The sequence below is a fragment of the Glandiceps talaboti genome, chromosome 5 (genome assembly GCF_964340395.1).
Source record: "Glandiceps talaboti chromosome 5, keGlaTala1.1, whole genome shotgun sequence".
In the NCBI taxonomy this organism is placed as follows: Eukaryota; Metazoa; Hemichordata; class Enteropneusta; family Spengelidae; genus Glandiceps; species Glandiceps talaboti.
The window spans coordinates 26,645,594-26,789,772 of record NC_135553.1 but is presented as its reverse complement, the minus strand read 5'-3'; the positions used below and the strand labels follow the sequence as shown (position 1 = coordinate 26,789,772).

Here is a 144,179-nt window from a genome sequence, read left to right as displayed (position 1 = left end):
TGTGTTGTGTAAATTTAGAACAACACTGTCAAGATTTCACTGCTCTTCGCATCCTTTGCAAATTGAGAGGGGACGACATGAAAACATTCCTGTTGACTCAAGGTTTTTGTAAATACTGTATTACACATGTCCATCAGGTATACATGATCTGTACTGTATTGAGGACGAGTATCATTTCTTAGCAATTTTTCCGCTTTACAAGGACCTTCGAAATGAATTGTTACCAAGGTGGTTTCGTTTGAACCTTTCCTATGATAAGTTCATTTCACTTTTGAATTCTGATAATGTAACTTATTTAATAACTTAGCTTCATTTATTTATTTTGCAATGAAAAATAGAGAGGAATTTCCCTCTATGAACTGAAACGTTTGTGTTATTGTTTGCTCTGTGGGCATGTGGCCTTATTGTTTTGAAATAAACTGATTGATTGATTGATTGATTGATTGATTGATTGATTGATTGATTGATTGATTGATTGATTGATTGATTGATTGATTGATTGATTGATTGATTGATTGATTGATTGATTGATTGATTGATTGATTGATTGATTGATTGATTGATTGATTGATTGATTGAAACAAAATTTAAACAAATGAATTAGATAATACAACGGTTTGACAAATGGTGTGAACACTTTACTGGGGACACGTACACGTATGTTTTTTACGAGCAAGACAGCGTTAGAAGTAATTGGATATGACATCCCTATCAATTCTGACCAGTCAGCCCTACTGAGTGACACGTACAATAGCAACACATACACAGTCAGGTATAAAAAAAATAAAACAACTGAAGTACTGGTAAAACAAGCCACACAACTATATTGAACTAAAACCAATGTAGCAAAGAAATGTAAAAAAACATCACTTACTACAAAACACAGTTCAACTTCCCTAAGAAACTTCTCTATCCAAACAACAAATAGAAACTGTAATTTATAACGATTCAAAACTATAATGTTTACCTCAAAATCAAAACTTTACTTTTCAGCGTAATTTACCCTGGCATAATTACACTTGTAAACCATTGAACTTTATTATGTAAGAATAAACTAAATCTGAATAATTTTGTAGTTGCAGAAAACAATTCTTGATTTGGGGTTTATTAAAATTATGTTGAGTCCGATAGCGAGTTTCTGAAATTGCCCGTTGTCAATTCACATTTTAAAACAAGGAAATTTCGAGCTATTTATAAAACGTTCCGCGAATCCTCATACATTCTGCAAGTAATTATGTCGAACGCTATGTTTAGATGTGTGATGATGATGATGATGATGATGATGGTGGTGGTGGTGGTGGTGGTGGTATTTGAGGAGGTAGAGCCGGGGTGGTACATTTGGCAGGGGTGGATGAACAGCCTGGTCATGGTTTAATGGGGTCCCTCCATGACAGTTTAGTAGTGTTCCTTGATGTTGTGAGACTGGAATTTCAGGAGCTCGAGGTAAAACATGTGGTGTAGATGAAATACACTGTTTCAATTGGTTTCTTTACAAGCATGACATGAGGCCTTTGTAATGTGGTCAATTAGCAAATGAAACAGTATACTTTTACGCTTGATATTGATGCTATAAACGATTGTTGTACACACAGAAAACGCTTTACTTTCGTGTTATGGTTGTACCATCCAGGAGGGACATATGGTGGATAGAAATTATAAGAAGGGTGTCATAGCAAAATTGCAAGAACAACGTGATAGACAGAAAAATAAGGAAGAGCTCCAAAGAGAGAAATTATTGACTCATGGGAGTCACCATTGGAGGAAAACCATGATGTCCAGAATGAAAAACTCGTCCAGTCAATATTGTGCAGTAAACTGTCTCTGTGTTCACCTAGTCCGTATACGTAGTTACTTGGCAATTTGGTGGATATTTGGATGAACTGGTCGGAGAAGATGAAGGCAGGATTTACACTTGTATCTAGTCTGAAATATGAAAGTTGTTTGAAAAATAAATCAAACACGCTGTCGAGTAGTTGGTATGTCGAACAATATGTTTGAGAAGAAAGTAATAGTGCTAAAAGTACGATTATCAACAATACTCCCTTACAATTTACGCCACCAACGTTCAATGTATGACTCAGCTGCACTAGCTGCAACTGAACATAACCTCTGAATTTTATGCAGGATCGATGTGCCGCCAATTCAACATTCCAAACAACTGCTACATATACATGGACTTGTTTTCGGCTTTAAAGGAACCCATGACGAAAGTATACATAAACGTAATAAATAATGCTAGCTTTCGTTACAGCTTCCAATTGCAAAGTACTATGATTTATTATGATAGTATTTTAGATTTATGTAAACAAGAGTACTTCAAAAATGAAATAAAGCTCAATAATTTTAGATGATGATTTCATTTCCAATAACATAACGGGAAATTTGTTTCAATCATGTCTTTGTTAATAAAATTAATAGTTCAATGTTAATGTTTTTATTTTTGTTTCAATGTCAAATAAAATGTACAATGATAATGAAAATGATATGATATGATATGATATGATATGATATGATATGATGTGATGTGATGTGACGTGACGTGACGTGACGTGACGTGACGTGATGTGATGTGATGTGATGTGATGTGATGTGATGCGATGTGATATGATGTGATATGATATGATATGATAAACACAGCATGAAATATATATATCGACATTGACTTACAAGAAAGACAATGTGCAATATCAATATTAACGTATCCGTGGAACGAAATCTACCATACCTTTTCTCTACTTTATAAGTAGTGACACTTCACTTCATTCTCCTACTCTGAAGAATGTGATCATGAATTACACGACATAGTGACATAATTTTCACTGTTACTAGTATAGGCCAAAGACATGGTCGTGGTTTCAATTAAGGGATGTTGTGCATGGTACTAGCCGTGCTTAGATAGAACGTCTTGAGGTGTGTTGTTTTTGACTATGCATTCCTTTGATACAGGTGATTAGTAATACCATAAAAACACCTTAGATATTGACGACAAAGAGAAGTAGACTAAAGATTCACACACTCATGCTCGTCATCAAGTTCTTAGTTGAAACTAAATATAAAAATGTTCAACGGCATTGGCCAACACCTGATACTTATTTTCATGTCATTTCCATAACTAAAAGTGATCTCTGGTCTGTTTTTTTTCATATATATATTAGCTATTGTCATCGAACAATAAAATAATTACACTTCTTACTGGTTTATTGACTTTATGCCACGTCCTGGCTAAGAAGCTAACAGAGGGCAATGAAATCCTGGCCACTTAAAGTTATACCAAGGCTACACAAAAATTAAATAGAAAACAAGAATTGGAGTAACGAAAAGACTCTGCAACAAGAATTGTCGTCAAAAGAGTCATTTCGTTCCCAAGATGACAATAACTTATATGATATATGGAAAGGAAAATATGATCGCGCTAAAAGAAACGTACGTGTCTGTGTAAAATTTAAAACAAAAACAGAAAATTACGTTTAGCATCAAAAGAACATGCAGACGAATTAATTTAACAAAGAACAGCAAATGCCAATAAAGAGATCAGAAGAATTTGAAAATCGGGAAGAAAACATGAATTAAGGGAGCTTCTTTTAGATGCAAGAGATATTTAACACACTCAGAAAGAAAACGATTTAGAAAAACAGGATGCTGAATTCAATTAGTATTCAGCGGCCATATTGGATCCTAATGTGACATCAATTTGATTTGAAGAGGAAAGTTTGACATAGGAATATGTACACATCTCATGGGGTTCCTAGAAACTTTGTGGGGGGTTTGACACTTTTCGAAATTTTAGGCGATTCAGACCATTTCGGGTAACAATTGCCAAGCTTTATATTAAAAAATAGCAGCATTGAAATATTTTTACGAAAGAAAATGTTTAATAACATCTCGACAGTAAAAGGTAGGGGAAGAACTTCTCACGGGGGGGGGGGGGGGGGGGGGGGGGCTAGTTCGCGTAAGTGCGGCGCTTGAGTTTTCATTCAACCTTCTGTTTGATAAAGATGTCAAAAAACAGCGCCCTCATCGGCAACAATCGCTTCATGTGATATACCTGTGTCGATGGGAATCGATGGAGTTTTGCACGGACTTCGATCTTTGATATGCTTACACGTCACACGATCAAAGCAAGAGGTGTAACAGTAAAGTCACAGAGTAATTCGCTTCGTTGAATAGCGCCATTCTTGTATGGAAACACACAAGTTCTTCTCAAAGTGACCTTTGACAGTGACTGGGGTGTGACGAATAATCTTGGCAATGGCCGCAATCGGAGTAATAACGTTGATCGTGGTGGTGGCATCACTGATTGTCTATCCACTACTAAAGTACTTGAAACTTTGGCGGATAGTCAACAAAATTCCAGGACCTCCAGCCGTACCATTTCTTGGAAATGCACATCAACTTGAACGTGATGGCACGGGTAAGGTCACCATACACCTGCCATTGTAATAATTTATTGACCCTAATTGATCTGTTCTAGGTGTCAGTCTTCCCATGGAAGTAGAACTCTTCCAATAGCAAGGTCACTAAAGGTCATAGTGTTTGGAAGTGCATTGTCTGGCACTTTATTTTGTCTTTTTTTGTTGTATGGAAGTAACCCAAACCAATATAACAATATGAATGATCAACTGATATAAGAATATAAGACTACAATTATTGGAGATATTATTTGGAACGGAGTCAACATAATGATAGTGACACTAATAGATCTGTTAGCTGCAATAATCGTCTTGCTGCGATTTTGAGGAGTTTTTCGTCTGTTTTGGCGACTTTTTAAGTTTTGGTGTTTAACCCGCATCAAACTTGAAGCTGGTTAAACACCAAAACTTAAAAAGTCGCCAAAACAGACGAAAAAAACCCCTCAAAATCGCAGCAAAACGCTACAATTATTGCAGCTATAGATCTGTGAGATAATGCACATACGACTGTCAACAGTCGTCTTTAACATGGTGTGTGTTGGACCACTCTGTGTTGGACGTTGGATGAAGTCAGATTATGTAACAGGGGATTACTAGTTTATCTATGTGTTCGATTCGTCAGTGAGTAGTGCACATTCTGTATCATGTGTAGAGAACAGAGAATGTACACTGTACACTGTATGTATGAATGTATGTCTATCTTGCTGTTGTTGTTGTTGTTGTTGTTGTTGTTGTTGTTGTTGTTGTTGTTGAAAATCCTATTTATTCGTTCATGCAAAGCAATATTTTGACAATTATTCTTATCACATTTTGTTTATTTTTCCGCTACCTGAGTTTTACCCAGTATTTTCGACTTAACTCATTCTGTAAGGGTTGTGGGCTAGACTAGTTCTGTAGAACTATTTCTACAACCCCCACCAGGTCCATGTAATTACTGATGTATTTGATTGAATATTCTTTGACTTAATTTAATTTATATATTTTGTTAATTTATTTGTTATGTATGTTTTTTTTCCTGGTGAAATCAATAAATCAAATCAAATCAATAAATCAACTTGCTGATTATTATATCGCATGTTATGGGTTATTTATATGTACATAATTAGTAAGAAATAAATAAATAAATAAATAAATAAATAAATAATGGGCGTCTGAATACAGACTAGTTTACACCTACTATCCTGAACTTGTTATGACCATCTTTACCTATGATCTTATCAATTGTTCACAATTAACATTACCATGCAAACAATGCTATGTGTATAGCTGCAATAATTTTGTTTGCAAAAATTTTCTTCTTTTTTTCATTTTACTGAATTGTCACTTTTCTTTTCTGTTTATCTGTCAAGGTTTGCCAAAAAAAAAAATACAAGAGGCAATTAGTATTTTTTTTAAACAAAGTGAAAAATGTTAAAGTTACAGCAGCTATATTGCCACATCATACATGACCGTTCTTTTATTTTGCTGTCATTGTTGCACAACAGTGCTGCAAACCTTGGATGCAAACACTTATTTCACTGAGTTGCCATAGTCTAAAGGCTATCCAATGGCATTTGAATCTGAAGATATCTTTCAACATTTGAATCTGAAGATATCTTTTGATGTTTGAATCTGAATTAAGATCTCTTTTGACGTCTAGGGAAGTCATTACATTACAAATTCATTACTTCTCTATAATTGTCTCATTAATATTCACAATTGTCGTAAATCTCCAACGTAGGAGGTATTATTCTATACTGTAATTTAGAGTGTACCAAGGTCTGTTAATTTGTGTCAAAGTGATAGGCTATTCTAACAGAAAACTATGAATTATGGTTAAGTCACAAATACATATGTATTTATTTCCTCTCTTCCAGAGTTTTTTAATCAGGTTGTGAAATGGGCAGACGAATATGAAAAATCAAAAATGTTTCGACTATGGCTTGGACCAAGACCTGTTGTCATGGTATCCAGAGCTGATGCTGCTGAGGTGTGTTAATTGATGATGATAGTCAATTTTATCAGACAACCTTGAAACGTTTTGTATCAAACATCATATATTGAACCATATGGATAAATAAGGACTTATTACCCAGACAGTTGAGCCTTCAGGTTTTCTAAGATAGACACAAACTAAAACTATTGTCACAACATGTTGATGCAACAGTGATAAGCTATTGAATGGATGTTGGTGTATTTATAGTCTCAGTAGGGAGGCATCGCTGAAAACAAGTTTATTTAGAGTTCCATGAACTTGCAGTGATGTTTTGAGAGTTCCAATGTTTACACTATGTTGATCACAGAGTGATTAAAATCTCACAACAGAGTAACCAATAGATCACCCACTTGTGTAATCTATCACCTTGAAGTACATTAGATTTAGTTTGTCTTTAGTTTGCATCTTTAGTTTGTATCTATCTTGGTAAACAAACGGCTGGATTACCAGTGTCATAAACTTCAAACAGACCAACTCTTTCCAAATAAAAACAAAATATGAGTAAATAATGTGCACCAGTGATGAAGAGCACCTTTCCTATTAAAGTCACCCACCAACATTTCCTATATCTTACTGTGTGTTGACACGAAAGAAAACATTTTATCATTTTGACCCACAGCAAAAATTGTTGTCTTGGCCACAAAAAAGAAAAGAATTGTTTCTGGTCAATGCTCGCATCACTTAAATACCTTCATGTCAGTCTTTTTTTTGTGTTTTTCCAGCCCATGCAGTCTAGGTCTGTAGAGAAACACAAAAATAACCCTCCCTACTTCAGTGAAGACAACTGCAGAGCCAATCATGAACAAGCAAATGACATCTGCCCCACACACTTGCTATAAAGTACTAATTAAAAAGAACAGTAACTGCCATTTAATAGTAGATTGAGTGACAGGTTTGTTGAGAATGATATTAAAAGAATTTTCAAAATTCATGTCACTTTAGACAAAATGTTCTGACCAGAAACAGTTCTTTTTTTCTTTTTTTTTTTTTTTGGGGGGGGGGGATGTCATTAGAGAGCACATTGGCTGGAACAACTGAAGTCATTAAATAGGTTTAAAGTTGCACTAGCTGCAATTAGAACATTTTTTGAAAATAATTTGTGTAGGTACAATAACTTGCTTGTAATATCGTACACCTTGAATAGCATTTCATCACCTTTTTAGCCCCACTGTCAGCGAAAGCTGAAAGCGTAGCTTTAGGTATAGGTGGGTATATGGGTATAGAGGTATAAGTGATCATAGGTGTCCGTCATTTTTTAGCACAACTGAACTGAGGTTCAGTAGTGCTATAGGGATCGCCCGGTGTCTGTCTGTCTGTCTGTCTGTCTGTGTGTGTGTGTGTGTGTGTGTGTGTGTGTGTGTGTGTGTGTGTGTGTGTGTGTGTGTGTGTAAACAACTTAAACTCAAAAACTGCTGAACCGATTGCCATGATATTTGGTGGGTCCATTACCTTGGGTGTCTAGTTGGGAAATTGTTCAAATCAAAATGATCGCATCACAGATGTGTGATTTGGGTCAAAAAATGTGATTTTTGGTCAAAAAACTTAAACTCAGAAACTACTGGGCAGATTGGTGCCAAATTTGATGGGAACATTCTTAAGGGGATGTAAAGTAAGATTTGTCCATGACGGGATGATTCCATCAGTGATATGCAAATTAGGGCTGAAAATGTGTCTTTTTGGTTAAAAATCTATAATTCCAAAACCACTGAGCAGATTGGGCTGAAATTTAATGGAAATGCATTTAGGGATGTATGGACGAAGATATGTTAAGCATACCATGATTCCATGAGTGATATGGAATTAAGGTGTAAAAATGTGAATTTTGGTCAAAAACTTATATCTCAAAAAATACTAAGTGAATGAGTTTGAAACTTGGTGAGATGTTTCTAGAAGTGTTATTCTTTGTCATTGCTTTTCCTCAAAAATCTTCAACTCTGAAATTACCCAGTAGATTGAGCTTAACTTTGTTGAGAATGTGTAGATTTGTCCTCATTAATAGCTGACACAGTGAGAACAGTACATTGTTAATTAACTATAATGTTTACTTTACTATTTCCTCTGGTGGTAAAGCCTGTAGCATGGCCAGTTTGGTTTATGACTGGATTATGTAATATATTGTAAGACAGCTGTTTCATCACCTACCCATATAAACTGAATGTAGCTGGCTTTTACAATATTACAATAAGACAACCAAGAAAGATAAACCTGTTACATTGGTATGACTTGGTTCCAAATTGATTTAAAAAAATAAAGAAGTACAAAACCTTGTAGACACATCCCTTTAAAGTTTGATTAGGATGTTGCTATACTTGTCTTGTACACTTCCAACATAGGATGGCTGGATTATGATGATGGAAATTAGGTATGAAAATTTTGTTTTGGTTACAACTTTAAATCTTCAAAAAATTATATATCTATCATTGCCCTGAACATGAAGTTGTGTGGCAACGCAATATTTGCGCTATTTTTTATTTTCATCATCTTCTCCGAAAGTGACAGTCAGAATACTTCGATATTTGGTGTGCATGTTCCCTATTCAGATTTGTTCATGCCAAGTTGCTCTGTGCTATTTTCAATTTTTTATGATTTTTTTTTTCAAAAATGATATTTTCATCATCTCCTCAAATACTACTTGTCAGATTGCTTTGTTATTTGATGTGTTGATGTGCAGAGGGTAGCTTACTCAGATTTGTTAATTTCAAGTCAGCACATCTTCTTTTCTATTTTTGATGATTTTTTTTTTTGTAATTAAAAAAAAAATATATGTTAATGAGCATTGTGACTGACGCCATATTGAAAATCAGTCGACGAGACTTTAAGTAAACTACCACTTTTCAAAAGACACCATTGACGTCAAACAAGCGATGTAATATGTGGTATAGTCATAATTGTACGCATTATGCGCCCAAATGACAAATGTTTGTTCGAAACAGGGTTGTAAACTTCAAATCCAAATTCTGCACCCCTTCTACATAATGGTTCATTCCAGTATATGCTTTCGTGAATTTGATAAAATCATTCCTTGCCTGAAAGTTTATGGTCGATCGCTGGAGGGGACGATTTTTGACAGTCAGTCGTCAATAAAAATGATAATACTGTACCCCATTTTGAAAGGGAAAGTACTTTGTGGTTCATTTATGGAGTTTTGATTTTGTATTATCAATATTGGGGGCAAAATCGCCACGTCAAAATTTGCCAATGTGGTAATGCACGACATCCTTGTTCACAACTAGCTATTTCTATAAATTGAAATTCTGCTAATTTTAGTACTTTTTGATTTTTTTTTCCTATGGCATTTCAATTGTATATCACAGCAATATTAATAAAATGCCATTTTTGGTCAAATTTAGGTGTTTTTTCGATTCTCTTAATTCATGAATTTATGATGTCGTCGGAAAAGCCACTAGATGTGACAATCAGCTGGAATGAAAACAAACTACATTTGCACATCTGTATTTGTATTTATTGTCATTTTTAGACTAATTTTCCTGAAAATTCACAAATTTTGGGATTTTTGTCACATTTTAAAGCTGTCTTTCTCTACGTTTTTCAAAATCCATGAACGAAGATTTGTAGTACGTGTGGATTTGAATTGAATGATATACTGGGTGCTGAGGCACGTAGTAAAATCCTTGACAGAGCTAGAGATAGGATTTGAACGTAGTCCTTACAGTCATATAGAATCTTCGTAAATGTCATGTCACCATGTATGACAACCATGGGACAGCAGGTTTGTAAATCTTCTGCAGGTATGTTCTATACAAAGCACTTATCCCCAAAAATCAGTGAATTACGTGATGTATTACAACTATGGCTTTCAAGAGAACATAAATTCGTAACCATGAATAAATGTTTGTGTAGTTTTATTAGCACAACTGAACTGGGGTTCAGTAGTACTATAGGGATCACCCGGCATGTGTGTGTGTATGTGTGTGTGTATGTGTATGTGTGTGTGTAAACAAGTTAAAGTCAAAACCGCTAAACCGATTGCACCTGCAAGGAGGTCCAACTTTCTGTATATATATGTTTTATAGTGAGACATCATATGAAACCACTAACCACTTTATTACATCGCTAAAACAAAACTGCATAGTGAAGAGCTGAACAACTGAACCACTTCTACATGTTACCAAAATAAAAAATAAAAAGAACAGCAGAGCTATTCTGACCGATAGGTCGCTTGTTGTAAACATGTTTTTTTTGTAGCTGTATACACAATAAATCAAATCAAATTGGATCCACACCGTAAAAACATTACCCTCAACAGCAATCATAATTTTCAACCTGTTTCTGTTTCTGTACTGCTTATAGGTAATAATGAACACTGATTAACATGTACAATATCTATTTATTCAATGTGGTATTTTAACAATTTTCAGTGAATATATTGTGGACTTGTCTGATCCAAAAATGATACTCCAGTTACAACCAGTACAGTTTTAACAAAGCCACAGATTCAAAACCAAGCTTTTGCTCAATATTTAAACTTATCACTACACCACCTACAGATAATAATGACTGCTAATTAACACATACAATGTCTTTTTATAAGTACCTGCAGTTGACAAAGTTTTAGTGAATATATCTTTGGTTATTTGATGAAAAAATGTCTCAGTTGCAGCTAAGCGCAGGTTAATAGTACACTGATGCATAAAGTTTCAATTGGGGTGGACCATTTGATATCCGAGGGGGGGGGGGTGAAAAAAAGATGGACCACTGCTGCTAGAAAAAAAAGTCTTGGCAGGGAAATTATGCACAAATTCAAGTGTACTGTTCAACCTGCTCGTACCTCTCCAACCAGGACACTTGTCAGATAACGACAAACATTTTCAAACATATGTCAGGGACCAGTCAGTTTTGTTGGCCTGTGGTACATATATATATATATTTGCTCTTGTCTCTGTTTCATAATTTTTTTAATTATTACTTCATGTAAGGGTTCAAACATAACTATGCATAAAATTATACATATACATGTACATGTATTACCAAGCTACCACACTATTTACAGAACATGTCATGTAAATGTTTGGCTGTTTCACAACCAGTGCTTCACTTATCTTGCACTTTGGGGCAAAAGTGAACCTGAAGGTTTTGTAATGGTAATCTTCATACTATTAGATAGTTTATAAAAGAACTTAATCTAAATTGTTCTAGTCACTTCAGTGTGAATTTGTCAGAAGGGATGATATACTTCCTATTTCAGACACTACATGTATCAACACCACAACTCAAATTCAAGTTTCTATTGTACACTATAGGTATACCTAAAGTGCTGTAACACATCAGTAACTTTACTATACATGCAATATTAATGCCCCTATACCAATGTTACAGGCCCACTTTTATAACATGAAAAACCTATTCAAAAAGTCATATTTTCTTCTCTTTTCTTTTCGAAGCTTGGCAATATAACCTCAGAGGCTATGAATAACCTAAAAATTGCCTAAATAGAAACAGAAAACTCCAGATCTGCCAGGGGGAAAGCCCTTGGACTCCCTCACCCCAGAGGCCACTCATTCGTTAAACCAACAATAAGATTCACCAAAATTGGTAAAAAAAACTTCAAAAGCTTCTAAGTTCTAGGACCCCATAAGAGGTAGACATGTTCCAGTCTCAAATCAAAGTTCTTCCCTCCACCTCTTACTGTCAAGATGCTATGAAACTTTATTTCAAAAATGTTTCAACCCTAAGTAGTTGCTTTTTACATGTTAGAGCTGTCTTGTAAAGCTTGCAAATTATTGTCTGAAAGTGTCTGTGAATAGCCTAAATATTGGCTTTAGGAGTAAAAATCTTGCAGGGCTTCTAGGGACAGACCCCCTAGAACCCCCCCCCCCCCCCCCCACACACACACACACAAGAGGTTGACATATCCCAATCTCAAAGCTCTTCCCTCTACAGCTTACTGACAAGATGCTATGAAACTTTATTCATGGGGGCATCAGTGACTTTTTGTCAGCCCAATTAAAAAAAAACACTGACCACCCCCTATCCCCCAGGCTGGAGAAACTGACCGGTCTGTCTGAATGTTTGAGCTCACCAATCAAGTTTCCGATTTGCATTTTCAGTGTGTTATCATACCATGGGATAAAAACTGTCAATGATGTCTATTTAATTGAAAATCAAACATGTATTGAAATATGTAATTTTCTAAATATAATCTGTGTGTGATAGAACAGCATCTCTTTACTCTCTGTATTACCCTGTGCGAAAACCAAATAGAAAATTGTGGCAACAAAAGTAGGAGTTCAACATAGGTGTAAAAAAAATCTGGATATCTCAAAGAAGCAAAGAAAAAAAAAGTTGCCAGCCTAGGCGAAGGAGAAAAAAAAATAATTCACAGGCACGCAGGTGGGAAAAAAATAATGACTCTCCACCAATCTTCCAAGCCCCCCCCCTCCACCAGGATATCAAATGGTCTACCCCTTAGTATCAGATGTCATTGATGATAAAATACTTGTATTTTGTTTTCATCTGTGATGAGTCAGCATTTGTGAAGTGTCCTTATCTACTCATGTTGTAGTCTCACAGGTATAGTCTGTTTATAAAATGCAATGTCAATCTACAAATAAGCATATGTTCAATTGTGACACTGTACATATCTCATACATGACATTATCCACCACCCCCACCCCATCCCCAATTATTGTTTTGGCCAGGAATCGGGTTATAAGTGTCATAAGTTTGAAATACAAATATGTGTCAATTTTATGTTTAGAAAATCAAAATAGGTATTGCTGGGACAAATCTCAGTTAAGTGACCAATTGTTGAAAACAGAAATTCTAGAACTCCAGTATAGAGGATATTGTTTGCCATAGCTTTTTGAATATTTAGGAAGAGGCCATTATCATCATCACCCCCCCCCCCCCCCCCCCCCCATGTTCCCATATCCATATACTGTTGTCATATTTTCACTGTGTGGTCAAAGTACCTACATCATGTGACAATCATAATTTCTCTTGTTTGGTAACAAGTGAGTCATCTGTATCCATGACATCAAATTAGCATATTACTCATATGATATATCTCAACATAATGTCTTTGAGGTCAAAGTTAGCAATCATATTTCTCTCTATTGTTACCCAACAAGTGGATCATTTTTTTGTGTCTTTGAAAGTTCAATGTCCACCTGGTCAGAGTAACAAACATAGATTGAGTTGCCTATACATTATCAGTGTGGTCTACTTTACAGTTCAAAGTACATGACCATACAGCTGATTAAAATCTAGTGTGGAACTTAAGAAGGAATGGTTTATTTATTTCATAGTAACCTAGCTTTTTGTCATGTGTTTTTCTACCTTTTCCAAGTTTTTCTTTCTTTTCAAATTGTCTAATTTTGAGAATTTTCAAAAATTGATAATTTTTAATTCCCTGAGTACTATATATATACTTTGTGATAACCTTGCTGGAAAATGCATTTGTTGTATCATTTTCTCAAATAATGTCAACATATAAAATTTATCTATGGTAATTTTTCTTAATTCTTATTCTAATGATCATGACAACAACAGCCTCAACAACAATGATGATGATGATGATGATGATGATGACAGTGATGATGATGATGATGATGATGATGATGACGACGACGACAACAACGATGACAACAGTGATGATGATGATGATGATTACATAACTTAAATGATCTGTTTCTCTTTTTCAAGGTGATATTCAACAGCAACAAACACATCACAAAGGCATTTGTTTATGATTTCTTACATCCATGGCTTGGTACAGGATTACTTACCAGGTAAATTCATTTATTTCATCTACAAATGTTATTAGCTTCGTCACCCTCAAATTGATAAGTAGAGGCTGTTGAGATATTAGTATTAGGCCTAAAAAAGAATTGTTTAGTTCCGGTTACCCAACCCCTCCTAATTTTTCAATGCTGGCCCTAAACTTATTTTACGTATTTGAGAAAAAATCTAATAAAATCGCGAAAATTGTGAAGTCTCACAAGAAATAGTGGGTGCAGGAACTGACATCAACTTGAAAAGACAATATAAAATTGTTCTTCCAACCTGTAATGGCTTTAGATCTGATGGGAAGAAACCGTAACCATATGGAAAACAATGGCAAACATAACTACCTGAACTAGACACTCACATACGGAAACAAATCTACCTACCCACCTATTCTAAAATTGAGTGTAATCAGAATCATACAAATTTTTTGAGGCCCAAGTATTATTAACAAAGTGGAGTATACTTTGAAATGACTTAATAGGCTCCCTAAGTTGGTTGCCTAAAACAACTGACTACATAGCCCAATCACAAATGTTCATCATTAAATTTGTGTTATCACAGTACTGGTGAGAAATGGCAGGGCAGAAGAAAATTACTGACGCCAACTTTTCACTTCAAGATTTTGAATGATTTTGTTGGAGTCTTCAATGACCAATCAACTTTCTTTGTGAAAAACTTGCGGTCGATGATTGGAAAAGGAGAATTTGATATCTTTCCAGTCATAACCCATTGTGTTCTGGATATCATATGTGGTAAGGTCAGAGCTCATTGCAAAATTCATAATTCATCTGTTGCTAAGTTCAGAGTTCATTATTATGCCATAATACATATTCATGATATTGTAAAAGGTAGTGAATGATACATATGTTGATATACACAGTAGGTGATACAATATCTTGTCATACAGTTGACATTTTCTGAGTAGTTTATAACCATTTGCTGTTAGGTGATTATGTCATGTCATCTTGGTCAAAATATGTTTAACAATATATGCCCAACAGATTAGTATATTCAAACCATAATTTTGTTTTCAATACCAAGTAGCCTCAACTCCAAGCACTTAGATAACATGATGTTGTGGCAATGTTTTTGCTAAAGGCAGTAAGTAGGTAAAATTTACTTGGGGTTCCCATGTCATTTTACCTGGGGTTCCCAAGCAATTACAGTCCACAGACTGAATGAGGAAACACGGCCATTTTTACCCCTTTCCCCTTTCTGTTACCGGGGTTCCCCAACCTTAGCAAAAATGCGGCTGTGGAGAGATGGATCATGGGTAAATTAATCATAGAATGTTGTCCTTTGTGATTGGTCAATCCTGTTGTTATGTTACATACTGAGCTCATATTGATTTACACTGTAGGATATACACCCTTTGACACAGTGGGTAGATTTGAAATCTAGTAGCAATTTTTAGGGCCAGTTTAGAAAGCTTCATTGAAGTGAAATATGAGATTCACCTTGCCAAGTATGTGTCAGTTTGTCATCCACCAACAGCGAAGGCTCTGAGGAGTATTTCAATGCTCTACTGAGTATTTCAAAATGCTGCATTTCCTGTTATCAGAGGGATAAAAGATTTCATGGTTTGGCAACTAGGAGTGATGTGTGCAAGTTGTGTTGAGGCCAGATGCAATGAGGGCCAGAATAGCTGAGTATGCTGTAGTGTAAAGACAGCAGACACTAGGTTATATTGACTCATTTGCCATGTTGCACTCGCTGTACTGTTTTATCAGTGACTACCATTAATTGAACAATTACCTAACCTCTGGGTGTAATGGTTATTTAAGAATATACAGCATTCTTTTACACATTTTGTGCAAGGCTTCCTTCATAGCTGTGTGCCCCTAAGCCAATTTGATGTGCCACTGCATGACCCACACAATTTCTAGTGACACACCAAAATTTGATGTTCCCCTATCTCTTACTATGTGGTGACTCACAAGAAATGCCAGTTTTTATCATACTAACCCACAACAACTTGTGACAAAATTTGGCTGTCATTAGAGGACACACTGCTGCATAGTCATACATTCCGTGATGATGACCAAGTTCTAGCCTGCATTTTTCCAAAAATGTTGGGTACTGTCTTGTGATCCTTACATGCAAAATGAGTAAAACGTCGGTATAACGATATGGCATATCACATTAAATAGTAGCTGTAAATGCTCACATTATTTCATATCTTTATTTCTGTATTAAGTCAACATTGTAATGTTATAACATAGCTTTATTGGTTTGTCATTCCTGGGTATTATTAATGATATAAAGAAACTCACAATAAATTCATATAAATTTCTGTGATTTATTTTGACACAGAGACAGCAATGGGTATTCACATCAATGCTCAGACTGACTGCAGTAGTGATTATGTCAAGGCTGTCTTTGGGTAAGTAGATCAATCAATATCGGCCTTTAAAGGCCCATGATTCAGTCCTGGGTTCATGCTGTAGTAGTGCTATCTTATCTGTGAGGACGTGAATTATATAATATAGAATCATTCATTTGTTCATGACCAACTTTTCTACAGCTCTGCCCACACCAAATTTCAAACCAAAATTTAAATTCAAATCCAGGATTGGCCATTACAGGTCCATGATACAGTCCTGGGTTTTCACATCAGTGTCTCGTTCCTGACGACCGTGTTCCGATTTTACACAATGTTATCTTCACACATTACGTCAGAATCTATCCCATTCCCACAGCGTTCATGTAAACATGATGACATTGCATCACCACATGATTTTGTACTGAGGTGCAGTTCAGTTTTATGTTTGTACAGTTCACAGCTGTACCAAATGAATATTAATGAGCGCTTGACGTTTAACACCTAGAGTAACGACATTGACTAGACGTATGACGTGGGAAATAATGTTGTAAAATCGGAACACGGTCATCAGGAACTAGACTACTGTTTTTAAGCACAACTGAACTGAGGTTCAGTAGTGCAATAGGGATCACCCGACGTCTGTCTGTGTGTGTGTGTGTGTGTGTGTGTGTGTGTGTGTGTGTATGTGTGTGTGTGTGTGTGTGTGTGTGTGTGTGTGTGTGTGTGTGTGTGTGTGTGTGTGTGTGTGTGTGTGTGTGTGTGTGTGTGTGTGTGTGTGTGTGTGTGTGTGTGTGTGTGTGAACAACTTAAAGTCAAATACCGCTAAACCGATTGCCATGATATTTGATGGGTCCATTACCTTGGGTGTCTAGTTGGGAAATTGTTCAATTGAAAATGATCGCATCAGAAATGTGCATTTTACGTTTGAAAATATGATTTGTTGTATTACAAAATGCTTTGATTTCAGCCTGGAAATGAAAGATTCTTGTTTTATTGATGCAATGAAATCATTAAATCTTTTATGGGCTACTTCACATATCAGTGTCAATGCCATAAAGATTAACATCTGTTTGAGGTTGCTTGGCAACCTAGGCCTGTTTTTAGCACAGCTGAATTAAATCTTAGACACTATGATTAAAACAGGTTCATATAAATTCACAATCCTTAGGCATTGCAAAAAACAGTTTGTACAAAGAATAAGAAGTCACATTTTATGGGGAAAGAAAAATAGTCATATCAAGACCTCCATGATCATACTGTGTTTGGCAGGTTAAATTTCCTGCATGTACCGATTGCCATGATATTTGATGGGTGTATTACCTTGGGTGTCTAGTTGGGAAATTGTTCAAATCAAAACGATCTTACTACCGGTGTGTGATTTGGGTCGAAAAATGTAATTTTTGGTCAAAAAACTTACTCAAAAACTATTGAGCAGATCGGTCTGAAATTTGGTGGGAACATTCTTGGGTGCCTAGCAACAAGACAATTGAATAAGCATTCAAAAAATATATGTAAATTTGCCTAGCAAGAAGACCATGCCCATAGCAACAGTCAAATCATCACATATATTGCAAAGATAACATGGATTAATAGATAATTGAATGAACATTCCAAAAATGTATGTAAATTTGCCTAGCAACAAAACCACGCCCATAGCAACAGCCAATCAGTGTTGTATTTCACAAAGATAACTATGGGGATGGAGAGACAATTGGATAAACATTCAAAAAATGTATGTTATTTGCCTAGTAACAAGACCACGCCCATAGCAATAGCCAAATAATCATGTATATTGCAAAGATAACAATAGGAATTGATAGACAAATGAATAACCATTCAAATGAAATGTATGCAAATATGCCTAGCAACATGACTACGCCCATAGCAACAGCCAGGTGATCACATATTTTGCAAAGATAACACAGACACATTCAAAAAATGTATGCAAATGTGCCTAGCAACAAGACCATGCCCATAGCAACAGCCAAGTGATCACATATATTGCAAAGATAACAGGGATAAGTAGACAAATGAATGTATGGATAATCATTCAGCAAATGAACACCTATACCTAGTATGGATCAGCATATGGGAAAACATTTTTAAAAACTGTACAGTTGTGCTACAATGCCTTTGGCACTATTTTTACACTTACAATTTTAATCTCATATCCAACACATGCTTGAGATCTGTCTATGGAAAGTATTCTACTTGTTTGTATACCAATCAGTACATTTTACAATTCTAGAAAGTATTAAATTTTCCATTTTGGAGGGACAAATTGTAAAGAGTACCATAAATGTTAGTTCTATATTAGCACATTATGTTGAAATATTGTGTAAATGAAAATAAAATTCTATATATTCACATGTTTCTAGTTTTTACATAAACTGTACTGGATATTTTTCTGGGGATAATTATTACTTTGTTAACAGCACATTTTATTTCCCTGCTGTTGTTTTTTTAGAATTAGTGAAATTGTACAAGACCGTATGAAGACACCGTGGTACTGGCCAGACTCTTTGTATAATCTAACAGATGGTGGTAAACGTCATACCAAGTATCTGAAAATACTACATGGAATGACAAACAAGGTAACCAAACATTTCTGCTTACAGAGTCAATAAATTCTTGGAAGAAAATCTCAAGTTTTCAGGGTGTTCTACAATGGTCAGTTTTTGTAGTTCAATAGAACCTTGCACCAAGCAGTGTTTTTACAAAAAATGTGAGAATCCAAGACTGTGTGTGTGTGTGTGTGTGTGTGTGTGTGTGTGTGTGTGTGAGAGAGAGAGAGAGGGAGAGAGAGATGTGTGTGTGTGTGTGTGTGTGTGGGGGGGGGGGAGGGTCTGGTAGAATGTGCATAGATTTCAACATATACCACAGTGTTGGTGGGTACCCTGGGAAGATACATCATTAAAAGATAATTAAAAATTTAGTATATACTGTAAAAATAATAATAATTTTATTGAAATCTTGAATTACAAATCAATTTAACACATCACAAAATAAATAGCTAAAGAAATAGGTTTGACAAAATGACTGATAAACTGACTAAAAGTCAGAAAGGACAGAAAAAATGTAGTATCTACATAGATTTCTACACCTAGCACCACAAATAAGGTGGGATTTTTTGTCCTTTGTGTTGTATCTTTGGGTGTCTTGTTTTGTCCTGTATGTTTTTGTGAGCTTGTGTTTTTTTGTATTTGTTTCTCTGTGCTTAGCAAAATTGCGGGTTCTCTTTCACTTTCATTTTCCCATAATTGTAACTTTCACACTTACTATAACAACTTAAAAACAAATTCTGCATACAGGTATGAGAGAGAATTTTGACATTATTTCACTAAATACAAGGGGGTTGGGAGGGTTTAGAAAATTAGACATTTTTCATTGGCTCACAAGAAAAAAAAAAACAGTATCATATTTCTTCAAGAGACCCACAGCTGTTCAAAGGACGAACTTATTTGGCCCCGTCAGTTTTCTGGTCATTACATTTTCTCTCATGGTACTTCAAATAGCCGAGGGGTTGCTATTATTTTTGGTGACATTGACTTTTCCCTGAACAGGGTTGAGACAGACACAGAGGGCAGAATTATCTTAGTATCAGTTGTAAATTATGGGAAACCCTACCTTTTAATTAATTTGTATGCACCAAATACAGAACAGGACCATGTAGCTATTCTAAATACTCTCAATTCAATGATTGACAATTTAGATATCGAACCAGATAGAGAAATTATATGGGGAGGTGACTTTGATATGGCCCCTGATGTTGATTTCGATAGAGAATGGGGGGAACCCAACTACGTGGAAGGATTCTGCCTCTGTGTTGTCACAACTCTGCTCACTGGCAGGGTTCGCACAGTCCTGGAAAACCCTGGAAAACCCTGGAATTTCAAACCCTCCCTGGAAAACCCTGGAAAACCCTGGATCAATCGATCGATTAATATTGACGATCGTCATGTCTGTGCTCGAGCCACCCATTCATATGATTCTGAATCTCGTAAATGTGAAATGGCGAAAATATTTTCAAAGTCTTTCGCCACGGTGGTGAATCAAAATTCACGCCAATTAAACCCAGACAGTCAAACGATCGTTCCACGAGACACTTTGCCCCACAGACTGTGCCTAGCACAGTTGAATGAGCGCTGCAGTGTTTGTTGCGATCTTGCGTATATTGCTACTCCATCTCCCAGTCGTCATTTCAGGGATATGATATTGTAACAATCTTGGCCGGGGGTAACAGTAGGTCTGTTAACAAGATTATCGTAACATTGTAGCGAGTATCAAAGCATCATCAACCACGATTAGAAATTGTTACAAGTTCGGAGCACGAGTCGACATACTACAAGCTCAGGCATGGCAATACTAGGGCCTAGGGAAGTGCAGTTGGATTTCCGGGTTGTGGAAGTACGGTTGTGACTTTTATGTCGTCGATAAATGTGGATTTGTGTTACATGTTCTAAAAGAATAAACTACTGGTTTATGTAGTCGGTACAGTAACATTCGTCAATGGTCAAGTTGAGTTGAGAAATCGCGATGTTCCGCAACTCGTGGCATCCGTATATAAACATCGAGACGCAAGCGATGAATGTATTCAGTTATTCATAGCTCAAAATTTCGTTACGTAAATGACGTTTTCATTCAAAACTTTGAAGAAAAAAATTATTTTAGGTGACTTATAAATCTAGTAACATCAAACCATACAATAACGAGGACAAAACTCGAGTTTTTAGTTTATTTTTCTGGATATGTCTGAATTAGACTGACGAATGCTGCGACTCAATCTTACAAGATCAATGCACCAGCTTGACGAAACGGCTACTTAGGGGATAGGACAGCGGTTTCTCTGTTAATCTTAGTGTGCAAACGTGGTTTTGAAACCAACGTCTTGCATAGTGTCGATTGTCTTGAAAATGTTTTGTGACATGTTATGGGAACTGTTGATAATTTTTTCTCGTCCACATCAGACAATTAGATGTCATTCAAAAAATATACTTTAGTGTCAACACCCGTGGAAAATTGCCAAAATCAATATAGATACCCCTGGAAAACTGACGAAAAACCCCTGGAAAGTCCTGGAATTTTGTTTTGCTTTAAGTGTACAAACCCTGGCTCAGATTCTGACCTGGTAGACATTTGGCATGTCTCTTTTGAGGAGGTATACGTGGCATAGGTTGCGCCCATCTCTAATTCAGAGCCGACTTGACTATTTTCTGGTAAGCAGCTCCCTTCAACAGACAGTGTATAAAGCTAGCGCTGATATTATGCCATCAGTCCTTTTTGATCATTCTGCTATCAGAATTCAGTTTGGAGACAGTCGGGTCAAATTGGCTAAATCTTACTGGAAGTTCAATAACAGTTTTTTATACGAAGAGGATTTTGTTAACCTTATCAGTAGCAACTTTCTCGTGTGTGGATAAATCAACATCATTCCCAGGATGAATGTTCTCTTTGGGACTACCTCAAGTATAAAATTAAAGAATGTTCCATATCTTATGGAAAGGCAAAAGCAAATCAAAGGAGGGATAAGATTTATGTTCTGGAAACTAAATTAAATACATTGGAAGAGCTTTTTGCAATTGATAATTCCCCTGATACACTTATGAAGATTGAGGAAGTCCAGAGAGAATTGCAGCTTGAGTTCTATTACCAGGTCGAAGGGAGCACTGTCAGGTCGAGGGCAAATTGGTACGAAATGGGGGAAAAAAATACTAAATATTTCATAGGATTAGAGAAGGCTAATTCAAAGAAATCTCAGATTATTCAGTTACTAAATGATAGGATTTTTACATACAGTTATATAAATCTCATCACACTGTTCACCCTGTAAACTCTTGTACTGAATTTTTTCACAATGTTGCTTTACCCAAGCTTAGTGACTTGGAGAAGACCTTTTGTAAGGGTCTGATTTCTTTTAATGAAGCTCTGGCTGCACTGAGGAGTATGCCAAAAAATAAAACCCCTGGCAATGATGGCCTTACCAGTGAATTTTACATAACCTTTGGCCTCTAGTTGGTACCTCTGTGGTAAACGCTTTAAATTTAGCATATGATAGGGGGGAGTTGTCTCCCTCACAAAAGCAAAGTGTGATAACTCTCATAGAAAAAAGGGAAAAGACAAAGATTAAAAACTGGTGTCCTATTACCTTGTTAAACCTAGACTACAAAATTGGTGTCCTATTACCTTGTTAAACCTAGACTACAAAATTGGTGCTAAATGTATTGCTAAACGTCTGGAAAAGGTTTTGCCAAGTGTCATTAGCAAGTCTCAGCCTTCACAAAAGGTCGCTCTATGGGGATTGTGTTCGGGTTATTGAGGGAATCATGGAGTACACAAAATATCGTAATCTTCCAGGTAATCTTCTTGCCATTGACTTTGAAAAAGCCTTTGACAGCTTAGAATGGGACTTTTTTTTTGAATCTCTTCTTACCTTCAATTTTGGCCCCTCTGTTATTAATTGGGTTAAGACTTTCTATACCAAACCTTCTAGTTGTGTCCTAAATCAATGTATCAGCACAGACCTGTTTAATATAGAAAGGGATGTGCGTCAGCATGACCCCCTTTCCCCTGCACTTTTTAGCTCCGCTGTCAGCGAAAGCTGAAAGCGTAGCTTTAGGTATAGGTGGGTATTGAGGTATAGAGAGTAGAGTGAATCATAGGTGTCCGTCAAACTTTTATATTTTCACTTTCTACTCTGAAAGTGACAGTCAGAATTCTTCGATATTTGGTGTGCATGTTCCCTGAGGGGAGGCTATTCAGATTTGTTCATGCCAAGTTGATCTGTGCCATTTTCAATTTTTTATGATTTTTTTTCCAAAAATGACATTTTCATCAACTCCTCATAAACTTCAAGTCAGATTGCTTCGATATCTGGTGTGTTGATGCACAGGGGGTAGCTTACTTAGATTTGTTAATTTCAAGTCAGCACGTCTTCTCTTCTATTTTTTATGATTTTTTTTTTGAAATTTGAAAAAAAAATGAATATGTTAATGAGCATTATGACCGACGCCATATTGGAAATCAGTCCGCGAGACTTTAGGTAAAGTGCAACTTTTCAAAAGACACTATTGACGTCAAACAAGCAATGTAATATGTGCTATAGTCTTAATTCTACGCATTGTGCGCCCAAATGACAAATATTTGTTCGAAAAAGGTTTGTTTGTAAACTTCAAATCCAATTCTCCACCCCTCCTACAGAATGGTTAATTCCAGTATATGCACCTCATTATCATTGTGAGAAGTCTTCCATGCCTGAACTGAAGTGTATCGAACGATTTTTGACAGAGTCAGTCGTTAATAAAAACGATAATACTCTTTCTAAAATTACCACATTTTGAAAGGGAAAGTACTTTGTGGTTCATTTATGGAGTTTTGTTTTTGTACGATCAATATTGGTGGCAAAATTACAGCGTCAAAATTACCGATGTGGTAGTTCCGTACGGCGACAATCCCAAGTACCCGGATGCAGGAGGGACTAACCCAGATAGAAGCAAGTCGTTGTCAGCCATACGTTACAGTGCAGTGGTAACATCGTCTGAGAAATCGCTGCGTTCAGTGTCATTATTCACAGAATTGTTGTTTTCGAGTGAAAACCCGTCTTGAATTGTATAACTCTAACATGTCAAGTTATATTTTGAAAGTTGTATCGCTAGTTTGAGACGATTTTCTCACGTACTATCGGGGCTTACTTGGACTTGGACCTTACTCCAGTTCATCGGGAAGTTTAGCCAGCCCGATAATTCTTTCTGGTTTAGTTTACAACACTTTTGATCGCGCAGATTTTGTTGTTGTGATGAAAAGAAATTAAAAAAAGATCACTTCATCACTTAATCGAACATGAACGAGTGTTACCACTGTAACCAGGAGGGTCTATGCTGTAACGTATGGCAAGGGTTCGACATACACGTACACGCTGGTCCGCTATCCTGCGAGTCAAGTAACTTTCTGTAAGGACCAGTAAAGGTTACTAAAATGTTCATTGCAGGTAGTCCGACGGGATAGTGACTTTTCGATAGGTATATTAGGGAGCTCAGAATTCAAACCACCGGCTATATGATGATTTCACGGTCATAGTAAAATTCATTTGATTTTTAATTTGCTATTTTGACCAACTCTGGTTGTCTATTCGCGATAAAATTACGATTAGTTTGGAAACGGGGTAGATTTTCTATGATTCCGTGTCATAAAAGCATGTGTTGTGTAGTTTTCGAAAAGCACACCCGGTGGGAAAGTCGCCCAACAGGCGATCTCGCGTCATTGCTGTACCACGTAGCACTTTATTCTGGCGGGGTGTCTCTTGAAAACGGGAATAGCGAAGGATGAGCCAATCAAGTGAGACCTTTCAAATGTAGCTAATATTATAGCCAATAACATTAGTTGTACGATGATATGTGTATAATAAGGGTAAGGCTGGCCTCTACACTGTAACAAGTAGTAAAGTTGAAATCTTTGTCGCATGAATTCGTATTTATGTACGGATGCGTAGTCTTTCTGAACAGTAATTTTTAGATCAGTTAGTATTTAAACTACGTTTCTGAGTTAATTATTCGGTAGGTAATTGACGAGCTCCCTTTGTAAAAACGCTGTACAAATTGGATGTCAGCGTTCGCCCGGCCATGTTCAACGGAACTAAGTGAAGCTCAATCATAACAATGGTGGCTGCCAAAATCGAAGACGCAATTTGACCGTGTTGTTATTTCAGTGAGTTTATTCAGCAAGAAAACAACGTGTTCTATGTTTTTGTACTTCCTACATGATGTGATGATCGTTTTTTTTACCGGTACAGCTTACAGCCTACAATGAAACTGCTAACTTAGTAACACTAGCCCCATCCTCAGGTAGGATTTTTAGTGCCGTGTAGACGATTCCGTGTTCCGTGTTCATGTTTTGGGGCACATTTCTAAATACGCGAAACCAGTTATTGAATGTGTAGTGGATATTGATATTCAGTTTGAAAAATTAAAATCCTGAACTTTATTTTGCGAACGGTTTTGTCATTTCTTAGTAATTATAGGGCCGACTGTATCACGTTTAACGTTTATGTCAACCCGGAAGTACATAGACACGAAAATAGACGAGGTGACTTGTACATGTAATTAGTAACAAAATTTTGCTGTAACTGCTGGTAACCTTCAAATTTATTTATTTTTATGTTGTAAATACATTCTAATATGCACTAAGGAGAACACTATAAAGACTTGCTCCATGGGAAGGTAATTTTTTGTCTTTTAAAAATGCAATAGTTAGATCAATGTGTACCAGAAATGTTATGTAGTATTTAAGCTAGAAATAAGACCACATAACATCTTATTACTCCCCCCCCCTCCAATTAAGACAAACTACTCACAGAAAGCAACAAAAAAAGAGAAGAAGTTCCAAAACATAAAAAAGAGAATAAAATTACAGTAAGGAGTTGATGATGCACAAACAACTACAAAGAAATAGACAGTTCAATTTGGAAAAGTGAATTAGAAGTAGAGCAAAAACTAAGAGAGATGAAGAGCCTAAGTGAACAAGCGAAAGCACTTAAAGATAGGACCACCAATTTTTTTGCAGGACTACTACGTTATCAATTTTACTAGTCCTGTGGGATAGTGACTTTTTTACTCCAGTGTCAAACCCTGTTGGCTGAGAATGACTCTCTTTCGGGTACTTGGGGATTGTCGCCGTACGGAAACTAAGATGGCGATTAATACATTTCTTCCCTATATATATATCTACTACAACTAGTACAAGTTGAATGTTGTTGACTTGGTAAATTTGTTAGAAAATTTTTTTTTTTTGTTGTGTGCATTTCCCAGTCATTATTTTTTCTGAGATTTTGTGCAATTTTTCATAACAGTAAATTTTTGTTATAAAATGGTGACTATGGTATAAAAGTACAATACATTACCAACTTCTGTGTAAAATGTGTTTTATAGTGAGACATCATATGAAACCACTAACCACTTTATTGCATCGCTAAAACAAAACTGCATAGTAAAGAGCTGAAGAACTGAACCACTTCTACATGTCACCAAAATAAAAAATTAAATTAAAAAAAAAACAGCGGCGCTATTCTGACCGATAGGTCGCTTGTTATTCTCAGTTTGGAAGCACTCCTTGTTGTTATTGAACAAAATCCTTCTATTCAAGGTATAAATGTAATGAGAGAAACTGAAAAGGACTCTGCATTTGCAGATGACCTTACTTGTTTTTTGGCCGATGAAAATTCAACTTCACATCTCTTTTCTCTGCTAAACAATTTTCAGCTCGCATCTGGTCTCAGGGTTAATTATGGCAAAACAGATTTAACTGAAGCAAGGTGGTTGGGGAAGTGGAGGAACCGTTCTGATCATCCTTTTGGTATTTCCTGGCCCAAACACCCCCTCAAAATTGTTGGAATTCACTTTTTTTATGATGCCGACTCGGATTGTACTTACATTGGTTGGTAAAATGCATATTATTAAATTAAATTTATTAAATTATTAAAACTCTGATTATTCCTAAATTCCTTTATGTCTTCAGTTTAATTAACTTGAAAAGTAGTGATTTGAAACAGATCAATAGCATTATTCATTAATTCTTATGGAATGGCCCAGACAGGGTCAGTAGGAATACTTTAATTGGAGACATAAAGGAAGGGGGTTTCAGCATGATCGACATTTTCTCACTGTATAAAGCATACAGAATTGTATGGGTCAATCGCTACCTTTCAGATACAGTTAAACATCCTTGGAAACTCTTTTTCTCTTACTTCACTAAAGATATTGGAGGACAGATAATTTTCAGATGTAATTATAATGTGAAGTATCTGCCTGTTTGGCTTCCAGATTTCTATAGGAGCATGTTGCACTATTGGCATGAAATCAGTCTGTTTTCCTCCACCTCCACAGCTGAGCAGATTATTTGGAATAAAATCAATATTCTCATAAATAACAAACCAGTTTTTAACTCGTACCTGTATAGGAAAGGTGTTGTCTATTTAGCTGACATATTTGGAGAGAATTCTAGATTTAAAAATCAAACTGATCTCAAGGAGCTTGGTTGTAACTTAAATCACTTTATGGTTTGGCTAGGTATCCTTGACGCTATCCCATCTCATTGGAAGGAGTGTAAACCTTTACTAGTTCAACCAGAGTTACCAGTTGGTCTTTTCTTAAGAAATAAATTTGTTCGTTTATCTAGCTGTAAGGTTAGAGATATTAGAAAACACATTTCATCCAAGTATTTCATACCTGCAAAGAGTATACTGTATTTTTCACAAATGTTCTCCATTGAAGATGAAGAATGGTCAGAAATATTTTTGTTACCATTAAAGTGTCTATGGAATCCAAACTTCAAGATTTTCAATGGAAATTGGTGCATAATCTGATTTTCACAAACATAAGATTATACAAAATGAATCCTCCTCGAACAAAAAATAGTCTTTGTACATTTTGTGAACAAACAGAAGAAACTCTGTTACACCTTTTTGTTGAGTGTGATAGTGTCAGGTGTATCTGGAACAGCTTTACCATGTTGTGGGACTCTTTTACTGGAGCCCAAAAAAATGTATCAGCTAAACAAATTCTGTTAGGTAACACTGCCTTCTCATTACTCCTAAATCATTTGTTACTGATTGTAAAGAAAACAATTTTTGACTGCAAACTTAAAAAACTATACCATCCTTAAACTTAGTTATTTTGAATATTAAAATGACAATGAAGACTGAACTGTATATTTCCAAAAGAAATGACATATATGGAAAACTTATTGACAAATGGTCAGGCCTCACAGTGTAAATCATTTCCCTATCCCTGTCATAGTATATGTATTACTGTATTTCCCACATTTCAGTTTCTGTACTCATTTTATATAGACTTGTAAAGTTTTAGAGAACCCGCAAATAAAAACAAATAAAAAAAAAAAGTATATTGAATCCTCAAGTACAACATGACATGTAACACCACTGGAGTGAGTGTTGTAGATAAGGCCTAAACAAATTGTGTGGTTCCAATTAGGGTCAATATTAAAATAGATGAGGTCGGTAGATTTTTTTAATTTTATTTTTCATTTGTATTTTATTTTTCATGTGTGAATGTCTAGTTCAGGTTTTCCATTGTTTTCCAAATGGCCTCTGTGTTATTGGTTTCTTCTCATCAGATGTACAGCCATTACAGATTTGAAGAACAGTTTGATATATTGTCTTTTGTTGATGTCAGTTTCCGCATCCACTATGAAAAACTAGGTGGGGTTGGGTAACCGGAACCAAACAATTTTTACTTTTGGCCTAAGTGTGGAAAAGACTTGATATAACAAACTGATCTAGATAATAACATTTGTGATATTACACTGCAGTCAAGTCATTTGCTGTGTTTGATTGTTTTCTTTCAATGTCTACTACATTCTAGTCTAGTGCTATCCTTCGTCAAAACTCAAGTTAGAGATAAATCGATACTTCGTTGGAATCCAGACTAAATTCCAATGTAGTATAACATCATTGTTACAAAGCACGCAACTATTACATAGTTATATAATATTCAGCATTCAACAATATAGTGGTTTTAGTTTGTGGTGATCTAAGTTTGTCTTTTTACTATATGACTCAGTGACTCATTATCAGACATACAGTAGTGACTAATCAGTGTCATTTGTCATTTGTCTCCAAATAAGACACATTTAGCTGCCCACTGATGGAATCATGAAAACAAATTTTTACACAAATTCTTGAAAAGTAGCAAGAAAACATTGTAGAATAGTCTATTGTTTTTGATGGTTACTGGCCTTTATGTAGATCTTGTATTTAGACCATATACATAGAAAACTTAGTGTAGTCATTTTAGAATATTTCTAAGGATACAATTTTTTACACAATTTTTTTTTATACTAATCTGTAATAGTTAATTACAACTGATTTCATATCAAATGAACACACCAACATCAAACCCTTCTGTTCACGTCATCAAATTCATGAAGTTCTACAATTTTTACAACTCCTTACAAATTTCCTGATAACTATTTTACAGGCTTTACTGACCAAAATGTGTAGCAGATCTTCAAATCACATGTACATAATGCACTAACTGATAGCAAAAATCCACATTTTTGTGAACCTATTTACTCAGTGAGTAACACATTAATGATCTTCCCAATATTTTACTGACAGGTTATCCATGAGAGATCTGCGGAACTTCACAAGCAGCTGTCAGCAGAAGGAACAACCAAGGTATCAGAGGAGACTGAAATGATTGGCATTGGTGGACGTAAACGACTGGCATTTCTGGATATGTTGTTGTATATGCATGAAGCCGATCCCAGTTTTACATATGTTGATATCAGGGAAGAGGTGGACACATTCTTGTTTGAGGTGAGACAATTGCTCTTTTAATTTTAATCTGTCAAATCTCATAAGAACCACCCCTAATCCCCCATTCCCATCCCAACAATTACATTTTGTTTTCCAAGCAGATTATTGAAATCTTTAATATCCTAACATTAATGCCAATAAATGATGACTCAGTGACAAGATGTGCCATTAAAGAAGGGGGGAACGAGCTCCATGTGTAGGTGTTCTAGTGAACAGCCATGTCATGAAGCCACTCGCCTGTTTGAGGGACGTCATGTCATGGAAGGCGTGGTACCCGAGTGTTGCCAGCCACCTGCAGGGGTGTTTACAGCTAACAGGGCAGAGCATTTGGCAGTGCAGGGTCTGCGTGTGAGTCTCGCACTGCTGTGGTCTATGCCCCCCATGTCTGGTTACAGCCAGCAAGCCCTGTGTCGGCAGCCCCCCTTACTGTGTTTATTGATAACATTTGCTCATTCTTACTCTTTTATTTGATTCTGTGGGGTTTATTTTTTGTTTTGTTTTTTAATTTTTATGTCTGATAATTGGCAGGTGTCATAGCAGACAACCATGTCATGGAGCACGCCCTAGGTGGGTGTCCTGACAATGGAGTGCGTGGTGCCCATTTTTTAACGTGTGGTGCATATGTATGTGAGATTAGAGCATTGTGTATGAGTAGAGTATTACATGTAAACATGGGTATGGTACATGTAAGGTGTTTATTTAGGAGTGGGGGGGGGATAATTTGCTAGAGTGATGGTGCTTCACTGTTCACTGTGCGAACGTTGGCAGTAAAAGGCTGAGTGAGGATTGGTATATATATTAATGTAATAGGAGAACAGTGTTTGGTTTCAGATTGCAACCCCTGCAGTTGATGGGAGTCACATCCCCTGGCATTACGTACGATTATATGACTATGCTATAATCCCAACATTAATTATATTAACTTTTTGACTTCCAGAGTCACCATATCCTAGTGCAAGCCAAGGTTAACATCTTTGAACAGAAAATATGAGATTTATGTCGCATTCAGTGTCACACCACTGCATGTTGATACATGTATAATTCCTTCTACAGTTCTCTAAATATGAGTCAAAACATTCAAAGTTGTCCATATTTTGCTCATTTGTTCTTGTGCAGGTATGATTATATTTTGTATTCAGAAATTATGAATAAATCTAACTTGCTACGTACGTCATAATTAAGGTTTAATACAACACTGTTTGTGTTTCATGTTCAGGGTCATGATACAACTGCTGCAGCTGCTGTCTGGGCTAGTTACATGATAGCAACTCATCCTGACGTACAAGATAGATTACATCAAGAAATGGACACCATATTTGGTAAGAGATGATTCCTAGATTAAGATGAAAATGGTCATTTTCATGAGTATAATCACCAACACTTATCAAGACTGAACACATTCCAGAAGTTATATTGTTTCTCTTCATTATATAAACTACATTCAGTGTAACACTGAATGTATTTTATTAACTTTCAAAATATGATCTATATGAAAAGAGATTGTCGGTAGCCCAGTGGTTAAACCACTTGCCTCTTACCACTGTGGTCAGGGTTCAAACCCATTCAGGGTTTGATTAAAATATACCACGCTCTAAGTAAGAAGAGTGTCATTCAGTTTGACTCTACCGAACAACGCAGGTTTTCCCTGGGTACTCCGGTTTCTTCCTGCATTACATGAGGGATGGCCCTCACTGGTTTTCTTGGGAGACAAATGTTTATATACTTTAAGAAATATCCAGTATAAATAAAGTTATTATGATCACACTACTAACAGGTAACCTTTTGAGACATTTGATTGTACTGATTCTTTGTAGCCCAAATGTTGCTGCGGAACAGCGCCCCTAATAGTCAAACTATATGATCTTTTGTTTTTATAATAACTGGAAAATTGCACAACTGGTTAAACAGCAGTGTTTAATGCTAATGCTTAGCTTGCGTCCAAATTGTACAATGTCTTTGTTATTGTCTGCTCTTGCAATTAATTTTTATGACTTGTTCAACTTAATATCCACACATCTCAAAAGAAATAAAATATAAAATTTAATATTTTCTTTTAAAATAAAAGTTGAATGACAGGATCACTTGGCTGATACATCCATACTTGAGTTTGATGCAATTTATGTTATATTTGTAAATAATACATACAGGGTTTTATGTGGCTTGCAGGGGAATGTCCCCTTCGTGACCATCCAGACCCCAACAAGCAGGGCAGCCATGATCTTAAAATACACAAAATATTAAATTACTGTATTCTCAATAACCTTTTGAAGGAACACTGTTGGCTAGTCGTCAGGAGATTATGTGGAATAATATTATGGAACAAAGAAGTCCTTTCTAGTCCTGTATACCAGTAATATTAAGAAGAAGCTAGTCTAAGAGGAAAACAGATGTTTTTGAGAAAATTTTTAATGAAATTGGTTTTGTGTATTTATTGTATTTCTGTTCAGGTGACAGTGATAGATCTGTGACTATGGATGACCTGAAAGAAATGAAATACCTGGATTGTGTTGTCAAGGAAACACTACGACTTTATCCATCAGTACCAATATTTGCCAGGACATTGGATTGTGATGTGACCCTTGGTAGGTGGTGTACAAATAGTAGAAAATTGATTCTTGTACAATTTATAAGTTTTCTACTGTATCAAATCAAACTTATTCTACCTGTTGGTGTTTGTTTGTTTGTTTGTTTGTTTGTGTATTATGGTCTCAGCTAAACCAAACATAAACTGAAAGAGTCGTCATTTTTTGGATCTCCTATTACCACTTAAGCTAAAAACCATAACAAGTGAATAGGCCTAAGTTAATTAAAAACCAAACCAGAGTGACTATAGAGTTTCTATTAGCCACCTCAATAGTTTTTACATCTCAGTCAATATTTTTGTCATGAATTACACAAACAAAATACGGGCACTGATAGTGTGCACAAACATGAAATGTTACATTTTATTCTCAGTGTGAACACAAATAAACAGTTTTGTGTTTGAATTTTCCTTGTTTCATCTGACAGTGATGTTGATTTGTGCTCACAAGGAGGTAATTATCATGTCACTCAATTGAAACTCTATGGACACTCTAGTGTGGTAGTAACATCTTATGTATGCTTAGATGATATTCTCCAATATTTTTCTTGCGTTCAGCCAAGGAAAATACGAGTGACCTAAGGGGCCTTTGTCACTATAAGTCATTGTCGTTAGACTCATGAGTATTTTCAGGCTGAATGAAGAAAAATACTGGCAAATAATATAATTATACCAGCACCAGTAATATCAAAGAAAAATCAGGGAAAATAATGGCAATTTCAAACATTTTGACTGATATTTCGAACACGGCAGAACCAATGATGTAGACTCTCGCTGTTGAGACATAGATGTGCATTGTCATGACCAGAGTATATATTCCATATTTTTTGTTCAACTTGGATCATGCATGGAATAAATCATGTCATTGAATCATTATGTATCAAATCTGAATGCCAGAACACATACACTGTAGGTATGTATGGTTATTAATACCTTTTATACATTTATTTACTCATCAGCTGGTCATCATGTACCCAAGGAAGTGATGCTAATAGTGGCACCATTTACTTTACATCGAGATCCCACATACTTCCCAGATCCAGAAGTCTTTGATCCTGACAGATTCTTGTCCAAGAATTCCTCAGGCCGCCATCCATATTCGTATGTACCTTTCTCAGCTGGATTGAGAAATTGTATTGGTAAGTATCAAATGCTGTAATACTAAGTTTTGTATCAGTGATATTATATTGTTCGGATGCAATGCCAAGGAATAGTTGATTCCTTTCTGTTCATTCAAAGTGCCTCTCCCTCTCCCTCTCCCCCCCCCTCCTCTCTCTCTCTCTCTCTCTCTCTCTCTCTCTCTCTCTCTCTCTCTCTCTCTCTCTCTCTCTCTCTCTCTCTCTCTCTCTCTCTCTCTCTCTCTCTCTCTCTCTCTCTCTCTCTCTCTCTCTCTCTCTCTCTCTCTCTCTCTCTCTCTCTCTCTCTCTCTCTCTCTCTCTCTCTCTCTCTCTCTCTCTCTTTTTCAAGGGTGAGTGACACATGATGAGTCAAGATTTGATTGCCTAAAGCTGATATCACCTTGACCAAACAGACTCAATAATTACTTGGAAATAATCTATGATTTGATATTGCAGGTCAAAAGTTTGCCATGTATGAAGAGAAAGTGGTATTGTCGTCAATGTTGAGAAACTTCAATATATCAACCACTCAGACCAAAGACGAACTCTTCCCAACTGGAGAACTCATTCTACGACCGGCCAATGGAATTAGAGTTACAATCTCTGCTAGGAAGTGATGTCATCTACATGTTGCTGTGTTGTCATCACAATAACTGTGATGTCATCACAGTCTGCCTGAAGCAGTTACCTCTACCATGCTTATTTTGTGTGCTACTGTCAAAATGGTATCTATTTTGACAATGATGTTTTATTGATATCTAAATGTATCAGTATTACAAAGAAAAATATAGTAAATGGGGACTGTATACTTATTAGTCTAGCATAATGGGACATAAATATAGTAAATGGAGACTGTATACTTATTAGTCTAGCATAATGGGACATAAATATAGTAAATGGAGACTGTGAGATACTTATTAGTCTAGCATAATGGGACATAAATATAGTAAATGGAGACTGTATACTTAGTAGTCTAGCATAATGGGACATAAATATAGTAAATGGAGACTGTATACTCATTCGTCCAACAAAAATATACCAGTAATAACCTTTATACAAGAATGACCAGGGTATATAATCCATATTTTCTGTTCCAAGGTAATAATTTGGTTTGTGCATGGTGCAATAATCTTTATCTAAATCGTAGGTTAGAAACCTGAAAATAGGATTTCATTTTCAGTTTATTGAGATGAGATTTATATGAGAATGAAAGTATAATATTTTCACTAAGATCTTAGAATTTTAATGACAATATAGCGAAAATAATGAAAATAATTCCATGACATAATATTTCTACAGATTCAGGTTTTGAAATCCCACTCAGAGAATAAAGATAGATTTTATTTCTAGATAAATAAAGCTGAAAAAGAAGCTTAATTATTCCTGGAACCAGCATCAATCACAAACAGTTTTGTCTTTCCAAAAAGCTTAGGTTCTTTTGAAAAACAGAAAAAGTTTGTTCGGCAATACAAATATATATAGATATGTATAATAAATGCAAGTGCAATGCATTTTGACTGATTTTTATTCAGTTTAATATATTTTCTTACATTATGAAAATATTACTCATTTGATAGATATTCAAAATTCTTTGGTGAAATTCTCCAGGCATCTCATACCTTTTTTGAGTATTTTCAGAGCAAGTTTCAGGTTTTAGCTAAGAGTGTCCCTATTTTTTTTCTGTTTCTCATTACCTGACCAACCCAAATTTTCAGCTCTGACATCAAAATGAAAAAAAAATATTTTGCGAAAAGGTGCTCTCTCTGCTGAGAAAAAGAATATGTCTGGACTGTCGGCATCATCTACAATCATGGTGTTGACAATGACACTTGTTCAATGAACAGAGCATTTCTTTCATGACAGAAGTTATTGAAGTAGGGGAGGCTGAAAACATGTCAGTTGTGTAGAGAAGCTGGGGAAGGGTTTACTAAAAAAGAAGATAGAGAGGAGGAAAAGGAGAGGCAGAGAAACAAGAAAATTATTTTTTATTTTTTACTCTCTTTTTTTCTGAAATCAGCCGACTGACCAACCCATAGTTGCCATGAAAAAGTAGAGAAACATAAAAAAAATAGGGTCTCCCTAATGTTTCCTTTGAAAGAGAATATTCAGCAATGATTTGATATCAATTTATACATATCAGAAGTGTTTTTTCAATTTGCATTGACAGTGGTAGAAATGCTCAAAATAAAGAAGTGTTGCTTGAAAAAATGTACTTGTAGATTTACTTTTCAGTTTTAATCATGAAGACAGTCTTGAAATCTGATGGGCATTGTGGTTGAAGAACAACAACCCCCCCCCCCCCCCCCCCACACACACACACACACACCAATCGGTATCTAGGCACATATCAATCAAACTATTACTTCAACTGTAAGTGGTCATATGGATGAGAATTTTGGTATTTATTTTGGATTTTTAATTTATAAAACAACTTTATCATGGCTTCCTACTTGAAAATTCAATGTGAAACAACATATGCCAAGTCCTTGTTGGTAACTCAATCAATTGCAGAAGATGAAGAAATTTTATATGTGAAATGTTTATGTAAGTACAATAACAAACTTTTAAACTTTTTTATAGCTTTTTGCAATGTATTGAGTTACAAACACAGACTTGATCTTTGTTATTTCACATCGATTTTGCAAGTAGGAAGTCATGATAAAATTGTTTTGTAAATTAAAAATCCAAGATAAATACCCAATCCTCATTGATATGGCCACTTTCAATGTTTGTCTATATAAAATAGAAATGTTATTTTAATCCATATAAGGAGGCTAAATTTATTGGGAAGACTAGATTAGCACTTGCGCATTCCCACAATAGCAGGAGTCGGTGGTGAAAGGGTTAAATCGTGATATATATTATTCAATATCCATATGATATATGTGGTTGAACAAAATGTTGCCTTGCACTGGATATAAACAGCGCCCTCTATGAGTCCCTGGTCCCTTTGAAACAATAGAAATACTAGTTTTCATGGAAGTCAACAAGTCTTCTATTTTCCATGGATTGAACACATTTACAGCAGCACATTGGATTTCGAAAGTGGGGTTATTTTTAATATAATTTTGACTGGATTTTTTCATCAGGCCGATGAAGTCACTGACCCCCCCACCCCATCTGTAAAACCAAAAGCAGGTTGAACACCCCCCCCCCCCCCCCATCACTTAGTTTTAAAAAAATGTCCTACAAAATATTTTTGAATAGCACCCTCTACGGTCAGTTCAGGAAAATCAAAACATCACTGAGATTGTAAAATAGTGAGACCATAAGTTTGTATCAAGTTCGTATGTGAGAGAAAATTATAATTTATCAGTTGTCGCTGAATTTCAGGACTAAAATAGTTCACAGTTTCCTTCTGACTTTAAAGTAAAGGATATCCTGTTATTTCTTATACTAGTATTCTAGAAGTTCGGATAACGTTCATCGTTCCGGAATATAAGATTATATTTCAGTAATGCTGCACAGATGCAGGATCATTTGCAGCTCTTCAACCTATCTATACTACACGAAACGGTTCAATCATTATTGATTGTGTGCATTGGCTAGATGTCCGTAAAAAAGTCGTGACATAATTATTTGTACTTGTTTGTCCAACTTCATAGCACAACTTTGCGTAGGATATGATGTTGATAGAGGTTGACCATAGCACGATATTGATCTTGCATTCGTTAAGTATTAGCTGTTCTGTGATCATCGGATACAAACTTAGTTTTTCATATCTTTGACACCCTCATTTTACAGTTTGGACAATTTGGGGAATGACTACAATTTGTAACAAAGTTTTTACATTCAAATTACAATTTCTATTGACAATGTAGAAATATTGTTATGATAATAGAAATAGACTAAAGATTCACACACTCGTCATTCTTAGTTGAAACTAAATATTTTCACTTGCCATTTTAATGTAAGATCTAACCGTATTTGTCTGAGAAGCAAAACTAGCCGAATTAAGATTTAAATTGTTTTTGTATTCATTTACTCTTGAACAGTATAAAGTGTGAAATGCAGCCAGTAACTATAGTATGGTCGTTCATATATTTATATGTCTGAATATACATTAACTGGGACCCCACCAGATAAGAGAGTTGATTTGTTGTTTGTAGTACAATGATAATACTGTCTTGTAAAACTGTTGCATATGTCAATGAGAGTCAAACAGTCAAAAGTGCACGTGAGCAAGTAGAGTTTATTTTCGACAATTTAAATTTCTTGAAACATTTACTTTCGTCGAAAAATTGGAAGAAAAGCTCGTAAATCAACAAAAATTTCAACAAAAATGAAAACTTATCTGAAAAAAATAATGTTAACATGAAATAGAAAATGTATATTCCTTCGAAATACTACAAATAAATAGTTAAAGATCCAACCCTCTCCTCACATCACATCACAATATCACATCACATCACATCACATCACATCACATCACAACTAACAATTGCAGTGGTGGGATGCCAAAAAATAATAAAAGAAATGCAAAGAATAGTTATAGAAGATTGGTCATAGCAACATTTGACCCTCCCCTAATTCGATTTCATAAAATACTACACCCCACACCCCCAACCAAAATTCTCATCCGGTACCTTCAACCGGCCAAACTCCACAAGTATTAGTGAAGAAAAAGAATACTATTAGCCTGCACGGCTTGGCATGGATCGACGAGTGGCTTGAAATTTTAGTGATAGAGATTTAAATGAAAGTCATCAAAAATCCCAAATATCTTAATTAATAAATCTAACTTCACAATTGTTACGTTTGTATTTTTACAAGGCTAAATCTCACTTCTTTTATTAAACAAGCAAGCTAGAGGCGAAGATTTTACATAATCTTTATCAACGAGTGCGGGCGCTGTTCAATGTATGTTGAATACCCATAAACCTGTGCTCTGCACTGGGAGACGTACTAATGGTGTTTTCCTAAATGATACGAATCCTGCTACTAGTACTACAGATGTATCAATATACACTCTATACTAGAAGACAATTTAAAAGTAGGGGAAATATATTCAAGACAAAAAATTGAGATATTTAGACTATAGACAAGGAACACAACAAATTATGAAATACTACGCGGACATGAGCACTCCGTGATGACTGCCCGAACACATTTTATTAGTATAAGTGTTCAAATATCTTTTGAAAGTGACAGATGCCTGGCCTGACATAACACTTTTCAAAGATGCTCCAGGGCGAGACTCGGGGACTACAATCCATGGATACATATTCTTCAATTTCCAATGCGAAATGTAGCTCTAAACTCCAGACGACAGTACAGCAGGCAGTATGGATAAAATTCTTCGAAAATGTAACCTCTTTATGTTTATGGTAACCCATATCTATGTTTTATTCTCGCCTCTCTCCCGGAAACCAGGAGACAGTTGAACATTCCGTTCAGTCAACTGAAATGCACGATTGACTACGTATAAGAGACCCAGACCCATGATATTTGAAGATGTCATCTAAGTAAAACCCGAAGTTGAAATGGATCATTGTGACAATAGCTCCATATAAATGGATACAGAAACATTTTAATATGTGTCTGTGAGATTAAAGCTACCATTTGTGGCTATTTTATACAGTAACACGTACAGAAAGGTTTTTTGAAGAAAAAGTAAGTAAGTAAGTAAGTAAGTAAGTATATATAAGTAAGTAAGTAAGTAAGTAAGTAAGTGTACAGACAGACACAGGCAGACAAGCAAATAAACAAACACACATACATACATACATACATACATACATACATACATACATACATACATACATACATACATACACACACACACACACACATACATACATACATACATACATACATACATACATACATACATACATACATACATACATACATACATACATACATACAGACACACACACACACACATACATTACATACATACATACATACATACATACATACATACATACATACATACATACATACATACATACATACATACCCTGTACATACATACATACATACATACATACATACATACATACATACATACATACATACATACATACATACATACATACATACATACATACACACACACACACACATACATACATAAACAAATGAATGAATGAATGAATAAATGAAATAAACAATAAAGAATGGGGAAATGAGATATTTTAAATTCATGGATAACTATAAACATGTATATATGTATACTGGCCTGTGTAATACTATTGAAATAATATACTATGTTTCTATATATATACTATCTGTACAAACACCATTATAGGTATATTATGTCAATTATCATGACTATGAACCACTTAGAACCAGTTTATGGCTTTCAATGAATAAAAAGAAGTAAAAAAGAACTTTTACAAGTGACCATAATTCAGTAGGTCTCAGTAGGTGAAATGAATTACAAAATTTACATTTTAGCATTGAACCTAATCTGAATGACTATTTCCACAGTTGCAGTTGACCTCTAGGTGGCAGTATAATCACTGCAGCCAATTATAGATGTTTGGTACTGTGTGCCCCTATCTCTGTTTGATCTTGATTTGGGATTACAGTGTCAGATGTTGATATCCTCTGTGATCTTTCTTTAAAATACATGCCAGAATGTGTCAGTATAACATGGAAACTGAGTCCCAGTCTATGGGAAGCCGTTCAGGCCAAAAGTATTAAATAAAAAACTTTAACAAAAAATATATATTTTGACTTTCAATTATATATAATCCTTAAAAAAAATTCTGGTTTGACGAAAAATAAAACAATATTCTCAAATAAATGAAAACTTATTTCAATTAAAATAATGTGAACATGGAATAAAAGTACATAAACTGTTAAAATTAGTTTGTAGGCACGAAAAATATAAAATACTACAGCTAAAATAAAAAAATACTTTTGGCCTGAACGGCTTTCCATACCAGTCAATGTTATGCTTGTATAGTATTGAGTGTTTAGCTAAAGGGATATCACATACACTGTTGTGTGAGTGTAACATGATTATTAAAGTGGCACAGGCTGAGTATCATATATGTCTGTAAACATGAAAATACTTACAAAACCTTAAATTTACTTAATATTCTAGTATATTGTTAATGTTGATGTATACCTTCTATGACATCACAATTTGTGTTCTGACATTCTTAGAACTGTTGATTACATATAATATGGAGTTCCTGTACATAATAAATTATGTCATCAGATCATTTATAAGATATTACCCGGTTTTAGTTCAGTCAATTGCAAGTAATCATTACAGGGATGGGGGTGTACAATGTTGGTATGAATCAGTAAGTAGAATATCGTGAATACTTTATAAAATGCTGGAAAAATTTACATCCCCAAAAACATAAATTCAGCTTGTGCCCCTTTAACGATTCTGGATTCTGGGGTTTCCATGTTACCAATTTTCAATTTTCTTTCTTACAGCTGCACTGGCTGTAGTTGGGGACCAGTCAGTTATTTTCATACATTACGAGTCTAGTTCCTGACAACAGTGTTCCGATTTTATCTAACGTTTATTAGGGACCGGTCAGTTTCTCCAGCCTGGGGGGGGGGGGGGTATTATTAAATCGGGCCGACAAAAAGTCACTGACCCCCTATCTGTAAAACCAAAAACAGGCTGACCCCCATATCACTTAATTCTAAAACATGATGACACCCCCCCCCCTCATATATAATATTCGCATGACAGGTAATTTTTGATCGTGACTCAGTGTGGACTGCTTGACTGTCTTGCATCTACTTTATAAGATCCCGGGTTAGCACTGTCATAATTATAATTATTGACTACACAGGGTAAATATATTTGAAAAGGAGTTTAATAGCATCTTGACAGTGAAAGGTAAGGGTCCTAGGGGTCTCAGGAGATTTTTAACTCTGAAAAGTCATTTTTGAGACTATTCAGACATTTTCAGAAAATAATTTCCAAGCTTTACAAGACAGCACCAACATGTAAATAGCAACTACATAAGGTTGAAATATTTTTGAAATATAGTTTGATAGGATCTTGACAGTAAGAGGTAGGGGGAAGATCTTGAGACTGGGATGCGTACACCTCATGTGAGGGAGGGGTGTCCTAGGGGGTCTCCCCCTAGAAGCCCTGGAAGTTTTTTACTCTGAAAAGTCAATTTTGAGACTATTCAGACCCTTTCAGACAATAATTTCCAAGCCTTACAAGACAACACCAACATGTAAAAAGCAACTACATAAGGTTGAAATACTTTTGAGAGGAAGAGCTTGAGACTGGGATATGGGGGGGTCTGAGGGGTCTCCCTCTACAAGCCCTGGAGGATTTTTACTCTTTATAGCCAATATTAAGCTATTCAGACCCTTTCAAGCAATAACTTAATCCATGCTTTACAAGACAGCAAGTATCAGAAACTATTCTTTATATCTTACACTAAGGGTTGAAATATGTTCTTAAAAAGTTAAATGGCATCATTATATACATGTAGTAAAGGTCAGCACATTTAATGGTAGTATCATTCGTAGGGGAGAGTTGGAGTTTAAGGCAATTTTAGACTATCTTGGCAAACATTTCACATCTTGAAAAGACAATATCATCTCAAATTAGAATAGGGTGAAAATATTTAAGAAAAGTTTAATACCATTATGACAGTAAAAAGATTGTCGGTGCATCTGATTGTTGGTTGCATGCATGAGTGACCTCTGGGGGTGAGGGAGTCCTTGGGGTTTTTCCCCTGGCAGATCTGCAGTTTTTCGCTTGAGATACTAAGGCAATGTTTAGGTTATTCATAACCTATGAGGTAATATTTCCAAGCTTCAAAAAGCTAACATAAATGTACGTTTTAAATGAGTTTCCCATATCACATAAAATGGACACGTAACATTAGTATAGGGGCATTAATATTGCATGTATAATAAAGTCACCGGTATGTTAGAGTCAACTTTAGGTGGTCATACCTAGTGTATAATAGAAACTGGAATCTGATGAGATGTGGTAATTTGTAGTGTCAATAACATGACGAGTAGAACAATTTAGATTAACGTCATTTATAAACTATCTATGAAAATTACCATTATGAAACCTTCAAGTGCACTTTTGCCCCAAACTGCAATTTAAGTGAAGCATTGATTGTGAAACAGCCAAGCATTTACATGACATGTTCTGTAACTAGTGTGGTAGCTAGGTAATACCGGTACATGTATATGAATATGTATCGTTATGTTTGAACTAATAAGTAATATTAAAGAATTCATGTAAGAAACAGGGACAAGAACAAATATTGACGTGTACCACATTTTAGACAAGGCTAAATGCCATTGAAGAAAATTTTTTTTTCTTCCATCACAGTCTAAAACACAATGACCCCCCCCCCCCATCCACAATTTTCAAAACAGCATTACCCCCCACTGCCAATTTCAAAAACAGGGTGACCCCCCCCCCCCCCCTACCAATTCCCCCCCCCCCCCCCCCCCCCCATGGCCGAAGAAACTGATTGGTCCCTTGGAATGTTTAAAAAAATGTTTTGTTAGGTACAAACTTACTTTTATTTATACTAACATAATATTGTACACTGTGAACATAATTGCATCACACAATTAATAAAATTAAATTGATTTTATGGTCCACACCCAAAACTCAGTACCCTCAGTGGTAATCATGATTCAACCTGTTTCTGTACTGCTTATGGATAATGATGACCACCATAATTGTTGGTGTTTTAACAGTTTTCAGTGAATGTGTAGTGGTTGTCTGATAAAAAAAATGATATGTTTTGTACAAAATATATGTTTTATGTTTTGCACATTTTATGAATTTTATGATATTTGAGTCTGTCAACTTAATAATTGATTAGTTCTATTTCAAGGGACGCATTCGGCTATCCAATGGCTATTTGTACAATTGCATCTTATTTACATGTATTTATAGACAATGTACAAACCAAGTTATTGTGTTCAAACTGAAAATGTAGATATACCCGATCATTCTGTCTAGACCACCTGTGTCTATGTCACTGGATGAAGTGCTAAAAACACAAATCAAAACCTTTCAAATCCCCATTAATTATGCCAATTTTTCATAAATTATGCCGGAGAAGGTAAAATATGTTAGTCTTCCATATTTTACTTCAATCAAAAGGAAAATACAGTACTCATGAACCAAGAGTTTTGTCACTGATCATCTTGAGACTATTGACAAGGCCCCTTAGGTCACTCGTGTTTTCCATGGCTGAAAGAAGAAATAATTCTTGAAGAAAAACATACCCAAGAATGACATTTGTACAATAAATTTGTAAATTTTAGTTTAAATTAACAAATCATTTAAATAGCATAGAATATGTTTGAATTATTACTGTGATCACCCTTTTATTAAATCATAATACATGGAACAATTATATGTGCAATATGCTGGTAAATCCATTCTATTTTAGCTACGCTTCATGTATATATATGCATGTATGACTGAACACCAAGTTTGGATTCTGCAATTACATAAATTTTAGTTTAATTTTAGCACATTTTGACTGTTGATGATAAAACTTCCTCTTGGAAAATTTCTTGTTGATGTAAATAGTATCAAATTCACTTTATTTCTGTATGTTATTTTGGTATGCTTTACCATGCTTGCTATGGCATGTTGTTATGCAATAAAAATTGATGGGTTGATTGATTGATTGATATATATAATTGATTGATAGCTCTATGAGCTCGGTGGAATTTGGGCAGCATTCATAATTGATTACTCTAAAATCCATATTATCTAGTCAATGCTAGGGGTATCATTGCAGCCAACGCAACTCATTGTCGCCAATTCGACTCACCATACAAGCGGACACCTGATTCAATGTTTTTCTTTATTTTCATGGGGAGGGGTAACACACATACACATAATGCTTGACTGCAAATTATGAATAGAGTATAATGGAATGTGCCATTATAACTCTAATCCAAACATACAGAAAGTTAAAAGGGATGGGGACTTGATTGTATTGGTGTAATGTAACTGTTGAATGTGTACGCGCAGCGAATAAAGGCGGAGACACGGCAGAAATTGAGACGGCGGCAAAACTGCAAAAGTTTGTGAGGTGTATGTGTGTTTGTTATGAGAGAAAGACCATGAACAACAAATGAAAAATATAACCAACAAAAGGACTAACCAACGAACCATTGCCAACCAACCAACCAACAAACCATTGCCAACAAACCATTGCCAACCAACAACTAACGAACTATTGCCAACCAACCAACCAACCAACCAACAACCAACCAACCATTGCCAACCAACCGACAAACTAATCAACCATAGAGACCCATCTCGTCAGAGAAAACTAAAAACCACAGTAACAAACCAGATATACTGAAATGGGACAACAGAAAATCAATGGGGTGCTGTATGTATATGTCAATATGTAATATGTGATGACACGCAGCGACGACAACGGACCGAGATGCAAGGTAGATGATGATGCGAATATGATGACCGGTGCCGGAGATGCAGAAAGTAATGTTTTTAATGTATGTATGTTGGAAGGGGTGGGGTGGGGATGGGGGTGAGTTAAAAGAGCAATCATTCATGCAGGCATACATACTAAAAAAACTCCTAAACTTACTTGGTGCTGATGTCTGAAACTGTTTTTCTGTTCTTCTAAATTCCTCCAACCTCCAGTTCTACTAATAAAATACAATTTGATATATAAATCACACTTCAATAGATAACATAACTGTAAAATACACCTCAGTATCGTAGTAATCAAATACATCAATCAGTCTTGGGTCTTCTTATCTTATCATTTGTCCATCTTTGTCGAGCCTGGCTTCCTGAAAATAAACTTGCATGCAAATTTTATTAATATAGTTTTATTAATGTTATGTTTTATTGATAAATAATGAAGAAATACATTCAATATAAATTACATTTACCAAAGTGCTCCCATATGGCTGACATCAAATTTTCAAGGTTCTAATTTGGAGACAATAATTTTTTATGAAATGGGTGAAAGGAAGAAAGGAAATCTTGACTAAGGTACACTTGCACAGGTTTGGGAAACTAGTCTAAGAAAGAACTGCATGTGTAAATTTGCATAAACTGTATAATTAATTGATTTCTTATTGTCTTACTGTTTCTCCCTGAAAAATTGATCAAGAATAAGTCAAGCGAAAGCACTTTTACACTATCAAATTGATTAATATGACATAGCTTTGATTAAAGTTGTACAAAGTGGGTAGAATTTGTATGTGTTATCATAATGTGTATTTTTGGCCTATTTCAGAGAATCTAAAATTATTTTTTGCAGAGCTATGGGGGTGGGGGTGCGCAACTCCCATAGGTGACCACATGGGGAAGGTCTGCTAGAAAACAGTGTATACTTTTGTGGGCTGGAAAACTTTGGAAAACCTTGCTCAACTGGACCGATAGATTTTGCTTCAACTCAGCTTAGAATAATTCTTTAATTTTTAAAAAGTTGTTACAATTCTCAAAAGTGAGATTTCATTTTCAAGAAGACAATTAATTTGGTCTGTGTTTAGCTATTTCATCATACAAACTGACTGTGTGTATCTATCATAGATCTGTAGAGTATCTATTTTGTGCTATAAAGTTAGTATTAGAAAGTGTCTCCATTTTTGGGTATGTAGTATGACAACAGTAAGGGCTTGGTAATCTTAGCAAAGCCTCCTAGTATCATTTCACACAGAGTTGTCCTCTTGATTTTTCATTTATTTTCTAAATAACTTCATTTAATGATGTCATATGAACATGTATAATGAGAGTAATCCATAATGCCGATACTATTTCAAATTCAAGTGCAATTAATTATGAAAGGAGAATTAGAAATTAATAGTCATTGGTGCCTAATTATGTGCTTATTTATTTTATATATTATTATTTATTATATATTATTATTTATTAAAAATTATTATTTATTATATATTAGTACTTATTACTTATTAGTGATTATTTATTATATGTTATTATTATTACCCTAAAGTTATTATTATTATTATTATCATTATTGTTATTAAGATAGAATTTAATAGTAGGGCCGGCAAAGAAAATTTATCTAAAGTGTGCTTCTTTGATCTAGTATTGGCAAAATAAACCACTTTCATTAATGTTGTTCACATGACCATGTATCCCGGGATGAGGTGGGCAACTCTTTGTGAAATGACATAGGGAGGTTATGTTGAAACCCCCAAAACCCAAACTGTTGTCATAATACACACCCTAAAAAGGGTATGACCCTACCTTATACCAACTGTATCACTCAAAATACATACTATACAGGTCTATAATACATGCAGACGGTAGTTCATATGATGTAATACCTAAAAACTGATCAAAAATAATTAATTTTTTGAGAAATGAAATCTTACTTTTAGCAATTGTAAGAATTATTTTGAAAATTATATAATCATTTTGAGCTACAATTAAAATAAAATCAACCAGTCTAGATGGGTAGGGTATTCCACAATCCTCTGGCCCAGAAAAGTATATACCCTTTGTCATACCTTATGACATACAGACTTTCCAGTAGACCCTCCCCATATGGTTCATGGGAGTTGCCCCAGCTATGTATTCATGAATGGTAATATTTGTATTTGCTCAAGGTCGGGTTTCAAAAGAAACCTAGTTTTTTTAATTAATTATGCAGTAAATATAGATTTTTGATTACAAATATGGCCACCATTTGGTCACATTTGCCTATTTCGAAAAAAAGAATGACATGCATATTTTCCATATGACATGTCACCTTTGTGCCAGTTTTGAAAGAAATCGGATATTACAAGTCTGAGAAATGACATATTACGGACAGATGGAAGCCCATTGTAATAGTCACACACTTTGGGGGACTAAAAATGCTTTTGCTGGACAAATTCTATTCCCTTTTCTAAACATTGTAATCTCTGCTTGACATAGAAATATAACCATAATATTTATCTTCAAAATTTCAATTGATAAATATTGAATCAAACTTTTCTGATAGCAATACTGTGCACAAATTTTAGTTTGGATAATTACCATATTAATATGTAATAATTTGCTAAATTCAGTTTTGATTTAGCAAAACCAATTGCAACCTACAGGAGCATTTTGGTTTACACCAGTTGTATTTAAGGTCCCATTGTAAAAATAATTATTCCAATGAAATAAAACAAAAAAACTCTAAAATTAAAAAAAAAAAAATCTTCCCATGGAATAAAAAACTACTCGGATGATAAAAAATATTACATGAAATAAAAACTACTCCCATGGTTAAAAAAAAAAACACTACTCCCATGATAAAAAATCTACTCCTATGGTAAAACAAAAAAAAACATCTTAAAGCAGCACTCTCATGATAAAAAACTACTGTGGTAAAACAAATCTAAAATTATTTTCTAAACAATTCAAAAATTCAAAAAAAATTCAAAAAATTAAATTTAAAATAAATTTTAAAAAATCTTCCCATGGAATAAAAACTACTCCCATGATAAAAATAACTAATCCTATATTTCAAAAAAAAAAAAGTATTACATGAAATGAAAACTATGGGAAGCCGTTCAGGCCAAAAATATTTTTTTTATTTTAGCTATAGTATTTTATATTTTTCGTACTAACAAACTAATTTTAACCGTTTATGTACTTTTATTCCCTGGTTACATTATTTTAATTGAAATAAGTTTTCATTTATTTGAGAATATTGTTTTATTTTTCGTCAAACCAGAATTTTTTAACATGGCCTCAAAAAATAGTATAAATAGGACGGCATTTTAGTTTATTTGAGTTTATTTGAGTTTAGTTTACTTTATCTTATTTTATTTCTTATTTCATTTTATTTTATTTTATCTTATCTTATCTTATCTTATCTTATCTTTTTAACATTTTCGCGACCAAAACTAAACGAAATGTCGGTCAGAATACCCATCCTATGATACATGTACTTTGATGAAATTATGTACAGGTATCAATGGGGAAAGAAAGCAGACATACATGAAGGTTAAGTAGACAAAGAATTTCTTTTTCTTTTTTGTTTATAAAAAATGTTTAGGGTTGGCGGCTTAAACTAGGGTCGGTCAGGTTATCAGAAACACACAATTTCAATTTGTTTTATATTTAGCCTAAAACGACAAGACTGGTGAAGTGCGGTCATTTGTCTATGTCACGATTATCTACCATCATGAGTTTTGTTCAAGGTTGTTTACTGACCATTTAGTTAGGATGTATTTTGAAGGGCATCACCACCATCTATCAACTTGTCTGATTTCAACTGTCTTACTTATAGAGTTGTGATAGATGATACTACACATGCACATTGGTAAGTTGTTCAAGGGACTGTTCTGGGGTTATAAACTCTCTCTTTTATTTCTAATTTTGTGTTGAATCAAATTAATTCAGTGGTCCCAGAAGAATATTAGGTATTGTTGAAAGCATTGGTAATTGTTCTGTTTTGTTTTGTTTTCCTTTGTTGGTGTCTTGCTTTTGTTTTATATTGTCTTTATCTTTTCTCGTGTGTTTCTCTCCTCTCCTGTCCTGTCTTGTCCTGTCAGAGTCTGAGTACCAAATGCATTGTCCTGCCGATTCCTTGTTTTATGTTTTTTCCCTGCTCAGAACTTGTAAAGTATATTCCTTGCGGAGTCGAAAGCACTCGGGCTGGCTAATAAAATTTAACAAATTATATTAGCATATTAACATTTTTCTTTACATGTATCGAACGATGTTTTCAAGAAGACTAATCCCTGAATGAGGTTGATAAGACTAGAGTTGTCTCTGCTACAAATAGTTGGGCTGAAGTTTAGTCACGTGTTCCTAGTTCCACGTCAATCATATAACTTTAATTGAATTAACTGGTCCAAATCGAATCATTCAAGGACACTTCTACTCCATCATAATGAATTCCACTTACAGATTTATTAGACTTCCACCCCGTATTATCTGAATGCTCCCCTGTGTATCACTAGAGCTTTGGACCTCCAATTGGTCTCCAAATGACCAGGTGACCAGTTAAAAAGTACAAAATATGTATTGAATATGTATTTTTAAGAGGGAAGGGAATTGTGAAAAATTAAAAGGAGTTAGAAGTATAAAGATTAAATCGACAGTTATCTAATTTTCAGCATTATTTGATATTTTTGTACAGATAGTGATCAATGTTTGAAATGGATTGTTTATTTCCATTATTTTTCAAGTTGGGTCCCCTCTCAATTCATGGTAATGGGGGAGGGGGGATTGGGCTAGTACAAAGTAATTGTAATAGAGTTGATTATTCCCATCGAAGTAAATTGATCACATATTGACCTAACTTTAAGAGACATTGAATTGTTTTGGTGAATACATTGCTTGGAAAACAACCCAAGTCAAATATACTATACATTTACTAGTTTTGTTGTCATGTATAATTCAATACAATAATCATTTGGTGTTACAGATAAATCAAGACCAGACAGACACACTGATCACCACCATTAAAAGGTGAACGTCCTTTCATCGAATGTCGTCCATAAAGTTACATATTTGTTCTTACACATCATAAATTGCTAGAAAGCAAAATTCTGAGCTGAAGCTACCATACATGATATATACCCCGTCATTGACAAATCAATCGTACCATTTTCTATGAAAGCTTGATATTGCCTAATTATCATTAATTATAGTGATTAATTAGTTAAGTGGAGGAAGAGGGGCGGGGGGGGGATAGAAGGAGGAAACAGAGAGGCTGAAAGTACATTTATGGATACCAACGGGATTCTTGATGGACGTCGAATGTCGTCGGGGGGGGGGGGGGGGGGGGGCTGGAGTTCTTGGGAGGAAAGGATGAAGTCGTCGGGTGGGGTGACATAAATCGCTGGAGAACGTTAACCATAAAATGGACCATCTCTAACAGGTCAACACCCTACATCCGGGTTCTACATCAAAAAGTACATTTGAACGAGAACCTGATACTCTCAGATCATAATTAATCAACAGGAAAATATTTTCAAAAGACACACTGATCGATTGAACAGAAGTTGTATCTGGAGGCTGACATCATAATTAAACGTTATAATTAACTTTTTGTTTATGTTCTGCGTCATGTAAAATGAAAACGGAAGCGATTAATAACCGGAGGATTCCGATAAGACCTGAGATCTTTGCTGATCTTTGCTCACTGCAGATCAGGGTAGAATGTTGTGAATGCAATGGATTTCACAGACCCGCATTTGTTGTCACACCTGTAAACGAAGTTGACAGATTGTAAAGGACAGTCACGGGACTGTATTGAAATTCCACTTGATCATTGTAACATACTCCAGTATGTCGTCTAGTCGTCTACGTACCTTCTATCTTACGTATTGCAATAAAGTATATACCAAAAGGGAAGCATTCTCTGACTGGGTTGGGTGACTTTTCTGACTTTATGGGTTAGGTGACTTATCCATTTATAGTTGTATTATGTCAACTACTACGACACGTTTTAGAAACTAATAAAAATTCGCATCGAGTGATGAGTGACGTAATTTTTTGGTTACCAAAATATTCGAAAAATGACTACTAAGCCTCTTGGTTTGTTGCATACTCTGGCACACCACTCAGACTGCATGTGTCGGTGTGGATTAGTTCCTAAGTATGTGTATTATCTTCACATATCTGTACATGTATCATGTGTTTTTTGTTCACCAACTTTATTCGAAAATAAGGTCACGTGTAAAAAAACTGTGTCACTTTTATGATCATCAAGTCCGTGAACGAACACTGAAGACAAAAAGACCAACATGCCATAGATTTAAAATGATTAACTGATTAACTGTTGAAAAAAATGACATGAATTTTCAATCAGGTATGTTGCAGTGTAGAGATCACCCTTTATCACGTGTGTACAACTATATATAGTGGTGGGGCATCATTTCACTCTAACGGATGAATTATTAATTAAATGGGGAGTAGAAATCGCAAATTGGGATTAGCGGTTAAGAGGTTACATTTTCAAATTGAACAATGAGAGATATACATGTCGATATAGCACTTTTCCTTACTTCTTCAGTAAACAAGTGAGTGATATTCAGATATCTGATCAAAAACCATTTCTGTTGTCAGCTCCGAGAGACTATCACATTATCAGCCAATTTACATGTAATAGTCTGGATGCCAACGTGGTCCGCTCTCGACGAGGGACAGCACCACACAATCGGCCATTTGAATATATTTTCTCTTGATGTAATAATATTCTTTAAGTTGATGTTCGTTCGGTAAATCAACATCAACAACAACAACAACAACAACAACAACAACAACAATAATAATATCAGTGTATCATACAAGTAATGTTTATTTATATTTATATTTATATTTATCTATTTATTCTTGTTGTTTTTGTATGTTTTGACTATAGATAATGTATTTTGTACATTATTTCATGTCAAATAAACTATACTATACTATACTTACTACACTACACTACACTACACTACACTACACTACACTACACTACACTACACTACACTATACAATTGAACGGGGTATACATTCTGAATTCGAATACATATACATATTTCGGAAGCTAATACGTATGTAAGTCGCCTGGGGAGTGCCTTGTGGTAAACCACAGACGTCTGGTAGTGGTTGTAGACCGATTTCGTTGCTTTAGGGAAGTGATGTATTGCCCAAAGTCGGCGAAGTCATAATATTGATGTCGCTATTAAAAGTGCGAGACGCATAAATCGAAGTGTGACGTCATCAATACCATGCTTCACCTACGTCATTGTAACAGAATGCGACACAGTCGCTGAGGTCATCATCTCGGTCCCCCCGAGGCCTCCCGTAGACCGGATTTCCATGTTATGTGTGTTCCTTATGACACTAACTCTGAGTGAGCCATATGGATTTCCATGTTATGTGTGTTCCCTATAATTTATGTTTCGTTAGGAGGGGACAAAGGGAGAGAGGGTGGTAAGAAATGGGGGCGAAGAGATGAATGGGAGGGAGGGCGAGAGGGGATAGCCCTGGACTTTTTGTGTGGTTTTGTCCCACGGTTGTTAAAAACTGACTTTGAGTGAGTCATAGTTTTCCAGGTCATATGTGTTCCCTATAATATGCGTTTCGTTGGGGAGGGGGCTGAGGGAGAGAGGGTGGAAAGAAACGGGGCGCGAAATGGATGGGAGGGAGGGCAAGAGGGGGGGGCACCCTGCAACTTGTCGCGACAGTATTATAAAGAAGGAAGAGAGGGAGGGCGAGAGCACGGGGGGGGGGGCAGCCCGACGACTTGTTGTGACAGTATAATTGTAAAGAACGATGGGAGGGGGGGGGCAGCCCTGCGACTTGTCATGACAGTATTGTAAAGAACGGTTGGAGGGGGGGGGGGGGTAGCCCTGCGACTTGTCATGACAGTATTGTAAAGAACGGTGGGAGGGGGCAGCCCTGCGACTTGTCATGACAGTATTGTAAAGAACGGTGGGAGGGGGCAGCCCTGCGACTTGTCATGACAGTATTGTAAAGAACGGTGGGAGGGGGGCAGCCCTGCGACTTGTCGTGGCAGTATTGTAAGCAGCCCTGCGACTTGTCATGACAGTATTGTAAAGAACGGTGGGAGGGGGCAGCCCTGCGACTTGTCGTGGCAGTATTGTAAAGAACGGTGAGAGGGGGGCAGTCGTTTACATTGTACGTTTGCAAAACTGTTCACTTCGTTTACTACCATACATTTTAATACAGTATGTGTCATTTTACAGTCCCCCCCCCCCCGTACTTCAGAGATGTACAGTATGGGTACTACATTAAAATAACAGTGGAAATCAACTTCAGCGTCCATACATAACAATGAGAGATTTCTTTACAAATATAGATGTGGGCTTTCTAAAAAAGGTCTCACATTGGGTGTAACCTGTACCTGGAAATACTTAGCCAGCACATTTTTCTCTTTTCAGTCTTGATTTTGGGAGGAAACAGCGTCCCGCATGATAGCTAATGGGAAGGGTGAGAGAGGTGGTGTCCCCATTTTTTTTTCAAATAAGGACATGTAGGAGGCCAATTTGTGGCATGAAATTTCAAACCATACACATTATCGAATGCCATGGATTACTTTGAAATTGTCTTCAATACCCCAATTGTACTCTCAGACAGACAGACAGACAGACAGACAGACAGACAGACACAGACAGACAGACAGACAGACAGACAGACAGACAGACAGACAGACAGACAGGCAGGCAGGCAGGCAGGCAGACAGAGACAGATAGAGACATAGATAGTGACAGACAGACAGACAGACAGACAGACAGACAGGGGAAGGCATGCGTATGGCGTAGAATGCCTGCCAATATTCGAAAATACAATACTGCAATGACTATATGCAATACTGCAATGACTATATGCAATACTGCAATGACTATATGCAATACTACAATGACTATATGCAATACTGCAATGACTATATGCGATATGACTATATGAGATGACTATATGCGATATGACTACATGAGGTGACTACATGCGATATGACTACATGCGATGTGACTACATGAGATGACTACATGCGATATGACTACATGCGATGTGACTACATGAGATGACTACATGCGATATGACTACATGAGATGACTACATGAGATGACTATATGCAATACTGCGATGATGACATGATATGCGGCGATTTTGTAATGACGTTATGCCATTCGTAGATTATTCAATACGCATAATACGAGTATTAATATGAAACAGGCTAGGGAGTACTCCTCAGCATGTTGCACGTGGTAAGAGGTGGACCATTTGATATCCTGGGGGGGGGAGGGCTTGGAAGATTTTTGGGGAAAAAAGATGCCAAATGGATTTGCTTGAAAAAAAATCCGGATATGAGAGGGTTATGGAAAAAAAAGATGGACCACTGCTGCTAGAAAAAAAAATGTCTTGGCAGGGAAATGATGCACAGGTTCGAGTATACTGTTCAAATTGCTCGTACCTCTCCAACCAGGACACTTGTCAAATCATGACAAACAGTTTCAAACACATGTCAGGGACCAGTCAGTTTCGTTAGCCTGTGGTACATATAATATTTGTTCTTGTCTCTGTTTCTTTCATAAATGGTTTAAATATTACTTCATGTAAGGGTTCAAACATAACTATACATAAAAAATATACATATAATACATGTAAATCCTAGCTACAACACTAGTTACAGAACATGCCATGTAAGTGTTTGGCTGTTTCACAATCAGTGCTTATCTTACACTTTGGGGCAAAAGTGAACTTGAAGGTTTTGTAATGGTAACCTTCATACTATTGGATAGTTTATAAAAGAACTTAATCTAAATTGTTCTAGTCTCTTCAGTATGAATTTGTCAAAAGGGATGCTATACTTCCTATTTCAGACACTACATGTATCGACACCACAACTCAAATTCAAGTTTATATTGTACACTAGGTATGACCTCCTAAAGTGCTCTAACACATTAGTAACTTTACTATAAATGCAATATCAATGACCCTATACCAATGTTACAGGCCCACTTTTATAACATGGAAAACTTATGTAAAAAGTTATATTTACTTTAGCTTTTCGATGTTTGGCAATATATATCTCAGAGGCTATGAATAACCTAAAAATCGCCTAAATAGAAACAAAAAACTGCAGATCTGGGGGGGGGGGGGCCCTTGGACTCCATCACCCCAGAGGCTACTCATTCGTTAAACCAACAATAAGATTCACCAAAATTGGTAAAAAAAAAAACTTGAAAAGCTTCTAGGGGAGATCCCCTAGGACCCCTCCCCCCATAAGAGGTAGACATGTCCAAGCCTCAAATCAAAGTTCTTCCCTCCACCTCTTACTGCTATGAAATTTTATTTCAAAAATGTTTCAACCATGTGTAGTTGCTTTTTACATGTTAGAACTGTCTTGTAAAGCTTGCAAATTATTGTCTGAAAGTGTCTGTGAATAGCCTAAACATTGCCTTTAGAAGTAAAAATCATCCAGGCCGTTTTCTAGGGGGAGACCGGCTAGAACCCCCCCCCCCCCATTCACAGACACTCGCACAAGAGGTGGACATATCCCAGTCTCAAAGCTCTTCCCTCTACAACTTACTGTCAGATGCTATGAAACTTTATTCAGGGGCCCAATGGAAAAAAAAACACTGACACCCCCCCCCCCCATCCTCCAATCTGGAGAAACTGACCGGTCTATCTGAATGTTTGAGCTCACCAATCAAGTTTCCGATTTGTATTTTCAGTGTGTCACCATACCATGGCATGCTTATTTAATTGAAAATCAAACATGTATGAAATATGTAGTTTTTTAAATATAATATGTGTGTGATAGAACAGCATCTTTTCACTCTCTCTATTACCGTGTGCCAAAACCAAACAGAAAATTGTGGCAACAAATGTAGGTGTTCAACATTGACGTAAAAAAAATCCGGATATCTCAAAGAAGCAAAGAAAAAAAAAGTTGCCAGCATAGGAAAAGGAGAAAAAAATAATTCTCAGGCAAGCAGGTGGGAAAAAAAATAATGACTCTCCACCAATCTTCCAAGCCCCCCCAGGATATCGAATGGTCTACCCCTTATGCATATTGAATAATCTACGAATGGCATAACGTCATTACAAAATCGCCGCATATCATGTCATCATCTCGCATCGCAGTATTGCATGTAGTCATCTAATGTAGTCATATCGCATGTAGTCACATCGCATGTAGTCATATCGTATGCCCTGATCGTATGTAGTCATCTCATGTAGTCATATCGCATGTAGTCATCTCATGTAGTCATATCGCATGTAGTCATCTCATGTAGTCATGTGTGTCATTTAGATTTATTGTCATGTGTGCATCATTCGCCTTGTGTGTGCGTCATTTATAGTCACGAGCACAGGGCACGTATTATTGCTTAGATTGCCGCCCTGGATCGCCGTTTTCTTAGGAAAATATCGTACGAATCCTGCTACAAATGTGTCAATCTCTAAAGTAGCGGAAATGTTTTTTCCTTACTTACAGGTAGGAATATATAGTCAAAAGGTTGTTATATCTAGTCTGTAGACCAGGAAAACAACAATCTAAGAAATATTACACGCCCCTGTGGTCATACGTGCATTACTTGCCTTATGTGTGTCATTTATTTCCATACGCTAGTCATTTGCCATAAGATGCGTGTCATTTGCTCTTACGCATACATTTGTGTCACTTACGTTAGACTGTAAGATACGTCCTGACGTTCCGCCCTCACCGGCGTGGGAGGGGTTGGCTGAAGTGTGAGGGCGCCCCATCACGGCGTACCTTACAGACTGCACTTACGTTCATCATCATCACACATCATGATCAAATGTAGACGAATAATAAAAAGTAAGTACCCTAGAGAAGACACTTAACACTCTAAGCCGTCAGATGTAGGTGATGTACACTTGTAGATGTAATAGAAATTGCCTTGAATGACAGCCACAAAAGCCAGACGATAGTACTTTCAGTTGGTCATTATATGTATAGACTATTTATAGAACTTATGGTATATTTTATTTCATTTATTTCATTCATCTAGATTAACTGGTATATACCGAGTACCGTTATGATATGGCAAGTCGGGCAAAAAAGTCCCCTGAACGTTAGATCCTTGATATTTTTATTGTCCATTCCTAATCCCAATGATATGATGTACAGGGTTGGTAGAACTTCACTGAGCTCTGTTGAAATGTGGCGCATGAAATATTGAATCTAACGTCCATATTATCTAGTCAATGCTAGGGGTATCATTGCTGCCAAGCAATTCTTTGTCGCTTCCTTTGAGTTGCCATACATACCCTTTTATATACAATAGGCCACAGTTTTTCCTTTATTTTTATTTATTACTTTTATTTATTTATTTTTTTTTTTTTTTTTTTTTTTTTTGGGGGGGGGCTAAGTTTAATACACACACTCACAATGCTTGACAGCCAATAGTGAGGAGTTATGAGGGTATGGTGCCATTATAACTCTCAAACATGAAAACCTATAGTTTGTGTTGGTGTTGGTGTAAAAATAACTTGAATATGACACAGGGCGAACATGACGAATGCAGGTGGAGACGCGGGAAGGATGGCGAATGCAGATGAAGACGCAGCGAGGATGATGAATGCAAACGGAGTCGTGGTGAAATTGGTGACAGTGGTGGAAGTGCGAAATTTGTGTCTGTGGATGTTAAGTATGAGAGAAAGTCCATAGCCAGGCAAGTGAAAATAATCCAAACTACCGACCCTCTGACCTAACCTAACCTGAGGACAACCCAAAATGAGAAGAAAAAGAAAAAAGATGAACCGTTTGTGTATATGTAATATGTGGTCATGCGTAGTGATGGCAAAAAAGGACCGAGGCGTGAGGTAGTTGATGGCGATGATGATGAAAATACGGGTAGTATTTGAAATGTGTAGGTTGGAGAGGGGGTTATAAGAACAACAGTCACTCATTCATTCATTCATCCTTAGAAAAGTAAAAGCATTTTAATTTCACAAGATTTTGATAATCATTTTCTTTGGCCTTTGTAACCATCTATTGTTTTGTTATAGTTCCATGCTAATGTTATAAAAAAATAGTATAAAAATTAAAATTACTGAAAATGTAACATGTAAAATTAACTATATATGCAGTGTGCGTGAACAAAAAGAGTGTTTCCTGTCAACAGATGGGCAGGACATTGTGTTTTTATATTTGTCGGGGGGGGGGGGGGATTGTTTTGTGGATGAATTGCAGGGGGGGTCACTATTTTTAAGTACAACATGAACGGTTGCTAGTATTCAATTCCCACATTTCTTGCAATAGTGCTATTTAATACCGGGTGCTAGTATTCAATTCCCACATTTCTTGCAATAGTGCTATTTAATACCGGGTGCTAGTATTCAATTCCCACATTTCTTGCAATAGTGCTATTTAATACCGGGTGCTAGTATTCAATTCCCACATTTCTTGCAATAGTGCTATTTAATACCGGTTGCTAGTATTCAATTCCCACATTTCTTGCAATAGTGCTATTTAATACCGGGTGCTATTATTCAATTCCCACATGTCTTGCAATAGTGCTATTTAATACCAGGTGCTGGTATTCAATTCCCACATGTCTTGCAATAGTGCTATTTAATACCGAGTGCTAGCATTCAATTCCCACATGTCTTGCAATAGTGCTATTTAATAATGGATGCTAGTATTCAATTCCCACATTTCTTGCAATAGTGCTATTTAATACCGGGTGCTATTATTGAAGTGTAATAGTGACCCACTTTGAGTGTTATATTATCCATATCCATATTATTGATAATGGTCTTTCTGAGACCTCGACCTTTGACCTCGATCTGTATCTTCAAGGTCAAATAGCCAAACATTAATCATAGTGCACAGTATACAGCAGAGATGCATAGACCAATTTCAACCAAGCCTGGCACAAATGTCAAACTTCACATTTTGTGCACAAGCTCAGTCTGGTAGCTTAATACATAGAAACCTAAATTAAATGACTTAATACCCATTTTATTTATAATGAGCTTTGAGACCTTGTCATTGCTTTGTTTTGTGACCTTTGCAATGATGACAAAATATTGGCCATATTTGTCATAAAAAATTCTGAATTGGTTGATGGCGATGATGATGAAAATACGGGTAGTATTCTGAATTGGCTAGTAAGTTGAAATATTGAAGACTGTCTTTGATGAAGACTTGATGAAAATTTATCAGTTTATGAACAACTTTCAGATGAATATTTGAGGCTACATCACTTTTTATCTGTGTTCATGACAGCACAGATCAATTGTAGATGAACAGCAAAGATAAGTAAAGAACTTCTAGATGACACTTACCATTCATAGCTTTTAGGTGTAAGTGATGTATACTTGATATTCTGTAGACGTACCATATAATAGATATTGCCTTGAAATACACTGCCATGGATACACTAAAGACGACAGTACCTTAAATTCACTCAGTCATTAGTAGCATTTTTATGCCAACAATTATTTAGACTGAGAATGTAGTCATACTCGTATGGTAATTCTGGCTATATGGTCCCCTGGATTTGAGAGTTTAATTTGAATGTTTGTAGTGAAATTGACCACCCCACCCCCCTGATAAAAAGAGGATTAAATGTTTGATAGCTCTCTACTGAGCTCTGTATGCAGTTGAATTTAGGCCGCATTGAAAATTGATTACTCTAAAATCCATATTATCTAGTCAATGCTAGGGGTGTCATCGCTGCCAAGCAATTCTTTGTTGCCAATTTGAATCACCATACAAGGACACATACTTTTTTTTTTTTTTTTTTGGGGGGGGAGAGGGTTAACATACATGCACATGCTTGACTGCGAATATGAAGAGTTATAATGGAATGTGCCATTATAACTCTAACCATACAAACATACATACAGAAAGTTAAAATGAATGGGGGACTTTATTGTATTGTTGTAATGAATATGACGCACAACGGTGATGGCAAATAAAGATGGCGACACGGCAGTAATAGAGATGGCGGCGACACGGCGGAGGTTTGTGAGGTTTATGTGTGTTGGTATGAGAGATTAAGGCCATAGACAGCAAGTGAAAAATATGTAAAACCTACAAAGGACTAACCAACGAACCATTGCCAACCAACCAACCAACCAACCGACCGACCAACCGACCAACCAACGCCAACCAACCAAACAACAAAGTAATCAACCCTAGAGACACACCTAGTCAGAGAAAACCAAAATCCACAAGAAACCAGATGTACGGAAAGGGATAACAAAAATCGAGGAGTGCTGTTTGTGTATGTCAATATGTAATATATGATCATGTGCAGCGAAGACAGCGGACCGAAACGCGAGGTAGATGATGGCGCAGATATGACAATTGGTGCCGGAGACGCAAAAATGATAGTGTATTTGATGTACGTATGTTGGAAGGGGTGAGGTGGGATAGTTAAAAGAGCAATCACTCATGCAGCCATACAAACTAAAAAAAACTCAAAAAACTTACTTGGTGCTGATGTCTGAAACTGTTTTTCTGTTCTTCTAAACTCCTCCAAAAGTTCTACTAATAAAATAACTTAAAAATACATTTCAATACATAAATTACATTTTGATAGATATACATAAATGCAAAATACACATCAGTATCGTAATAATCAAATACATCGATCAGTCTTGGGTCTTCTTATCACCACAGGCTAAAAGAAAGAAATTTAAGAAATAGTATAAGAATTGAAGTATTCACTCACAATGCAATTATATTATTTTCTGAATTTATTTTATATTGCAGACATGACAATCAAATAGAAATAAAGTTTCTAAATCTAACTTTCAATGTATAAACATATTAAATATTAAAAAGAAAGTTTTTTGACTCACATTTTCCATCATTTGTCCATCTTTGTCGAGCCTGGCTTCCTGAAAATAAACTTGCATGGAAATTGTATTAATACAGTTTGGTTAATATATTGTGTTTTATTTAATAAAATAATGAAAAAATACATTCAATATAAATTACATTTACCAAAGTGCTCCCATATGGTTGATATTAAATTTTCAAGGTTATAATTTGTAGACAATATTTTTTTATGAAATGGGGTGAAAGGAAGAAATCAAATCTTGACGAAGGTAAACTTGCCCAGGTTTGGGAAACCACTATAAAGAAAGAACTGTGTGTATAAATTTGCAAATACAGTATAATTAATTGATTTTTTATTGTTCTACTGTTTCTCCCTGAAAAATCGACCCCAATGGTTAGAAAAGCCAATGAGAATAAGTCAAGCAAAAACATTTTTATACTATTAAATTAATTATGAAATAATAACTGACTAAAGTTGCATAAAGTGGGTAGAATTTGTATGTGTTATCAAAATGTGTATTTTTGTCCTAACTCAGAGAATTAAATTTTTTTTGCAGAAGTAATATGGGAGGGGGGGGGGGGTGCACAACTCCCATAGGTGGGGAAGGTCTGCTGGAAAGCAGTGTTTTTTTGTATACTTTTCTGGGCTGGAAAACTTTGGAAAACCCTGCTCAGCTGGACTGATAGATTTTGCTTCAGTTGCAGCTTAGAATAAATCTATAAATTTCAAAACATTATTACAATTCTTAAAAGTGAGATTTCATTTTCCAAAAGACAATTAATTTGGTCAGTTTTTAGCTATTTCATCGTACAAACTGCCGCCTGTATCTATCATAGATCTGTAGAGTATCTATTTTGTGCTATAAAGTTGGTATTAGAAAGTGTCTCCATTTTTGGGTATGTAGTATGACAACAGTAAAGGCTTGGTAATCTTAGCAAAGCCTCCTAGTATCATTTCACACAGAGTTGTCCTGTCATATGAACATGTTTAATGAGAGTAATCCATAATGCCAATACTATTTCAACTTTAAGTGCAATTAATTATGAAAGGAGAATTAGAAATTAACAGTCATTGGTGCCTAATTATGTGCTTATTCACTATATATTAGTATTTATTATATATTAGTATTTATCATACATTAGTAATTATTATATTAGTACTTATTACTTATTAGTGATTATTTATTATATGTTATTATTATTACCCTAAAGTTATTTTATTATTATTATTATTATTATTATTGTTATTAAGATAGAATTTAATAGTAGGGCCGGCAAAGAAAATTTATCTAAAGTGTGCTTCTTTGAACTAGTATTGGCAAAATAAACCACTTTCATTAATTTTGTTCACATGACCATATATCCCAGGATGAGGTGGGCAACTCTTTGTGAAATGACATAGGGAGGCTATGTTGAAACCCCCAAAAACCAAACTGTTGTCATACTACACACCCTAAAAATGGTCTGACTCTTTCTTATACCAACTGTATCACTCAAAATACATACTATACAGGTCTATAATACATGCAGACGGTAGTTCATATGATGTAATACCTAAAAACTGATCAAAAATAATTAATTTTTTGAGAAATGAAATCTTACTTTTAGCAATTGTAAGAATTATTTTGAAAAATATATCAATATTTTGAACTACAATTAAAATAAAATCAACCAGTCTAGATGGGCAGGGTTATCCAAAATCTTCTCGCCTAGAAAAGTATATACCCTATATCATACATGTACATGTACCTTATGACATATGCATACAGACTTTACAGCAGACCTTCCCTGTATAGTCCATGGGAGCTCAAGGCCAGGTTTCAAAATAAAGCTTGTTTTATGATTAATTATGCAGAAAATATTGATTTTTGATGACAAATATGGCATATTTTCCGAATGACATGTCACCTTTGTGCCAGTTTTGAAAGAAATCAGATATTGGAAGTCTGAGCCCATTGTAATAGTCACTCACTTTGGGGGACTAAAAGTGCTTTTGCTGGATGAATTCTATTCCCTTTTCTAAACATTGTGATCTCTGATTGAGAGAGAAACACAAGTGTGGTAAACCATAATATTTTTGTTCAAAATTTCAATTGATAAATATTGAATCAAACTTTTATGATTCAGTTTTAATTTAGCAAAACCAATTGCAACCTACAGGAGCATTTTGGTTTACACCAGTTATATTTTTACAGCTTTTATTTTATTTATTTTTTACAGAGGTTAATGAGGGAGACGGTAGTTCTCTTATAAAAACATTTTTTTTAAACTCCTCCCATGTAACAAAAACTACTCTAATGGTGAAAAACTAATGGTCCTTGCTCAGTGCTCGGGGATCATCATGTTATAGACTTTTTGTAATTACAGATTTTTAGTTGTAGTCTTTTTAGCCCTAATTTGCATATCACTGATGAAATTATCATATCAAGAATACATCTTAATCTAATTATAGACAACCAAAAAGACATTTTTAGATCATAATTTACATATCACTGATTGGATCGTGTTATAGACCTTTTGTAAATATAGACTTAGTTTTAGTCTTTATAGCCCTAATTTGCATATCACTGATGAGATAAACACATCAAGAATACATCTTAAACTAATGATAGATTTTTTACCATAAAGACACATTTTTAGGCACTAATTTGCATATTACTGATTGGATCATCTTATTATAGACTTTTTTAAATAAAGACCGTTAGTTTTAGGCTTTTTAGCCCTAATTTGCATATCATCGATGAGATCATAGTATTAAGAATACATCTTAAACTAATGATAGACTTTTGACCAAAAAGCCACATTATTAGCCCCTAATTTGCATATCACTGAAGAGATCATCTTGTTATAGACGTTTTGTAAATATAGACTTTTAGTTTGAGGCTTTTTAGCCCTAATTTGCATATCACCGATGAGATCATGGTATTAAGAATACATCTAAATCTAATGATAGATTTTTGACCAAAAAGACGCATTTTCAGACACTAATTTGCATATTACTGATTGGATCATCTTCTTATAGCATTTTTGTAAGTATAGACTTTTAGTTTTAGTCTTTTTAGCCCTAATTTGCATATCACTGATGAGATAAACACATCAAGAGTACATCTTAATCTCTTAATAGATTTTTGACCAAAAAGACACATTATTAGGCACTAATTTGCATATTACTGATTGGATCAACTTGTTATTGACTTTCTTTTAGTTTTAGTCTTTTTAGCCCTAATTTGCATATCAGTGATGAGATAAACACATCAAGAATACATCTTAATCTAATGATAGACTTTTGACCAAAAAGACACATTATTAGGCACTAATTTGCATATTACTGATTGGATCATCTTGTTATAGACTTTATAAATATAGACTTTTAGTTTTAGTCTTTTTAGCCCTAATTTGCATATCACTAATGAGATAAACATCAAAATTACATCTTAATCTAATGATAGAATTTTGACCAAAAAGACATATTATTAGGCACTAATTTGCATATTACTGATTGGATCATCTTGTTATAGACTTTCTTTTAGTTTGAGTCTTTTTAGCCCTAATTTGCATATCACTGATGAGATAAACACATCAAGAGTACATCTTAATCTAATGATAGACTTTTGACCAAAAAGACACATTATTAGACACTAATTTGCATATTACTGATTGGATCATCTTGTTATAGACTTTCTTTTAGTTTGAGTCTTTTTAGCCCTAATTTGCATATCAGTGATGAGATAAACACATCAAGAATACATCTTAATCTAATGATAGACTTTTGACCAAAAAGACACATTATTAGACACTAATTTGCATATTACTGATTGGATCATCTTGTTATAGACTTTCTTTTAGTTTGAGTCTTTTTAGCCCTAATTTGCATATCAGTGATGAGATAAACACATCAAGAATACATCTTAATCTAATGATAGACTTTTGACCAAAAAGACACGTTATTAGGCACTAATTTGCATATTACTGATTGGATCATCTTGTTATAGACTTTGTAAATAGACTTAGTTTTAGTCTTTTTAGCCCTAATTTGCATATCACTAATAAGATAAACACATCAAGAATACATCTTAATCTAATGATAGAATTTTGACCAAAAAGACATATTATTAGGCACTAATTTGCATATTACTGATTGGATCATCTTGTTATAGACTATTTTATTTTTAGTCTTTTTAGCCCTAATTTGCATATCAGTGATGAGATAAACACATCAAGAATACATCTTAATCTAATGATAGACTTTTGACCAAAAAGACACATTATTAGGCACTAATTTGCATATTACTGATTGGATCATCTTGTTATAGACTATTTTATTGTTAGTCTTTTTAGCCCTAATTTGCATATCACTGATGAGATAAACACATCAAGAATACATCTGAATCTAATGATAGAATTTTGACCAAAAAGGCATATTATTAGGCACTAATTTGCATATTACTGATTGGATCATCTTGTTATAGACTTTCTTTTATTTTTAGCCTTCTTAGCCCTAATTTGCATATCAGTGATGAGATAAACACATCCAGAATACATCTTAATCTAATGATAGATTTTTGATCAAAAAGACACATTATTAGGCACTAATTTGCATATTACTGATTAGATCATCTTGTTATAGACTTTTTGTAAATATAGACTTAGTTTTAGTCTTTTTAGCCTTAATTTGCATATCACTGATGAGATAAACACATCAAGAATGCATATTAATCTAATGATAGATTTTTGACCAAAAAGACACATTTTAGGCACTAATTTGCATATTACTGATTGGATCATCTTGTTATAGACTTTCCTTTATTTTTAGTCTTTTAAGCCCTAATTTGCATATCACTGATGAGATAAACACATCAAGAATACATCTTAATCTAATAATAGATTTTTGACCAAAAAGACACATTATTAGGCACTAATTTGCATATTACTGATGAGATAAACACATCAAGAATACATCTTAATCTAATGATAGATTTTTGACCAAAACGACACATTATTAGGCACTAATTTGCATATTACTGATTGGATCATCTTGTTATAGACTTTTTATAAATATCGACATTTAGTTTTAGTGTTTTTAGAGCTAATTTGCATATCACTGATGAGATAAACACATCAAGAGTACATCTTAATCTAATGATAGATTTTTGACCAAAAAGACATATTATTAGGCACAAATTTGCATATTACTGATTGGATCATCTTGTTATAGACTTTCCTTTATTTTTAGTCTTTTAAGCCCTAATTTGAATATCACTGATGAGATAAACACATCCAGAATACATCTTAATCTAATGATAGATCTTTGACCAAAAAGATGAGATCATAAGCCTTAATTTGGTTTTGAGACACATATATTTGATCACTATACCATGGGTATAACTGAAGCGGTGACATTATTTTGTATTGTAATTTATGAATGTTCTGACCATCACAAAACGAAAAATAAATTTGGTACACATTGTTGGTTGTTATGTGGTTATTAGCTATATTTGTAATATTGTAAACAAACTTATCTTTTTCATCATCTTCAAAGAAGAATGTCTTTACGGAAATAACTCTTAAATTTATAACATGAATGAAAAAAATATGCGCTGCAGAGCAAAATACACGGGTTTTAATTTTGTATGATTAGCATTTTAATGAAAGAAATATTTCGATTCAACTTTGTATTTCTTGAAAAAAAACTAACTAACTAGATTTTGCGAAAACTTTAACCCTAATTAGAAGTGGCACAGTCAGTATTTCTAGAAACAATCTATTTTAAGTTTACATTTAGTTAACTAGTTTTTGCGAAAGTTGTTAATTTTAGAATGGGAACCCTAATTAGAAGTGGCACAGTCTGTATTTCTAGGAACAACCTATTTTAAGTTTACATTTGGTTTACTAGTTTTGGGGTAACTTTAGTATGGGACCCTAAATAGAAGTGGTTTTCTGTGGTTATAGGCAATTATGGTTTTCAAGTTTGTGTTTCGTAAATAGTCTAATATAAACATCAATGATTTTTCATTTGAACATGGCAAAATGTGAAAGAAAAGTGTATACCGGAGGTGGCTGAATTTATAGGAATCTGGGTACCCGAGAACAACTTTGTGTACATGACTATGTATGACGTATCTATTCAAATTTGTTTGTCGATAAATTTTGATTTGTATTTTTTATTCGTAGATAAATTTTGATATGTATTTTGTATTTGTATTTTGCGTTCTTAATGTTTTCGAAAATGGGGAATATTACAGTCTGTGCCACTTGAACAACCAATGACAAACTTTCCTCCTGACAAAACCGTCTAAATCCTAACCTGTCAACCCGGGCCGCCACCTTCCCGCCAATAAAGGTACCGCGCCGAAATTGCCACCATGGCCCCCATTCCCATACAACGGGCCCAAATGCAGCAGAAAGAACAAACATTGCAAACCGACTTATCTCATATACCATCCTTCGACGTTCTCGCAGGGACCAAACCATGATAAATTGACGAACCAATACGCAAACCATTGACTTCCATTCTCGAACAGTCTCTATTGTACGGCGAACAAACATCTGAAGCAAACACAGCATCCATACGGTGATACACATTGCAATTTTTCCTTCCAACTTCCTCTTTTCGACCAGTGAGCGAAGTAGACAGCATACAGCATCCAGGACCCATACCAAACATCGGAATATTCTTCTATCATCCACTCTCAGCAGTACAAGGCTTCGGACATATACTATGACGACATAGACCAGGGTGAGCAGCACAATACCAGTATCCATCTTTGTTTATCGTTTGCTGGAGTCGCAAAGACAGTTTGAAAATGTATCACGCGTCATTTATATACCCAACCCAAGATGTTAGATTCCTGTCGAGAACCATGAACCAATCAGACCTAGAGGATCAAAATTTTCCTCTACCCCTCCAGGTGCACTTTAAAGGTGGTGGCAGGGAAAACTATTGTGTTTGTAAGACTAGTTAGGTGTTGTTTGTTTCAAATTGGTCAATCACTTGACAGGTAGTACACGTGTTACATTTGACAAACAACCAATCAAAAGTCCGGAGTTGATTTCTCCACATTCTTTTATTTTACAGGAATACAAACTTATGTAACGTGCATAGGGGTGAACACTGTGTAATGAAGGTATAGACTAGCGTTCCTCGCTAAATGCGTGCAATGACGGATAAGCACCGGTATTGTTGATGAATTATGAATGTATGTGTCGACCCCCGTTTGAATGAAAGTGTAATGTATAAAATTATGTGAAAACCAGGACGTGGTGACGGGGGCTATTGTCTTGGAATAATAAGGTGTTGTATTTTGTTACCAATTACTCAACTCGTTGACATACAGTTTATTTATTTATTTCACGGAAGGCCGGCAAGTCCCATTTACAGGCTCCTAAAAATGAAAAATTCAAGAATACAAAACACACAAGCATATCAAACAAACAAAACTAACTTAATGCACATTAAAAACACATTTTTCGATTACTTATTCTCTAAGTATGTCAGTCATTTCATGATGAACGAAGAAGTCATAGTCAAATACAGCTGTAAGTCTTGCACAGTCAACCAGTTCAATTCTGATAGAAATCTTTTAAACAGTTCATGTTCTTTCCTACATTGCAATGTCAGATCCCTTACAAAAAACTTTGATAGCTTTGTTAACTTTCTAAGCATGTTAGATCAAAATTTTCTTTTTATAGCTCTAACGGAAACATGGTTACATCCCGATTCAAATTGCTGTCTTTATGATTTGCCTTCCTATACTTTCGTTACTTGTAATCGTGAAGCCTCACAAGGTGGTGGAGTCGCTCTGTATTTTCACAACTCGTTGTCCTTCTCTCGCATTAACACATGTAAAATTAATCACTGCGAATCCATCTTTGGGGAAACTATGATCAACAACAAAAAGATTGTTATAGGCGTTATGTACAGAAGACCCAACACACCTTTTAATGAATTCATTGACAGTTTAGAAGCATGCCTTGATCAGGTGTCAGTGAACGGGCGTGATTGTATTCTCCTTGGCGATATGAATATTGACACATCTTTAGATAGCCCACCCGTTACTCATTACAATACTCTCCTGAATACATACAATATGACACAATTAATTAACACCCCTACCAGAGTTACTAACACCTCACAAATATTACTGACCACTTTATTGAGTCCGGTACAATTGAAACAGACATTTCAGACCACTATCCAATTTTCGGCATTATTAAAAGTCTGCATCACGTTTTTGAAAACAGTACCAAAACACACACCTACGATTTCAGGAATTACAACAAAGAGGCCTTCTTAGCTGACCTAAGCAATGTATCCTGGCAACCAGTCCACATGTGCGAAGATCCGTCTGAAGCATACACTATTTTTAATGATTTATTTCATACTGTTATCAGAAGACATCTTCGAATAAAAACATTTACAAGAACACAAAAGTCAATTAAAAGACCCTGGATCACAAAGGGCTTATTTACATCCATACATACAAAACATAAACTTTTCTCGAAAATGACCCAAGGAATAACCAAATTAAAAATAAGTATACTAGGTACAGGAATACATTGACGAAGCTCCTTAGGTTGGCTAAGAAAAACTACTACACCAATAAAATTTCAAATGCCTCTGGCAACACCAACAAAACTTGGCTTATTATTAAAGAGATGTTGAACAAAACACATACCAAATGTTCTCCCGATAAATTAACTACAAACAACCGTGGAAACACATGCTTAACAGATACAAGAGATATTGCTCAAGAATTCAATAATTATTTCACTGGTATTGGGCCCAATCTTGCTCAAAAGATTACAAGCAACAAAGACTTTAGACAATACCTGGATGGGAACTACCTCAACTCCTTTTTCTTTCACCCCGTGTCTGAAGAAGACGTCCTTGGAGAAATATTCAAGCTTGATCCCCGCAAAGCTATCGGTCAGGACACAATTAATCCCCTCTTAGTTATACACGCTGCTCACATTATTGCATGCCCTCTCACACATATAATTAACTGTTCTCTCAACAATGGTATTTTTCCAAGTCTACTTAAGATTGCCAAGGTAATACCTATTTATAAAAAAGGTTCGCCATGCGATGTTGGCAATTATCGCCCCATTTCAATTTTGCCCGTAATCAGTAAAGTGTTTGAATCTATTGTCAATCATCAACTTGTTATATATTTTGAAAAATACAACATCCTCATCAAAACTCAGTTTGGTTTCAGGAAAAAACAGTAATAAGCTTGCCCTGGTTGACCTGATCACTGGTATTGCCACAGGGTAAAGGACCAATGATCAATTTTGTACTCGCGATTTTCCGGATTTCTAATGTTATTTTCTGTATATTTCAAATAAAGTTTTAAATACTGTTTCCTCTTACTGTTTTTTTCTATTTCCTACCTGATATCAATGTCTTATCTGAGTTTTTATCAGCTTTGCATTAATTAGCTTGCTAGAACAAACTCACTATTTGCCCAAATTAACGCATTATGCCGTGAGTGTAAACATCTACTGATCCGACTAAATGGTAATACACGGAAAGGGGTGAAACTCCAAAGGGACATATGCATGATTTTACCATTTGTTTATTTCCTGTTGTTTTGTGAATTCATGAATAAATTAAGTGGCAGGGTGATTTATGGATGTCCTCTGGACACAAACCCTGCATATATGGACTATCATAAACATTACTTACACACTTAATACCATGTCTAAAAACATCCTCCGTTGCGCTGAGAGGGGATTGGCAAATCGAAAAACTTGCATAATGTGCATATTGTGTCGGTTAAAAATTATTCCGTTTAATGAATTTTCCAGAACCCTTTCAATGCTAGCCTGTGGTTTATTTTGGCAAGGTTACCAAATGATTGAGCCCTATTCCAGAATACTCCCCATGGGTGATCAAGGTATGCTGTTCCTGCGCCAAACCACAATTGAATGGGGTTGGCTAAGTATCTCCAAATATAGATTACGATCCAACCTCTCCTTGCAAATCCCACACTTATAAAGAAATCTCTTATTATGTATGAACACTGAAGTCGATTACCACTGTTATTTTTTACTAGTGTATCATACATTTGCACATCTCCAGAATACGGGAAGTATGCCATATAACTGCACAAATGAAAATCAGCGACAACGTTTTTTTTTGTGAGCTTGAAGGGAAGAGGGAACTGGGAAACAATTTGTACAAAATATTTTCTCATCAGCCCCCACCCCTTCCCTAAGTGCTGTTCGTTCCCTCGGTTTGCATTTGCGCGGAAATGTAATTCAGGCCAGATATACTCTCTGTCTAAAATAGGTGGAACAACATTATCCACATATTAGGGCAAGAAATGGCAAGACAACTAGTTTATTAACTGTGGAAAGCTTCATAAGACAGTTGATTTCTCGGGATTCAACGATATGAGCAGTCAAATTTTTGGTCGCTTCTTTCTTTATGTGAGGAGGATTTAATTTAGAAGTGTTTAAGACGATTTTTATGAAGATAGCACACTCGAGTAAACATATAACTATCAATCCAACAATATATACCAATGACAACTGTCAATCAAACGTGTCACGTGAACTGATTGCTTTGGTAAATGAAAATATAATTTCATTGAGACACTGACCCGCCCCTGTGCTACATCCAAGTGGGACACACAGAAGTATCTTTATACGCATATAAAGTCCAGATACGTCCTGATAAAGGAAGTCAAAAGTACAAACCATGTTTGGCAGTGTCATTTTATTTTGGTACATGCAAATGTATAATTGTTTTTTCTTCTGAGCTAACATAAAATGGAATATTAATGCTAGTACCTTTAGAATTCAAACTGTTCTTACTACATTTATCAAGTAAACAAATATACCTCACGTCTGAATAAAGACTTGAATATGTGCTGAACAAGAAAAAATGAATCGATTAACTAGAGATTCTTACATTAATACTTTGGTGACTTCTGCACAAATGTTGAAGACATTCATTGACATCACTGTACCAGTCATTCTATAACGTACACGTACTATAGCGTAGAATGCCTGCCAATATTCGAAAATACAATACTGCAATGACTATATGCAATACTGCAATGACTATATGCAATACTGCAATGACTATATGCAATACTGCAATGACTATATGCGATATGACTACATGAGATGACTACATGCGATGTGACTACATGAGATGACTACATGCGACATCACTACATGAGATGACTATATGCAATACTGCGATGCGAGATGGTGACATGCGGCGATTTTGTAATGACGTTATGCCATTCGTAGATTATTCAATACGCATAATACGAGTATTGATATGAAACAGGCTAGGGAGTACTCCTCAGCATGTTGCACCGTTGCACGTGGTAAGAGGTGGACCATTTGATATCCGGGGGGGGGGGCTTGGAAGATTTCGGGGAAAAAAAGATGCCAAATGGATTTGCTTGAAAAAAAATCCGGATATGAGAGGGTTATGGAAAAAAAAATGTCTTGGCAGGGAAATGATGCACAGGTTCGAGTATACTGTTCAACTTGCTCGTACCTCTCCAACCAGGACACTTGTCAAATCATGACAAACAGTTTCAAACACATGTCAGGTACCAGTCAGTTTCGTTAGCATGTGGTACATATATATATATTTGTTCTTTTCTCTGTTTCTTTCGTAAATGGTTTAAATATTACTTCATGTAAGGGTTCATAAATAACTATACATAACATTATACATATAATACATGTATTACCTAGCTACCACACTAGTTACAGAACATGCAATGTAAGTGTTTGGCTGTTTCACAATCAGTGCTTCACTTATCTTACACTTTGGGGCAAAAGTGAACTTGAAGGTTTTGTAATGGTAACCTTCATACTATTGGATAGTTTATAAAAGAACTTAATCTAAATTGTTCTAGTCTCTTCAGTATGAATTTGTCAAAAGGGATGCTATACTTCCTATTTCAGACACTACATGTATCGACACCACAACTCAAATTCAAGTTTCTATTGTACACTAGGTATGACCTCCTAAAGTGCTCTAACACATCAGTAACTTTACTATACATGCAATATCAATGCCCCTATACCAATGTTACAGGCCCACTTTTATAACATGGAAAACTTATGTAAAAAGTTATATTTACTTTAGCTTTTCGATGCTTGGCAATATATATCTCAGAGGCTATGCATAACCTAAAAATTGCCTAAATAGAAACAAAAAACTGCAGATCTGGCGGGGGGACCCCTTGCACTCCATCACCTCAGAGGCCACTCATTCGTTAAACCAACAATAAGATTCACCAAAATTGGTAAAAAAAAACGTAGACATGTCCAAGCCTCAAATCAAAGTTCTTCCCTCCACCTCTTACTGTCAAGATGCTATGGAACTTTATTTCAAACATGTTTCAACCTTATGTAGTTGCTTTTTACATGTTAGAGCTGCCTTGTAAAGCTTGTAAATTATTGTCTGAAAGTGTCTGTGAATAGCCTAAACATTGCCTTTAGAAGTAAAAATCCTCCAGGCCGTTTTGTAGAACCCTAGAAACCCCCCCCCCCCCATTCACACACACAATAACACACAAGAGGTGGACATATCCCAGTCTCAAAGCTCTTCCCTCTACAACTTACTGTCAGATGCTATGAAACTTTATTCAGGGGGGTCAGTGACTTTTTGTCGGCCCAATGGAAAAAAAACCACTGACACCCCCCATCCCCCAAGCTTGAGAAACTGACTGGTCTATCTGAATGTTTGAGCTCACCAATCAAGTTTCCGATTTGTATTTTCAGTGCGTCACCATACCATGGCATAAAAACTGTCAACGATGTTTATTTAATTGAAAATCAAACATGTATGAAATATGTAGTTTTCTAAATATAATATGTGTGTCATAGAACATCTTTTTACTCTCTCTATTACCGTGTGCCAAAACCAAACAGAAAATTGTGGCAACAAATGTAGGTGTTCAACATTGACGTAAAAAAAAAATACGGATATCTCAGAAAAGCAAAGAAAAAAAAAGTTGCCAGCATAGGCGAAGGAGAAAAAAATAATTCTCAGGCAAGCAGGTGGGAAAAAAAATAATGACTCTCCACCAATCTTCAAAGCCCCCCAGGATATCGAATGGTCTACCCCTTATTCATATTGAATAATCTACGAATGGCATAACGTCATTACAAAATCGCCGCATATCATGTCATCATCTCGCATCGCAGTATAGCATGTAGTCATCTCATGTAGTCATATCGCATGTAGTCATCTCATGTAGTCACATCGCATGTAGTCACCTCATGTAGTCATATCGCATGTAGTCATCGCATGTAGTCATATCGCATGTAGTCATCTCATGTAGTCATCTAATGTAGTCGCATCGCATGTAGTCACCTCATGTAGTCATATCGCATGTAGTCATCTCATGTAGTCACATCGCATGTAGTCATATCGCATGTAATCATCTCATGTAGTCATATCGCATATAGTCATTGCAGTATTGCATATAGTCATTGCAGTATTGCATATAGTCATTGCAGTATTGCATATAGTCGAATATTGGCAGGCATTCAACGCCATAGCATGCGTGTATACATCCACCTCATTACTGAAGATAGGTGTTACCTGCAGTAAATTCTGAAGATATGTTATTTCATGATGTGAACATTCAAACGAAAATTGAATGTGGATGCATTTGTTTTATTTTTGTGATAAATCACGTAGTTCTTGTTTCCTTCCATCATACATCATGTGAATATATCGACTCTGAATCTAACCCAGAGTGTTATTCCTTTATTGTGTTTATAAGCAACAAAGGATCGCCCTTGTCAAATTTGAAAGACATAAAAGATCCAACTTTAGATCACCATGGCTAGTTTATTACATCATCAGCCAAACACAACAGCACACAAATAAACAAAACAAAAACACACCTCTATCGCCCATTTAAAAGTTTATTATGCGTTGTGTGCAACTACTTCCTCTGTTTTAACATGCGCTCAAGAAGCGATCACCGTTGTCATCCCTAGCTTACTAATTAGAATCTGAGGAAACCTTGCATGACGAAATATGACGTAGGGCATGACGCGTCGTGACGTATTTGGGTTGACTATCAACCATACTAAGGGGTACCAAGAACTTCAACTATGTACACAGTTTGGTAGTTGTACAGATTGATTCATCGTCAAGAGTTTGACTTACCATTTCACGTTCCTGACTTGTCATTTGACGTTCCTGACTTGTCACTTGACGGACCTGACTTATCACTTGACGTTCCTGACTTGTCATTTGACGGACCTGACTTGTCACTTGATGTTCCTGACTTGTTACTTGACGGACCTGACTTACTAGTATCACTTGACGTTCCTTACTTGTCATTTGACGGACCTGACATGTCAATTCACGTTCTTGACTTGTCATTTGGTGTACCTGACTTGTCACTTGATGTACTTGACTTATCACTTGACGAGTTCGACTTTTGGCGTGGATTAAGCTCCATAAGCACTCTGCCTATAACTCGAAACTTAAACATATATTTAATACGCATCAAAAAACGTTGTTTTTTTAATGCAATATATTACATATACATAGAGCCTGACAGGAACAGTCAATATGTTCAAATACAAAATGTTAGATAGCATCGATTCTAATGAAACTTGCCATATGCTAATCACAAGAACTGATTAGGTTTTGGTAAATACCCAATGAACATTAATTAGTCATTTGCATAATTGATGGTTTTTAGTAATTAGGTTATATCTTAAGAATGCACACTTCAAATTCAATATAATTTGGTACATGCGTTTACCATAAGAACGCACATGTGTCGTATGAAGTTTTAATGACTAATGTGTATAATTAATAATTTGCAGTAATTGAGCTGTATATCTTTAGAATGCCCAATCTGGTAAATACACCAACCCTAATAAGCACACCTGTCCTATAAAGGCCGTTGTCAAAGTATTTAGTTTTAATAAGTAATTTGCATAATTAATGATTTATTGTGATTAGGCTATATCTTAAGATCGCAACCTACTTGAAATTTCATATAACTTGGTACATACATCAACCATAACAAATCACATGTTTTTGATGTAGTTTATGTAGTTTTTTATTGTGGCGTGTAATTTGCATAAATAATCACTTTTGATAATTAGGCAAGATATTTAAAATGCTTTAAATTTCAGATAATTTTGTACATGCATTGATGATATACAGAAGGCAATATGCTAACTATGTAAGCTTCAAATTTCACATAGTTTCATCACATAATTGTTAATTTTCCAATTAAAGGGTAATAATGTATAATAATGCTATAGCTCAGAATTTGGCATTCCAACAATATGCGTAGGACCAAAAATCTATGGTTTTACCCTCACGGGAGGCATTCAGTTTAAATCTGGTTATTTTCTAATTTGACACGAGGTCACACGACTAAACCAAGCTTGTATAATCATGATAATATTAGTTCTTTGCGGGTCCTACAAATAATTTTAAATGACGCCCTCTAAGTTTGGATAGAGTTTGGATCGATTACCATGCGCATGCGCATTGTATCTGGACGTCTGCTTCCGTGTTTTCGGAATGGCTTCGTCGTGTTTCGGTAACTTTTTCCAGCTTGGGAGAAATTATCACCGCAACGTAATAATTTTTGCACGTTTCACCCAACCTCAAGCATTCACACCTCACAGTCACATCATTGTACGGACTATCACCAAGCAACAACAATACAAAAATGTCAAGATTTATTGGAAAACCATCGGACAGTTTGTATTGGCTTGTTCTATCGGGTACTTTTCAGTGGAACCTCTGACGAAGTGGTTCACACTTAGTAGGGAGTCACGGCGAGAGAGAAAGGGACACGAAATGAGAGCAGCCGAGAAAGCCAGAGGAAAAAATCGACACAGTGTTGATCCTAACGCAGTCTCTGAATCAAATATAGACACTTGGAGAGGGACGAGCATCTTGTCACTCGTCCCATCTGTCAAAGCCGCACAGATTTCACATGATAAACCAGTACCATCAGTGCAACCACTACGCTCCAAGAGATTCAATTTCATCGCAGACACAGTGGAAAATTCACTGCCAGCCCTGGTTTACATTGAAATACACGATAGGTATGTATTAGAAATGTTTAAACAATGATGCGTGACTGGTGATTATCGTATTACTTCACAGTTGAGCCTCATTTAGATTGGCTTGCTGATGACATGCTAAGTAAGAGTAAGGGAATGTTATTATTAAGCACCTCACTGACTTCACTTCGTTATCTGTAAACTACTTGTATAGATAAGACTGAACATCCATGGTTTCGAATCTCAAGATCTCACTTTATCCCGTCTATCTCAATGAGAAATCATGAACCAAAAATTGCTCTGGGAAATGAGGAAACCATTCGCATTAACTGTTATGCACGAGTCAATAGCCCCATCTACACGTAGGTCGTCCTACCTTTTGGCAGTCCCAAGTCCTACCCCAGGTAGGATAGATTTGTGTCTACACGTAGGAAGGTTACAGCGTAGATGTCGCGCATTCCGTCCTGACAGTACATAGGACGAAGTCAGGAGGGTTTCAGGAAACCTCTCAAAGGTCTCCTAAGTCAGGACGGTTTCAGGACTGTTTCAGGACGCGTTTGCGTCTACATGCGTTAACTGAAATGTGTGAATGACAACGTCTACACACTCATCAAACTCACAATTACCATAAACCGATAAGACATAATGACATAAGTGTGTTTGTCAACGCTTGCATGCAGAGATTGAATATATTAAAGTATGCATACATGGCCCAATCCACCGCTTAATGTTATCTCAATGGAATGGCCAGTCTGAAAATGACATTTGCTAGACTGTTCGGGCAAGCCCTCACTTCGAACTTCGTTCGCTTATAGTATCGAAAGAAAGCCCGAATGTCTAGCAGCAAGACTAACCCCCCCCCCCCCCCACCTTGGGGCATAGTGGGGGATTTGGAAATTAGTCTTATAAAATTTGTCAAATGCCCCACCCTCTGGGCCAACACATTCTGGAAAATCCCCACCTAAAACAAGTAAAGCTCCTAACATTTCCCCCACCCCAATTGGTGGGGCATTCAAAAATTCTGACTGACACACAACCACTCTCTTGATTGTTTTTTATTGTAACAATACATTTATAGTACATCTTCAGCAATACATTTATAGTTCCAACTTCCTGGTAGATTTTGTTGCTTTTCTCCAATGGATCGGGATAGTAGCATCTCAGGGTACGTAGTCTTGTGCTAAGCTTTCTATTACCAAGAATGTACGCATCACAACTATACTACATCATTTACATGGCCATGCATGTAGTGTCTGCAATACCACAGTGACTGGAAACGATGACATTCTGACCTCACCAAAAATACTTGTTATGAACAAGAAAATATGTTTTTACAATCGAGAGAGAGTGAAATATTTCATATCGACTCTGGATTTCAGTTGGCTATATTCTTGACTGACATCACACAATACATTTAAAATACATTTTAGCAGACGGCTTGTATGAAAAATATAAGCACTGCCAACATGACCAAACATTTTTTAAGTTTTATCACGATATTAAAGAGGTGGCCTGGAGTTTTTTTTAGTGCTGGATCATGTAGATGCCGCATCGTGAATATATATACTAGTACGTCTGAAAGTCAAAATGTCACTCTCACGTGCAAAAATGTCGTTGGAACATCCGTTCAAAATGAGAGCAAACGACGGATGAAAATCATTTATGTATTTGGCTATCGACATTTCAGGCATCAATCACAAATTATTGTCATACACACAAATTATTGTCATACACAGTGACAAGGACAAGCGATGGACGTAAGTGCACATGCATAGTTATTGCGCTTGAAAATGACTAGGGAGGTCAATATGAGGCAGTCTAATCGCCCACATTTGTCCCATATCGCCCGAGGTGGGGTCCCTCAGGCATTACATTGACTGTGCATTAGAATAATGTAAACATGGAGTGCAGCAATCCTGATATCGCAAATGTATCTTATTTGGAATTTATGTAATTGCCCCAATAAACACGAACTTATATATTGATTAGGTACAGTTCTGTGATTGATTAACAAAGACTTGATGTTAATTACTGTGTGGGTGGCTTTGTTTGAATTTGAAATTTTATCTTAGCTTCTTGTTGAGCAAGATCATTGTGAGAAGAGATTTGATGACATAGACAGCATGTAGACTTCTCATAATCTGATGCATGCTCCCATACCTCCTTTTTTGAATAGACTTCTGTTGTATTGTGAAACTAGAACTTACATTAAAACTGCTGGACCAATTGTCATGGTATTTGGTGGATATATTGCCTTGGATGTCAGTTGGGAAATTGTTCAAATCAAAATGGTCTTACCACTGGTGTGTGATTTTGGTCAAAAAATGTGATTTTTTTGGTCAAAAAAGCTACAGGGCAGATCAGTGTGAAATTTGTTTGGAACGTTCTTCAGAGCGTTTATATTAACTTATTCAAGAATTGTTGAAGACATGATCCCATCAGTGATATGCAAATTAGGGCTAAAGATGTGTCTTTCTGGTCAAAAATCTATAAATCCAAAATAATTTAGCAGATTGGGTTGAAATTTAATAGGAAAATTCTCAGATGTGTTTAGCTTAAGAATTGTTCATGACATGATGATTCTATCAGTGATGTGTCTTTCTGGTCAAAAATCTATAATTCCAAAACTATTGAGCAGATTGGGCTGAAATTTAATGGGGATGCATCTAGGCATATGAAGATGGAGCTGCATTCACAATGTGATGATCCCATCAGCGATATGCAAATTAGGTCTAAAAATCTCAATTTTGGTCAAAAACCTATCTCTTGATACTGCATGATGAAATTTGGTAGAGATGTTTCTGGAGGTATTATTCTGCAATTATTGTTGAAAACATTTTGACACAAGTGGCCATAGCAACCATGACCACAGCCTTAGCAACAGTGGAATGATTATGCATATTACAAAGATAACAGGGATAGGTAGGTAAGTGAATACAGATTCAAAAATTCAAGAGGACCACACCCATAGCAACAGCTACATGTAAATGATGATTTATATTGCAAAGATGAAAAGCGGGAAGGGTGGGCAAGTTAATAAAGATTCCAAAAATGTATGCAAATATGCCTAGCAACAAGACCATGTCCATAGCAACAGCCAAATACAGTTGTGCTACAACACCATTGTTGCTATTTTTCTTTGTAGGATCCTACTGAGACAACATAATAACAAACTTAACACCAAAAGATGTAACGTTAAATTTTCTGTTGTTCCTCAGTGCCTTTAATCTTTATACAAAACTAAATGCTTTAAGAAAGCCAGTCATTTGCAAATTGTATGAAAAGATTAGAATGATTACCATTTTATGCAGACAATTGAAAACCTAATGTTATGTAAATCTCTTTTGTAAAGCCAATTCAGTGATCAACCATGAATGAAACTTAACATAGTCTTTGTCCTATAAAACACATTTCATTATGAAATCCTTATCTTTTCTCTGCAGACACCCTTTCTTTGGAAGAGATATACCAACAGCTAATGGATCTGGTTTCATTATCAGTCCAGATGGACTGATATTAACAAATGCTCATGTCGTAGCCAATAGGAAATCAGTGAAAGTGAAATTGCATGATGGAAGGGTGTTGGATGGAAAAGTTACAGCTATAGATCCAGTGTCAGATATTGCAACTATTAAAGTTGAAGCCCAGGTAAGAGTAGACCAAACAATAGAGCATTGTACATATCATGTAGACAGTTACTCTGGACAGTTATACATCATTCAAGATGATTTCAGACAATAATGTACATTATAACTTATGAGCATTGTACCAACAGGGGTTGGCTATGTATGTAGCTGTATTGTAACATATGTTTGGCCATAGCAATAGTTATGATAACTTTAATATGGGCACTGTGCTAACAGGGGTTGGCCATGTATGTAGCTGTATTGTGACATATGTTGGGCCATAGCAATTGCCAATAATGTACATGATAACTTTAATATGGGCACTGTGCTAACAGGGGTTGGCCATGTAGGTAGCTGTATTGTAACATATGTTTGGCCATAGCAATAGCCAATAATGTACATGCTAACTTTAATATGGGCACTGTGCTAACAGGGGTTGGTTATGTATGTAGCTGTATTGTAACATATGTTTGGCCATAGCAATAGCCATTTAATGGTGTATATTGTAAAGATAGGAACTAGACAAGTGGATAAACATTCAAAAAAAATATGTAATATGCCTAGCAACAAGACCACGCCCATAACAACAACCAAATGACAATGTATATGGCAAAGGTAACAACAGTGCTGGATAGGCAAATGGATAAACATTCAGCAAATGAATACATATAATGATATATGACTAGCAACTAGCCCATGGCCATAGCAACAATGAAATGCTTAATATGTATATTGCAAAAAACAACAACATGGATGGTTTGGCAAGTGAATGGCTTTCAAACTTTATATGTTATTGCCATGCAGCTAAGATACTGCCCACCCCAACAGTAAAATGACGGTGTATATTGCTAGGTAATAACAGGGCTGGATCTGCATATGGATTTGTGACATTTAAAAAAAAAATAACACAAAGTAACGAAATAAAAAACAAAACAACTGTAACAAAAAGTAAAGTGTACAGTTATATTACAACACCATTGTGCTATTTTTAATTTCGTTGAGTCACTTCCATAATAGATGATTTTTTTGGTGATCTAAATGCTTGCTTCAATTTCAGATGACTGGTGTACTGTATAATATATTACCCACAACTCCCTGATTGGTGTGCTTGGAGGTTCCTCATTTTATAACTTACTCAGTAATCCATATTTTTCAACATTTAATTTATGCACAATAATTACGTTTAAATTATGTGTAACAAAAGTACACTTAGCAATCATAAAACAAAGTTCTAACTTTTGTATAAAAATGTACTAACAGCCTAATTAAACATGTACTTTGAATAAAACACTTTTTAATGTCAAAGTTTATCTAACTAAGAGTTTTAATATGCAAACTTCTTTTGTTATACATATTCAGAGTAATCTATATCTTTGGTAGAGTCATAACAGGTGCATATATTTTCCTTAGTTTCTTTACAAAAATTCTGAACGTCTTTCAAGAAGATATGTTGCAAATTTTTAAAATTGCTGTCTCCTACAATCAATCATTCATATTAGAACTGATGAAAATGGGTATTCAAAAACTCATCAGTGGCAATTCTATGCTTTGCAAATGTCAAAAATATTTTTACAAAGCCCCCCCCCCCCCCCATTACACTGACTTCAAGGAGATAATGTCCAACCATACAAATCAAGGAGCATTGTGGGTAAAATATTGTACAGTATAGTGCATACATGTACATTGACGATTACAAAAGACATGTGTCCTATATCTTAACAATGCATTAAACAACAAATGTTAAAAGAACAACAACCTTTACCAAAGGCATTTAGTTGACGTCTGGTAGGATATGCCAAGGGCCATACATACTTGCAGTATATGTTGCTGCATGTATCACTCAGTGGTGGTCGTACTCTGTAATGCATCCACAGTTTGCACAGGAGTTTAAGAACAAAACGATACACACAATGAATTTAATAAGTATTTTCCCAATATGATCAGATATGACCTTTCTGTTAGTATCTTTACATTTGACCTTGATTTTTATCTTCTGGTTCCAAATTTTCTTCCATTTCATATGTCAGTCACACAGAAATGAAGTTTTCTAGAAAGCATGTTAAACTGTACATTAATGTGTGATTAAATTATAACATCGTCATTTTCTGCAGGGTCAACTGCCAGCAATGAGACTTGGGACATCAAGTGAGTTACGGCCTGGTGAATGGGTGATTGCAATGGGTAGTCCTTTGTCACTTAGTAATACCATCACATCTGGTATTGTCAGTACCGTTCATAGAGGTAGCAGGGAACTTGGACTAAGAAATAAGGATATGAATTACATACAAACAGATGCATCAATAAATGTACGTATCACATGAAAATACACTTTTACTATTTACTCATATTATAACTTTGAAGATTCTGGTAGTGTGGTAAATCCTGATATCCTTACAGCAATGGAAATACATTTTACAAACTGCAACAAAATGAAGAATGGCTTGTCTTTAAAGGAATTGTACATTTAGTCTAATTGTATGGATTCTTAGATTCCAATTTGTAAATTGCCATCCCACACATTTACATGTTTAATGAAGGCATGATACTTGTTACTGATGCATGACTGTACATGTATGTTGTTTTTGTACCACTGTAGTTTGGTAATTCTGGGGGTCCATTGGTTAATTTAGATGGTGAAGCCATTGGTATCAACACCATGAAGGTTACAGCTGGTATCTCATTTGCCATTCCCATTGACTATGCCAAGGACTTCCTAATGAAAGTTGAAAAGCTTGAACTGGAAAGTAAGTAAGCTGCCCATCTAGTCTGCCCATCCAAACTTTAGAATGGATTGGTAGGCAAGTGGATACACATTGAAACATTTGACATATATATGCCTGGCCACACCCATAGCAACAGCTAAATACTTGTATAGTCTGCAAAGATAACAGAGATATATAAGCAAGTGGATAAACAATCAAATATATGGACACATGCATAGCAACAAGACCCCTCCCACAGCAACAGTGAAATAATGGACAGTGAGTGTAGTTTCTTAGTTGTCTCTTCCTGTCTGTGATGTAGGTAATAGTCTTTTACATTTCAGTTTGACACATCGTCCTTGGAACAAACAAGCTATTGAAAGTCATCCATTGCAGGCTCAGATTTTGACATATACAAGTGTATTGATTCAAAGTTATGTGACCTCCTAGCCTGGAATCCATGGGGATTGGATTTTTTACAGTCATCTTTCCAATCAAAAGACCTCTATGCATGCTTACAACACACTGACTCTCACATTGAACGATGTAAATTCATATGATTTTCATTAAATAAATTATAACTTTAATGGTCAAACAAAATATGGGTGATTAGCTCAAACAAGGAGTTACACTCATTGTAGACATTACCTCATTACTTGTACCTGCAATTCTCTGTTTAATAATATCTGACATAGCTTTGATGATTACCTGATGCCAAATTGTAGACGTGTTTGCTGTTTAGACACGATGAGATTCGTCGTACACAAATATAAACAACACTGCACTTTACCACGTAGGTAACGACGTGATCTTGTCAACAAAAGATAACTAAGTATATGTGATGAGCCAAGCATTCAGTTGTAGTTGCAACTTTTCTAGGACCTTCATGATAATTGATTTGAATAGACTATGTAGAGGGGACATTGCCAAAATCCACCTACACGAAGATTCTTAACTAGCCCACATTGGTATATAATGTGAAACATATGAATGAAAATCCAGAAATTACCGATGGGATGTCTCGCATAGATACTAAGATAGCTTGGTTTATTGTAAACGTTTATTTTGGCATTGACAACAAATTGACCGATTCGACTGATGTTGATTAAATCATTCTGTTAATGTGAAAATCAAAAGTTTGATCATCTGAAATAATTATTCAGCAATAGTTTTAGTAATTCCAAACATATTTGTACATTTTTGCCAGTGATAGTTGAAACATGTGAAAGCTGTCATCAATGTGTTCATCACTGTCATGGTGCAGTGTATGTTTACCCATAGACCCTACACGATGGTTCACCTGAGCTGTCAATGTGTATAAATTATGGAAATGTGCGAGTAGATACAACAGAACAACATGAAAACTATAAAAGCATGAGAACTGGTATTATGCAATTTCCCATTGAAAATATGTTTTGTAGAGAAAGTAAAATGTTTAAATAATAATTTGAATAGCACTTGAGTTTGTTGTATTTATCAATGTTATGGTACATGAAGTAGTTACATGGGACAGGTTGTTCATTTTCCCATTTCACATTAACAAATTTTTTACAATATAAGAAACCTGCTGACTGTGTTTCCCCAGAATGTATTTGGTTTAACCCGGAAGTGAAGGTGAATAATGACACAGTGTTCTATCATACTTGGTATCATAAAGGAGTCAAATATTTGTCTGATCTCTTGGATGGAACTGGCTCTTTATTGACATTTCAGGGTTTTTGTGATAATCAGATAAATATAGTTTTACTCCGAACCGTCTCAAATACATGGGATTAGTACATGCAATTCCTAGACCTTGGTTAAGAAAACTGCGCCGGTCACCTTTTACTCGAGAAAATGACATACTTCCTAATATATTTTTGTCTAATGGGTCATGTAAAAAAAGTTATGCTTTACTGTTCGAGATATTTTCAACAGAACACTTGAAACCGATGATTTGTAAACAAAAGTGGGAATGCCAATTTGGGAACTTTGACTCTGAAGTGTATTTCTCTTTGCCATTTATCATTACAAAGGACTGTACGTTGCGTAACTTTCAATACAGAATTTTCAGTCGAATTCTTACCACTAACAAATTTTTGAAAATAAAAGGAAAGGTTGACTCAGATAATTGTTCATTCTGTGGTAGTTTCGAGGAATGTATTCTGCATTTATTTTTTGAGTGTAATTATGTTCTAGACTTATGGAAACATGTAGAGATTAGATTACAGAACAAGTGCAACATAATTTTTGAGTTTTCTCCTTTTGACGTTATACTAGGTATAAAAAAAGATTCTGAGCTGTATTTGTCCAAGAAAACTTGGAAATCAATGAATTATTTCTTATTACTGATCAAAAAGTTTCTGTTTAATTGCCGTTGTAAAAAAGTGATGCCAAGTATGAATGGACTGATTTCTTTTTTGAAAATTACACAGAACACAGACGCTTATCAGGCTAGAGCGATGGGAAACGTCTCCCACTATGTGTACTGGAATGAATTAAAAAATTTTCTTTGACTCTTTGATTGAATACTTTCTATTATACTGTGTTATGTAAATTTTTTGAATATTAAGTGAGAATAAAAAAAAAAAAACTTTGATCGTACACAAAAAAAAAAAAAAAATTTGTTTTGAGGGAGAGGGGGATTAAATTGAAATGAAGGAATTACGTTTCTTGTGCATCAGTTTAAAATGACACTGCCCTTAGTTCTTCTATCAATAGTTTCTGTAAGTCATTTCCCACAGCTTTGCCAACATTCCACTCTCAAGCTATGTGCCAAACAAATTCTGCTTTGCCTTGTTTCAAAACTATTTGGGTGCCCACAACAATTTACAAGTTTGAAATTGTCTGCTTCAGTACAGTTCCGAGCATGAATGCATGCATATTCATTGATGAGTCAAAGTGGTATGATCTCTTTTACTGTGTATATTGCAATCTACCCAAATTGATGATATGAATTTGAGTCTACTTGCATGGTCCCCCGTGGTGACATATGTGCACACACAGTGCCTGCTTGTCTGCAGGAGTCTGGTGTTGTTCATGTTTGTAATGAGTGGTCTGTGGGAAGCCTGTTTCTTATCTATCTAAATTGTTCCTGGGGAACATAAACCATGTGTGATATGCACAGTTGTTTGGTGATCCTTTGGTTTTCTAGCTGTTAGACCACAGCAACAGATGAAAATACTAGTACCCTTTACTAAGATAACTGTAAGTCAAGCATTCAAACATAAACACAAATGTGGATTGGACACAAACAGAGAATTTATGAACAATCAACAACAGGAACAGGTGTGAATCAACTAGTGTCCTAAGAATCAAACCCTCTGAAAATGACATCATCAATCATTGCTCAAACTCTACATCTGTGCTACAATACCATTGGTGCTTTTTTCTGTGTGTGATATGTTTTGGGGGTAATTTGGCATCAGTGCCCCATTGGTTAGAAAAAAAATCATTTCTACCATCATGGTGAATGACAACCATAGTTAGTAGTGAACAACTTTTATTACTTAGAATGAAGAGTTTTTGAAGACATAAGCCAATAACAGGGTAAATTGTAGAACAACATCTGAGTATCACCATGTCCATCGCCTGTACCATTTATCTCAGAAAATTAGAAATTAAATGACCAGCTTTCAGAGTTACAATTCCAATTGTACATTTATTAATTTATGTTACATTCGATTAGTATTCTTCACAACATTATCAAGAAAGTAAAACAGACTCCTATATATACCTATATATTCTCCATTTTACTTTGAAACACTTTTAGTTAGTAGTTGGACAGCATACATAGCAAAGGTTTCAGTGACAACAACTGCATGCAATATTCCAAATTGGCAGCCAATGATGTCAACTATTGTGAGTTTTTGGAGTCCTTAAGTATAGTATTAAAGTCTAACGTATCATGAGATTTCAGCCAGATGCAATGCATTGTGTAGGTGTACACAAACTTTTAGTGTTTTGTAATTCTACGCATCTATGGACAGTTAGTTTGAGATAATATCAGCTTTCCTGAGAAAACTAATTGAAAATACTAAATATGGAAAAATCAGTATGTAAAGATTGAGTTTTAGACCAATTACTTTCTTACTGTGCTGATATTATGAAGAGAGAAAGAAATTGGCCTTAAACTGCCACCACAAGCAGAAACACCTGTGACACTGAAAATTCTAAATTTTGAGGTTCTCACATTTTCTGAAAGAGGGAATGCTAAACTTTTCAGAAATGTACTTTATTTGTCAAACTGAGGCTTAGAAAGGGCTTAAATAAGCCTTTGAAGTAACCTTTAACTGCAGTAAATTTGCATAACAATGGTAAACAGGATTACAGCACACACACTGCTAGTTGTTTACAATAGTAAACAGGATTACAGCACACACACTGCTAGTTGTTTACAATAGTAAACAGGATTGCAGCACACACTGCTAGTTGTTTACAATGGTAAACAGGATTACAGCACACACGCTGCTAGTTGTTTACAATGGTAAACAGGATTGCAGCACACACGCTGCTAGTTGTTTACAATGGTAAACAGGATTGCAGCACACACTGCTAGTTGTTTACAATAGTAAACAGGATTGCAGCACACACGCTGCTAGTTGTTTACAATGGTAAACAGGATTGCAGCACACACTGCTAGTTGTTTACAATAGTAAACAGGATTACAGCACACATGCTGCTAGTTGTTTACAATGGTAAACAAGATTGCAGCACACACGCTGCTAGTTGTTTACAATGGTAAACAGGATTACAGCACACTGCTAGTTGCATGTTTACAATGGTAAACAGGATTACAGCACACACACTGCTAGTTGTTTACAATGGTAAACAGGATTACAGCACACACTGCTAGTTGTTTACAATGGTAAACAGGATTACAGCACACTGCTAGTTGCATGTTTACAATGGTAAACAGGATTACAGCACACACACTGCTAGTTGTTTACAATGGTAAACAGGATTACAGCACACACTGCTAGTTGTTTACAATGGTAAACAAGATTACAGCACATACACTGCTAGTTGTTTACAATAGTAAACAGGATTACAGCACACTGCTAGTTGCATGTTTACAATGGTAAACAGGATTACAGCACACACGCTGCTAGTTATTTACAATGGTAAACAGGATTACAGCACACTGCTAGTTGCATGTTTACAATGGTAAACAGGATTACAGCACACACGCTGCTAGTTGTTTACAATGGTAAACAAGATTACAGCACATACACTGCTAGTTGTTTACAATAGTAAACAGGATTACAGCACACTGCTAGTTGCATGTTTACAATGGTAAACAGGATTACAGCACACACACTGCTAGTTGTTTACAATGGTAAACAGGATTACAGCACACACTGCTAGTTGTTTACAATGGTAAACAGGATTACAGCACACGCTGCTAGTTGTTTACAATGGTAAACAGGATTACAGCACACACGCTGCTAGTTGTTTACAATGGTAAACAGGATTACAGCACACACGCTGCTAGTTATTTACAATGGTAAACAGGATTACAGCACACACACTGCTAGTTGTTTACAATGGTAAACAGGATTACAGCACACACGCTGCTAGTTATTTACAATGGTAAACAGGATTACAGCACACACGCTGCTAGTTGTTTACAATGGTAAACATGATTACAGCACATACACTGCTAGTTGTTTACAATGGTAAACAGGATTACAGCACATACACTGCTAGTTGTTTACAATAGTAAACAGGATTACAGCACACACACTGCTAGTTGTTTACAGTGGTAAACATGATTACAACACACACACTGCTAGTTGTTTACAATGGTAAACAGGATTACAGCACACGCTAGTTGTTTACAATGGTAAACAGGATTACAGCACATACACTGCTAGTTGTTTACAATAGTAAACAGGATTACAGCACACACACTGCTAGTTGTTTACAATGGTAAACAGGATTACAGCACACGCTAGTTGTTTACAATGGTAAACAGGATTACAGCACACGCTAGTTGTTTACAATGGTAAACAGGATTACAGCACACGCTAGTTGTTTACAATGGTAAACAGGATTGCAGCACACACACTGCTAGTTGTTTACAATGGTAAACAGGATTGCAGCACATACACTGCTAGTTGTTTACAATAGTAAACATGATTACAGCACACACACTGCTAGTTGTTTACAATGGTAAACAGGATTACAGCACACACACTGCTAGTTGTTTACAATGGTAAACATGATTACAGCACATACACTGCTAGTTGTTTACAATAGTAAACAGGATTACAGCACACACACTGCTAGTTGTTTACAGTGGTAAACATGATTACAACACACACACTGCTAGTTGTTTACAATGGTAAACAGGATTACAGCACACTGCTAGTTGCATGTTTACAATGGTAAACAGGATTACAGCACACACACTGCTAGTTTACAATGGTAAACAGGATTACAGCACACACACTGCTAGTTGTTTACAATGGTAAACAGGATTACAGCACACACACTGCTAGTTGTTTACAATGGTAAACAGGATTGCAGCACACACGCTGCTAGTTGTTTACAATGGTAAACAGGATTACAGCACACACACTGCTAGTTGTTTACAATGGTAAACAGGATTACAGCACACGCTAGTTGTTTACAATGGTAAACAGGATTACAGCACACACGCTGCTAGTTGTTTACAATGGTAAACAGGATTGCAGCACACACGCTGCTAGTTGTTTACAATGGTAAACAGGATTACAGCACACACGCTGCTAGTTGTTTACAATGGTAAACAGGATTGCAGCACACACACTGCTCAGAGTAGTTGTTTACAATGGTAAACAGGATTACAGCACACACACTGCTAGTTGTTTACAATGGTAAACAGGATTACAGCACACACACTGCTAGTTGTTTACAATGGTAAACATGATTACAGCACATACACTGCTAGTTGTTAGTCCCCGCCGGACGGAGTCCGGGACAGGGACTTATGGATTGGGTTCCGTCTGTCCGTGCGTCCGTCCGTCCGTCCGTCCGTCCGTAGCCGTTTCTTGGAGATGCCTGGACCGTTTTTTTTCAAACTTGGTACAGAGGCAAGATACAATGACATACATATGCACGTCAATTTGTTTCATGATACGATCCAATATGGCCGCCTGGCAGCCATTTTGTTTGCAAATTTTCCCTGTCTAAAGCCATAACTCAGACATGCTTGAACAGATCTCATTCAAAGTTGGTATTAGGACAGTGTTCTATGACATACATGTGCATATCCATTTTCATCGTGATACGATCCAATATGGCCGCCTAGCAGCCATTTTGTTTGCGAATTTTCTATGTCCAAAGCCATAACTCAGACATGCTTGAACAGATCTCATTCAAAGTTGGTATTAGGACAGTGTTCTATGACATACATGTGCATATCCATTTTCTTCGTGATATGATCCCCCATATCCGACCCATCCTTTACATGTTCCATGTCCAACAAGCAGACACAACATATCTAAGTCTGTTTGATTTAGGTTCACAAGTGTTGTTGCGTGATCAGAGTAGTGATAATTCCTTAAAACCCAATCATAGCGGGGACTATGTCATTCTCAATGACTTGTTTACTTATATGGACTAGAATATCCCCATATATTTTGCTAAGTTTTTGATCTTGTTATCAGGATGAGAGTTTAATATTGCCAATCATGATTGGGATAGTCCATTATCTGGTAGGGGGATGGGGTAAGGAACACTCAACAGGCTAGTTGTGTGATGAATGACAATTTAACTGTAATGTTATTGACATTCAGCAGATAACTCATATCGCATTTATCATGGAATATAAACTTCAACCATTAACAATAATTGTTTCCATGACAGCAATATTGCATAACCAATACTTTCATCAGAAACAGAACATCTGCTATATAATTAAAGTGCACAGCAAGTATATTTCATATACAACAAAGTGTGCTTTCAAAACCAAGTTATGCCTTGCAACAAGACCATGCCCTTAGCAAGAGCCTGTATAATTTACAAAGATAGCAACTTTGTTGGACAAGCAAGTGAATAAACATCCAAAAAAATGTTTGCAAATATGCATAGCAACAAGACCACACCCATAGTAACAATCATATACCGTAATAGTGCATTTTGCATGGGTAATATATAGGATTGGCATGTTGATAAAAAAAATTTTCCACAAATTATACAGTTGTACTACAACACCATTGGTGTTTCATTTTGTTAATAGAGGCCCAGCAGAGCAAAGGATGGTTTGGCAGTAGTGGTAAAGATAGCACCAAACAGATATCCATTTCATCAAAGAGACATTATATTGGTCTGACCATGTTGACATTGACACCAAGTATCATCTGGGAGTTGCAACAAAAAATGCAGAATTTCCCAGATGTACAAAGTGGTGTGTTAGTTCATAGTGTGATGATGAATTCACCAAGTTACAGGTAAGCAATGTTATCTGTACAGTATTGTGAATGCTAAAGTGTAATGGTGAATTCACCAAGTTACAGGTAAGCAATGTTATCTGTACAGTATTGTGAATGCTATAGTATAATGATGAATTCACCAAGTTACAGGTAAGCAATCATCATCTGTACAGTATTGTGAATGCTATAATATAATGATGAATTCACCAAGTTACAGGTAAGCAATGTTATCTGTACAGTATTGTGAATGCTATAGTGTAATGGTGAATTCACCAAGTTACAGGTAAGCAATATGTTATCTGAACAGTATTGTGAATGCTATAGTATAATGATGAATTCACCAAGTTACAGGTAAGCAATGTTATCTGTACAGTATTGTGAATGCTATAGTATAATGATGAATTCACCAAGTTACAGGTAAGCAATGTTATCTGTACAGTATTGTGAATGCTATAGTGTAATGATGAATTCACCAAGTTACAGGTAAGCAATCATCATCTGTACAGTATTGTGAATGCTATAGTATAATGATGAATTCACCAAGTTACAGGTAAGCAATGTTATCTGTACAGTATTGTGAATGCTATAGTATAATGATGAATTCACCAAGTTACAGGTAAGCAATGTTATCTGTACAGTATTGTGAATGCTATAGTATAATGGTGAATTCACCAAGTTACAGGTAAGCAATGTTATCTGTACAGTATTGTGAATGCTATAGTGTAATGATCAATTCACCAAGTTACAGGTAAGCAATGTTATCTGTACAGTATTGTGAATGCTATAGTATAATGATGAATTCACCAAGTTACAGGTAAGCAATGTTATCTGTACAGTATTGTGAATGCTATAGTGTAATGATGAATTCACCAAGTTACAGGTAAGCAATCATCATCTGTACAGTATTGTGAATGCTATAGTATAATGATGAATTCACCAAGTTACAGGTAAGCAATGTTATCTGTACAGTATTGTGAATGCTATAGTATAATGGTGAATTCACCAAGTTACAGGTAAGCAATGTTATCTGTACAGTATTGTGAATGCTATAGTGTAATGGTGAATTCACCAAGTTACAGGTAAGCAATGTTATCTGTACAGTATTGTGAATGCTATAGTATAATGATGAATTCACCAAGTTACAGGTAAGCAATGTTATCTGTACAGTATTGTGAATGCTATAGTGTAATGATGAATTCACCAAGTTACAGGTAAGCAATCATCATCTGTACAGTATTGTGAATGCTATAGTATAATGATGAATTCACCAAGTTACAGGTAAGCAATGTTATCTGTACAGTATTGTGAATGCTATAGTGTAATGGTGAATTCACCAAGTTACAGGTAAGCAATGTTATCTGTACAGTATTGTGAATGCTATAGTGTAATGGTGAATTCACCAAGTTACAGGTAAGCAATGTTATCTGTACAGTATTGTGAATGCTATAGTATAATGATGAATTCACCAAGTTACAGGTAAGCAATCATCATCTGTACAGTATTGTGAATGCTTGAATCAAGTAGTCACACAGTCTTCTACATTTTTGTTGTTTTTGTTTTAGTGCTGGAGTTCGACCTGGTGATGTCATCATCAATATTAATGGTCAAGATGTCAAAACTGCCACTGATGTTTATGATGCTGTTAACAACAAGAAGGTTCTAGAAATGATTCTGATCAGACAAAATAAGAAAATCAAGGTTGAAGTTATTCCTGAGGAAGCAGAATAGACCAAACCATACTGCAGTGTTTAATAATCTAATTTCCTGGAATGCATTGAATTTTTGTATTGATCTGCATGATTATGCCGTTACATATATGAATTTAAAAAGGAAATTTCCTACTACTTCAGTAATGCCTTATATGAACAACAAAACTTGTTTTATGTACAACTAAACTGGTTCAGTAGTGCATAGTGTGTGTGTGTGTGCGTGTGTGTATGTGTGTGTGCGTGCGTGCGTGTGTGTGTGTGTAAATGACTTCAGTCAAAAGCCACCAGACCGATTGCCTTGGTATTTGGTGGTGACATTAGAAAGATAATCAGAGCTTATGAGATAGCAATGATGTCAAGACATGATAACAAGATAATTCACTACTGACTAATATGTAGACTAAACAAGCACTCACTGACCTTGATGGGTGAGTCTACATACCTCTAATATCTGTTAAATATGAATCATATAACAGTTGATTTAAGCCACCATTTATCTTTTCACCCAGTGTAGCTAAACTTTAGTTTATGTTGTTTCACTTGTATCGTACAGCATTATATAATTGTATTAGAAATAAATATTGTGGTTATTACTCTTGCTGCTACAGGTAAGTTATATTATTTGTTTGAGTCATACATTTATTGTTTTTACTTCTAATCTTTACTTCAGTAATGGTTTTAGTGGTGAGAATTGACACTGTAATGACACCGTATCAAACAATCAGATGAATACTTTTCATTTCTCTGTAGTAGTTGTCCAATACACATTTGAAATGAACAAAACAATTAACAACATGTTTAGACATACATGTACACAATAACCTGGTTATGATATGGTTTCAAATGCAACATTATTCACTGTAAAAACAACAACATCAACATTAACAACAACAAAACCATGGGTGGTGCTGAGCTAACAAAAAACTTGGTGTTTGCTTGATGGCGATTGCCAATAACTAGATGCCATCATTGTTGATGCTTGTCACTGAAAGCAACCAAACGCGTTCTCCTTTCCAGGACCACCACATGTGCAAAGAGAAAAAGACATTTAAAAGAAAACACCCAAAAGTAGTTGTAGTAGATTATTTTATTATAGGGACATGAGGTAATAAAATACCTCCCAGCCCATCAGGCTTATAAGTCACCTTGAACAAAAAAAAGGATACATTGACAATATAGAGAGGTTACAGTGAAAAAGGGTAATTTTACATTCAGTGTGAGTATTCTAACCTGAATTGTCACCAAGTACATGTAGTTCAATTTCTTATTGTCTCTGACAGTGTGATGTATTCTGTGTTATTTGCTGTGTTAATGTAAGTATTATGTATGCCATTGTAGAAACTACAATATAAAATAAAGTGAATCTCGTTTTCTATAATAAATAAATGAGTAGATTTCTCATTACACGTTGATATTGACTTTTCCTACTAAAGGTTTACATTTCTCAATTCCTAGTGGTTGAAAATGGTGGCATCTCCTCTTTCTGTGTTGCCTCAATAATATCATAGAATTAACTGTTTTAATGATATTAAACTTTTCATAGCTAACAAAGATTATAATGTCTATTTCAAATTTCAACAGATAACACAAATACATAATTATCAAAACATGCATATAACAATTAGTGCAGAAATAATCCATGACATCAAGTGCCCAGATGATATACTGATTTGATTTGTCATATTCAAAATCAATTTTTGCCAAAATTATCAATTTAGTCAGAGATGACATTGACTCACTAAAGATATTTTCAAATATTAGTAACAAATATTTAAACTCAAAATTGCTATCTTTAAAGTCAAAGCCCTTAGCGAATCCATGACATTAAGTGGCCAAGTGATATACCTATTGAAAATCTCAAATAGAATATAGATATTTAGGCAAAATCTCCATATGTGTTTTTTTTAAATATCTGGATAAATTTCACCCAATTGCGATTTTTTCAAAATCGGACATGAATGTACACAAGACCATTCAATTTTCAAAAAGATAAAAGAATCTGCGACATCAAGTGGCCAAGTGATATACCGATTTGATTTGTCATATTCAAAATCAATTTTTGCCAAAATTATCAATTTTGTGTGTCAGAGATGACATTCGCTAATTAAAGATTCACCATAGTTTTCAAATATTGGTAACAAATATTTAAACTCAAAATCGCTAACTTTAAAATCAAAGCCAATAGAGGTATACAAACTGGCCATCCAATTTTTCATTTAAAAATCACAATGTGACTTGTGTAAATGCAGATTCAAATTTGGTCAATAGGTTTTTCGGTATCACGTGACCCGAGATTACATTGAGCGGCAAGAGCGCCACACTCAAAGGAGGCGGCATGTCTTATCCTTTAGCACTAAATTTCTCTCTGAGTACTCTGCATATACACTCTAGTAGTTTACATCACATAGGCACCTAACTGATCCTAACTTGTACAAATCACACTTTGTTAGAATTGGGTAATTATGTTTTCGGCATCACGTGACCAGATTCACCACACTGAACAATGGCCGCACGTCTTATGTTTTTTTACCTTCCGTAAGGAAGGTTATAATATACTGATGAAATCTGTGTGTGTGTGTGTGTGTGTGTGTGTGTGTATGTGTCACCATTTCCCAAAAAACGTCTGCATCAATTCAAACGAAATTTCATAGACATGTTCTGTAGGGTAATGGCCAGAACTGATTAGGTTTTGCTAATAATGCGATGAATATCAATGACCAAATTGAGTAATTAATCGATCAAACGAGTACAAAGTTGGTGTCAGATTCAGATTCAGGTAGCGTTATCTTGTGAAAGTTATATTGAGCGTCATGTGGCCTCAGATCCGAAGACACCGGATGGACTCAAACCTGAAATAATACTGTTGAGACTACTGGGAAGGATTCTGCTTCACTGCCGTCGAGTGTATTCGGATCTGAGGCTATCTGACGCTCAATATGGTGCTACCTGAATCTGAATCTGACGCCAACTTTATACTCGTGCTCTATTAGCTCTATATAGCTCTACACTGAGAAAGACTCTGTTTTCAGGGGTTTCGTACGTGCCAACCTTCTTTTGTGTTTCCCTTGGATCTGCACTCTGTATTGGCTGGACAAACACGAGAAAAAAGAAGACCAAGGCAGGGTATTTACATTGATTCTAACTCACCAGAAAACAATTTTTTTTCTTGGCCTTAAATTTGTTTACAATGAGCGCGGAGTTCACAAACAGGTGAAATATTTATTATCGTTTCAATTTCGTCAAATATGAACTTATCGTTTTCAAATTTCACACACTAATGCACAGATCAATAAAGAGAAATTGTGTCTTTAGATTTTCGATTAGAAGTTTAGGAAGTATTATATTGACCTCGAACCGTCTCCTTTTTACCATGTTCTTTTCCGATTTCTCTTGATAACAAACTACCGCTGTTTGTTGCAAGGCTTGTACATAATCATTTATCTAGCTCTGTATCTCAGGATATAAATACACTCTCACATATTTATCAAGTGTAATAATCTATAATTTATACCCAAATCATGTGTGTGGTCAAAATATTGAAAATAGACCAAGCCTCGCCTAGCCTATGAAGAAAATTTCGCGACAATGTATCAATAATGGTGACCTATACATTGACCTCTATATAATTAGTGTACAGTGAGGGCGCGCCACTCAACAAAATCTTGACAATTTTCCCGTAGCGATTAAAGGAATCTGTAAACTCGTGGTGGGACAGAAGGAAGTTCAACACGCACATGCCATATCCCGGGTATGTAGGGGATCACGAAAGCCGACTGAAGTCGAGGATGGCAAGCTTTCCTGGGCGTGGCGGGCATTTCAACAACATTTTTGACAACTAACTTTCATTGGGACTTGACGAATCACAGATATAGAGCTAAATTTCTTGCATAAATCATGAAATTCCTTACGGAAAGCATTCAGTTTAAATCTGGTTATCTATCTATATTGTTCTTGTTACCGGCACTTTTTTTGTTGGTAAATACTAGTACATCTCTGTGAGTGTTCTGTATACATTGTATCAATTTTCATCACATTTGGCTTTTCGCCTAATTTAACTTGTAACAGATCACAATTTAGTTGATTACAATTTTCATTCCTTAGATAACAAAAGTAAATTTTTACATATTTTGTCTGCTGATGATAAACTTTCTCTTGGAAACTTTCTTGTTAATGTAAAAAATATAGCAGTTGGCTAAATGATTGTATTTTATTTACTTATTTTTGTATGCTTTACCATGCTTGCTAAAGCATGATGTTATGCAATAAAGAATTGAATTGAATTGAATTAAAGTTCGATTTGTACATTTGAATTTATACTGCGACTTCTGTATGATTAACCATGACATTGGAATCGCTTCATCTCAATAAAGATTATATCCAGACCCAGGTAATTAATGGGGAAAGCTACATATTTATCAGTGCCCAAATTTGAAAATGCTAACCATGGCCACCAGGTCTTTCATATTAAAGTGCAAAGCGTCTTTACCAATGACATTGAGAAGCTATCAAAAGGGGGCGTGGCGTTAACAACACAATCGCCACTTTAACCAAATACAAAACGTCCATATTATTGTAATTTTAACCAATCACATATCTCCTTCAAAATCGTATGATCGCGATAGATTATTCCCTAGTTTAGGCTGCTGGGGTCAGAATTTACAACAAGGATGGGTTGGGGGTGGGGGCTGTGTAGAAATTATTTTGGTCACAAAAAAATTCGCACTCGCGCTCTCAAAAAATGTCATGCCCCCGAAATGACTAACCTAAGAGTTTTCATAGCTCCCTCCCGACTGCACATGTTATAATGTGTAATTATACAGTATCCCCCCCCCCCCCAAGCTCCACTTCAGATATGTACAGTATGGTACACTACATTACACAATGTAAACTAACAGTTGGCAATCAATTTCAGCGTCCGTACATAACATGCGGAGAGATTTCTTTACAAATAGATGTGGGCTTTGCGAAAAAGGTCTCACATTGGGCTGTAACCTGTATTTGGAAATACTTAGCTAGTTTTCTCCTTCAATTTTAATTCTGGGCAGAAACAACATCTCCCATGATAGCTAGTGGGGAGGGTGTGGAAGGGGGTGTCCCCCTCCCACGGTAAGCACATTTCTAAAAACAAGGACGTGTAGAAGGCCATTTAGTGGCATAAATTTCAAACCATGCACATTATCGGAAACCATAGAGACTTAAAAATTGTCTTCAATTTTACTCTCAATATATAAAATATATAATCACCGATATGAAAATGTCACCAGCGAATTAGCTTGAGGAATTCCGAGGGAAATTCAAAGAAATTTCGAACTAGTAGAGAATTTATTATGTGATTCCTTCCAAGACACCATTTTAGACCAAACAAATTCGAAAATAATGTAAAGTGACCCCATTTTAGACTCCTTATCTCTAAAGTACAGAACCCATGTTAGACCAAAGGGCGAAAACCGTACCACAAAGGGTGGCTCATATACGTATGCCCAATAATAAGCGAGAGACCCCCCGTAAATGAAGTGAACAATAATTTTGCAAAGTACAAGGTAAACGACTGCTCCAGAGAGAGAGAGAGAGAGAGAGAGAGAGAGAGAGAGAGAGAGAGAGAGAGAGAGAGAGAGAGAGAGAGAGAGAGAGAGAGAGAGAGAGAGAGAGAGAGAGAGAGAGAGAGAGAGAGAGAGAGAGAGATATGTTATCGCTTGGGTGTCACCCAGCTTATCACTGAATATAGGTTTTAGAAGTAATTATTCAATTTACATTATTTGATTTGATTAAAAGACATTCAATTGTTTAATGTACTCGGTAAACGATCGTTCCTGAGGTTTAATTTACTTCAATATCCACGAGGAAAATATTTCGAGTCGGGGGACACCCCTTTCATGGCCCTCGCTTTAAACCCTCAATTCTTTTCATGCCCCCCCCCCCCCCATTTTCCATTTCCCCCCAGCCCCCGTACATTTTGCTCACAGCCTTATCAGTGGCACCTTTATAATTCCTGAATGTATAGATATGAAAGTAAGTTGCAATTCATGAGGCTGAGAATGCTGAGAATCCTGAAAGCCACGCCTACATTGCGTTGAGTGGCAGGAGGCTCATACGTCATTAAGCGATATTGCAAAAACCGCACTTTCATTCGTAATCCGTAATTGGAAGCACCATATGACAGATCACATAGTGATTAATAAATGGCCACAAAAAGAAGGGCGGAGAGGGTTTTATGTTTTCGAAAATTGAATGGTCTTGTGTACATTCACGTCCGATTTTTGAAAAAATCGCAATTGGGTGAAATTTATCCAGATATTTAGAAAACAGATATGGAGATTTTGTCTAAATATCTATATTGTATATGAGATTTTCAATAGGTATATCACTTGGCCACTTAATGTCACGGATTATTCATAATCATTCATGTTCGATTTTTGAAAAAAAAATCGCAATTGGTTGAAATTTATCCACATATTTAGAAAACACATATGGAGATTTTGCCTAAGTACTAGTATCTATATTCTATTTCAGATTTTCAATAGGTTTTTCACTTGGGCACTTAATGTCACGGTTTTTCACCACAAAATCAAACATTCAATTGATCAATTATCCAATCAAACAATCGATCAATCGATCGATCAATCAATCAATCAGTTACACGTACGCCTGCTTTTCCTGTGGTTGTACCTGCACAAATGAATTTGTCGGTGCATACCTCAGACTACTAGTACTACTTGTTATTGGTCTGAGTGCATACATAGTCAATGACAGACTCTGGTCAATGAAGAGTAACTTTGGACTACACCACTAGGATTGAGAGGGTTATAAGGTAACGGGTGGCGGTCACTTCATCCCAAAACAAATTCAATTCAACAGTATCGACTCAATATACAATGTATGCATTGAAAAAATGCTTTTAGGACTGTGTTATTTTAAAAGAACTTGAATTCAATAGTCTTGTACAGCTTCAGAGGACTGGGCATGTTTTACCTACGTTTTCTTCGACTCAATATGAACCATGTATAATTTAATACTTGAAAATTAATTTCAACCTATGATCATGTATTTCATTTCCGACCCTTTCCATGGATATAGTCATCCCACGGAATAATCTTAAACTTTTTCCAAATCCCCGCGTCTATGGTCCACCCCACCGCCCCTCCAATAAATTCGATAACGCCATGTGTGTTCAAAGGTTATCGAGCATGCGTGCTACAACGTAGTGTTTTAAGATGGCTGCCCCCTTGAAGAGCAAGTAAGTTTGGCTTGTTTCATCAAAATGTTATAAATTAAGCTGATTTCTTAATCGATATTGAAAACGAAAAGTTTCCGTTGTTCAAAAATTTGTATTGATGAAAATGAGATACAAGAATTCCTCCGTAGAACGGTACTTGTTTAGATGCCATCCGCGGAAGGAATACACGTGGTGCCGGGCATGGATGGTCCTGACGACCATCGTTTCGTTCCGTAGACATGGTACTTAGCTATTATGGTAGACGACTTCTCACTATCCGGTGTTTATGGCGCTTATGTGTCAATAGCAGTGTGGACTTTCATATCGCTTTAATATAAAACAGTCTCGCTGCACTACAGCTAGACTTAAATATTACATAATAGCGAAGTCCAGGGGCAAGCATGAGGTGGATGTGATGGACAGTCATAATATTAATAATACATGTATAAGATTTTCAATATATACATGATTGGGTTGCCATTCAACTCGTCCCAAAACCAACTCATCCCAAACCAAGTCGTCCAATCGCCAAGTCATCCCATGTTCAACTCGTCCCACGTCCATCTCATCCCACCTCCAACTCGTCCCAATAAGTACAAGATGGTGGTCAAAACCAACTCGTCCAATACAAATTATCCCGAGGCTATCTTGTTCCATGATCATCTCCTCCCGCTGTTATCTCATGTCATCCAGGAGCCTGAAATTCGTCCCAACAACGATACCCCAAGTACATAATACTCTGATTAGGTTAGTAAATGGCAGTAACAAAGAAACACATACATTCATGGTCCAGTATGCAGTAATGTAATACGTTAACGTATTGCAAACAACGTTGGCGTGCACTTCCAAAACCGTTTCAATACCATGAATTCATGCATTATAATAAAACAGCAACAGAAATAAAACCTAGTGAATTGACTGAGGTGTAGAATAGTATTTCAATTGGCTATCATTTGTTTCGCACCTCCCTGACATTGTTGAATATTAATTAGCACTGGTAAATCTCATGTAAATATCAGATACTTCGAATCGTTTCTGTGTTCATTAGTCGATTCTATTTTACATTGCACACTAAACAAGTCGAAAATGTTATTGTTGTCACATGGCCAAGGAATCCTCTATAGACCAACAACTAACATTGATTAGTTGTTTTTTTTCGAAATAGACAACAAATGTAGATAATTTTTAAGATGGGTGGGGGGGGGGGGGGTTAGAGCATAAACTTGTATGTCATCTAACTATACATCAATACATAGTGATCCCTGTGATTCTTATTTGGCAGTACTTTCATGATTTGTATACTTGTTGATTGTTTTTGTTGTAATTCTTTTGTGTTTGTTTGTGCATTCAACAAAATAAGGCCAGAGAGAGAGAGAGAGAGAGAGAGAGAGAGAGAGAGAGAGAGAGAGAGAGAGAGAGAGAGAGAGAGAGAGAGAGAGAGAGAGAGAGAGAGAGAGAGAGAGAGAGAGAGAGAGAGAGAGAGAGAGAGAGAGAGAGAGAGAGAGAGAGAGAGAGGGAGGAGGAGGGAGGGAGAGAGGTCCAAACAATAAAAAAAAAAAAAAAAAAAACTTTAATTGCAAAAGTACTGAGCAGATTGGGCTAAAATTTAATGGGCATGCATCTGGGGGCCGGGCATATAAGTGAAGAAATATTGAGCATATAATGATTCCATAAGTGATATGCAAAAAAAGTGTATGCAGATACATATATTGCAAAGATAACAGATTAATAGACAAGTGAATAAACATTCAAAAAATGTGCATAGCAACAGCCAAATGATAACGTATATTGCAAAGATAACAACAGGGATTAATAGCCAAATGAATAAACATTCAATAAATGTATACAAGTATAACTAGCAACAAGACCATATCCATAGCAACAGCCAAATGATCACGTATATTGCAAAGATAACAGGGATTCATAGACAAGTAAATGAACATTCAAAAAATGTATGCTACTAGATCTAACAACATGACCAAGTCCATAGCAACAGCCAAATCATTGTGTATATTGCAAAGATAACAACAGGGTTGGATAGGCAACTGGATAATCATTAAGCAAATGAACACTTATACCTAGTATGGATCAGCATGTGGATAAACATTTTCATAAACTGTACAGTTGTGCTGCAATGCCATTGGTGCTATTTTTTAATCAGTGAGGTTATTGAAGTTATGATATTAAAAGTGTGTTATGTTTAATTGATAGTTTTGCAGTCAGCACCAAGATTGATGCATTCTACACAGGAGGAAAAGTGCAGATAACACAGGATGGAAAACATATGTTCTGTCAGTGTAATGAGAAAATACAAATTCTGGAAATAGAATCTGGCAAAATCTCACAGTCTGTTACTCAGGTAGGTACAGTACATGTATGTGCACTTTATGTACACTTTATATAATATGTTCAATGGCCCAACCTACCCAAATTTCGGCTCCTTTAAATTTTTTTAATTTTTTATTTGTGGCTGCTGATGTCTGTAAAACAGTTGCTGGACTACAATGTCCACTTTGTTTCAAAATTATGTACGAGTATATCTTGATAATTTGTGAACAATAAATATGAACTAATGTATTGAAGTCAATTCCAAATTATACATTTGTATGATACCTGCTCTTGTATCTATCCATCTCTCTACATGACCCTGATGATGTATACAGGAATGGGATTGAAAGACAACAAAGCTGTTACACATGTACATGTATGTCCAATGTGCACAGTATTCCTGACAAGGGGAAGGGGGCTGAGGAGAAAATTAGTGTGGGGATTGCATCAAAATTCTGATAATTTGAAAGGGTAACTTGAAAAATTTTGCTCTTCATTTGCAAGACTTTTTGAAAAACTTAAACATAAACTTCAGGAGCAGTCATTTACCAAGTGTATATCTTTAAATTTCTTGTGGCTTTCTGTGTTACAAATAAATACACTTCATAGCCATATAGTATGTACTGCATAGTAAAATTGTATGACTAAGTGAAGTCTATGGCTTGATATTTTATGCCTCTAAATGGCCTCCTACATGGTCTTATTTTCAAAAATGTTTCTGCCATTGGAGTTGTCCCCTCCCAACCGGTAGCTATCATGGTGATAATGTATTTCCCCCTCATTAAGGTTGCTGGGGAGGATCTGCTTTCTAAGACCCCCCCCCCCCTACAGGTTAGCACTCATTATGAGATAATCTGTTTGTGTATGTGAAGCCCACATCCAATTGTAAAGAAATCTCAGTCATAGTCACTTGTCACTCTTATTTGTATGTACCATTGTACCAATGATGTATTGACATCTCCAGTGTACTTTATGCTGAGGGGGATGGGGTTGGGGTGGCTACAATAATTCATGAGTTTTATTTGATGGGCCTTGAAATGTTTTGAGAGGGTTAAGGGGGAGGAGCATTGACAATTGTATAGCCCATAAATTGAGCACATTCCCTAACTGTAGAACTGATGGTAAGAAATCATTTGCCATACAGACAAATAAACAAAGGGATAAAATCAACATAACATGAGTACCAAGTAAAATCAACTTAGTTTGCACATCCTTGCCCAACTATTGTAAAAAGAAAATCAACCTACCTACCTTTTTTTTTTTCATGTGTGTCACAGTTTGTCTAGCTTAGATAGTTATATTTTCCGTTGTTTACCATATGGTCTCTGTGTTATTGGTTTCTTCTCATTAGATGTACAGCCATTACAGATTGAAAGAACAGTTTTATATTGTCTATTTAAGCTGATATCAGTTTCCACATCCACTATTTCTCATGAGACTTCACATTTTCATGATTTTATTTGTTTTTTCTCAAATACGTGAAAAAAACTTGAAAATTTAGGGTCAGCAGTGAAATACTAGGTGGGTTGGGACCGTCAGCAGTGAAATACTAGGTGGGTTGGGTCAGCAGTGAAATACTAGGTGGGTTGGGACCGTCAGCAGTGAAATACTAGGTGGGTTGGGTCAGCAGTGAAATACTAGGTGGGTTGGGTCAGCAGTGAAATACTAGGTGGGTTGGGTCAGCAGTGAAATACTAGGTGGGTTGGGTCAGCAGTGAAATACTAGGTGGGTTGGGTCAGCAGTGAAATACTAGGTGGGTTGGGTCAGCAGTGAAATACTAGGTGGGTTGGGTCAGCAGTGAAATACTAGGTGGGTTGGGTCAGCAGTGAAATACTAGGTGGGTTGGGTAATTGGAACCAAACAATTTTTTTTAGGCCTTAAGAGAAGATTATGACCTGGCAAATAATTTTGTTTCTACCACTGAGGCCAAAGTTTCTACCACTGAGGCCAATGTTCAGTCTTTCCAATATTTTACCAGGGATGTGTTTGATTATGCATCTCTTGGGAGCCTCAGACCAGAGTAAATGATGTCACTTAGGCATCTCGGGTCAGTGAAAATCAAACACATGTTATTGCATTTGGGGTACCTCTTGGAACCCATGATTAAATCCACAATTCACAATAAATAAATTGGTTTGACTTTTGAAAACATTGTAGACACTTTTGAAAGTGCAAAAAATGATTTCCTCACTAAATATAGAGCGATATCCTCAAAATATCCTATAATTCTATTCAGAATTGATAAAAATAACCAACCACATGTCATCCTCATCTTGGGTTAGGTCAGGTCAATCCTCATGCTGCCCCAGTTTCATGCGGAGTGTCGACTTGGGGCACCCCGAGTTTGATGTCATGTAGTGGGGCAACTTGGGGCAACTTTAGGTGCCTAGAGGCTCCTAGGTTTGCATAATTGAATTTGAATAAAGCCCTGGGTTCCTCACTAAGATTACAATATATGGAGAATGGTATGAAAATCTATGCAAGTTTTAGTTTCCTTCCTCTTGTTATCAGAGTTCCTAAAACAAAAGAAAAACACATCTTTCACAATACCATTTTAGTCTCTGATCAAAGTACAACAACTTCATTGCATGTTGTTTAGAAATCACTAAAGATTTCATATTTTTTTACTTGCATTCACAGGATGATGAAGATGAAATCACATGCTTTGCAGTAAGCCCTGATGACCAGGTATAGTGTTCATAAACTACATTGCTTGTCACATATACTATGGAGAAATCAAAATCTCTATGTTTGCAATAATATTTTGTATGATGCCTCGGCACACTTTGCCCAAATACCTAAATACCTTCTATAATGGAATGTTATAAATGTAGTATGGTGAAGTCTGTCCCAGTCTGTGTGTGTCATTCTGTGCCATTGTTTTTTAGCTCCCAACAGGCTCCTCCTGGAGGGGGGAGGGTGGGGGGGGCTATTACATTGGGTTCTGTCTGTGTGTTCATGTGTGTATGCCTGCGTTCACCCATATATCTCTGGATGCAGCAACTGATTTCAATGAAACCTGGCACAAAGATAACCAATTCCACACTGCTCCAAAACGGGAGTAAACAAACTCTCCAAAGTTGGAGGTTTCTGAACTTATGATTATTGATGAGATAATATGGAAGTCATGAACTTGGCTTGAGGAAGGTTCTACTATGGGTACATTTCTACCTAGGTCCATAGCTCTAGAGACATATTTTGGACTTTGTTAGAACATAAACATCTCAATGATGGACAGCTCTATAAATCTGTAATCTGTTGATTTTAAGCTTGTTAGATTCAAGAGTTCATCAGATATCAGCAATCTTGCTGTATGCTTAAAATTGGTTCGTTTTTTGTTGCTTGATCATCAAGCAATCATGGTCTTTTTTGACAGTGCTTTTCTCGACGTATTTTTGTCTTCAAATATATATTTTTTGTAAGGTTGCAGTATTGAAAGTAAATTTCCATTGATGTATATAATACATGAAGATTGGACAATGGGGAATACTTTTTAGCACAACTTCAGTAGTGCTATAGGCATGGCAGAGTGTCTGTCTGTCTATCTATCTGTCTATCTGTCTGTCTGTCCATGTGTGTGTGTGTGTGTGTGTGTGTGTGTGTATGTGTATACACAACTTAAGTCAAAAACCTCTGGACCAATTGCCATGATATTTGGTAGGTGTATTACCTTGGGTGTCTAGTTGGAAAAGTGTTCAAATCGAAATGATCGCCCCACCTTTGTGTGATTTGGGTAAAAAAAATATGATTTTTGGTCAAAAAACTTAAACTCAAAAGTACTGGGCAGATTGGTCTGAAATTTGGTGGGAACATTCTTAAGGGTGTTTAGATTAAGAAATGTTCAGAAATGATCCCATCAGTTATATGCAAATTAGGGCTAAAAATGTGTCTATGTGGTCAAAAATCTTCCAAAACCACTGAGCAGATTGGGCTGAAATTTAATGGGGGGTTGCATCTGTAGGTGTATAGATGACGCAATATTAAGCATATTATATCTCATCAGTGATATATGCAAATTAGGTGTAAAAATGTGAATTGGGTCAAAAACTTGTATCTCAAATAGTACGTGGACAATGAGACTTAAACTTGGTAAGATATTTCTAGAAGTGTTATTCTGCAGATTTTCATCAAAAGATTTTGACACAATTGGCCCTCGCAACCATGACCACACCCTTAGCAACAATCAAATTGCAGTATATGTTGATTAAATAACAACATCATCTGATAGGCAAGTGAGTAAACATTCAAAAAATGTATGCAAATATCCATAGCAACCATGTCCACGCCCATAACAACAGTCAAACGGTTGTGTATTTCACTAAGATAACGGATTCAAAGATAAGTGAACGAACATTCAAAAACTATGCAAAAATGTCTAGCAACAAGACCGCACCCATGGCAACAGCCAAATGATCACAGATATTGCAAAGATAACAACTGGGATTAATAGACAATTGAATAAACATTGAAGAAATGTATGTAAATGTGCCTAGCAACAAGACCATGCCCATAGTAACAGCTAAATGATTGTGTATATTGCAACGATAACAACAGGGTTGGATAGGCAACTGGATAATCATTCAGCAAATGCACACTTATACCTAGCATGGATCAGCATGTGGTTAAACATTTTAAAAAAAAACCTGTACAGTTGTGCTACTGTACAATGCCATTGGTGCTATTTTTAATGCCACCATGTGTATATACGAATGAAAGCACACCAAGCATGGATGCTCTGATACCTAGCATTTTTCATTCAGTTTTATTCAAACACAATTATGATTCCCAAATAGTTTTCAGATTTAAAAGAAATAATGCATAAAATTACATGGTATTTCCAATGAAATGTGGAAGTTTTTTATGAAAGTAGGAAACGTATATAGAGCAATTAGATATCCAACTAACAATGAATATCACATGATGACAATGTCTATCAAGTACAGACTAGTCGACTAGTATAGTGAACTTATTAGTAACAGTGATTGAACATGAAGGTAGCTTTAGTTTAGTTCTTATTAAATATTGTAACTCTGGTGGTTTTTGCTGTGTATTTAGTAAACCATAGACCTGCCTCGTGGTTGGAAGGTCTATGAGTAAACCAAAGTGAGAATAGCTAAAACTATCCAGTTTTTGACTACTGAAAATTAAAAGGAAAACATGCTAGTCCCCTAAAATACCTCTGACGTACAACTTTTTGAAATTAGGTGTGCTGTCAATTCCTAGATTGTATGGTTTGGGATGATCACTACGAAGATAAGAACCTGTTTTGGGGACTTCATCACACAGCTACATTTGCTATCTGTTGAACAAGCCCACAGGCTATGCAAATTGGTGAGCAGGACCAGAATGTAATGTCATTCCTTGGTGCACGCCTGCGCAGATTTCAAATTCATTCGGGTCATTTCAACTGCGACTGTGCAGTTTATCGATATTGTATACTTCCGATTTGGAGTGGTGTGGACATGATAACACATTATGTGAGAGATATGCACAATGTTTTCTTGTTGCGATAAAATCAAATATGGCCTAATGGCAGCCATACTTGTTGTAAAATTTCTCAATTTACAGCATATATTAACTTATGAGGTGTAACACATAGTAATACCATTCAAATGCCTACACCCATAGTATCAAAGATGAGCATTCTTGTAATACCTTGATGTGACCTTCAAGGTCAAAGAGCCAAATTTGGTTTATCTTCATAGCTTTTTTAGTCAAATATTTGATGATGGTATTGTAATCATGACTTGGATTTTTACCATGTCAGACATATCATGCATATGTACCTATGTATGTCACTTTATACTTTCTCCACCTTGACCTGCATAACAAATGGAAGCCATATTTGAGATAGTAAAGCACATTTTGCCTTTTTTCCTCCAAAAGTTTGATACATACTGAAACGATTCAAGTGTCTAACCTCACATTATCGATGGTAATTTTTCTGGTGAGAACTAAACCTTTGGCCGTGACGTTTTTCAAATCAAAATAACTAAAATGAGTTACGAAAGGCATTCTGTTATATAAGATGTTAGCTTTTATTGCACTTGTTTTGACCAAAGAGTAGTTCATTTTCAATATCTCATCCAACATTGTCACAAACTATTTTACCACTGTGATGTACAGAAGATATGTATGATTCAGACTCATTCTCATTTGCATTTTATTATAATATCTAATATTTGGTAATTTGTTTGATGACTTTAGATGTTACTTACATGATGTTGAAATAATTCTATATCTTGTCTGTAGACTCTGGTTATTGCCGCCCGGAATCTTTTACTCCGACAATGGGAATGGCAGACAAAAACATGCAAAAGAACATGGAAGGTAAGGGAGCCTTTCGTGGAAACTCAGTCACATTCTTAGAAATTGTGTCAATTCCAAGTGTGTAATGAGTCAAGTTCTGAGAATTGTAGTCACTTGCTTGTGAAATGTTTCTTTTCATGGAACATTTGTGTTATTGAAAAGCACTCGTTTCTTGGAAAGTCACTTTCCTGGAAAGCATGTTGTTAACTCAAATGTACCAGATTCTTGGAAATAATTGTCAGACGCCAGGAAAGTACTGAATTCTTGGAAGCTTGGATGGTTTCCAGAAAATATTCCAGGTTCATGTACATGCATATATTGACAATTAAAGAAAATACTATGGCCCCTTTCCTAGAAAAATCAACAGATTGTACAGAAGACATGGCATGTATTTATTGCAGATTGAATTTTCCTGGATGTTTTAAAAGGAACAATGAAGTAACATCTGCTAAATTTGATGCAGTCAGAAATAATGGCCCATCTTTAATAGTATAGTACTGGTATTATATAGATATACTGTAACTGTATGCATAATGGCCCACGTTAGTATAGTACTGGTATTATATAGATATATATGTACTGTAACTGTATGCATAATGGCCCACGTTAGTGTAGTACTGGTATTATATAGATATACTGTAACTGTATGCATAATGGCCCACCTTAGTGTAGTACTGGTATTATATAGATATACTGTAACTGTATGCATAATGGCCCACCTTAGTATAGTACTGGTATTATATAGATATATTGTAACTGTATGCATAATGGCCCACCTTAGTATAGTACTGGTATTATATAGATATATTGTAACTGTATGCATAATGGCCCACGTTAGTGTAGTACTGGTATTACATAGATATACTGTAACTGTATGCATAATGGCCCACCTTAGTGTAGTACTGGTATTATATAGATATACTGTAACTGTATGCATAATGGCCCACGTTAGTGTAGTACTGGTATTACATAGATATACTGTAACTGTATGCATAATGGCCCACGTTAGTATAGTACTGGTATTACTTAGATATACTATAACTGTATGCATAATGGCCCACCTTAGTATAGTACTGGTATTACATAGATATACTGTAACTGTATGCATAATGGCCCACCTTAGTATAGTACTGGTATTACATAGATATACTGTAACTGTATGCATAATGGCCCACCTTAGTATAGTACTGGTATTACATAGATATACTGTAACTGTATGCATAATGGCCCACGTTAGTGTAGTACTGGTATTACATAGATATACTGTAACTGTATGCATAATGGCCCACCTTAGTATAGTACTGGTATTATATAGATATACTGTAACTGTATGCATAATGGCCCACGTTAGTGTAGTACTGGTATTACATAGATATATTGTAACTGTATGCATAATGGCCCACCTTAGTATAGTACTGGTATTATATAGATATACTGTAACTGTATGCATAATGGCCCACCTTAGTATAGTACTGGTATTATATAGATATACTGTAACTGTATGCATAATGGCCCACGTTAGTGTAGTACTGGTATTATATAGATATACTGTAACTGTATGCATAATGGCCCACGTTAGTGTAGTACTGGTATTACATAGATATATTGTAACTGTATGCATACTTAGAAAACAACTATATAAGGTAGCAATTACAAATAGATGTACATGATGAAAACAATGGCAAATTTCACAGTCACCCAGTTGGAACCAAAAGTTGATAGTATAACATAGATAATATAGATGGTGAAAGTGAAAGCATGTTGATTTCAAGAAAGGCTTGTCACATTCCTAGAAAATGTGAGATTCTTGGAAAGCAGAAATTGATCAGTGAAATATCATTTGAAAGATTGCACAAAAAGGTGTGATGGAGTAATACCGATACCACTGATCAATTTCTTTGAGTAATACTGATACCACTGATCAATTTCTTTTACCACAAAAATACACCAACACGATGAAAAGTGTGATAAGTTCTCGTGATAAAACTGGGTCCAGAGAACTGAATACTAATGTGATGAAGATAGCTGCTCATAAGAAAATAAATTGAATGCGATTCATAGGTGGATTGTGTACTGTTTTGATACATGTTTGCACAGCCGAGCCATTGCATTTTGTCAAACGTGCAGTAGTAGTTTCCATTCAAATCTGCCACAAAGGTGACATACTATAGTGGCCATAAAGAACATCACTTTGTTCATGTCACACTGCTTCTATTTATTACAGAAGATAGTAACACAGGTTGATTTTATCCTGTATTGTTTTACCAACAGGCTATCCATACAATGCCTATATCAAGTATGGTATTTGACAGTACATCCACTCTGCTAGCAACAGGAGGGAGTGATAGCACAATTAAAATCTGGGATATCATCAAGCAGTATTGGACTCACAACCTGAAAGGCTCTCAAGGTGTTGTCAGGTAATGACAGTTACTTAGTAACCATGGAAACAATTCATAACAGGCTGTACTCAAGAAAACACAAGTAATTGTAAGACATTGTTCCTACTGAAGTCATTGAAATTGGGTATTTAGTATTAATCCAATCTTTCAGCATGTCAATTCCCACTGTATCAGTACAGTCCATCTACTAAGGTATTTTCAATGATATGGTCGATAACGTCATATTGAACATGTGTTTTGTGACAATACAGCGTATGCCGGTTATCTAACTTCCGATAGTTTCGCAGGAAAGTATCGCGAGAGGGCGCACCATATCTGACAAAGTGAGGGCCAGAATTTTCGTCATGGCATCTAATAGTATGGCGATGTATGAAGCTGTCAACAAAATGGGCGTAAAAGAACTCTGTGCATTCATAAAAGAGAGGAAAATTACTTCTAAATCTACTAGATATCTCCAGAAATGCTGTCAACCATGGTCTTCAAACACTGGAAAATGATGATTTTCTGAGAGAACAGAAGAGGAGACGAATAGTGGATATCGGGCATCAAAAGATAGAACTAATTGACAGCGGAAACATTGAAAGTTGGATGGAGGACCTTTGAAATATACCCGATGTAGACATGATAAACATCTTTCTTTACCTTACTGGTGTCTGTTGCTGGACAAAAGAACGATTAGAAAATTACAAATCTGACAACAGCTTCCAATCTGATTAAAATCCAGGTTCTTCAGCAATATTTGAAATCTAAAGCTGTCTGGAATGATTAATGTTTATGATGCCATGTGCAGTGTTGTAGACAAGTCATATTAAGTTATTTATTTATCATTGTCAAATTCTAGTCATGTCTTTTATAATCAATGCAAATGATAAAACTATTACTGCAGTTCAAACAACAAGAAAAAGTGTCGTTCAAATCACTGATGATTGTGTTACTAAATCCCAATCCATTGTAAATGATGTATACAGTATTGAATATAGGCAACAACAGGGCACAGTCAGTATGTGGATATACAAAGAAATGACACATAAACTGTACAGTTGTGCTACAATGCCATTGATGCTGTTTTTTTTTGTGTTGACAGCATTGTGCAATATCATCCTGACATATCCAGACTTCAGCTATTCTCTGCAGCTGATGATTATAAAATACGAATATGGGATTTACAGACTAGCAGGTAAGAGCAAGTTACATACCTTTGTGTCTTTTTGAGAGTGACATTTTCAAATTTGTTTCCCTCATGGTGTGATAAGGTTGTCAAAATGTATGTAGACTGAATGGGCCAGTTCATATTAGTAATTGCATTTTTATTACTTTGGTGTTGCCACTTGAATCAAGTAATAAGTGCAGTTGTTCTGTCTAGAAGAAACCAGCTGCAGTTTATGTAAAGGTTAGTGCAGTTGTTCTGTCTAGAAGAAACCAGTTTATGTAAAGGCTGTACACATTGAGTATTGCATATGTACGTGTATCTCTCTTTCTTGCTTTGCCAATATATTTAGCCCCCAATGGGCAAAGTTTAAGGGGGGGGGGGGGGCTATTATGTTGTGTTTAGCCGTATGTCTGTATATCAGCATGTGGATAAACAGTTTGAAAAAAAATTAATAACACAAAGATTGCACAGTTATGCTACAATGTCATTGGCGCTATTTTTAAATTTTAGTAACATGGTAGTTCTTTTTATCGGTCTTTTTAGGTGTATTGCAAGTTTAGACAGTCACTTTAGTGCCATTACTGCGTTTGCATTCTCTGAAGATGGTGACACCATGTTAAGTTCTGGGAGAGATAATGTGGTGGTTGTGTGGAACCTTACTGACAACACTGCTAAAAAGACTGTCCCTGTATATGAGGTAAGAAAATGCAAATAGACAATGATCCTCTTTATCTGTAAATTTCAATAAAATCAAGTTGGTTTTATTCTGAAGTGATAAAAATCTTAAATTTGCACTCGTTTTTTTAAGTGACAAAGAATACAAAATGTTTCTTAAAGTAGGGTTTTAGTACAATCTAATTAAAATCCAATGTAGATGTCGGCTAATCGTTCATTGCTATTTTACCTTCGTTATTTTGGCTGAATTGACCTTCTTGGTACATGTTTACATTTTTTTTAGCCTAATCGCCTCCTCTACATCTGAACTGGCACACATGCAAACGAATTTCTGCTCAGTGAGACACACAGCCAATCAGGTTGCATCTTACTTGTCATGGGCATACATGTAATGAATGTCTTACTATGTCCTGTCATTGTCCATGGTCTTCAATAGTGTAATGGGGGGAGATTGGGGGGTGGGGGGGGTGGGGGGTGGGGGGTTACATGGTAGTTCTTTTTATCGGTCTTTTTAGGTGTATTGCAAGTTTAGACAGTCACTTTAGTGCCATTACTGCGTTTGCATTCTCTGAAGACGGTGACACCATCGGGGGGACATCTTTGTATGTTAGAGAAGAGTAGACATTGATATGTTATGAACTTGTCAACTAATTATAAGACCATATCGTAGACACAAAATAACAGTGCATTTATGTAGGAGGGTAGGTGGGGGTAAGTCTTTGGATGTAGACTTGTTTCATGCTAGTAAGATAATATGTGGATTCAGTCATCTTTTCCTTTCTTTCTACCTGCTCAAAAAATACTGAAATATCTCCAAATTTTATAATTTGCAGACCGTTGAAGGAATTGTATTGCTGCCTTTGAAGAATTTTCCAACCTTTCATGTCAATGATACTGAGCTACATTTTATCACAGCTGGCAGTAAAGGTAACAAAATATTCTCTATATAAGAGATATAAGAGGTTTTACACAGAAAGGAGTAAGCACTCAGGATTCATGAATATTCATTGTGCAACCATATTAGTTCTGCTGACTCCCATGATGCAATAGCCCATAGCAAAGATCTTATAAGGGCATAAGATCAACATCAAGTAATTGTTGGTAATGACGTACAATCATGAAATGACTTTCCAGAACCCATATTTTATGACAGTGTCTTTATTTCCTTAAGTGGTGTTCCCCTTTAACAGTAAGGTGTCAATTATGACAGTTTTAAAACTATGAACTACATTGAGTACATTTTGCAGATCTTGCTGTGTTTCAACAATGAAAATCATATCATCTGATCAGTATATACAGGAGAGTAGAAAACATAGGAACAGTTCAACATCATCATCACTTAGACTATTATATAAAGAAATCATTTGCCAGTTGGCCTAACCCTCTATAACTTCTACTATTTGTGTATTCAGAATCATTCTATAGGGGGAGAGAGGTTTTCACCTTGTATTGTCTTATACCAGTGTTACATGTAAACAATAGGGAACTTGCAAACCCGCCATGTTGAATGTTGCATCATGGGAAATGTGATAATAAATACTAATAAATTGGTACTGTAAACAATACTTTTACATTGTTTGCAACCACGAATGGTCAATTCATATTTTACCCTGACTATTGTGGGAGATTTTTTTATCGGTAGCTCCAGATTAGGTATTACGATAACCACAGATAATCCCATAGTCCTTTGTGTCTGAGCATGCTCAGTCTGGATTGCAAGTTCCCTATTCTAAAATATAACCACCATTTTTGACACATGATTTGGTATTTTCATACATATTACAGATGACATTCATAATTTTACCATCAATGCCATTACTGATAAATCTTTCTACAAAGTGATGCTCTGTCAACTATAAAGTCAAAAGCTTTTTTTGTAATCGATAAAGGCATGATATACAGACCTTGACTTTGAACTCTATGTTCAAAGTCACATGACCCAAATATTCAAAGTGTTCATGTATACCACTGACATGTAAGTGGTTTCAAATAAACTTGCCATAACTGTAGTCCAATTATGTACATCACTTATTTCATGACCTTCACAATAGAGACTGAATGATGGCCATATTTGTTGTAAAAGTTCAGAATGTGAGTACGTAATTTAAACTGTTGAGAGAGTCTTACATGTATGTCTTGGACAAAGACTTGTTTTGCATATTGCATATTAATTGATAATTTTAGGTCACAATGTCATAAAAACACAATTTCTGAATGATTTAATCATGGACCTATACATATAGCATGGGTGTGTACATGTACATGTACTGTTACATTCAATTTTCAAATGTATGAAAATATCCTCACAGTACATACATGTATCATTACAACTGCATTATGATCATTTTAAAGATGAATTTTTATTATACTTTCAGTTATTTGTACCAGTAATAACAGTCCAAGCTCAAAATTAACAGTAGTCCAGGACACGTAGACTACTAACCATTGTATCTAGACTACCAAATTAGCAGTAGTCCAGGATACATAGACTACTAAATATTGTATCTAGACCACCAAATTAGCAGTAGTCCAGGACACATAGACTACTTAACATTATGTCTTGACTACCAAATTAGCAGTAGTCCAGGACACATATATGTAGCCTACTAAACATCATATCTAGACTACCAAAGGTTGTCTGTCAGTCCAATGTAAACCAATAGAAATTACTATAGCTGAAACAATTCACTACTAAACATATCAAAGTTAAATTCAAACCCTTCATGTATACATTAAACTCGATACTAAGATTCTATTGATGTCCATCTGATTTTAGCATACATGGATACTAAATGTCTATTTCTCACTAGGTGTGTTGAGGGTATGGAATAGTAGAAGCGCTCAGTGTGTGTACACACAGAGTAACAGTATAACAGCCCAGCCACAGTCCTCATCTAGTAATGGTAGTCATGGAGATGAAACACTAGGTAGCATCACACAGCTCCAGATGTGTCAATCACTGAATGCTATCTCTGTGGTAACCTTTGACCACAACATAGTTCTCTACAAGTCTGATGATTTTGAGCTTATCAAACAGGTAAAAGTAGTATCATTGTATTGTGTATGTTACATGTGAAAGTTAGAGGTCTTTAAAGAGCCTACTACACAGCCTCTGGTGTTTGAACATTTTACAGCGAGTGCTCCCCATATGTATATTCTATACATTCAAATTACAACATCAACTGTCATGTCACTGTTCTTGTTTTACCTTCTTAGTTCAGTTCTATGAATGTAAGGAGATTTTAACTCCATTATTTCACAGAAATGCCCTTTCCAAGGATTGTTCCATTCTTTCATTCTTGATAACCTTTTGTCTTTTTTCAATTTGCCATGACTGAAATTTTATTCCTGTATGTAAGAGCTTATGCTTGTTACCTGTTCTTATTTTACTATTTTTGTAGCTTCCATGAGCTTCCACATATTTATTTATTTTTTGCCACCAACATATCTTTATCTCTTTATTTACATAAAATTGTATTTTTTTGTTGTTATTGTGAAACTCGTACCCGCCCAATTTTGTCTTAATTATTTGCAGGTCTGGTCTATGGACCTTGATTAGTTTCCTAGGGAACTATTTCAATGGCCCTCACCAAAAATGTTCTTTCTGTTGCTTTCAAATTGTGTGTATATATTTTTCTTCTCTGGTGGAATAACATTTCAATTCAATAATACACCATGTTAATACATGTTGAACTTTCTTAACTTTTCATCACAACTAGTCTTTGACTAAGAGTCATTTTTTCTTTGGCTGAACAAAGAAGAACATTTGGATATCATTAGCCTTTATTAATTCCCAATATTAATCCCAAAAAGTTCAGCCAAGGATAATATGAGTGACCTAAGAGTCTTATGAAACATAGTGACAAAAACCTCAAAATCACAGCTTAACGAAGAAAAAATATTATTACACATTACACCTCCACAAGCACAGTTTATGAAAAGTAACAATGGCAATTTGGAATGTTTGAAGTTACATTTTGTGTTCTATCAAACCAGTGAAGTAAAGACGAGTTGTTGCAACATAGAACAACCAAATGTGTTCAACCTTGCTTGTGTGTGGTATTGAGTTGTTCTCTTGTCTTGTCTGTACAGTTTGTAGGTTACAACGATGAAGTACTGGATATCAAGTTTATGGGAGAAAAGGAGACACATATCGCTGTAGCAACTAACAGTGAACAACTACGAATCTTTGAACTTTCAACTTTGAACTGTCAGCTCCTAACAGGCCATTCAGGTATAGAAATAAAATTGATTTTAACAAAGAATTGTGGAAGGAATGTTGAGCGCAAGGCAACAAGCACTGTGAGACATATATAAGTACAAACAGCACTTTCTCTTGTTTTTATACTCAGTTTCTCATTATTTGTCAGATTTCAAATTGTTGTCTTTGTTTCATTTCTTTCACAGATATTGTCTTATCAATAGATGTATTAAAAGGTGGTCTACTTATGGTTAGCAGTTCCAAGGTAAAAACACCTGTAACATTGCCTCTCCTCCATGATAAATAAATAAAATAAAATAAATAAATAACAAACAAACAAACAAATAAATAAATAAATATAAAGATGACATGACAAGAGTTAAATTATGACATACAAAAAAGAAAAAACTTTGAGAACTTAATAATTAAAAATAGCACAATGGTATAGTAGCATAACTGTAGTTTATGATCCAGCTGTGTTGCTATCAATGCAATATACACCATCACTTTGTGGTTGCTATGGGCAGTGTCTCAGAAGCTGGGTGACTATATGTCAATTTCTTTAAAAGTTTATCCACTTGCCTAATCATTAGTCATCTTTGAAATATACACCATCTTTTGACTGTTGCTATGGGCATGGTCTTGTTGCTGGGCATATTTGCATACATTTTTGGGACGCTTATCCAATAATTTTATCTTCACAAAATACTGTAGCTAAGGCTGTAGCTAAGGACATGGTTATGGTTGCTAAGGTCTGTTGTGTCATTGTCTTGATCAGTTTATCAAAGTGTCTGATTTGTTCCTATGTTTGTCACCATCCAGGATAGTACAGTACGGCTATGGAGGATGGACCCTACAAGTGGACAAGTTGAATGTGTTGCTATTGGCGCTGGTCATACACATGCTGTAGGTACAGTGACATCCTCCAGGTAAGAAGTGTGAGGAGTGTGGGAATATATGATAATAATAACTGTAATTAGCATAGCATTAGCATACTATGAAAATGACAGATGTGGTTACTTTGCATGACTCTGTATATTCACAGTCTGACTGGTGATACTATAGTAATCTTGTGTTCTTTATCATCAAGGTCACAGTTTTATGTAAACAAAATCTAGGAAACATTATTATAGCGAGATTAAGTAGAGCTTACAAGAACAAGATGTCAACAGGAACAACATCGTTTTGTGTTGTATGTCATCAAAATTTGCCAGTATATGAGGCATTCAATTCTTGTCAGCAAGCCATCTTTGACAAGACGCATGAATTCAAGAGCAAATGTTGGTGTAATTAGCCTCTTGCTGTAGTAAAATTCCACTGGTAATTAATTTAAAATATACTCATCAATTTTCTTGCAGCATATACTCACATAGTTATTCTTGTCTTTTTTGTTATTCAAAATTAATTTGTTTTTATTTTGGAAGAGGGGAAGTTTAACATATTATGATGGAGCATTGAGTCAAAACAAAATTTCCCAAATATATCACTTGAAAATTGCACATGTCTGTTTTTGCCATACCAAGTTTGAGATGTCAATGAGAAGCTGTTTCTCATTGATGTCTTGTTTTCAAAGGTCAGTTTATTTTTTCTCATAATTGAAGTAACCATCAATTTTCCCATGTACCACAAAGCAGAAGGCTAGTTCAACTGCCATTGTCATATGATCTCCTTCAGATTATCATCAAAGTTCCTTGCAAGTGGAAGCCAAGACTGTACTCTGAAAGTATGGGCAATACCAGAACATTTCCCAGAACAGCAAAGTTCTGTGATGTCTCTACATGTCAAACTTACTGAAAGAGCACATGAAAAGGTAAGGGATCAGTAATACAGAGGTAAAACTGACATTTAGAAATTAGGAACAGACAGGGGAAGTCTGGTATGAGTTGTATGGATATATTTGCCCCCCCCATTGGGCACCAACCGGAAGGGGATGATATGCTGGGTTCCATCCATCTGTCCAACCCTCCAACCGTCCGTGGCCAATGGGTTCACCCTCATATGTCAGACATGCACCAACTGATTTCAATCAAACCTGGCGCAAAGGTAATATACAATGGGGTTGAATGGCAGACATATTGTATACAGTCTGTAGCATTTATGTGTTCCCAATATGTTTCAAAATGATATCTAAAGGTAATACAGAACAAACAAACTAATAGAAATATATAATGCATACATTACTTTTGGTGCTCACATAACTTTTAACTGAATATTGGCCATATTTGTAGTCATCAATCATTATTGACTGCAAACTATAACTCAAAAACTTGTGTCTCTCCCAACTGTATTAGGTGTAAACTTTCTTTTGAGACTTTGACCTTGAGGGTCAACTATCAAAATGCAGCCATTTCTAGCATATCACAGACACTTTTTGGTACTTACTTGTTGTCATTAATTGCTTTTAAGTCCTGTTACCATTCAGTCCACATAGACTGAAGTATTTGAGAGGGGGGGGGGGGGGGTGTCTGCTACAAAGACTATTAAACAGATACAAGTATATGTACAGATATAAAGTAGATATTGAATCAAATGTCATATCATCTTTGACATGTATATAGGTTCATGGTTGTTGAGATTTCTATATATTTAAACTCTATTTTAACAGGATATCAACTCTATCGTAGTGTCACCCAATGATAAACTGATAGCCACAGGATCACAAGACAGAACAGCAAAACTATGGAGTGTTGATAAAGCCTCTCTGCTTGGTGTTTGTCGAGGTCACAGACGTGGTATTTGGTGCATGCAGTTTTCTCCCGTAGATCAGGTAGGCTTTGAATCAAGACATAGTTTACGCATCAATAATGGCAACTTGTACAGGGCTGACAAGCTTACTGTGGTGTTTTGTGTTATCAGCCATAGTGACAATTAGTACAGGGCTGACAAGCTGAGCTTACTGTGGTGTTTTGTGTTATCAGCCATAGTGACAATTAGTACAGGGCTGACAAGCTGAGTTTACTGTGGTGTTTTGTGTTATCAGCCATAGTGACAATTAGTACAGGGCTGACAAGCTGAGTTTACTGTGGTGTTTTGTGTTATCAGCAATAGTGACAATTAGTACAGGGCTGACAAGCTGAGTTTACTGTGGTGTTTTGTGTTATCAGCCATAGTGACAATTAGTACAGGGCTGACAAGCTGAGCTTACTGTGGTGTTTTGTGTTATCAGCCATAGTGACAATTAGTACAGGGCTGACAAGCTGAGTTTACTGTGGTGTTTTGTGTTATCAGCAATAGTGACAACTTTATCATATATTTGATGTTATAAATCATAACAAGTATTGACTTTCATCCACTCAGTGATAAATGAGAGTTGACAAAACTTTTCATTTCAGTGACATCATGTAAGCAGCACATTTAGTCAACATTGAAAGCTTTCTTTAATAAATAACAGTTCATTTTTTTCAATTACAACCACTTTAATAATGAAAGCCATTAAACAAAGGGGCACACAGGAAACAATCAACAATAATTATCTAAGTTATGAAACTGAATTATAGGATGCTTACTATGTTATATGCAGTATATATTACAAATCTGACATATCTACTGATTGACATATCAAATCTGTTGAAGTATGTTGTTGTGTAATACTATGTGTATGTATATATGCATGTGTGATTACATATGTAATGAAGTTTGAGTCTGGCAGCTGTGTTACAAATAGCAGACTTCAGTTTAATCTACAAACTGAACACACTAGCATTCTCTCAAAATAAATGCAAAACATATCAATAAGTGTACATAAATAATTGTTTATAAAAAAAATATTTAAAAGTTTATCTCTTTTGACATGTGCGTTGCTTGGCGTACTCTTCTGCTTTCAAGGTTCGTTTAGATGGTCTACGACTTCTTCGAACTAGTTGTGTTGTAGTTGTAGGTGGGTCTGGTGATGTGTGAGGCTTCTGGTTGGTGTGTGTTGTAGCTGGTTCTGGAGATGATGATGATGGAGGCTGCTGGTTGATGTGTGTTGTAGCTGGTTCTGGAGATGATGATGGAGACTGCTTGTTGATGTGTTGTATGGTCATCGATGGTTCTGGTGATGATGGAAGAAGCTGACTGATGTGTGGAAGCTTGAAGAGGGGCTGATCAAATGATAACGATGCAGCAGTGCAGATGGACTCATGACCTTCTAATATTACTGACAATGACGTGTGGTGCAGGAAGTTCTGGCGTTGACTGAATATTGAGTGAATCTGAAAAAAATGATGACAAGGGAATAACGTAAAACATTCAATTCCAACTTTTTAAAAACAATTTTAATGTAGTGGTGCTTTGATCTGCATCTGTAGTTTGCAGTGCATAGCTCTCTCTAAAAAAATGTTGTTAACATTATAAGGCTGCAATTAGATTTTGACATCAGTCAATCCAGATATATCTGTAACCATGTTCATATCTAACAAAGCCACATTACCATAATAACATTAATCAATCAGTAGTCTCTCCAAAAGTACTGTACATGTATACTTACTCATGTCTGATTCATTCAAAGTTGAATAATGCCAAATAATCTCTTCCAGAGTTGGTGTAGAAAATACTGAAGGTAAATTTTCACCAGGCAATGTATCTACCAAAAAAATGAATAATTTGTGTATTTATAAGTGATTGTAAGATGATCAGGTGTGCATTTTCAATTACATGTACATGTAGTTTGATGAAGAAAGAATATATCTATTGTTCTCCACATGTCTGGGTTTTCTTTGAATTTCATAAAAACTATGAGCATTACTATATTTGATAACACAGTATGGTTCAATACTTAAATCCCCTTCTCATCATGACTGAAAGAATAGTACATTTCAAGTACAAAAAGAAGGAAAGCTCATGAACTTACCATTACACTGTTGTGGCTCTACCTGGGAATCACCTACAGAGACAAAAAAGAAAAAGACAGTGGTTTGTTACATCCAATCAGTAGAGGGTAGCCAACAAGTAGAACTAGAGGCATGGAAGTATAACACATACCAGTTATATCATGTGTCTTAGAAGTTTCATGTCATGGTTGGAAAAATAAAAGAAGACAATTCAAATTCTAAGCCAGTGTGTTTTAAGGCCTAGGAACATAGGTAAATTGAGGCAACTATGGTAAATGGTCAGTACACATTCAATGAAACAAACCAACTGGTTATATTTGGTTTTGAGATATTAGGAAATGAGGTAAATGTTTTGAAAAAAATTAAGCTTTTATTAGTTATTTTATCAAAGATGTACACTTAGTAAAAATATATGAACAACAAGTTTTTAAATCTACCGTGTTAGAAATAGTGAAGTTATCTTAGTTTAAGTGTTTTGTGATTGCAATATTTGATGTCATTAACTGTTATATATATAAACAAGGTTACATTTGGAAAAAATATATTCTAGACTCTGGTAGTTTAGAATAATAGGTCGGGTGGTTTTAAAACAATATTGAATGGTACACTTTCTGTATCACGAAAGTATACCATGGTTGCTTGTGGGTGTAAATATGTATATTGTAGATTGGGTTGGAATACTTGAATGTAATTTACAATTAAGGAGGTTACTTTAAAAAAAATTAAAAATTGAATGTGCAGAGGTGTGGGTGCTTGACAAATGCGGGAACATAAAATCTCCCCAAGATAATGTACATGTAAGCACATACTGTGTTGTGTTGATGACCGACACTAACAGTGAGTGACACTCTTTCATCCCTAAATTATTGAATTCTAATCAAAACGAAAATAATCTAGCATTTCCATATCCACCAAAATTACAGCGATTGGGTTAGTAGGGCTTCACAAGAAAATAACAGTGCTACGTCTATCGACTAGCTCCCCCACTGCTGCACTCCCATTATTTGCAATCTGTGAAAAATAACAACTTACCTGTCAAGTATAACTTGACATAGTACTGGTAGCATGCTTTGGCAACTGATCTGAGCTGATCGGTCCAACCTGTCACGTCTTTTGGTTTCTTGTAAGGATTGCAGTATGGTACCTGGGCAGGCCACCATACAGGAGCGTTTTCAGTGATATAGTTACTGTCAGCAGTGCCCCACAGTGGCTGGTTTCTATTATTTAAACTAAAGATTTCATGATACTCGGAATGAGAAATCTGAGTTCATTAAATGACATCTTCATCAAGCAACCCTGTGGCGTCTCTCTCAGGTCCGGTAGTTCAACCGCATTCACTGTCTCATCTTCATCTGTTGGTTGGGTTGGAGGCACAGTTGTAATTCTTGGCAGTACTAAGTTGTCTACGTTACTGTGAAGTGCCTGTTGCAGTCTGTCTGTTCCGTGTGTCATACACTTCCTACTACGGGTTACTTTGTTGAAGTATGTCATGACAACGACCACTTCTAAATTCGTCTTCATCTCGAACATATCGACTTGTCTCTTTAGTAAGGCCCAGCTCTCTATCTGTTTCTTCTGCAATGATGACATTATGATACTTTGATGGTGAGGTACAAATACTTTGGCTATTCTCACGAGAATGATCCTCATCGAGGAACACACAAATTTATACCCATCGGTTTGTAGGGTGTGATTGAGAGTGTGAATCGGCATATTGCTTTGCAGCCCTTTGACTTGTCTACCAAGGGACACAAGAGACCGCCGTGCCGACACCACAGCTTGCGTAGCTCAAAGATGAGACGTAACGTGTGAATCGCTGGACAAGTGGTGGCCGTTGCGGCTTCGTCCTCAAATGGCAAACAATATAAATCACGCTCAATGAGAAAGTTGTGTTACAAGGAATGAATTTCACGTTTCTTACAAAAGATGATAAAGTCCTGACACGCTGTCAACAGTTCCATCATTTGACACGGAAGCAGTTCAATCGCAGGGCTGCACATGTCGTTTCAAAAGTTCATTCGGCACGATCGGTGATCACATCACAGAGAGACGAGAGTTCTCCTATGCAAGCAGACCGAAAGGCTGTGGTCCCGGGCCGTGGTGGTTTATCCCGTAAAACTGATCCCTACAAATCATTTAAGTTTATCACCTGTTAAGTGTAACCACAACTGCATGTCCGAAAGATTTTACCGTACTTTACTTATGTACCTGATGAAAATATGTCGCTTCCAAATTAGCCGACAGTGTTACATTTGTGTCGGCATTTTCGTTAGTAACATCCACATAGCAGTCGACAGAGTGGTTATAATGATGGTGTATTGACACTTTCACAGATGACGTGAGAAAATTCATTTGTACCTCAGAAGTACTACTAGTGTTGCCGATCTCAGAAGAGAGGTGTTACCGGTCTCAGAATAGAGGTCTCAGAATAGAAGTGCTACCGGTCGCAGAATAGAAGTGCTATCGGTCTCAGAATAGAAGTGCTATCGGTCTCAGAATAGAAGTGCTATCGGTCTCAGAATAGAAGTGCTATCGGTCTCAGAATAGAAGTGCTACCGGTCGCAAACAGTGATTTGTTGAGAAACTGCTACTTGCACTTTCAACTCGCAAACAGTGTTTTGATACACCCATACATACATGTATCTAGTAGATACAGTAGTACTGATTGACATTATATCAAATCTGACATATCTACTGATTGATATTATATCAAATCTGACATATCTACTGATTGACATTATATCAAATCATTGTTTGGTACATATTGTATGTTGGTTTCTTTATCCAGGTATTAGCATCATCATCAGCTGATGGAAGTATCAAGCTGTGGGCATTGACAGACTTTACTTGTGTTAAGGTAATTTCAGATTTCATCATTCTCTAGTTTGTTCTAAAATTCATTACTTCAGTAGTAAACTTTGTGGAAGGTATGAATGTATAATGCTGAAGCTGATGTTGCATATTAAGTGACAATGTGTATAAGGTTTACATAGTGTTATAAGTAGCAGTGTGTTCAAAGCCACATTTCAAGAGGTGTACAAGCTAACCACTTGCCTGCCAACATAATCTCAAATCATCATTTTTTTTCACTTTGTAAAAGAAGTAATGGTTTTGAAAGCAAGCTGTTAGTAAACCAAGATAGACAGACACTAGAACTAATTGTTGTGGTTAATTACTTAAATGGGTGATAGTGGTGCTTTGGTTATGTGGATATAATCACCCTGTAAACAAAATAGTGTAAACACTGAATGAGGTATGAGGTTGAATGTGCAACCACTCCAGACCATGCATGACTTGCATTATAAAAATAGCTGAATAAAGAACAGACCATAAAAAAACCTATCAATGGTCAGTACAACACTTAGAAACACCCAAATGTTCTGCTGATGTATTCTTGAATTCTATGCTTCAAATGCTACAATTCACTATGCTTGTACTAGTACCTAAAAATTAAATTATTGATGAAATTTGAATTTTCAAACATCTGATGATCAATATAATTATATTTACCATTTGCATTTTTTAACTTGAATAATTTTGTCAATTTATACCTTTGAAATCAACATTTTAGTTCAGAAACATTGACTCATGGAGAACAGCAGGCACACGCCAGATTTAAAAGTAAAAGTGCGACTGATATAACAATTAATGTAAATGACGTGTACAAAAAGTACAAAAAGTAAAAAATCCTTGACTACCAACATTGGTTGGGTACATTATGCGCAGTAAATCTTTTGATGTCAAAACTTTGAATGAAAACTCGTCCATGCATTCCAAATGCTTAGATGTGGGGATTTCTGTTGCAAACTTATCCATATGCATTCCAAAAGCTTAGATGTGGGAGTTTTGTTGCATATGATGTGTCTATTTTACATACTTAGTGCAAGCGTAATGTGCTGACTGTTGATGCATTTGAATTGAAGAATTCAAAAACAGATTATCGGGTGTTTTGAAGTGTTGTACTGGCAATTGATGAGCTTTTTGATTATTTGAGAGGAATACTTTTATGCAGAATACTAGTATTATTTTTGAGGATACTCCACTGCAATGACAGCCTTGCATGCTCCAGACAAACTTGTCCCCAGAAGCGCACCACCCTACTGTGAGTGTAATGACATCAGTGTCCACTACTTGAGTATGTCAACACTTTGCAGTAATAATTTTAGTTTGTGTCTGTATTAGCTTGCTGCTAGCTTACTTGCAGTCATTGTACTTTTAAGATTAATTAATATAATATATTATTTGTTTGATACTATTACTTCTAGACATTTGAGGGCCATGACAGTTCAGTCCTAAAAGTGGTATTTCTTAGCCATGGAATGCAGCTTCTTACAAGTGGTTCGGATGGTCTTCTAAAACTATGGACTATCAAAACAAATGAATGTGTCAACACCTTTGATGGACATTCTGATAAATGTTGGGCATTGGCTGCTAAGTCTACTGGTGACTATGTGATTTCAGGGGCTGCAGATTCTACAATTCTAGTGTGGCAGGTTTGTAATTGTCTCACATTTTGTTGTTTTTACAGGAAAGTCCAGTCAGGCATATCACCTAAGGAAAATTCCAATCAGGAATATTTCTGCCTTTAAAACACTTGAATTGACAACTGCTATCAAATTTAATATAAATTTTTGATGATAATATAGAATATTAGTGACCTTCTCAAATGTGAAATCTTGTAGAGAGGCTTGACTTGTTTGGCAATGAACAAAATCTCTAGTGTTGAAGTTTTGCTCTACTCTCTTTCTTTTCAAGACTTGACACTCCTTGTATTTGACTAGACTTTTCCATTAGTGGGATTTTTAAAGTGATATTGTACACTTATTTCCTTGCTATGATGTATGATGGTACTAGTAAACTATTGCCATGGATGCTCTTATGCAGTCACTATTGCCATGGGTGCTCTTATGCAGTCACTATTGCCATGGATGCTCTTATGCAGTAATGCCATGAGGGCTCTTATGCAGTAACTATTGCCATGAGGGCTCGTATGCAGTAACTATTGCCATGAGGGCTCGTATGCAGTAACTATTGCCATGAGGGCTCTTATGCAGTAACTATTGCCATGAGGGCTCTTATGCAGTAACTATTGCCATGAGGGCTCTTATGCAGTAACTATTGCCATGAGGGCTCTTATGCAGTAACTATTGCCATGAGGGCTCGTATGCAGTAACTATTGCCATGAGGGCTCGTATGCAGTAACTATTGCCATGAGGGCTCTTATGCAGTAACTATTGCCATGAGGGCTCGTATGCAGTAACTATTGCCATGAGGGCTCGTATGCAGTAACTATTGCCATGAGGGCTCTTATGCAGTAACTATTGCCATGAGGGCTCTTATGCAGTAACTATTGCCATGAGGGCTCTTATGCAGTAACTATTGCCATGAGGGCTCTTATGCAGTAACTATTGCCATGAGGGCTCGTATGCAGTAACTATTGCCATGAGGGCTCGTATGCAGTAACTATTGCCATGAGGGCTCTTATGCAGTAACTATTGCCATGAGGGCTCTTATGCAGTAACTATTGCCATGGATGCTCTTATGCAGTAACTATTGCCATGAGGGCTCTTATGCAGTAACTATTGCCATGGATGCTCTTATGCAGTCACTATTGCCATGGATGCTCTTATGCAGTAATGCCATGAGGGCTCTTATGCAGTAACTATTGCCATGAGGGCTCGTATGCAGTAACTATTGCCATGAGGGCTCTTATGCAGTAACTATTGCCATGAGGGCTCTTATGCAGTAACTATTGCCATGAGGGCTCTTATGCAGTAACTATTGCCATGGATACTCTTATGCAGTAACTATTGCCATGGATGCTCTTATGCAGTAACTATTGCCATGAGGGCTCTTATGCAGTAACTATTGCCATGGATGCTCTTATGCAGTAACTATTGCCATGGATACTCTTATGCAGTAACTATTGCCATGTGGGCTCTTATGCAGTAACTATTGCCATGGATGCTCTTATGCAGTAACTATTGCCATGGATGCTCTTATGCAGTAACTATTGCCATGGATGCTCTTATGCAGTAATGCCATGAGGGCTCGTATGCAGTAACTATTGCCATGAGGGCTCTTATGCAGTAACTATTGCCATGAGGGCTCGTATGCAGTAACTATTGCCATGAGGGTTCTTATGCAGTAATGCCATGAGGGCTCTTATGCAGTAATGCCATGAGGGCTCGTATGCAGTAACTATTGCCATGAGGGCTCTTATGCAGTAATGCCATGAGGGCTCTTATGCAGTAATGCCATGAGGGCTCTTATGTAGTAACTATTGCCATGAGGGCTCTTATGCAGTAACTATTGCCATGAGGGCTCTTATGCAGTCACTATTGCCATGAGGGCTCTTATGCAGTAATGCCATGAGGGCTCTTATGCAGTAATGCCATGGGGGCTCTTATGCAGTAACTATTGCCATGAGGGCTCTGTTGCTAGGAATGCTGCAATGGCTTTCAAGTAAAATCCAAAATCAGATCTCCACCAACTTAAGATAAATGTTCCTTATCTGATATGCAATATTTTCACAATCTTTTCACCTAAATCCATTGAATCATTATTTTTGCATCCTTCTGACAATGAGGGGTGACAGCACAACTTGTATCCACCTCCCATTGACAAGCGGTAACTAGACGGCATATCTGCTATACATGTACACTCTACATGTAGAAAACTTGGCATTTTCTTCTAGATTTAGCTGGTAAGAAATTACCAAATTGCAATCTGATTTTTGTAGGATGTAACTGAAATTGAAAAAGAAGCAGAGATAAACAAACAAGAAGATGTCATTTTGAAGTGAGTATCAAAGTAATATTGTCTACCCTTGTAGATATGAAATATGAAGAAATAGATAAATGCACTATAAGTATTTGAACATGGCCTTGACATTCAGTATGGAATTTTCAGTGGAGCATAGCATTTAGGTCAGAGCTGTGTACTTTCTAAAGTGTATACAAAAAATGGATTGGATATCTTTTTAATGTAACACTTGTAGTGTATTATGCTTTTTGGCTAGATAAAATATAACAGCTGTTCGAGTAGTCCATATGTTGGTATAACTATTCATGTTTTAGCCCCAGTGGGTCAAAGAGCAATATTTGTAATTATTACAAAATCATATGTGAATAATACTGCAAAGAGACAGCTGTCTGCTTACTAAGATAGACACAAAGGAAAACTGTTGTTGTTCAATGTGTTAGATTACACAATTGGATGATAATGGTGCATCAGTTGTGATCAAGCGATTGTAAACATTGAGAGTCCCCCAAAATGTTAACAGTGAGATAGGGAAGTGTATAAAAACAACTGCAGGTGAATCTCACTCTCAGAAATGCTGCTGTACAGTGAGTGTAATTACAACAACATTCTGCAATAGATTATGAACATGTAACAACAATAGTTATAGTTTATGGATTGTAGCATTCGTTGTGAACTGAAAGCTATATTGCCATAGTTGTATCAGTTTTGTTCATAATTTTCATTTCTATTGCCAGAGAACAAGAGCTGTCAAACTTTGTTCAGAAAAAGAAATACCTGAAAGCTATTGGTCTGGCTATAACCTTGAATCAACCTTTCAAATTACTTCAGATTATTAAAGGTATGTACAATATCAATATATAATAACATTACTGTAAAATTTTGCTTTTACAGCTTTTGAATTACATGATACATGTATTCATAGGCATGGCACTGCATTTATGATAAAACCAATCATGCAGCAATAGGCTTAGAAATCTTACACAGTCTACTTTTAGAGAAATCCAATTGCCATGGGCTAGCTAGGACAACATAGCCCTACACACTACCATACACTGATATACATGGGTTTAATTGCTAAGACAACATAGACCTACACACTACCATACATTGATATACATGGGTTTAATAGCTAAGACAACATAGCCCTACACACTACCATACACTGATATACATGGATTTAATAGCTAAGACAACATAGACCTACACACTACCATACATTGATATACATGGGTTTAATAGCTAAGACAACATAGACCTACATACTACCATACACTGATATACATAGGTTAGCTAAGACAACATTGACCTACACACTACCGTACACTGGTATACATGGGTTTAATAGCTAAGACAACATAGACCTACACACTACCATACACTAATATACATGGGTTTAATTGCTAAGACAACATAGACCTACACACTACCATACATTGATATACATGGGTTTAATTGCTAAGACAACATAGACCTACACACTACCATACATTGATATACATGGGTTTAATAGCTAAGACAACATAGCCCTACACACTACCATACACTGATATACATGGATTTAATAGCTAAGACAACATAGACCTACACACTACCATACATTGATATACATGGGTTTAATAGCTAAGACAACATAGACCTACATACTACCATACACTGATATACATAGGTTAGCTAAGACAACATTGACCTACACACTACCGTACACTGGTATACATGGGTTTAATTGCTAAGACAACATAGACCTACACACTACCATACATTGATATACATGGGTTTAATAGCTAAGACAACATAGCCCTACACACTACCATACACTGATATACATGGGTTAGCTAAGACAACATTGACCTACACACTACCATACACTGATATACATGGGTTTAATAGCTAAGACAACATAGCCCTACACACTACCATACACTGATATACATGGGTTAGCTAAGACAACATTGACCTACACACTACCATACACTGATATACATGGGTTTAATAGCTAAGACAACATAGACCTACACACTACCATACACTGATATACATGGGTTTAATAGCTAAGACAACATAGACCTACACACTACCATACACTGGTATACATAGGTTTAATAGCTAAGACAACATAGACCTACACACTACCATACATTGATATACATAGGTTTAATAGCTAAGACAACATAGACCTACACACTACCATACATTGATATACATGGGTTTAATAGCTAAGACAACATAGACCTACACACTACCATACACTGATATACATAGGTTTAATAGCTAAGACAACATTGACCTACACACTACCATACACTGGTATACATAGGTTTAATAGCTAAGACAACATAGACCTACACACTACCATACACTGATATACATGGGTTTAATAGCTAAGACAACATAGACCTACACACTACCATACACTGATATACATGGGTTTAATAGCTAAGACAACATAGACCTACACACTACCATACATTGATATACATGGGTTTAATAGCTAAGACAACATAGACCTACACACTACCATACATTGGTATACATGGGTTAGCTAAGACAACATAGACCTACACACTACCATACACTGATATACATAGGTTAGCTAAGACAACATAGACCTACACACTACCATACACTGGTATACATGGGTTTAATAGCTAAGACAACATAGACCTACACACTACCATACACTGGTATACATGGGTTTAATAGCTAAGACAACATAGACCTACACACTACCATACACTGGTATACATAGGTTTAATAGCTAAGACAACATTGACCTACACACTACCATACACTGGTATACATGGGTTTAATAGCTAAGACAACATAGACCTACACACTACCATACACTGATATACATAGGTTTAATAGCTAAGACAACATAGACCTACACACTACCGTACATTGATATACATGGGTTAGCTAGGACAACATAGACCTACACACTACCATACACTGATATACATTTTTACATAAATATGAGACAAATGAGATTTTTTATCAAAATTTTTCAGAAATCGCTTTCCGTCTTATCTACTTTTGAATCACTTCATTTCTTCTTATGCATTTCAGAAATAATCAACGAACCTGATGGTTTAGATGGTTTAGACAAAACAATTGGCAAGTTGAGAGAGGATCAAATTGGTAAGTGCATCTTAGGGGTCAAATGGTAATGATTGGTTTACCTAGATGCCAATTAGCCCATAGTGGACACAGTCTAAAGTGGGGACACAGCTTGATACAGGTATGCAGACCAAAGATATACTGCAGAATGGCCCAACCTTAGGATGATCCATAAGCCATACTACTTGCAAAACCCATATCTAGGCTATAAAGGTGTTTAGCTCCCAAAGGGCACTGCCCGGAGGGGCTATTACATTGGGTTCTGTCCATCTGTCTTTCTGTCCATATCTCTGGCATACCCCAACCAATTTCAAGCAAACCTTGAACTAAGGTTAACAAGCTATATGAGACACATGCACATCACTTTGTATTGCTACTGAATCAAATATGGCCAAATGGTGGCCATATTTGTTGCTTGTGTGTTTAACTTCATATCTCTAGCATGCAACAACCGATTTCAACCAAACCTGGCACAAAGGTAACATGCTATGTGAGGCATATGTAAGTCACTTAATTTTATGACGTTGACCTGTATAGCAAAATGGCAGCCATATTTGTGGTACAAAGCACATTTTGCCTGTTATCTCCAAAAGTTTGATACATATGGACACCATGCAAGTGTCTACCCTCACATTATCAATGATGAACTTTCTAATGAGACCTGTGACCTTGACAAACATTTTCAAGATGAAGAGAGGAAGGGTTACATTCTAGCTGTACACATAAGACTGCCAAATATTATTGCTAATTATACTGAAAACCCAACACTACAAACAGTTGCATCCCTGGAAAGTCTAACAAAGCCTTTCCATGTGAAAATTATCAAAATGGTAATCATCTTACGCAACGCAACACACAAGTTGGGGGGGGGGGAGACTATGTCTTCGACTGAAGGCTTGTCATACGTGTCTTGAAATGCTAAAATACATTAAAATCAATCATTTTTAGCTTTTAGGAGACCATATGAGACATGATATTTACAAGTCATTGTCATTTGGCGAAAATTAAAATCACTTTATCACTGTTTCATCAAGTGGGTCAGTTTGCATGATGTTCAACTCTTTTAGTCTCATGAAGGACATTGTTCTTTCTTGTACAAAACAAAAGGTGAAAATTTGGGAATACAAAATCATTGGACATGTGTGTATACAATGATGTTTCATTGACTGTATAACAACATTAATGAAAATTGAATTTATAAAATTCTCAACCATTGTACTACCCATTCTACCTTCCGTAAGGGAGTTATTCTTTTGTCTGTGTCTGTCTGTGGATACAACATCTCAAAAACTACTTTTCATAACAGTAACTGGCATGCAATCTACTTCATCATCTCTTTCATTTGGTTTCTCCCAAGGCTTAGTCGTTGACCCTGTTTTGTTTTATACACTCTGACCCTCTTTTCAATCTTGTCAATAAATCACCATGCTTTTGCCAATGACAACCAATTATACAAGGAAGCTACGATGGATCAAATTAATCCAAATATTGAATCCGTGCAAAACTGTATTACTGACATCAAGAAGTGGATGACATCTAATAAACTCCAGTTAAATGATAGTAAAACAGAAGCAATACTAGTATCATCACCCAGACTATCTGCTAAATCACTTCCCTCCTTTTATGCCCATTGGAAATTCTGATACGATTTTCACCTCTAGTGTCAAAAACCTTAGAGTCACACTTGATTCTAATTTGCATATGTCTGAGTTTGTAGATAATGTTGGCAAAGCTGTCTACACTATGCAGATTGACACCTTTGAGTGACATTTCACAGATTGCACCTCTATTTCTAGTTAAAGATAGGTAGCCCATTTGAATAATCCAATCTGAGTATCAGTTCTATGTGACAGGGGTCCTGTAATTGTGAACAGTTTGAAATTAATGACTAAATATTCAATATTTTGTAACTTCTGATAGATGCCATCCTTGGTTTTGCTGTACAATGGAACACTAATTCCAAACACTGTCATGAGGCTCAGACTGTACTCAGGATCATCTTACAGAAAATACAACCTCAAGATCTAATGAAATACCCAAATATCAAAGACCATGTTGAGGCTTTCCTACCATACACAGGTAAGGATTCTCTAAGTTTGACATTTACTATTCTTCTTTTTAGAAGGAGAGTATATTTACTACATCCTAAAACAAAAAACATTGACCAGAACACTATGTGATAGTTACAATTATTATCCAATCTACCAAATTGAGATTATTGATTTACTTCATAGAAAACATTACATTTACTGTTCAAAATAACAGGATTGTAATTTAGGTGAGTCTTGCTTAGGGACAATTGCACAATGTCACACACAAGCTCAATAAACAGACGTCTTTCATTTAGTACAAAACCCCCTCCCCTCCCCCTAAACCAACGTTCACAAGTGCGACATCATACATTTATATATGATGTAAACCATGATGAAAATTGTAGCGGTCACACCACTGGAATCAATGCAATGTAAAAACATTATTATAAACATGACATTCCAACCTTATGAACCTGTTTACTGAGATGATGGTAAACACATCAAAATACTACCATAAACCCAGCCCTGTATCTCACCTTAGAAGGAAATTTTTATCACCTTATCAACATCTTGGTAGTAAATAAGTAGCTTTTATTAGCTCCGCTGTCAGCGAAAGCTGAAAGCTAGGCTGGTATCAAATGTTCTGTATTCAAATGAGCATTATGGAATCCTGGTGACATACCAATAGTTAATGACAGCAGTAAGCTGATTGGCTAAGATGGTGACATGACGTTAAATGACTGCAAGTGATTGATGTCACATGAAATACTAATTTACATACAGAGAAGTTGGTACCAGACATTTCACTCAGTATCTCTGTTTGCTGTTTCCTCTATACCGACAGAAAAATTAGTAATGATATTTTATTTATCTGCCCAAACAAGTAAGACTGAGTAAAAGTATTTGTAACATAATATTTCATTTTTCCATCCAAACAACCAGATGACTAGTCTTACTGCAATTCTGTTAACTTTAAAAGCTACCACACATTGCATAGTGCCAAAGCAACTATTGAGGGCTTGCTACATACCATTACCAGTGTTACTGCCATCCTTGGTTTTTATTCAGCAATTTTCTGAGTGCAGACCCGAGGTCTTGTTACTAGATTATATGCCCTGTAATTATGAGGTGTTATTTTTTTATCCAAAATCATAACAGTAATCAATACTAGTGTACTTAGAGTAGCAATAAGCCTTACTGGACTTTTCAACTGTTTCTTATGTTCCTAGAGAGACATTTCCAAAGAATGAACAGACTTCTCCAGCAGTCCATGTTTGTACACTACACGTGGCAGAAAATGAGAATGGTGACTGGAGAAAGTACCAGTACAATCAGGTAAGAATTGTGACTGGAGAAAATACCAGTACAATCAGGTAAGAATTGTGACTGGAGAAAGTACCAGTACAATCAGGTAAGAATGGTGACTGGAAGAAATACCAATACAATCAGGTAAAAATGGTGACTGGAGAAAATACCAGTATAATCAGGTAAAAATATTTATTCATCGATGGTCTATGTAAAGAAATTGAAAACAGTTTTCAAATCTGAAATGTTAATTATTATTTCAGTTGCAGAGAATTTCAATAAAGAACATTTTTCTTTTTTTGGCAAAGTACCAAAAAGAGAATGTGACAATGTCTGAAATATTATGAAAATGTTATTTTTAGCACAACTGAACAGACAAGGTTTAGTAGTGCGATAGGCATCGCTAAGTGTGTGTGTGTGTGTGTGTGTGTAAGTGTGTGTGTGTAAACAACTTCAAGTCAAAAACTGATGGATCGATTGCTTTGATAGTTGGTGGCCATGTTACTTTGGGTGTCTAGTTTGGAAATTGCTCAAATGAAAATGATTGCATCAGAGATACGCATTTTGGGTCAAAATAATATGCAAATTAGCACTAAAAATGTGTCTTTTTGGTAAAAAATCTTTCATTCCAAAACTACTCAGCAGATTGGGTTGAAATTTAATGGGAATGCATGTGGGGTGCACGATGAAGATATATTAAGCATATAATGATCTCATCAGTAATATGCAAATTAGGTGTAAAAATGTAAAAATCTCAAAAAGTACTTGGTCAATGAGACTAACTTGGTGAGGTATTTCTGGAAGTGTTATACTGCAGATTTTCTTGCAAATATTTTAATACATTTGGCCAACCATGACCACACCCATAGCAACAGCCAAACGTTCACAATGATAACAAGAGGGATTAATAGACAAGTGAATAAACATTGAAAAAATGTATGTAAATTTGCCTAGCAACAAGACCACGCCCATAGCAACAGCCAAATGATTGCATATATTGCAAAAATAAAGGGGATTAATAGACAAATGAATCAATATTCAAAAAATATACCTAGCCAGACCTCGAAATTAATTTTTTTGTTCAATTTGGGTGTCTAGTTTGGAAATTGCTCAAATTTTTGAACAAAGTTTTGAACAAATAATTGGCTGTTCAAAACTATGCCTATGTAAGTTGGAAATTTATCTGCCCAGCAAATATTTTACCTGCCCATATTTTCCTGGCAACTTTTAGTCACGAGTCCTTAAAGTCTAGTCTCCTTGTGCGTCTGCCACTACCTAGCCACCTGTCTAATGTTTTCTGTTACGTGTTGAACCCATGAATAACGCTGACGTCTTGTTGACTAGCCCCGGGTAGGCCCTACAATACTCACAAATAGATGACACCATCATAGTTTTATTCTCTCCTTAACCACTTAAACTCCTTCCCCCATTCCTCACGAAACTCGTTTTTTCTTCCTTTCATACATTTTCCAATAACTCTCAGATTTACTATTACTATATCATAGATTGTTGTTTTCCAGGTCTAAACACTAAATATAACAACTTTTGACTATATATTCCTACCTGTAAGGAGAAAAGAGAAGGGGGGACAATGAGTCACAATCCTGTATAAACTCCTCTGTATGTCTTGCTATTTTGAATAATCAGCTCATTGCCGATTGGCTGTTCAAAACTACGCCTATGTAAAGAAAGCTCCTGGAAACAGTCATTACTTTATGGGCCACCAAAAGTGAAATCAATTCCAGCATACATAGATAGACAGTTTAACACTATTATAATGCAGTTGTATTGGAAATCGTACAAGTAGACTCACCAGGAAGCTGTCGAGAATTTTTGGCGATCCATGGTCACGCATTTAGTGAGGTACATGCTTCTGATTTTGAAATGCAGCAGTCATCTGAAGTCATTAACTAACGCCTCTTTCTCAGCCAATCAGCAGTGAACATTTGACGGTTACGTCACTTGACTTGCCTTTGACATACAGCACTCGCTAGTTGTAAAAGGACCATTTTCCTCATTACAAAAGCATTTTTTCCCACAGTGATAGTGTATAACTGTATTTGGCACCTAGTCTTCATGCAGGTATGTTTTTGTTGAGCAAATGTGCATGTTTTGTTCATATTTGAAAGGTTAAGGAAAGAAGATGTCCTCGATGTCCCCACCCTTCTTTAATATTTCTACTAGTATAGAGATTGATGCATTTGTAGCAGCAGGATTTGTACGATATTTTCCTAAGAAAATGGCAATCTAAGCAATAATACGTGCCCCTGTGTTACTACGTTATCTTTTTCGCTTTCCTGTGATGTATTTTGTACAGCCACTAAATCTTCACTCATACTCTCACACGATCGTACAACAACATTCTCACCACCATCACCACTTTTTTCTCTTTTCCTTTTCTTGCCTGCCATCTTTTTACTCTCTCTGTCTTCCTTAGGAAGTCCTTTCGAACGTTTCGTGAATCCAAACTTCAACAAACAATGTGGGATCAACTGGGGTCACGGCAAAACGTGATTTACATAAATATATTAAAGAGCTTGCTGAATCACGTGAAAGCATATTGATATACAAATTTGTCCATGCGTTTTATCAATGTACTCTTCCATATATAGAAAGTTGGACTAAGGTCAAGGGGTCATCACATAACTAGCCACTCAATGCGGAAGTACAGAGATCAGTGCGTTAGCATCTTTGATCATGGTTACTTTTGAGTTAATGGGAAATAGCAAGTGTAGATTTTTCTATTTATCAAAGGATAATAATAATTGAATATTTTAAGCTAGGTTTTCAAAATGTTTTAAAAAAAAAAAGTAGCTGCCCAACTGAGCCGATTGTGACAAAACAACAGCAACTTTAACGGGCTGCTGGGCCGGCGTTAATTTCGAGCCCTGCTAGCAACAAGACCACGTCCATAGCAACAGCCAAATGATCAGGAATATTGCAAAGATGACATTAGGGATTCATAGTCAAGTGAACATTCAAAAAGTATGCAAATATGTCTAGCAACATGACCACACCATAGCAACAGCCGATCGATTGCTAATATTGCAAAAATAACAACTTGGTTGGATAAGCAACTGGATAGTCATTCACCAAATGAACACCTATACCTAGCATGGATCAACATGTGGATAAACATTTTTAATAAACTGTACAGTTGTGCTACAATGTCATTGGAGCTATTTTTTAAAGTGCAAAAAAAAAGAGTTATAGGAAAGTTTCAGTCATGATTATTTGGTGTCTGATTAATCTTTCTTTTATTTTCAGCAATACTTTGCCAATGAGAATGAATATAGATCAAGAAACTGAAAGTGAAGGAACAGAAGGAAAAAAAAGTTTCCTACAAATGGATGTTATGGAATCTGAATCAGAAAAAGACATTTCAAAGCTGAAAGCTGTCAGTATCAGTAATAATGAAGAAAAGGAAGAAGAAGAAGAAGAAGATGATGATGATGATGATGATGATGATGATGATGATGATGATAATGATGATGATGATGATGGTGATGATGATGGTGATGATGATGATGATGATGATGATGATGATGATGATGATGATAGTTACAGTGATGGGGATAGTGATGATAAAGAATTGGATACAACGATTACCTCAAAAGCAAGGAACCAATTGCAAAACATGACAGAGGCAATTAATGCAACAGTTGACCAATCAGAATTGTTGTCTGGCAAAGTTGACCAATCAGCAAGTAGGACTGAAACGGTTAGCAGTTCTTCTGATAGTAACTGTGAATCTGAATCAGAATCAATTCCTTCTAGACAGACAAAGACAAAAAGTAGAATAATGACAAGGAAAAAAACAGAAAAGAAACTGGAAACTGAAATTTTGCAGGGGAAAAGTGTTTCAGATGAAAAAGAAAATCACGTATCTGAAGATACAACCACTGGTTCAAGTAAGAAGTCTTTGAAGAAAACAAAAAAGGCTGGAGAAGCTGACTCAAATCCACAAAAGCAGGTAAGGAGTTTATACTGATAAAATACAAGTTCCAGGTAAAGAAATCAAACATTGTAAAACATCTTGATATGAGCATGATATTTCTGGTGGTTCCTTTTGAGCAGCACACCCAGTGTTCATATTTTCCTATCTTTTGTCTTTCCAATTAACTGGAATACAACATCCTCCAACTTGAAAAGTACTTTCTTTTGGACAAAATCTAAACAATCATATCACAACATTTTTGTAAAACTCGTAAGATTTTAGGTCCCTAAATACTCTGATCATATTCTCTTCTTTTTCTATTATTATGTGTACCAGTGATTACCTGCACTGGTGTGTGTATACTAGTGGTATTATTACATATGTACCAGTGATTACTTACACTGGTGTGTGTATACTAGTGGCATTATTACATATGTATCAGTGATTACTTACACTGGTGTGTGTATATACTAGTGGTATTATTACATATGTATCAGTGATTACCTGCTCTGGTGTGTATATACTAGTGGTATTATTACATATGTGTCAGAGATTACTTGCACTTGTGTGTGCATACTAGTGGTATTATTACATATGTACCAGAGATTACTTGCACTCGTGTGTGCATACTAGTGGTATTAATACATATGTACCAGTGATTACTTACACTGGTGTGTGTGTGTATGTACTAGTGGTATTATTACATTATGTACCAGAGATTACTTGCACTCGTGTGTGCATACTAGTGGTATTATTACATATGTACCAGAGATTACTTGCACTCGTGTGTGCATACTAGTGGTATTAATACATATGTACCAGTGATTACTTACACTGGTGTGTGTATATACTAGTGGTATTGTTACATATGTACCAGTGATTACTTACACTGGTGTGTGTGTGTATACTAGTGGTATTATTACATATGTATCAGTGATTACTTACACTGGTGTGTGTATATACTAGTGGTATTATTACATATGTATCAGTGATTACCTGCACTGGTGTGTGTATATACTAGTGGTATTATTACATATGTACCAGTGATTACTTACACTGGTGTGTGTATATACTAGTGGTATTATTACATATGTATCAGTGATTACTTGCACTGGTGTGTGTATATACTAGTGGTATTATTACATATGCATCAGTGATTACTTGCACTGGTGTGTGTATATACTAGTGGTATTATTACATATGTATCAGTGATTACTTGCACTGGTGTGTGTATATACTAGTGGTATTATTACATATGTAGCAGAGATTACTTGCACTGGTGTGTGTATATACTAGTGGTATTATTACATATGTAGCAGAGATTACTTGCAATGGTGTGTGTATATACTAGTGGTATTATTACATATGTATCAGTGATTACTTGCACTGGTGTGTGTATATACTAGTGGTATTATTACATATGTACCAGTGATTACTTACACTGGTGTGTGTATATACTAGTGGTATTATTACATATGTATCAGTGATTACTTACACTGGTGTGTGTATATACTAGTGGTATTATTACATATGTACCAGTGATTACTTACACTGGTGTGTGTATATACTAGTGGTATTATTACATATGTATCAGTGATTACTTGCACTGGTGTGTGTATATACTAGTGGTATTATTACATATGTAGCAGAGATTACTGGCACTGGTGTGTGTATATACTAGTGGTATTATTACATATGTAGCAGAGATTACTGGCACTGGTGTGTGTATATACTAGTGGTATTATTACATATGTACCATGGTGATTACTTGCACTGTTGTGTGTATATACTAGTGGTATTATTACATATGTACCAGAGAATACTTGCACTGGTGTGTGCTTATACTAGTGGTATTATTACATATGTATCAGTGATTACTTGCACTGGTGTGTGTATATACTAGTGGTATTATTACATAGGTATCAGTGATTACTTGCTCTGGTGTGTATATATACTAGTGGTATTATTACATATTATGTATCAGTGATTACTTGCACTGGTGTGTGTATATACTAGTGGTATTATTACATATGTACCAGTGATTACTTGCACTGGTGTGTGTATATACCAGAGGTATTATTACATATGTACCAGAGATTACTTACACTGGTGTGTGTATATACTAGTGGTATTAATACATATGTACCAGTGATTACTTACACTGGTGTGTGTATATACTAGTGGTATTATTACATATGTACCAGTGATTACTTGCACTGGTGTGTGTATATACCAGTGGTATTATTACATATGTACCAGAGATTACTTACACTGGTGTGTGTATATACTAGTGGTATTAATACATATGTACCAGTGATTACTTGCACTGGTGTGTGTATATACTAGTGGTATTATTACATATGTACCAGTGATTACTTGCACTGGTGTGTGTATATACCAGTGGTATTATTACATATGTACCAGAGATTACTTACACTGGTGTGTGTATATACTAGTGGTATTATTACATATGTACCAGTGATTACTTGCACTGGTGTGTGTATATACTAGTGGTATTATTACATATGTATCAGTGATTATCTGCACTGGTGTGTGTATATACTAGTGGTATTATTACATATGTACCAGTGATTACTTACACTGGTGTGTGTATATACTAGTGGTATTATTACATATGTACCAGTGATTACTTGCACTGGTGTGTGTATATACTAGTGGCATTATTAGTCCCCGCGGACGAAGTCCGGAACGGGGACTTATGGATTGGGTTCCGTCTGTCCGTGCATGCGATTTTTTTCAAACTTGGTACAGGGGCAACATACTATGGCATACATATGCACGTCAATTTGTTTTATGATACAATCCAATATGGCCGCCTAGCAACCATTTTGTTTGCGAATTTTCCCTGTCTAAAGCCATAACTCAGACATGCTTTAACAGATCTCATTCAAAGTTGGTATTAGGACAGTGTTCTATGACATACATGTGCATATTCATTGTTGTCATGATACGATCCAATATGGTCGCCTAGCAGCCATTTTGTTTGTGAATTTTCATGTCCAAAGCCATAACTCAGACATGCTTGAACAGATCTCATTCAAAGTTGGTATTAGGACAGTGTTCTATGACATGCATGTGCATATCCATTTTCATTGTGATACGATCCAATATGGCTGCCTGGTAGCCATTTTGTTTGTGAATTTTCATGTCCAAAGCCATAACTCAGACATGCTTGAACAGATCTCATTCAAAGTTGGTATTAGGACAGTGTTCTATGACATACATGTGCCTATCCATTTTCGTCGTGATACGATCCAATATGGCTGCCTGGCAGCCATTTTGTTTGTGAATTTTCCATGTCCAAAGCCATCAGCCATTTTGTTTGTGAATTTTCCATGTCCAAAGCCATAACTCAGACATGCTTAAACAGATCTCATTCAAAGTTGGTATTAGGACAGTGTTCTATGACATACATGTGCCTATCCATTTTCGTCGTGATACGATCCAATATGGCTGCCTGGCAGCCATTTTGTTTGTGAATTTTCCATGTCCAAAGCCATAACTCAGACTCCATTTTCATTGTGATATGATCCCCCATACCCAACCAATCCTTTATTGTTGTAGGCATGTTCCATGTCCAACAAGCACACACAACATATCTAAGTTTGTTTGTTTTAGGTTCACAAATGTTGTTGCGTGATCAGAGTAGTCATAATTCCTTAAAACCCAATTATAGCGGGGACTATGTCTTTTTCAATGACTTGTTACATATGTATCAGTGATTACTTACACTGGTGTGTGTATATACTAGTGGCATTTCCACTGCAGTGAAATACCGAAATCATTACTGTATAGTTGCATGCAACTGATAAGCAAATGAGGACACAGTCATCACAAAATTGCGTTGTATGATTTTTATGGAAATTTGCCGTTTCAGATAAATATATGTAGTAATAACAGAACCCCATGCAAAGTGAGTTCCAATGTGGGTGGGTACTTATGGGTATATGTGCTACACTTGTGAAAGTACGGATGCAGAGAACACTGCAAGAACTCCTGCAAATACCCCAAGTATGCCACAATTGCAGTCATACAGAATGCGGTTCTTTTATAGTGTCCTATGTAAGACAGATATAGTGGGTGATTATCAAGATGAAAACTGACTTTTAAATCACTCTTCTTGTTTCAGGGTTCCAGGTCAACAATTGCAATGACTAGATCAAAACGAAAAATACAAAATGCTGATAGCAAGGAAGTAAGAAGAAAATCTCTGAGACTGAAGAAAAAAAATGACTAAAAATCAAAGCATGATTGATTTTTATTGAAATGTATTTTATAAAGATGAAATTAAACGTATGATATACTTGAATCTTTGTGGACTGGTATACATTTGATATTTACATGATGAATTACTGTACATATCAGATCAAAGGTAGCCTACATGTATGCTTTTTTCGTTCTTTGTATCTTTTATTGGAATTTGTTTGACCTAAAGAGAAATAACATATGTAAAACCAAATTTTGCCCAGAAATTTGTGTTTGTTTTACAATCACAAGAGGTATCTACACCAAGCCAAGGATTTGAATGTGAAATTACCACCAACAGGTGTCGTGCCAAATCTGAATATACCCACCATGTAATAGTGTTCCCAATCTAAATATACCCACCAAATAATAGTGTTCCCAAATCTAAATATACCCACCAAGTAATAGTGTTCCCAAATCTAAGTAAACCCACCCTGATACATGTATTAAATAGTGTTCCCAAATCTAAATAAACCCACCAAGTAATAGTGTTCCCAAATCTAAATAAACCCACCAAGTAAGTGTT

General features: G+C 35.9%; 3 protein-coding genes across 3 annotated transcripts; all 3 read left to right on the top strand.

Moving 5' to 3' along the window:
* Positions 1–4,248: 4,248 nt before the first annotated feature.
* LOC144435864 (cytochrome P450 4V2-like) lies at positions 4,249–34,484 on the top strand. Its single transcript, XM_078124503.1, has 11 exons — positions 4,249–4,411; positions 6,266–6,378; positions 14,050–14,135; positions 14,695–14,885; positions 16,447–16,516; positions 18,924–19,050; positions 29,583–29,783; positions 31,000–31,102; positions 32,231–32,365; positions 33,324–33,503; positions 33,939–34,484. Exons 1-11 carry the CDS (start codon positions 4,249–4,251, stop codon positions 34,097–34,099), a joined length of 1,530 nt encoding a protein of 509 aa, XP_077980629.1. The 3' UTR covers positions 34,100–34,484.
* A 41,718-nt stretch (positions 34,485–76,202) lies between these two features.
* LOC144435145 (serine protease HTRA2, mitochondrial-like) lies at positions 76,203–93,370 on the top strand. Its single transcript, XM_078123712.1, has 6 exons — positions 76,203–76,750; positions 80,152–80,356; positions 82,446–82,640; positions 82,931–83,078; positions 91,240–91,450; positions 92,995–93,370. The coding sequence occupies exons 1-6, from the start codon at positions 76,218–76,220 to the stop codon at positions 93,158–93,160; spliced, it is 1,458 nt and encodes a 485-aa protein (XP_077979838.1). The 5' UTR covers positions 76,203–76,217; the 3' UTR covers positions 93,161–93,370.
* Positions 93,371–100,352: 6,982 nt separating this feature from the next.
* On the top strand, positions 100,353–143,696 carry LOC144435094 (transducin beta-like protein 3). Its single transcript, XM_078123651.1, has 23 exons — positions 100,353–100,375; positions 102,566–102,713; positions 105,323–105,370; positions 108,935–109,012; positions 111,263–111,411; positions 112,478–112,570; positions 113,087–113,240; positions 114,052–114,145; positions 116,029–116,255; positions 117,311–117,452; positions 117,626–117,684; positions 118,242–118,348; positions 119,094–119,229; positions 120,025–120,186; positions 125,019–125,087; positions 126,496–126,723; positions 128,973–129,031; positions 129,730–129,833; positions 132,062–132,133; positions 134,033–134,191; positions 135,375–135,480; positions 138,718–139,423; positions 143,538–143,696. Exons 1-23 carry the CDS (start codon positions 100,353–100,355, stop codon positions 143,643–143,645), a joined length of 3,231 nt encoding a protein of 1,076 aa, XP_077979777.1. The 3' UTR covers positions 143,646–143,696.
* Positions 143,697–144,179: the final 483 nt, after the last annotated feature.

Coding starts and splice junctions, on each gene's coding strand:
- LOC144435094 (XM_078123651.1), top strand. CDS start 100,353: ATGGCTGCCCCCTTGAAGAGCAA. Junction 100,376..102,565: donor GCTGCCCCCTTGAAGAGCAA/GTAAGTTTGGCT, acceptor TTTAATTGATAG/TTTTGCAGTCAGCACCAAGA. Junction 118,349..119,093: donor GGTACAGTGACATCCTCCAG/GTAAGAAGTGTG, acceptor GATCTCCTTCAG/ATTATCATCAAAGTTCCTTG.
- LOC144435864 (XM_078124503.1), top strand. CDS start 4,249: ATGGCCGCAATCGGAGTAATAACGTTGATCGTGGTGGTGGCATCACTG. Junction 19,051..29,582: donor TACATGGAATGACAAACAAG/GTAACCAAACAT, acceptor TTTTACTGACAG/GTTATCCATGAGAGATCTGC. Junction 29,784..30,999: donor TGGACACATTCTTGTTTGAG/GTGAGACAATTG, acceptor TTTCATGTTCAG/GGTCATGATACAACTGCTGC.
- LOC144435145 (XM_078123712.1), top strand. CDS start 76,218: ATGGCTTCGTCGTGTTTCGGTAACTTTTTCCAGCTTGGGAGAAATTAT. Junction 82,641..82,930: donor AAACAGATGCATCAATAAAT/GTACGTATCACA, acceptor GTACCACTGTAG/TTTGGTAATTCTGGGGGTCC. Junction 91,451..92,994: donor ATGAATTCACCAAGTTACAG/GTAAGCAATGTT, acceptor TTTTTGTTTTAG/TGCTGGAGTTCGACCTGGTG.